The 144,179-nt window shown below is 45.4% G+C and overlaps 1 protein-coding gene and 2 pseudogenes across 1 annotated transcript; 1 reads left to right on the forward strand and 2 right to left on the reverse strand.

Moving 5' to 3' along the window:
• The first annotated feature begins 18,329 nt into the window (after window positions 1–18,329).
• On the forward strand, window positions 18,330–104,908 carry LOC134908808 (fucolectin-like). Its single transcript, XM_063914930.1, has 3 exons — window positions 18,330–18,415; window positions 93,423–93,729; window positions 104,714–104,908. Exons 1-3 carry the CDS (start codon window positions 18,355–18,357, stop codon window positions 104,850–104,852), a joined length of 507 nt encoding a protein of 168 aa, XP_063771000.1. The 5' UTR covers window positions 18,330–18,354; the 3' UTR covers window positions 104,853–104,908.
• Window positions 88,407–88,526, reverse strand: LOC134912016 (5S ribosomal RNA; annotated as a pseudogene).
• Window positions 88,757–88,876, reverse strand: LOC134912007 (5S ribosomal RNA; annotated as a pseudogene).
• Window positions 104,909–144,179: the final 39,271 nt, after the last annotated feature.

Below are 144,179 nucleotides of genomic sequence, written 5' to 3' on the forward strand. Positions count from 1 at the left end.
TGTGACAGGGAAGGTGGCCCCTCTCAGCTCTGGCCCCATAGCAGCTGCACTCCCTGCACCTATGGTAGCTACACCTCTGTATATAACACATGTAACTGTGACAGGGAAGGTGGCCCCTCTCAGCTCTGGGCCCCATAGCAGCTGCACTCCCTGCACCTATGGTAGATACACCCTGTATATAACACATGTAACTGTGACCGGGAAGGTGGCTCCTCTCAGCTCTGGCCCCATAGCAGCTGCACGCCCTGCACCTATGGTAGCTACACCCTGTATATAACACATGTAACTGTGATAGTGAAGGTGGCCCCTCTCAGCTCTGGCCCCATAGCAGCTGCACTCCCTGCACCTATGGTAGCTACACCCTGTATATAACACATGTAACTGTGACAGGGAAGGTGGCCCCTCTCAGCTCTGGCCCCATAGCAGCTGCACTCCCTGCACCTATGGTAGCTACACCCTGTATATAATAACACATGTAACTGTGACAGGGAAGGTGGCCCCTCTCAGCTCTGGCCCCATAGCAGCTGCACTCCCTGCACCTATGGTAGCTACACCCTGTATATAACACATGTAACTGTGACAGGGAATGTGGCTCCTCTCAGCTCTGGCCCCATAGCAGCTGCACTCCCTGCACCTATGGTAGCTACACCCCTATGTATAACACATGTAACTGTGACAGGGAAGGTGGCCCCTCTCAGCTCTGGGCCCCATAGCAGCTGCACTCCCTGCACCTATGGTAGCTACACCCTGTATATAACACATGTAACTGTGACAGGGAAGGTGGCCCCTCTCAGCTCTGGCCCCATAGCAGCTGCACTCCCTGCACCTATGGTAGCTACACCCTGTATATAACACATGTAACTGTGACAGGGAAGGTGGCTCCTCTCAGCTCTGTCCCCATAGCAGTTGCACTCCCTGCACCTATGGTAGCTACACCCTGTATATAACACATGTAACTGTGACAGGGAAGGTGGCCCCTCTCAGCTCTGGCCCCATAGCAGCTGCACTCCCTGCACCTATGGTAGCTACACCCTGTATATAATAACACATGTAACTGTGACAGGGAAGGTGGCCCCTCTCAGCTCTGGCCCCATAGCAGCTGCACTCCCTGCACCTATGGTAGCTACACCCTGTATATAACACATGTAACTGTGACAGGGAATGTGGCTCCTCTCAGCTCTGGCCCCATAGCAGCTGCACTCCCTGCACCTATGGTAGCTACACCCCTATGTATAACACATGTAACTGTGACAGGGAAGGTGGCCCCTCTCAGCTCTGGCCCCATAGCAGCTGCACTCCCTGCACCTATGGTAGCTACACCCTGTATATAACACATGTAACTGTGACAGGGAAGGTGGCTCCTCTCAGCTCTGTCCCCATAGCAGCTGCACTCCCTGCACCTATGGTAGCTACACCCTGTATATAACACATGTAACTGTGACAGGGAAGGTGGCCCCTCTCAGCTCTGGCCCCATAGCAGCTGCACTCCCTGCACCTATGGTAGCTACACCCTGTATATAACACATGTAACTGTGACAGGGAAGGTGGCTCCTCTCAGCTCTGTCCCCATAGCAGCTGCACTCCCTGCACCTATGGTAGCTACACCCTGTATATAACACATGTAACTGTGACAGGGAAGGTGGCTCCTCTCAGCTCTGTCCCCATAGCAGCTGCACTCCCTGCACCTATGGTAGCTACACCCTGTATATAACACATGTAACTGTGACAGGGAAGGTGGCCCCTCTCAGCTCTCTGCCCCATAGCAGCTGCACTCCCTGCACCTATGGTAGCTACACCCTGTATATAACACATGTAACTGTGACAGGGAAGGTGGCCCCTCTCAGCTCTGGGCCCCATAGCAGCTGCACTCCCTGCACCTATGTTAGCTACACCCTGTATATAACACATGTAACTGTGACAGGGAAGGTGGCCCCTCTCAGCTCTGGGCCCCATAGCAGCCGCACTCCCTGCACCTATGGTAGCTACACCCTGTATATAACACATGTAACTGTGACAGGGAAGGTGGCTCTACTCAGCTCTGGGACCATAGCAGCTGCACTCCCTGCACCTATGGTAGCTACACCCCTGTATATAACACATGTAACTGTGACAGGGAAGGTGGCTCCTCTCAGCTCTGGCCCCATAGCAGCTGCACTCTCTGCACCTATGGTAGCTACACCCTGTATATAACACATGTAACTGTGACAGGGAAGATGGCCCCTCTCATCTCTGTCCCCATAGCAGCAGCACTCCCTGCACCTATGGTAGCTACACCCTGTATATAACACATGTAACTGTGACAGGGAAGGTGACCCCTCTCATCTCTGTCCCCATAGCAGCAGCACTCCCTGCACCTATGGTAGCTACACCCTGTATATAACACATGTAACTGTGACAGGGAAGGTGGCTCCTCTCAGCTCTGGCCCCATAGCAGCTGCACTCCCTGCACCTATGGTAGCTACACCCTGTATATAACACATGTAACTGTGACAGGGAAGGTGACCCCTCTCATCTCTGTCCCCATAGCAGCAGCACTCCCTGCACCTATGGTAGCTACACCCTGTATATAACACATGTAACTGTGACAGGGAAGGTGGCCCCTCTCAGCTCTGGGCCCCATAGCAGCAGCACTGCCTGCCCCTATGGTAGCTACACCCTGTATATTACACATGTAACTGTGACAGGGAAGGTGGCCCCTCTCAGCTCTGGCCCCATAGCAGCTGCACTCCCAGCACCTATGGTAGCTACACCCTGTATATAACACATGTAACTGTGACAGGGAAGGTGGCACCTCTCAGCTCTGGCCCCATAGCAGCTGCACTCCCTGCACCTATGGTAGCTACACCCTGTATATAACACATGTAACTGTGACAGGGAAGGTGGCCCCTCTCAGCTCTGGCCCCATAGCAGCTGCACTCCCTGCACCTATGGTAGCTACACCCTGTATATAACACATGTAACTGTGACAGGGAAGGTGGCTCCTCTCAGCTCTAGGCCCCATAGCAGCTACACTCACTGCACCTATGGTAGCTACACCCTGTATATAACACATGTAACTGTGACAGGGAAGGTGGCCCCTCTCAGCTCTGGCCCCATAGCAGCTGCTCTCCCTGCACCTATGGTAGCTACACCCTGTATATAACACATGTAACTGTGACAGGGAAGTGACCCCTCTCAGCTCTGGCCCCATAGCAGCTGCACTCCCTGCACCTATGGTAGCTACACCCTGTATATAACTCATGTAACTGTGACAGGGAAGGTGGCTCCTCTCAGCTCTGGCCCCATAGCAGCTGCACTCCCTGCACCTATGGTAGCTACACCCTGTATATAACACATGTAACTGTGACAGGGAAGGTGGCCCCTCTGAGCTCTGTCCCCATAGCAGCTGCACTCCCTGCACCTATGGTAGCTACACCCTGTATATAACACATGTAACTGTGACAGGGAAGGTGGCCCCTCTCAGCTCTGGGCCCCATAGCAGCTGCACTCCCTGCACCTATGGTAGTTACACCCTGTATATAACACATGTAACTGTGACAGGGAAGGTGGCTCCTCTCAGCTCTGTCCCCATAGCAGCAGCACTCCCTGCACCTATGGTAGCTACACCCTGTATATAACATATGTAACTGTGACAGGGAAGGAGGCCCTCTCAGCTCTGGCCCCATAGCAGCAGCACTCCCTGCACCTATGGTAGCTACACCCTGTATATAACACATGTAACTGTGACAGGGAAGGTGGCTCCTCTCAGCTCTGGCCCCATAGCAGCAGCACTCCCTGCACCTATGGTAGCTACACCCTGTATATAACACATGTAACTGTGACAGGGAAGGTGGCTCCTCTCAGCTCTGGCCCCATAGCAGCTGCACTCCCTGCACCTATGGTAGCTACACCCTGTATATAACACATGTAACTGTGACAGGGAAGGTGGCCCCTCTCAGCTCTTGCCCCATAGCAGCTGCACTCCCTGCACCTATGGTAGCTACACCCTGTATATAACACATGTAACTGTGACAGGGAAGGTGGCCCCTCTCAGCTCTGGGCCCCATAGCAGCAGCACTGCCTGCCCCTATGGTAGCTACACCCTGTATATTACACATGTAACTGTGACAGGGAAGGTGGCCCCTCTCAGCTCTGGCCCCATAGCAGCTGCACTCTTAGCACCTATGGTAGCAACACCCTGTATATAACACATGTAACTGTGACAGGGAAGGTGGCCCCTCTCAGCTCTGGGCCCCATAGCAGCTGCACTCCCTCCACCTATGGTAGCTACACCCCTGTATATAACACATGTAACTGTGACAGGGAAGGTGGCTCCTCTCAGCTCTGGCCCCATAGCAGCTGCACTCTCTGCACCTATGGTAGCTACACCCTGTATATAACACATGTAACTGTGACAGGGAAGGTGGCCCCTCTCAGCTCTGGGCCCCATATCAGCTGCACTCCCTGCACCTATGGTAGCTACACCCTGTATATAACACATGTAACTGTGACAGGGAAGGTGGCCCCTCTCAGCTCTGGGCCCCATAGCAGCTGCACTCCCTCCACCTATGGTAGCTACACCCCTGTATATAACAAATGTAACTGTGACAGGGAAGGTGGCTCCTCTCAGCTCTGGCCCCATAGCAGCTGCACTCTCTGCACCTATGGTAGCTACACCCTGTATATAACACATGTAACTGTGACAGGGAAGGTGGCCCCTCTCATCTCTGTCCCCATAGCAGCAGCACTCCCTGCACCTATGGTAGCTACACCCTGTATATAACACATGTAACTGTGACAGGGAAGGTGACCCCTCTCATCTCTGTCCCCATAGCAGCAGCACTCCCTGCACCTATGGTAGCTACACCCTGTATATAACACATGTAACTGTGACAGGGAAGGTGGCTCCTCTCAGCTCTGGCCCCATAGCAGCTGCACTCCCTGCACCTATGGTAGCTACACCCTGTATATAACACATGTAACTGTGACAGGGAAGGTGACCCCTCTCATCTCTGTCCCCATAGCAGCAGCACTCCCTGCACCTATGGTAGCTACACCCTGTATATAACACATGTAACTGTGACAGGGAAGGTGGCCCCTCTCAGCTCTGGGCCCCATAGCAGCAGCACTGCCTGCCCCTATGGTAGCTACACCCTGTATATTACACATGTAACTGTGACAGGGAAGGTGGCCCCTCTCAGCTCTGGCCCCATAGCAGCTGCACTCCCAGCACCTATGGTAGCTACACCCTGTATATAACACATGTAACTGTGACAGGGAAGGTGGCACCTCTCAGCTCTGGCCCCATAGCAGCTGCACTCCCTGCACCTATGGTAGCTACACCCTGTATATAACACATGTAACTGTGACAGGGAAGGTGGCCCCTCTCAGCTCTGGCCCCATAGCAGCTGCACTCCCTGCACCTATGGTAGCTACACCCTGTATATAACACATGTAACTGTGACAGGGAAGGTGGCTCCTCTCAGCTCTAGGCCCCATAGCAGCTACACTCACTGCACCTATGGTAGCTACACCCTGTATATAACACATGTAACTGTGACAGGGAAGGTGGCCCCTCTCAGCTCTGGCCCCATAGCAGCTGCTCTCCCTGCACCTATGGTAGCTACACCCTGTATATAACACATGTAACTGTGACAGGGAAGTGGCCCCTCTCAGCTCTGGCCCCATAGCAGCTGCACTCCCTGCACCTATGGTAGCTACACCCTGTATATAACTCATGTAACTGTGACAGGGAAGGTGGCTCCTCTCAGCTCTGGCCCCATAGCAGCTGCACTCCCTGCACCTATGGTAGCTACACCCTGTATATAACACATGTAACTGTGACAGGGAAGGTGGCCCCTCTGAGCTCTGTCCCCATAGCAGCTGCACTCCCTGCACCTATGGTAGCTACACCCTGTATATAACACATGTAACTGTGACAGGGAAGGTGGCCCCTCTCAGCTCTGGGCCCCATAGCAGCTGCACTCCCTGCACCTATGGTAGTTACACCCTGTATATAACACATGTAACTGTGACAGGGAAGGTGGCTCCTCTCAGCTCTGTCCCCATAGCAGCAGCACTCCCTGCACCTATGGTAGCTACACCCTGTATATAACATATGTAACTGTGACAGGGAAGGAGGCCCTCTCAGCTCTGGCCCCATAGCAGCAGCACTCCCTGCACCTATGGTAGCTACACCCTGTATATAACACATGTAACTGTGACAGGGAAGGTGGCTCCTCTCAGCTCTGGCCCCATAGCAGCAGCACTCCCTGCACCTATGGTAGCTACACCCTGTATATAACACATGTAACTGTGACAGGGAAGGTGGCTCCTCTCAGCTCTGGCCCCATAGCAGCTGCACTCCCTGCACCTATGGTAGCTACACCCTGTATATAACACATGTAACTGTGACAGGGAAGGTGGCCCCTCTCAGCTCTTGCCCCATAGCAGCTGCACTCCCTGCACCTATGGTAGCTACACCCTGTATATAACACATGTAACTGTGACAGGGAAGGTGGCCCCTCTCAGCTCTGGGCCCCATAGCAGCAGCACTGCCTGCCCCTATGGTAGCTACACCCTGTATATTACACATGTAACTGTGACAGGGAAGGTGGCCCCTCTCAGCTCTGGCCCCATAGCAGCTGCACTCTTAGCACCTATGGTAGCAACACCCTGTATATAACACATGTAACTGTGACAGGGAAGGTGGCCCCTCTCAGCTCTGGCCCCATAGCAGCTGCACTCCCTGCACCTATGGTAGCTACACCCTGTATATAACACATGTAACTGTGACAGGGAAGGTGGCCCCTCTCAGCTCTGGCCCCATAGCAGCTGCACTCCCTGCACCTATGGTAGCTACACCCTGTATATAACACATGTAACTGTGACAGGGAAGGTGGCTCCTCTCAGGTCTAGGCCCCATAGCAGCTACACTCACTGCACCTATGGTAGCTACACCCTGTATATAACACATGTAACTGTGACAGGGAAGGTGGCCCCTCTCAGCTCTGGCCCCATAGCAGCTGCTCTCCCTGCACCTATGGTAGCTACACCCTGTATATAACACATGTAACTGTGACAGGGAAGTGGCCCCTCTCAGCTCTGGCCCCATAGCAGCTGCACTCCCTGCACCTATGGTAGCTACACCCTGTATATAACTCATGTAACTGTGACAGGGAAGGTGGCTCCTCTCAGCTCTGGCCCCATAGCAGCTGCACTCCCTGCACCTATGGTAGCTACACCCTGTATATAACACATGTAACTGTGACAGGGAAGGTGGCCCCTCTGAGCTCTGTCCCCATAGCAGCTGCACTGCCTGCACCTATGGTAGCTACACCCTGTATATAACAATTGTAACTGCGACAGGGAAGGTGGCTCCTCTCAGCTCTGGCCCCATAGCAGCTGCACTCCCTGCACCTATGGTAGCTACACCCTGTATATAACACATGTAACTGTGACAGGGAAGGTGGCTCCTCTCAGCTCTGGCCCCATAGCAGCTGTACTCCCTGCACCTATGGTAGCTACACCCTGTATATAACATATGTAACTGTGACAGGGAAGGTGGCCCCTCTCAGCTCTGGGCCCCATAGCAGCTGCACTCCCTGCACCTATGGTAGTTACACCCTGTATATAACACATGTAACTGTGACAGGGAAGGTGACCCCTCTCAGCTCTGGCCCCATAGCAGCTGCACTTCCTGCACCTATGGTAGCTACACCCTGTATATAACAAATGTAACTGTGACAGGGAAGGTGACCCCTCTCAGCTCTGGCCCCATAGCAGCTGCACTCCCTGCACCTATGGTAGCCACACCCTGTATATAACACATGTAACTGTGACAGGGAAGGTGGCCCCTCTCAGCTCTGGGCCCCATAGCAGCTGCACTCCCTGCACCTATGGTAGCTACACCCAGTATATAACACATGTAACTGTGACAGGGAAGGTGGCCCCTCTCAGCTCTAGCCCCATAGCAGCTGCACTCCCTGCACCTATGGTAGCTACACCCTGTATATAACACATGTAACTGTTACAGGGAAGGTGGCTCCTCTCAGCTCTGGCCCCATAGCAGCTGCACTCCCTGCACCTATGGTAGCTACACCCTGTATATAACACATGTAACTGTTACAGGGAAGGTGGCTCCTCTCAGCTCTGGCCCCATAGCAGCTGCACTCCCTGCACCTTTGGTAGCTACACACCTGTGTATAACACATGTAACTGTGACAGGGAAGGTGGCCCTTCTCAGCTCTGGGCCCCATAGCAGCTGCACTCCCTGCACCTATGGTAGCTACACCCTGTATTTAGCACATGTAACTGTGACAGGGAATGTGGCCCCTCTCATCTCTGTCCCCATAGCAGCAGCACTCCCTGCACCTATGGTAGCTACACCCTGTATATAACACATGTAACTGTGACAGGGAAGGTGGCCCCTCTCAGCTCTGGCCCCATAGCAGCTGCACTCCCTGCAACTATGGTAGCTACACCCTGTATATAACACATGTAACTGTGACAGGGAAGGTGGCCCCTCTCAGCTCTGGCCCCATAGCAGCTGCACTCCCTGCAACTATGGTAGCTACACCCTGTATATAACACATGTAACTGTGACAGGGAAGGTGGCCCCTCTCAGCTCTGGCCCCATAGCAGCTGCACTCCCAGCACCTATGGTAGCTACACCCTGTATATAACACATGTAACTGTGACAGGAATGGTGGCCCCTCTCAGCTCTGGCCCCATAGCAGCTGCACTCCCAGCACCTATGGTAGCTACACCCTGTATATAACACATGTAACTGTGACAGGAATGGTGGCCCCTCTCAGCTCTGGCCCCATAGCAGCTGCACTCCCTGCACCTATGGTAGCTACACCCTGTATATAACACATGTAACTGTGACAGGGAAGGTGGCCCCTCTCAGCTCTGGCCCCATAGCAGCTGCACTCCCTGCACCTATGGTAGCTACACCCTGTATATAACACATGTAACTGTGACAGGGAAGGTGGCCCCTCTGAGCTCTGTCCCCATAGCAGCTGCACTCCCTGCACCTATGGTAGCTACACCCTGTATATAACACATGTAACTGTGACAGGGAAGGTGGCCCCTCTCAGCTCTGGCCCCATAGCAGCTGCACTCCCTGCAGCTATTGTAGCTACACCCTGTATATAACACATGTACCTGTGACAGGGAAGGTGGCTCCTCTCAGCTCTGGCCCCATAGCAGCTGCACTCTCTGCACCTATGGTAGCTACACCCTGTATATAACACATGTAACTGTGACAGGGAAGGTGGCCCCTCTCAGCTCTGGGCCCCATAGCAGCTGCACTCCCTGCACCTATGGTAGCTATACCTTGTATATAACACATGTAACTGTGACAGGGAAGGTGACCCCTCTCAGCTCTGGCTCCATAGCAGCTGCACTCCCTGCACCTATGGTAGCTACACCCTGTATATAGCACATGTAACTGTGACTGGGAATGTGGCCCCTCTCATCTCTGTCCCTATAGCAGCAGCACTCCCTGCACCTATGGTAGCTACACCCTGTATATAACACATGTAACTGTGACAGGGAAGGTGACCCCTCTCAGCTCTGGCCCCATAGCAGCTGCACTCCCTGCAACTAAGGTAGCTACACCCTGTATATAACACATGTAACTGTGACAGGGAAGGTGGCCCCTCTCAGCTCTGGCCCCATAGCAGCTGCACTCCCTGCAACTAAGGTAGCTACACCCTGTATATAACACAAGTAACTGTGACAGGGAAGGTGGCCCCTCTCAGCTCTGGGCCCCATAGCAGCTGCACTCCCTGCACCTATGGTAGCTACACCATCTATTTAACATATGTAACTGTGACAGGGAAGGTGGCACCTCTCAGCTCTGGCCCCATAGCAGCTGCACTCCCTGCACCTATGGTAGCTACACCCTGTATATAACACATGTAACTGTGACAGTGAATGTGGCCCCTCTCAGCTCTGTCCCCATAGCAGCTGCACTCCCTGCACCTATGGTAGCTACACCCTGTATATAACACATGTAACTGTGACAGGGAAGGTGGCCCCTCTCAGCTCTGGCCCCATAGCAGCTGCTCTCCCTGCACCTATGGTAGCTACACCCTGTATATAACACATGTAACTGTGACAGTGAATGTGGCCCCTCTCAGCTCTGTCCCCATAGCAGCTGCACTCCCTGCACCTATGGTAGCTACACCCTGTATATAACACATGTAACTGTGACAGGGAAGGTGGCTCCTCTCAGCTCTGGGCCCCATAGCAGCTGCACTCCCTGCACCTATGGTAGCTACACCCTGTATATAACACATGTAACTGTGACAGGGAAGGTGGCCCCTCTCAGCTCTGGCCCCATAGCAGCTGTACTCCCTGCACCTATGGTAGCTACACCCTGTATATAACACATGTAACTGTGACAGGGAAGGTGGCCCCTCTCAGCTCTGTCCCCATAGCAGCTGCACTCCCTGCACCTATGGTAGCTACACCCTGTATATAACACATGTAACTGTGACAGGGAAGGTGGCCCCTCTCAGTTCTGGCCCCATAGCAGCTGCACTCCCTGCACCTATGGTAGCTACACCCTGTATATAACACATGTAACTGTGACAGGGAAGGTGGCCCCTCTCAGCTCTGGGCCCCATAGCAGCTGCACTCCCTGCACCTATGGTAGCTACACCCTGTATATAACACATGTAACTGTGACAGGGAACATGGCCCCTCTCAGCTCTAGGCCCCATTACAACTGAACTGCCTGCACCTATGGTAGCTACACCCTGTATATAACACATGTAACTGTGACAGGGAAGGTGGCCCCTCTCAGCTCTGGGCCCCATAGCAGCTGCATTCCCTGCACCTATGGTAGCTACACCCTGTATATAACACATGTAACTGTGACAGGGAAGGTGGCCCCTCTCAGCTCTGGCCCCATAGCAGCTGCACTCCCTGCACCTATGGTAGCTGCACCCTGTATATAACACATGTAACTGTGACAGGGAAGGTGGCCTCTCTCAGCTCTGGCCCCATAGCAGCTGCACTCCCTGCACCTATGGTCGCTACACCCTGTATATAACACATGTAACTGCGACAGGGAAGGTGGCCCCTCTCAGCTCTGGGCCCCATAGCAGCTGCACTCCCTGCACCTATGGTAGCTACACCCTGTATATAACACATGTAACTGTGACAGGGAAGGTGGCTCCTCTCAGCTCTGGCCCCATAGCAGCTGCACTCCCTGCACCTATGGTAGCTACACCCCTGTATATAACACATGTAACTGTGACAGGGAAGGTGGCCCCTCTCAGCTCTGGCCCCATAGCAGCTGCACTCCCTGCACCTATGGTAGCTACACCCCTGTATATAACACATGTAACTGTGACAGGGAAGGTGGCCCCTCTCAGCTCTGGCCCCATAGCAGCTGCACTCCCTGCACCTATGGTAGCTACACCCTGTATATAACACATGTAACTGCGACAGGGAAGGTGGCCCCTCTCAGCTCTGGCCCCATAGCAGCTGCACTCCCTGCAGCTATTGTAGCTATGCCCTGTATATAACACATGTAACTGTGACAGGGAAGGTGGCCCCTCTCAGCTCTGGCCCCATAGCAGCTGCACTCCCTGCACCTATGGTAGCTACACCCTGTATATAACACATGTAACTGTGACAGGGAAGATGGCTCCTCCCAGCTCTGGCCCCATAGCAGCTGCACTCCCTGCACCTATGGTAGTTACACCCTGTATATAACACATGTAACTGTGACAGGGAAGGTGGCCCCTCTCAGCTCTGGCCCCATAGCAGCTGCACTCCCTGCACCTATGGTAGCTACACCCTGTATATAACACATGTAACTGCGACAGGGAAGGTGGCCCCTCTCAGCTCTGGCCCCATAGCAGCTGCACTCCCTGCAGCTATTGTAGCTATGCCCTGTATATAACACATGTAACTGTGACAGGGAAGGTGGCCCTTCTCAGCTCTGGCCCCATAGCAGCTGCACTCCCTGCACCTATGGTAGCTACACCCTGTATATAACACATGTAACTGTGACAGGGAAGATGGCTCCTCCCAGCTCTGGCCCCATAGCAGCTGCACTCCCTGCACCTATGGTAGTTACACCCTGTATATAACACATGTAACTGTGACAGGGAAGGTGGCCCCTCTCAGCTCTGGCCCCATAGCAGCTGCACTCCCTGCACCTATGGTAGCTACACCCTGTATATAACACATGTAACTGCGACAGGGAAGGTGGCCCCTCTCAGCTCTGGCCCCATAGCAGCTGCACTCCCTGCAGCTATTGTAGCTATGCCCTGTATATAACACATGTAACTGTGACAGGGAAGGTGGCCCCTCTCAGCTCTGGCCCCATAGCAGCTGCACTCCCTGCACCTATGGTAGCTACACCCTGTATATAACACATGTAACTGCGACAGGGAAGGTGGCCCCTCTCAGCTCTGGCCCCATAGCAGCTGCACTCCCTGCACCTATGGTAGCTACACCCTGTATATAACACATGTAACTGTGACAGGGAAGGTGGCCCCTCTCAGCTCTGGGCCCCATAGCAGCTGCACTCCCTGCACCTATGGTAGCTACACCCTGTATATAACACATGTAACTGTGACAGGGAAGATGGCCCCTCTCAGCTCTAGGCCCCATTACAACTGAACTGCCTGCACCTATGGTAGCTACTCCCCGTATATAACACATGTAACTGTGACAGGGAAGGTGGCCCCTCTCAGCTCTGGGCCCCATAGCAGCTGCATTCCCTGCACCTATGGTAGCTACACCCTGTATATAACACATGTAACTGTGACAGGGAAGGTGGCCCCTCTCAGCTCTGGCCCCATAGCAGCTGCACTCCCTGCACCTATGGTAGCTGCACCCTGTATATAACACATGTAACTGTGACAGGGAAGGTGGCCTCTCTCAGCTCTGGCCCCATAGCAGCTGCACTCCCTGCACCTATGGTCGCTACACCCTGTATATAACACATGTAACTGCGACAGGGAAGGTGGCCCCTCTCAGCTCTGGGCCCCATAGCAGCTGCACTCCCTGCACCTATGGTTGCTACACCCTGTATATAACACATGTAACTGTGACAGGGAAGGTGGCTCCTCTCAGCTCTGGCCCCATAGCAGCTGCACTCCCTGCACCTATGGTAGCTACACCCCTGTATATAACACATGTAACTGTGACAGGGAAGGTGGCCCCTCTCAGCTCTGGCCCCATAGCAGCTGCACTCCCTGCACCTATGGTAGCTACACCCCTGTATATAACACATGTAACTGTGACAGGGAAGGTGGCCCCTCTCAGCTCTGGCCCCATAGCAGCTGCACTCCCTGCACCTATGGTAGCTACACCCTGTATATAACACATGTAACTGCGACAGGGAAGGTGGCCCCTCTCAGCTCTGGCCCCATAGCAGCTGCACTCCCTGCAGCTATTGTAGCTATGCCCTGTATATAACACATGTAACTGTGACAGGGAAGGTGGCCCCTCTCAGCTCTGGCCCCATAGCAGCTGCACTCCCTGCACCTATGGTAGCTACACCCTGTATATAACACATGTAACTGTGACAGGGAAGATGGCTCCTCCCAGCTCTGGCCCCATAGCAGCTGCACTCCCTGCACCTATGGTAGTTACACCCTGTATATAACACATGTAACTGTGACAGGGAAGGTGGCCCCTCTCAGCTCTGGCCCCATAGCAGCTGCACTCCCTGCACCTATGGTAGCTACACCCTGTATATAACACATGTAACTGCGTCAGGGAAGGTGGCCCCTCTCAGCTCTGGCCCCATAGCAGCTGCACTCCCTGCAGCTATTGTAGCTATGCCCTGTATATAACACATGTAACTGTGACAGGGAAGGTGGCCCCTCTCAGCTCTGGCTTCATAGCAGCTGCACTCCCTGCACCTATGGTAGCTACACCCTGTATATAACACATGTAACTGTGACAGGGAAGATGGCTCCTCCCAGCTCTGGCCCCATAGCAGCTGCACTCCCTGCACCTATGGTAGTTACACCCTGTATATAACACATGTAACTGTGACAGGGAAGGTGGCCCCTCTCAGCTCTGGCCCCATAGCAGCTGCACTCCCTGCACCTATGGTAGCTACACCCTGTATATAACACATGTAACTGCGACAGGGAAGGTGGCCCCTCTCAGCTCTGGCCCCATAGCAGCTGCACTCCCTGCAGCTATTGTAGCTATGCCCTGTATATAACACATGTAACTGTGACAGGGAAGGTGGCCCCTCTCAGCTCTGGCCCCATAGCAGCTGCACTCCCTGCACCTATGGTAGCTACACCCTGTATATAACACATGTAACTGCGACAGGGAAGGTGGCCCCTCTCAGCTCTGGCCCCATAGCAGCTGCACTCCCTGCAGCTATTGTAGCTATGCCCTGTATATAACACATGTAACTGTGACAGGGAAGGTGGCCCCTCTCAGCTCTGGCCCCATAGCAGCTGCACTCCCTGCACCTATGGTAGCTACACCCTGTATATAACACATGTAACTGTGACAGGGAAGGTGGCCCCTCTCAGCTCTGGGCCCCATAGCAGCTGCACTCCCTGCACCTATGGTAGCTACACCCTGTATATAACACATGTAACTGTGACAGGGAAGGTGGCCCCTCTCAGCTCTGGGCCCCATAGCAGCTGCACTCCCTGCACCTATGGTAGCTACACCCTGTATATAACACATGTAACTGCGACAGGGAAGGTGGCCCCTCTCAGCTCTGGCTCCATAGCAGCTGCACTCCCTGCACCTATGGTAGCTACACCCTGTATATAACACATGTAACTGTGACAGGGAAGGTGGCCCCTCTCAGCTCTGGGCCCCATAGCAGCTGCACTCCCTGCACCTATGGTAGCTACACCCTGTATATAACACATGTAACTGTGACAGGGAAGGTGGCCCCTCTCAGCTCTGTCCCCCATAGCAGCTGCACTCCCTGCACCTATGGTAGCTACACCCTGTATATAACACATGTAACTGTGACAGGGAAGGTGACCCCTCTCAGCTCTGGCCCCATAGCAGCTGCACTCCCTGCACCTATGGTAGCTACACCCTGTATATAACATATGTAACTGTGACAGGGAAGGTGGCTCCTCTCAGCTCTGGCCCCATAGCAGCTGCACTCCCTGCAGCTATTGTAGCTATGCCCTTGCGTATAGAGATAGAGAGAGAGAGAGATCCAAAATATCCACACCATGAGGTTCCAGCAGGGGCTATGTTGAAGATAAAACCAGCACTCCACTAAACAGTATTAATGTAATCCATAAAACGTGCAAAATCAGCATATTAGGCAAGTAAAGTTCCTTCTTGTAGGCATATCATATTGATTATCTCACAGAACGAGTCTATCCTGGGAATATTCCTCCTTCCCGGGGAGCTGAGACTGGGTTGGCTGCATATCCCCAGGATGGGTTCGTTCTGTGAGATAATCATTAGGCTATGTCTATAAGAATGAACTGTTCTTGCCTAATATGCTGATTTTGCATCACGTCACTTACCGGTGCTCAGCGGTCACATCCTCAGCCTGGCAGCATGTTCAGTGATTGCCTGCAATGTGCAGAGACTCTCTCCAGTATGTACAATATTGTTTTCCCACCATCTATGGAGTACGGGTGCCGCCATGTTGCTTTGGATCAGCTGATTGCAAGTCCTCCAACCACAAACATTGGTTAGTCACATGACTCCGCTGTCCAATGGATAACCAGCAAGGGGATAAAAGGGCTAGACAAAGCTCTATCAAATTGCCCAGGACACCTTTATTCATCTCATGTTCCTGGTGTCCTGTTTATTACCACCAATTCCAAGTTCTAGCAGGATTACCAGCACTGTGATCCAGCTGTAAGTATTTCACCTGCATTAAGATTCCAGCCGTATTGCCAGCTCAGTGTTCCCAGCACTAAGTACTTGTATATGTATTGTGATTCCAGCAGCTACGTGTTCTCTCCAGTGTGTTCTACAGTGCTATTCCAGTCCCAGAGCTATCTATCCAGTGTCTACGTGTGTATACTGCAGTTCCAGCTGTCTCACCGGTTCCAGTAGGATTCAAGATTATCATCTTCCAGGCTGAGTCCAGTTCCAGCTGTCTCTCCGGTTCCAATCTGGTTCAAGTTTATCATCTTCCTGGCTGAGTCCAGTTCCAGCTGTCTCTCCGGTTCCAATCTGGTTCAAGTTTATCAGCTTCCAGGCTGAGTTCAGTTCCAGCTGTCTCTCCGGTTCCAATCTGGTTCAAGTTTATCATCTTCCAGGCTGAGTTCAGTTCCAGCTGTCTCTCCGGTTCTAATCCGTTTCAAGTTTATCATCTTCCAGGCTGAGTTCAGTTCCAGCTGTCTCTCCGGTTCTAATCCGATTCAAGTTTATCAACTTAACAGGCTGACTCCAGTTCCAGCTGTTTCTCCATTTCCAGTCTGGTTCAAGTTTATCAGCTTCCAAGTTCTGATTCCAGTTCCAGCTGTTACTCCGGTTCCAGTCTGTGACAAGCATATCAGCTTCCAGGCTGAATCCAGTTACAGCTGTCTCAAGTCTGGTTCAAGTTAAACAGCTTCCAAGTTATCTCCAATTCCAGTTGCCTCACTGGTTCCAGTCCGGTTCTAGTGAATGCTTCTTATAGCTGTCATCTGTTTCAGCTATTTACTAAGCACAGACTTGTTCAAACCTAGACTGTTCCATGTTTAATTCAATTGCCGTATGTCTTCCATGCAAATCTTGAATAAATATGCTTAAAAATATTGGGGGTCATTCCGAGTTGATCGCTCACTGCCGATTTTCACAGCACAGCGATCAGGTGAAAAAAAATGGCATTTCTGCGCATGCGTATGCCCCATAATGTGCACGCGCGACGTACGGGTACAAAGCTCTTTGTGGTTGTGCTCAGGTTCTAGCGAAGTTTTCCTTCGCACTGGCGGCCGCAAGAAGATTGACAGGAAGGGGCGTTTCTGGGTGTCAATTGACTGTTTTCAGGGAGTGTTTGCAAAAACACAGGCGTGTCTGAAAAAATGAAGGCGTGGCTGGGCGTTCGCTGGGCGGGTGTATGACGTCAAATCCAGACACGAATAGGCTGAAGTGATCGCATGCACAGAGTAGGTTCAGAGCTACTCTGAAAGTCCACATACTGTTTTGCAGAGCTCGGCTGCACAGGCGTTCACACTTCTGCTAAGCTAAAATACACTCCCCAGTGGGCGGCGGCATAGCGTTTGCATGGCTGCTAAAACTAGCTAGCGAGCGATCAACTTGGAATGACCCCCATTATCATCTCCCATTGTTCCTTGTGTCAAAGACATACATTACCTACGTCCACTGAGTTTCCTGCACCATGGGGTCATTCCGAGATGATCATTCACTAGCTACTTTTAGCAGCCGTGCAAACGCATAGTCGCCGCCCACAGGGGAGTGTATTTTCGCTTTGCAAGTGTACGAACGTGTGTGCAGCTGAGCGTCTGCAAACACATTTTGTGCAGTTTCAGAGTAGTGCTGGACTTACTCAGCCCTTGCGATCACTTCAGTCTTTTTGGTGTTGGAATTTACGTCAGACACCCGCCTTCCAAATGCTTGGACACGCCTGCGTTTTTCCAAACACTCCCAGAAAACGGTCAGTTGACATCCATAAACGCCATCTTCCTGTCAATCTCCTTGCAATCGGCTGTGTGAATGGATTCTTCGTTAAATCCATCGCTCAGCAACGATCCGATTTGTACCCGCACGACGCGAGTGCACATTGCGGTGCATGCGCAGTAGAAACCTGATCGCTGCGCTACGAGAATCGGCAGCGAGCGATCAACTCGTAATGACCCCCCATGTGCCTACTACAGGACCACACATAGATTCAAACTTGGGTTCACTAAATACCATACTTCCCAACACTGGGAGAATGGAAGGAGGGACACATTGGCGAGGCGAAGCTGCGCCCGCTCGAAAAGGGGGTGTGACCTATAGAAAAGGGGCGTGTATATATATATATATATATATATATAGCACAATTTAATACATTAATGTTAATTATCTAATTGTTTAGGAATAAAAAAATAATAAGAAAATACTGCCCTTGTGTATAATAATAATTGCTGTATAACGCTGTGCCTGTTCATTACTAGGCAATGTTGGTAATACTGGGGATTATTACATATAAGACTGCTCCTGGGATTTATTACGAGATATTAGTACATGTAACATTTTCCACGTGAAACTTGAGATAAAGCCAATTATACCAGGATGCAGTGTAGCTCCTCCCATTATCATTGTATCTTCTGGTATAAACGAGGTGTCATCACTGGAGATTATACCAGGATGCAGTCTAGCTCCTCCCATTATCATTGTATCTTCTGGTATAAATGAGGTGTCATCACTGGAGATTATACCAGACACCAGACATCAGACATGAGATCAGCTGCTTCCTCTCTTCTCCTGGGGCTGGTCCTGCTCTCAGCAGTGACTGCTGGTAAGTGACAGATTAACTGCAAACGCCTTGGAGAGAGATAAAGTAGCAGCCAATCAGCTCCTAACTGCCATGTTACAGGCTGCATCTGAAAAATGACAGTAAGGAGCTGATTGGTTGGTACTTTATCTTCATCCGTTTTATCTCTCTCAGGGCTTAGAAAATATAGTGTAAACCATAAGGTGTCTCCCTTACAGCAATTTAAATTGCAATTTGCTGAGACCAACAAGGATTTGGGCATAAATAGGGCAGTGAGTGGAATGGACTTTAGGAAATTTCCCATTTCTCACTCGGTAGCGTCTTCCAGAGAGGACACCCCCGGAATAGGATGTGGCACCATTCCCTCAGAGCACCAGAGGTGTAGCTGTGGGAGGTAATGGAGTCAGCTGCCACCGGGCTACTGCCTGTAGGGGGCACCTCTCCTCACACTCAGGGACACCATTCAGTTCTGGTAATTCAAAGCCACCGCTATCTCTTCCATGGCCGCCTGCCCCACTAGTCCCTGCACCTTACCACTCACATTCTCTTTATTATAGATGCACATTTTGAAAGCGTCAGACAGAGGATCAGAACCCACAACCTATTACACTGGAAGCAGACACCTCACTGATGGAGCTATCTGCTCCTATATAGGAAGCGCGAGAACTCTAACTATATGAAGTAACTTCTCTGACCATTAGACGTAACTTCATATAGTTAGAATTCTCATACTTCATATACAGGAGCAGATAGCTCCATCAGTAAGGTGCATGCTTCCAATGTAATAGGGCGTAGGTTCTAATCCTGGGTATGACGCTTGTAAAATAATTGTCAGAGAAATAATCAGCATTGTGATGACTGAGCAGATCTATGTAGTGTGCGGCTGAGCAGATCTATGTAGTGTGTGGCTGAGCAGATCTATGTAGTGTGTGACTGAGCAGATCTATGTAGTGTGTGGCTGAGCAGATCTATGTAGTGTGTGGCTGAGCAGATCTATGTAGTGTGTGACTGAGCAGATCTATGTAGTGTGTGGCTGAGCGGATCCATGTAGTGTGTGGCTGAGCAGATCCATGTAGTGTGTGGCTGAGCAGATCTATGTAGTGTGTGGCTGAGCGGATCCATGTAGTGTGTGGCTGAGCAGATCCATGTAGTGTGTGGCTGAGCAGATCTATGTAGTGTGTGGCTGAGCGGATCTATGTAGTGTGTGGCTGAGCAGATCTATGTAGAGTGTGGCTGAGCAGATCTATGTAGTGTGTGGCTGTGCACTATGAATCGACAACTCTAACTAGGTTCATATAATTAGAATCTGCAGCCTGGCTACGCAGGAGCAAATATCTCTATGAGTAAGGTGTCTGCCTTCTGTGAAACAGGGTATGGGTTTTAATTCTGGGTATGACTGCTAAGAAATGACCGCCGGTCACGCAATAAACACTCCTCCAATGGGGCTGTAATAATCTATTGAGAGTGTGCAATCTTTATGGAGGTGTGCAAAGTGACTGAGAGTGTGCAATCTGTATGGAGGTGTGCTATGTTATTGAGAGTGTGCAATCTGTATGGAAGTGTGCTATGTTATTGAGAGTGTGCAATCTGTATGAAGGTGTGCTATGTTATTGAAAGTGTGCAATCTGAATGGAGGTGTGCAATGTGACTGAGAGCATGTAACCTGTATGGAGGTGTGCTATGTGATTGAGAGTGTGCAATCTGTATGGAGGTGTGCTATGTGAGTGAGAGTGTGCAATCTGTATGGAGGTGTGCTATGTGATTGAGAGTGTGCAATGGAGGTGTGCTATGTGACTGAGAGTGTGCAATCTGTATGGAGGTGTGCTATGTGATTGAGAGTGTGCAATCTGTATGGAGGTGTGCTATGTGATTGAGAGTGTGCAATCTGTATGGAGGTGTGCTATGTGACTGAGAGTGTGCAATCTGTATGGAGGTGTGCTATGTGATTGAGAGTGTGCAATCTGTATGGAGGTGTGCTATGTGATTGAGAGTGTGCAATCTGTATGGAGGTGTGCTATGTGATTGAGAGTGTGCAATCTGTATGGAGGTGTGCTATGTGCTTGAGAGTGTGCAATCTGTATGGAGGTGTGCAGTGTGGCTGACAGTGTAAAATCTGTATGGAGGTGTGCAGTGTGGCTGACAGTGTAAAATCTGTATGGAGATGTGAAATGTGGCTGAGAGTGTGCAATCTGTATGCAGGTGTGCAATTTGTCTGCAAGTGTGCAATCTATGTGGAGGTGAGCAATGTGGCTTAGAGTGTGTAATCTGTATGGAGGTGTGCAATGTGGCTGAGAGTGTGCAATCTGTATGGAGGTGTGCAATGTGAAAGAGTGTATAATCTATGGAGGTGTGCTATGTGATTGAGAGTATGCAATCTGTATGAAGGTGTGCTATGTGATTGAGAATGTGCAATCTGTATGGAGGTATGTAGTGTGGCTGAGAGGGTGAAATCTGTATGGAGGTGTGCAATGTGGCTGTAAGTGTGAAATGTGGATGAGAGTGTGCAATCTGTTTGGAGGTGTGCAATGTGGCTAAGAGTGTACAATCTGTATGGAGGTGTGCAATGTTGCTGAGAGTGTGCAATCTGTATGGAGGTGTGCAGTGTGGCTGAGAGTGTGCAATCTGTATGGAGGTGTGCAGTGTGGTTGAGAGTGTGTAATCTGTATGGAGGTGTGCAATGTGACTTAGAGTATGCAATCTGTATGGAGATGTGCAATGTAGCTGTGAGTGTGCAATCTGTATGGAGGTGAGCTATGTAACTGAGAGTGTGCAATCTGTATGGAGGTGTGCAATGTGGCTGAGAGTGTGTAATCTCTATGGAGGTGTGCAATGTGACTGAGAGTATGCAATCTGTATGGAAGAGTGCAATGTGACAGAGTGTGCAATCTGTATGAAGGTGTGCAATGTGACAGAGTGTGCAATCTGTATGAAGGTGTGCTATGTCGCTGAGAGTGTGCAATCTGTATAGAGGTGTGCAATGTGCCTGATAGTGTGAAATATGAATGTTGGTGTGCAATGTGGCTGAGAGTGTGTAATCTCTATAGAGGTGTGCAATGTGACTGAGAGTATGCAATCTGTAAAGAGGAGTGCAATGTGACTGAGGGTGTGCAGTCTATATGAAGGTGTGCAATGTGGCTGTAAGTGTGCAATCTGTATGGAGGTGAGCAATGTGGCTGAGAATGTGCAATCTGTATGAAGGTGTGCAATGTTACTGAGAGTGTGCAATATCTATGGAGGTGAGCAATGTGGCTGAGAGTGTGCAATCTGTATGAAGGTGTGCATTGTTGCTGAGAGTGTGCAATCTCTATGGAGGAGTGCAAAGTGACTGAGAGTGTGCAATCAGAATGAAGGTGTGCAATGTGGCTGTAAGTGTGCAATCTGAATGGAGGTGAGCAATGTGGCTGAGAGTGTGCAATCTGTATGAAGGTGTGCAATGTGACTGAGAGTGTGCAACCTGTATGGAGGTGAGAAATGTGGCTGAGAGTGTGCAATCTGTACGAAGGTGTGAAATGTTGCTGAGAGTGTGAAATCTCTATGGAGGTGTGCAATGTGACTGAGAGTGTGCAATCTGTATGGAGGTGTGCAATTTGGCTGTAAGTGTGCAATCTGTATGGAGGTGTGCAATGTGACTGAGAGTGTGCAATCTGTATGGAGGTGAACAATGTGGCTGAGAGTGTGCAATCTGTATGAAGGTGTGCAATGTGGCTGTAAGTGTGCAATCTGTATGGAGGTGTGCAATGTTGCTGAGAGTGTGCAATCTCTATGGAGGAGTGCAATGTGACTGAGAGTGTGCAATCTGTATGAAGGTGTGAAATGTGGCTGTAAGTGTGCAATCTGTATGGAGGTGTGCAATGTGGCTCTGAGTGTGCAATCTGTAAAGAGGTGAGCAATGTGGCTGAGAGTGTGCAGTCTGTATGGAGGTGAGCTATGTGATTGAGAGTGTGCAATCTGTATGGAGGTGTGCTATGTGGCTGAGAGTGTGCAATCTGTATGGAGGTGTGCAGTGTGGCTGACAGTGTAAAATCTGTATGGAGATGTGAAATGTGGCTGAGAGTGTGCAATCTGTATGCAGGTGTGCAATTTGTCTGCAAGTGTGCAATCTGTGTGGAGGTGAGCAATGTGGCTTAGAGTGTGTAATCTGTATGGAGGTGTGCAATGTGGCTGAGAGTGTGCAATCTGTATGGAGGTGTGCAATGTGAAAGAGTGTATAATCTATGGAGGTGTGCTATGTGATTGAGAGTATGCAATCTGTATGAAGGTGTGCTATGTGATTGAGAATGTGCAATCTGTATGGAGGTATGTAGTGTGGCTGAGAGGGTGAAATCTGTATGGAGGTGTGCAATGTGGCTGTAAGTGTGAAATGTGGATGAGAGTGTGCAATCTGTTAGGAGGTGTGCAATGTGGCTAAGAGTGTACAATCTGTATGGAGGTGTGCAATGTTGCTGAGAGTGTGCAATCTCTATGGAGGTGTGCAACGTGACTGAGAGTGTGCAATCTGTATGGAGGTGTGTAATGTTGCTGAGAGTGTGCAATCTGTATGGAGGTGTGCAGTGTGGCTGAGAGTGTGCAATCTGTATGGAGGTGTGCAGTGTGGTTGAGAGTGTGTAATCTGTATGGAGGTGTGCAATGTGGATGAGAGTGTGTAATCTCTATGGAGGTGTGCAATGTGACTTAGAGTATGCAATATGTATGGAGATGTGCAATGTAGCTGTGAGTGTGCAATCTGTATGGAGGTGTGCTATGTAACTGAGAGTGTGCAATCTGTATGAAGGTGTGCAATGTGACTGAGAGTGTGTAATCTCTTTGGAGGTGTGCTATGTGATTGAGAGTATGCAATCTGTATGAAGGTGTGCTATGTGATTGAGAATGTGCAATCTGTATGGAGGTGTGCAATGTGACTAGGAGTATGCATTCTGTATGGAGATGTGCAATGTGGCTGTAAGTGTGCAATCTCTATGGAGGTGTGCAATATGGAAAAGAGTGTGCAATCTGTATGGAGGTGTGCAATGTTGCTGAGAGTGTGCAATCTCTATGGAGTTGTGCAATGTGGCTGTACGTGTGCAATGTGGCTGAGAGTGTGCAATCTGTATGGAGGAATGCATTGTGGCTGTACGTGTGCAATGTGGCTGAGAGTGTGCAATCTGTATGGAGGTGTGCAATGTGGCTCTGAATGTGCAATCTGTATCGAGGTGAGCAATGTGGCTGAGAGTGTGCAGTCTGTATGGAGGTTTGCTATGTGATTTAGAATGTGCAATCTGTATGGAGGTGTGCAATGTGACTAGGAGTATGCATTCTGTATGGAGATGTGCAATGTGGCTGTAAGTGTGCAATCTCTATGGAGGTGTGCAATATGGAAAAGAGTGTGCAATCTGTATGGAGGTGTGCAATGTTGCTGAGAGTGTGCAATCTCTATGGAGGTGTGCAATGTGGCTGTACGTGTGCAATGTGGCTGAGAGTGTGCAATCTGTATGGAGGTGTGCAATGTGGCTGTACGTGTGCAATGTGGCTAAGAGCATGTAACCTGTATGGAGGTGTGCTATGTGACTGAGAGTGTGCAATCTGAATGGAGGTGTGTAATGTGACTGAGATTGTGCAATCTGTATGGAGGTGTGCTATGTGACTGAGAGTGTGCAATCTGTATGGAGGTGTGCTATGTGATTGAGAGTGTGCAATCTGTATGGAGGTGTGCTATGTGATTGAGAGTGTGCAATCTGTATGGAGGTGTGCTATGTGATTGAGAGTGTGCAATGGAGGTGTGCTATGTGACTGAGAGTGTGCAATCTGTATGGAGGTGTGCTATGTGATTGAGAGTGTGCAATCTGTATGGAGGTGTGCTATGTGATTGAGAGTGTGCAATCTGTATGGAGGTGTGCTATGTGATTGAGAGTGTGCAATCTGTATGGAGGTGTGCTATGTGACTGAGAGTGTGCAATCTGTATGGAGGTGTGCTATGTGATTGAGAGTGTGCAATCTGTATGGAGGTGTGCTATGTGATTGAGAGTGTGCAATCTGTATGGAGGTGTGCTATGTGATTGAGAGTGTGCAATAAGTTTGGAGGTGTGCTATGTGATTGAGAGTGTGCAATCTGTATGGAGGTGTGCTATGTGATTGAGAGTGTGCAATCTGTATGGAGGTGTGCAGTGTGGCTGACAGTGTAAAATCTGTATGGAGATGTGAAATGTGGCTGAGAGTGTGCAATCTGTATGCAGGTGTGCAATTTGTCTGCAAGTGTGCAATCTGTGTGGAGGTGAGCAATGTGGCTTAGAGTGTGTAATCTGTATGGAGGTGTGCAATGTGGCTGAGAGTGTGCAATCTGTATGGAGGTTTGCAATGTGAAAGAGTGTATAATCTATGGAGGCTATGCTATGTGATTGAGAGTATGCAATCTGTATGAAGGTGTGCTATGTGATTGAGAATGTGCAATCTGTATGGAGGTATGTAGTGTGGCTGAGAGGGTGAAATCTGTATGGAGGTGTGCAATGTGGCTGTAAGTGTGAAATGTGGATGAGAGTGTGCAATCTGTTTGGAGGTGTGCAATGTGGCTAAGAGTGTACAATCTGTATGGAGGTGTGCAATGTTGCTGAGAGTGTGCAATCTCTATGGAGGTGTGCAATGTGACTGAGTGTGTGCAATCTGTATGGAGGTGTGCAATGTTGCTGAGAGTGTGCAATCTGTATGGAGGTGTGCAGTGTGGTTGAGAGTGTGTAATCTGTATGGAGGTGTGCAATGTGGATGAGAGTGTGTAATCTCTATGGAGGTGTGCAATGTGACTTAGAGTATGCAATCTGTATGGAGATGTGCAATGTGGCTGAGAGTGTGTAATCTCTATAGAGGTGTGCAATGTGACTGAGAGTATGCAATCTGTATGGAGGAGTGCAATGTGACTGAGGGTGTGCAGTCTATATGAAGGTGTACAATGTAGCTGTAAGTGTGCAATCTGTATGGAGGTGAGCAATGTGGCTGAGAATGTGCAATCTGTATGAAGGTGTGCAATGTGACTGAGAGTGTGCAATCTCTATGGAGGTGAGCAATGTGGCTGAGAGTGTGCAATCTGTATGAAGGTGTGAAATGTGGCTATAAGTGTGCAATCTGTATGGAGGTGTGCAATGTGGCTCTGAGTGTGCAATCTGTATAGAGGTGAGCAATGTGGCTGAGAGTGTGCAGTCTGTATGGAGGTGAGCTATGTGATTGAGAGTGTGCAATCTGTATGGAGGTGTGCTATGTGGCTGAGAGTGTGCTGTCTGTATGAAGGTGAGAAATGTGACTGAGAGTGTGCAATCTGTACGAAGGTGTGCAATGTTGCTGAGAGTGTGAAATCTCTATGGAGGAGTGCAATGTGACTGAGAGTGTGCAATCAGAATGAAGGTGTGCAATGTGGCTGTAAGTGTGCAATCTGAATGGAGGTGAGCAATGTGGCTGAGAGTGTGCAATCTGTATGAAGGTGTGCAATGTGACTGAGAGTGTGCAATCTGTATGGAGGTGAGAAATGTGACTGAGAGTGTGCAATCTGTACGAAGGTGTGCAATGTTGCTGAGAGTGTGAAATCTCTATGGAAGTGTGCAATGTGACTGAGAGTGTGCAATCTGTATGGAGGTGTGCAATTTGGCTCTAAGTGTGCAATCTGTATGGAGGTGAGCAATGTGACTGAGAGTGTGCAATCTGTATGGAGATATGCAATGTGATTGAGAATGTGCAATCTGTATGGAGGTGTGCTGTGTGGCTGAGAGAGTGCAATCTGTATGGAGGTGTGCAGTGTTGCTGAGAGTGTACAATCTGTATGTAGGGTGTGCAGTGTGGCTGAGAGTGTGCAATCTGTATGAAGGTGTGCAATGTGGCTGTGAGTTTGCAATCTGTATGGAGGTGTGCAATGTGCCTGAGAGTGTGCAATCTGTCTGGAGGTGTGCAATGTGGCTGAGAGTGTGAAATCTGTATGATGGTGTGCAATGTGGCTGAGAGTGTGTAATCTCTATGGAGGTGTGCAATGTGACTGAGAGTATGCAATCTGTATGAAGGTGTGCAATGTGGCTATAAGTGTTCAATCTGTATGGAGGTGAGCAATGTGGTTGAGAGTGTGCAATCTGTATGAAGGTGTGCAATGAGACTGAGAGTGTGCAATCTGTATGGAGGTGAGCAATGTGGCTGAGAGTGTGCAATCTGTATGAAGGTGTGCAATGTGACTGAGAGTGTGCAATCTATATGAAGGTGTGCAATGTGGCTGTTAGTGTGCAATCTGTATGAAGGTGTGCAATGTGACTGAGAGTGTGTAATCTCTTTGAAGGTGTGCTATGTGATTGAGAGTATGCAATCTGTATGAAGGTGTGCTATGTGATTGAGAATGTGCAATCTGTATGGAGGTGTGCAATGTGACTAGGAGTATGCATTCTGTATGGAGATGTGCAATGTGGCTGTAAGTGTGCAATCTCTATGGAGGTGTGCAATATGGAAAAGAGTGTGCAATCTGTATGGAGGTGTGCAATGTTGCTGAGAGTGTGCAATCTCTATGGAGGTGTGCAATGTGGCTGTACGTGTGCAATGTGGCTGAGAGTGTGCAATCTGTATGGAGGTATGCAATGTGGCTGTACGTGTGCAATGTGGCTGAGAGTGTGCAATCTGTATGGAGGTGTGCAATGTGGCTCTGAATGTGCAATCTGTATCGAGGTGAGCAATGTGGCTGAGAGTGTGCAGTCTGTATGGAGGTTTGCTATGTGATTGAGAATGTGCAATCTGTATGGAGGTGTGCAATGTGACTAGGAGTATGTATTCTGTATGGAGATGTGCATTGTGGCTGTAAGTGTGCAATCTCTATGGAGGTGTGCAATATGGAAAAGAGTGTGCAATCTGTATGGAGGTGTGCAATGTTGCTGAGAGTGTGCAATCTCTATGGAGGTGTGCAATGTGGCTGTACGTGTGCAATGTGGCTGAGAGTGTGCAATCTGTATGGAGGTGTGCAATGTGGCTCTGAATGTGCAATCTGTATCGAGGTGAGCAATGTGGCTGAGAGTGTGCAGTCTGTATGAAGGTGTGCAATGTTGCTGAGAGTGTGCAATCTCTATTAAGGAGTGCAATGTGACTGAGAGTGTGCAATCTATATGAAGGTGTGCAATGTGGCTGTTAGTGTGCAATCTGTATGAAGGTGTGCAATGTGACTGAGAGTGTGTAATCTCTTTGGAGGTTTGCTATGTGATTGAGAGTATGCAATCTGTATGAAGGTGTGTAATGTGACTAGGAGTATGCATTCTGTATGGAGATGTGCAATGTGGCTGTAAGTGTGCAATCTCTATGGAGGTGTGCAATATGGAAAAGAGTGTGCAATCTGTATGGAGGTGTGCAATGTTGCTGAGAGTGTGCAATTTCTATGGAGGTGTGCAATGTGGCTGTACGTGTGCAATGTGGCTGAGAGTGTGCAATCTGTATGGAGGTGTGCAATGTGGCTCTGAATGTGCAATCTGTATCGAGGTGAGCAATGTGGCTGAGAGTGTGCAATCTGTATGGAGGTGTGCAATGTGGCTGTACGTGTGCAATGTGGCTGAGAGTGTGCAATCTGTATGGAGGTGTGCAATGTGGCTCTGAATGTGCAATCTGTATGAAGGTGTGCAATGAGACTGAGAGTGTGCAATCTGTATGGAGGTGAGCAATGTGGCTGAGAGTGTGCAATCTGTATGAAGGTGTGCAATGTGACTGAGAGTGTGCAATCTATATGAAGGTGTGCAATGTGGCTGTTAGTGTGCAATCTGTATGAAGGTGTGCAATGTGACTGAGAGTGTGTAATCTCTTTGAAGGTGTGCTATGTGATTGAGAGTATGCAATCTGTATGAAGGTGTGCTATGTGATTGAGAATGTGCAATCTGTATGGAGGTGTGCAATGTGACTAGGAGTATGCATTCTGTATGGAGATGTGCAATGTGGCTGTAAGTGTGCAATCTTTATGGAGGTGTGCAATATGGAAAAGAGTGTGCAATCTGTATGGAGGTGTGCAATGTTGCTGAGAGTGTGCAATCTCTATGGAGGTGTGCAATGTGGCTGTACGTGTGCAATGTGGCTGAGAGTGTGCAATCTGTATGGAGGTATGCAATGTGGCTGTACGTGTGCAATGTGGCTGAGAGTGTGCAATCTGTATGGAGGTGTGCAATGTGGCTCTGAATGTGCAATCTGTATCGAGGTGAGCAATGTGGCTGAGAGTGTGCAGTCTGTATGGAGGTTTGCTATGTGATTGAGAATGTGCAATCTGTATGGAGGTGTGCAATGTGACTAGGAGTATGCATTCTGTATGGAGATGTGCATTGTGGCTGTAAGTGTGCAATCTCTATGGAGGTGTGCAATATGGAAAAGAGTGTGCAATCTGTATGGAGGTGTGCAATGTTGCTGAGAGTGTGCAATCTCTATGGAGGTGTGCAATGTGGCTGTACGTGTGCAATGTGGCTGAGAGTGTGCAATCTGTATGGAGGTGTGCAATGTGGCTGTACGTGTGTAATGTGGCTGAGAGTGTGCAATCTGTATGGAGGTGTGCAATGTGGCTCTGAATGTGCAATCTGTATGAAGGTGTGCAATGAGACTGAGAGTGTGCAATCTGTATGGAGGTGAGCAATGTGGCTGAGAGTGTGCAATCTGTATGAAGGTGTGCAATGTGGCTGTTAGTGTGCAATCTGTATGAAGGTGTGCAATGTGACTGAGAGTGTGTAATCTCTTTGAAGGTGTGCTATGTGATTGAGAGTATGCAATCTGTATGAAGGTGTGCTATGTGATTGAGAATGTGCAATCTGTATGGAGGTGTGCAATGTGACTAGGAGTATGCATTCTGTATGGAGATGTGCAATGTGGCTGTAAGTGTGCAATCTTTATGGAGGTGTGCAATATGGAAAAGAGTGTGCAATCTGTATGGAGGTGTGCAATGTTGCTGAGAGTGTGCAATCTCTATGGAGGTGTGCAATGTGGCTGTACGTGTGCAATGTGGCTGAGAGTGTGCAATCTGTATGGAGGTATGCAATGTGGCTGTACGTGTGCAATGTGGCTGAGAGTGTGCAATCTGTATGGAGGTGTGCAATGTGGCTCTGAATGTGCAATCTGTATCGAGGTGAGCAATGTGGCTGAGAGTGTGCAGTCTGTATGGAGGTTTGCTATGTGATTGAGAATGTGCAATCTGTATGGAGGTGTGCAATGTGACTAGGAGTATGCATTCTGTATGGAGATGTGCATTGTGGCTGTAAGTGTGCAATCTCTATGGAGGTGTGCAATATGGAAAAGAGTGTGCAATCTGTATGGAGGTGTGCAATGTTGCTGAGAGTGTGCAATCTCTATGGAGGTGTGCAATGTGGCTGTACGTGTGCAATGTGGCTGAGAGTGTGCAATCTGTATGGAGGTATGCAATGTGGCTGTACGTGTGCAATGTGGCTGAGAGTGTGCAATCTGTATGGAGGTGTGCAATGTGGCTCTGAATGTGCAATCTGTATCGAGGTGAGCAATGTGGCTGAGAGTGTGCAGTCTGTATGAAGGTGTGCAATGTTGCTGAGAGTGTGCAATCTCTATTAAGGAGTGCAATGTGACTAAGAGTGTGCAATCTATATGAAGGTGTGCAATGTGGCTGTTAGTGTGCAATCTGTATGAAGGTGTGCAATGTTACTGAGAGTGTGTAATCTCTTTGGAGGTGTGCTATGTGATTGAGAGTATGCAATCTGTATGAAGGTGTGTAATGTGACTAGGAGTATGCATTCTGTATGGAGATGTGCAATGTGGCTGTAAGTGTGCAATCTCTATGGAGGTGTGCAATATGGAAAAGAGTGTGCAATCTGTATAGAGGTATGCAATGTGGCTGTACGTGTGCAATGTGGCTGAGAGTGTGCAATCTGTATGGAGGTGTGCAATGTGGCTCTGAATGTGCAATCTGTATCGAGGTGAGCAATGTGGCTGAGAGTGTGCAGTCTGTATGGAGGTTTGCTATGTGATTGAGAATGTGCAATCTGTATGGAGGTGTGCAATGTGACTAGGAGTATGCATTCTGTATGGAGATGTGCATTGTGGCTGTAAGTGTGCAATCTCTATGGAGGTGTGCAATATGGAAAAGAGTGTGCAATCTGTATGGAGGTGTGCAATGTTGCTGAGAGTGTGCAATCTCTATGGAGGTGTGCAATGTGGCTGTACGTGTGCAATGTGGCTGAGAGTGTGCAATCTGTATGGAGGTATGCAATGTGGCTGTACGTGTGCAATGTGGCTGAGAGTGTGCAATCTGTATGGAGGTGTGCAATGTGGCTCTGAATGTGCAATCTGTATCGAGGTGAGCAATGTGGCTGAGAGTGTGCAGTCTGTATGAAGGTGTGCAATGTTGCTGAGAGTGTGCAATCTCTATTAAGGAGTGCAATGTGACTAAGAGTGTGCAATCTATATGAAGGTGTGCAATGTGGCTGTTAGTGTGCAATCTGTATGAAGGTGTGCAATGTTACTGAGAGTGTGTAATCTCTTTGGAGGTGTGCTATGTGATTGAGAGTATGCAATCTGTATGAAGGTGTGTAATGTGACTAGGAGTATGCATTCTGTATGGAGATGTGCAATGTGGCTGTAAGTGTGCAATCTCTATGGAGGTGTGCAATATGGAAAAGAGTGTGCAATCTGTATGGAGGTGTGCAATGTTGCTGAGAGTGTGCAATTTCTATGGAGGTGTGCAATGTGGCTGTACGTGTGCAATGTGGCTGAGAGTGTGCAATCTGTATGGAGGTGTGCAATGTGGCTGTACGTGTGCAATGTGGCTGAGAGTGTGCAATCTGTATGGAGGTGTGCAATGTGGCTCTGAATGTGCAATCTGTATCGAGGTGAGCAATGTGGCTGAGAGTGTGCAGTCTGTATTGAGGTTTGCTATGTGATTGAGAGTATGCAATCTGTATGGAGATATGCAATGTGGCTGAGAGTGTGCAATCTGTATATACAGTAGGTGTGTAAAGTGGCTGAGAGTGTGAAATCTCTATGAAGGTGTGCAATGTGGCTGAGAGTGTGAAATCTCTATGAAGGTGTGCAATGTGACTGAGAGTATGCAATCTCTATGGAGGAGTGCAATGTGACTGAGAGTGTGTAATCTGTATGAAGGTGTGCAATGTGACAGAGAGTGTGCAATCTGTATGAAGGTGTGCAATGTTGCTGAGAGTGTGCAATCTCTATGGAGGTGTGCAATGTGACTGAGAGTGTGCAATCTATATGGAGGTGTGCAATTTGGCTGTAAGTGTGCAATCTGAATGGAGGTGAGCAATGTGACTGAGATTGTGCAATTTGTATGGAGGTGTGCAATGTGGCTAAGAGTGTGCAATCTGTATGGAGGTGAGTAATGTGGCTGAGAGAGTGAAATTTGTATGTTGGTGTGCAATGTGGCTGAGAGTGTGTAATCTCTATGGAGGTGTGCAATGTGACTGAGAGTATGCAATCTGTATGGAGGAGTGCAATGTGGCTGTTAGTGTGCAATCTGTATGGAGATGTGCTATGTAACTGGGAGTGTTCAATCTGTATGGAGGTGTGCAAAGTGGCTCTGAGTGTGCAATCTGTATGAAGGTGTGCAATGTGACTGAGAGTGTGTAATTTCTATGGAGGTGTGCTATGTGATTGAGAGTATGCAATCTGTATGAAGGTGTGCTATGTGATTGAGAATGTGCAATCTGTATGGAGGTGTGCAATGTGACTGGGAGTGTGCAATCTGTATGGAGGTGTGCAATATGGAAAAGAGTGTGCAATCTGTATGGAGGTGTGCAATGTTGCTGAGAGTGTGCAATATGGAAAAGAGTGTGCAATGTGACTGAGAGTGTGCAATGTGGCTGAGAGTGTGCAATCTGTATGGAGGTGTGCAATGTGACTGAGAGTGTGCAATCTGTATGGAGGTGTGCAATGTGGCTCTGAATGTGCAATCTGTATAGAGGTGAGCAATGTGGCTGAGAGTGTGCAATCTGTATGGAGGTGTGCTATGTGATTGAGAGTATGCAATCTGTATGGAGATATGCAATGTGGCTGAGAGTGTGCAATCTGTATATACAGTAGGTGTGTATAGTGTCTGAGAGTGTGCAATCTGTATTGAGGTGTGCAATGTGGCTCTGAGTGTGCAATCTGTATGAAGGTGTGCAATGTGACTGAGAGTGTGTAATCTCTATGGAGGTGTGCTATGTGATTGAGAGTATGCAATCTGTATGAAGGTGTGCTATGTGATTGAGAATGTGCAATCTGTATGGAGGTGTGCAATGTGACTGGGAGTGTGCAATCTGTATGGAGGTTTGCAATATGGAAAAGAGTGTGCAATCTGTATGGAGGTGTGCAATGTTGCTGAGAGTGTGCAATATGGAAAAGAGTGTGCAATGTGACTGAGAGTGTGCAATGTGGCTGAGAGTGTGCAATCTGTATGGAGGTGTGCAATGTGACTGAGAGTGTGCAATCTGTATGGAGTTGTGCAATGTGGCTCTGAATGTGCAATCTGTATAGAGGTGAGCAATGTGGCTGAGAGTGTGCAATCTGTATGGAGGTGTGCTATGTGATTGAGAGTATGCAATCTGTATGGAGATATGCAATGTGGCTGAGAGTGTGCAATCTGTATATACAGTAGGTGTGTAAAGTGTCTGAGAGTGTGTAATCTGTATTGAGGTGTGCAATGTGGCTGAGAGTGTGTAATCTCTATGGAGGTGTGCAATGTGACTGAGAGTATGCAATCTGTATGGAGGTGTGCAATGTGACTGAGAGTGTGCAGTCTGTATTAAGGTGTGCAATGTGGCTGTAAGTGTGCAATCTGTATGGAGGTGAGCAATGTGGCTGAGAGTGTGCAATCTGTATGAAGGTGTGCAATGTGACTGAGAGTGTGCAATCTGTATGGAGGAGTGCAATGTGACTGAGAGTGTGTAATCTGTATGAAGGTGTGCAATGTGACTGAGAGTGTGCAATGTGTATAGAGGTGAGCAATGTGGCTCAGATTGTGCAATTTGTATGGAGGTGTGCAATGTGGCTAAGAGTGTGCAATATGTATGGAGATGTGCAATGTGGCTCTGAGTGTGCAATCTGTATGAAGGTGTGCAATGTGGCCGAGAGTGTGTAATCTCTATGGAGGTGTGCAATGTGACTGAGAGTATGCAATCTGTATGGAGGAGTGCAATGTGGTTGTTAGTGTGCAATCTGCATGAAGGTGTACAATGTGGCTGTAAGTGTGCAATCTGTATGGAGGTGAGCAATGTGACTGAGATTGTGCAATCTGTATGAAGGTGTGCAATGTGACTGAGAGTGTGCAATCTGTATGGAGGTGTGCTATGTGATTGAGAATGTGCAATCTGTATGGAGGTATGCAGTGTGGCTGAGAGTGTGTAATCTCTATGGAGGTGTGCAATGTGACTGAGAATGTGCAATCTGTATGGAGGTATGCAGTGTGGCTGAGAGGGTGAAATCTGTATGGAGGTGTGCAATGTGATTGGGAGTGTGCAATCTGTATGGAGATGTGCAATGTGGCTGTAAGTGTGCAATCTGTATGGAGGTGTGCAATGTGGCTGAGAGTGTGCAATCTGTATGGAGGTGTACAATGTGGCTGAGAGTGTGCAATCTGCATGGAGGTGTGCAATGTGGCTGAGAATAAGCAATTTGTGTGGAGGTGTGCAATGTGACGTGAGAGTTTGCAATCTGTATGGAGGCGTGCCAAGTATTTTTGAGTGTGCAATCTCTGTGGAGGTGGGCTATGTGACTGAGAGTGTGCAATCTGTATGGAGGTGTGCAATGTGACTGAGAGTGTGCAACCTGTATGGAGGTGTGCTATGTGATTGAGAGTATGCAATCTGTATGGAGGTGTGCTATGTGATTGAGAATGTGCAATCTGTATGGAGGTGTGCAGTGTGGCTGAGAGTGTGCAATCTGTATGTAGGTGTGCAATGTGTCTGAAAGTGTGTAATCACCATGGAGGTGTGCAGTAGCGGATCTTGCCACGGGCAAGCAGGACTTTTGCCCGGGGCGCCGCCTTCCGGAGGGCGCGGGCGCCATCCGGAGGGCGCCGCACCATGGCAAGATCCGCTGCTGCTGTAGTGCCCCCCGCTGCCACTGCCCGCTGCCCGCTGTGAAGGGAAACTAGATGCTACTGTTAGGGTCTCCTGCCCTGTGCTGCCACGTATTCATGGCAACCGGGAGACAAGTGCTAGCGGAGTTACTTGAGCGCAGCTGATACTCCGGTTCGGGTCTTTTGCTGTGCAGTGGTTATAGGCTCTGTGCACGGCAGGGGATCCGGTGCTGGTTTTTGTGCTCACAGTCTGTGAGGTCTGAGTGGGGCGTGGACAGCACCTGCTTTATAAGGCCTCTTCTCAGTTTAAGCAGATGCTGCTGAATCTTTGTTGGTTAGTCAGTTCCTGAAAGTTAGCCAGTACTGTGTAGCTTTGTATTTGTTTGTTGCTTACTGCAAATAGGCCTGGGGATTTGGTATTACACTCTGCCAATCCAGACCTAGCAGTAAGACTGGAGTCAGTCGTTTAGCTTGCTGGGGTTCTGTTACTACTCTGTGAACTTAGCAAGTTTGCGGCTGTATTCTAAGACTTGCCTGTCTAATCCTGTCTCACTGTGCTAGGTGTCAGGGGTCAGTTTAGTGGCAGTAAGCTGAACCTGTGCACTGCAAGTGAGAATTAGGATTGTGGAGACTCTCCTTGTGTCTATCATTCCATCTCTGACCAAGGAGTTTACTGCCACACCCGTTGGTAACCCTTTAGGGTTTTGCTGTTGCCCTTAGCAACAGCATTTCGGGTTCTCTACGTATTAAAACACAACATCTTGCTTTTCCCATCTGAGCATTTCTATTACAAGGGAGATACCCAGTTCCTTAGCCTCTGGGCTTCTCTGTTCACTTTGTGTGTATTTTGTTACCCTATCACCTTCTGTGTACGTTATGTCATATTCCCCAGTCTGTCTGTGAGTCCATTTGTTTTGCATACCTATCCGTTCAGACACCAGTACATTCCTGCAGGCACTGGTGTGCATAACATATTCAGCAGCCCAATATTCCTGTTGAAATTTTGTGGGAATATGGAGCATACCCCTCAAAATACGTTGCAATAGGTGGTCGATCAGGTGCAGGTCCTGACTCGACAATTTAATGATTTGTCCATTAAAATGCACACCTCCCAGGCTGCTGGCGGAGCTCCCGCAGCAGCAGCACCTGCAGGGGTTAAGGAGCCGAAAGTAAATCTCCCGGATCGTTTTTCTGGAGATCGCTCGCAGTTCTTTTGTTTCAAGGAGAGCTGCAAGCTATACTTCCGGCTTAGGCCTCAGTCTTCTGGGTCGGAGATTCAGCGGGTGGGCATAGTGATTTCCTTGCTACAAGGAGACCCACAGGTCTGGGCATATGGGTTGCAGCCTGACTGTCTGTCGCTTAAAAGTGTTGATGCTTTTTTTACGGCACTGGGCATGTTATATGATGACCCTGACAAGACGGCCTCAGCCGAGGCTCAGATTTCGATCCTTAGGCAAGGGCGAAGGCCAGTTGAGGTTTACTGTACGGAGTTTCGGAGGTTGGCCCATGATACCCAGTGGAATGACCCAGCCCTGAGACACCAGTACCGAAGAGGTCTTTCTAACCAGATAAAGGACCAACTGGTACAATATCCCTTGCCTGATAGCTTGGATCAGCTCATGCAGTTATCCATCCGGGTGGATAGACGGCTGAGAGAGCGTAGGCTTGAAAGGGAGACTGAGATTTCCTTCCTTCCCAAGGGAACCTCAGACTCTGAGGAATTTTCCGAGGAGCTTATGCAGATTGGGGCTACCCGCCTCTCCTCGCGTGAGAAGACGCGGAGGAGACAGCAGGGGTTGTGTTTGTACTGTGGGAATAAAGGTCATGTGGTAGTATCATGCCCCGAAAAGCCGGAAAACTTCAGGGCCTGAGGGTGATGGGAAATATCCTGTCAGGCCAGAAGTCAGAATTTCCCAAGAAGACTTTTATCATTCCGGTGACCTTGAAGATCCTCGGTCAAACTGTCAAGACTGAGGCCTTTGTGGACAGTGGGGCCGACGGGGTTTTTATGGACCGCCAATTCGCCCTGAAACACTCTGTTCCCTTAGTACCCTTGGCATCGGAAATTGAGATTTGTGGGTTAAACGGGGAATCATTATCCCAAGGTAAAATTACCTCTTGCACTAGCCAGATTTCTTTGTTTATTGGAGCCACACACTCTGAAAAATTGTCCTTTTATGTGACTGTCTGTACTTTTGCCCCATTGGTGTTGGGGTTACCCTGGTTAAGGGCTCATAATCCTCAATTTGACTGGGTCTCTGGGGAGATTCTTAGTTGGGGTACTGATTGTTTCAGGAGTTGCTTGAGCCTTCCAGTCAGGCTCTCGCAGCTAAGTTTGCCAGGATTGCCAGGGTGTTATGCAGATTTTGCGGACGTGTTCTCCAAAAAAGTTGCAGAGGTACTACCTCCCCATCGCCCCTATGACTGTGCCATTGATTTGTTGCCAAATGCTAAGCTTCCCAAGAGCAGGTTGTACTCCCTGTCACGTCCTGAGACTCAGGCTATGGCAGAGTACATTCAGGAGAACTTGGCTAAGGGATTTATCAGACCTTCACAGTCTCCAGTTGGGTCGGGGTTCTTCTTCGTGGGTAAAAAGGACGGTTCGTTGCGACCCTGCATCGACTTCAGGGAATTGAACCGTATCACGATTAAAAACTCATACACACTGCCTCTCATTTCGGTCTTGTTTGACCAGCTTCGTACTGCCACCATTTTTTCTAAGATTGACCTACGCGGTGCGTACAATCTAATCCGAATAAGAGAGGGGGATGAATGGAAGACTGCCTTTAATACCCACTCAGGGCATTATGAATATTTGGTGATGCCTTTTGGGCTCTGTAATGCCCCGGCAGTCTTCCAGGATTTCATGAATGATGTGCTCAGGGAATATTTGGATAGATTCTTAGTTGTATACTTAGATGACATCCTAATCTTCTCCCATTCCCTGGAGGAACATCGGAAGCATGTACGCTTAGTCCTCCAGAAACTCAGAGACCACCGGCTTGGGGCGAAGCTGGAGAAGTGCGAATTTGAAGTTCAGCAAATCGCATTTCTAGGATATATTATCTCCCCAGAAGGTTTCCAAATGGAGGGTTCCAAGGTACAGGCAGTCCTGGATTGGGTGCAGCCCACTAGTTTGAAGGCGCTTCAGCATTTCCTGGGCTTTGCAAATTTTTATAGACGATTTATCGCTGGATTTTCGTCTATAGTGGCGCCCTTGGTGGCACTCACTAAGAAAGGGGCGGATGTTGCTCACTGGTCTTGTGAGGCTAAAGCGGCTTTTGCCCATCTCAAAAGGGCATTTGTTTCGGCCAAGGTGCTGCGACACCCAGATCCAGAGCGTCCTTTTGTGGTGGAGGTGGATGCCTCTGAGATGGGTATTGGGGCAGTGCTTTCTCAGATGGGAGTGTCTGATAATCGCCTTCATCCCTGTGCTTACTTTTCCCGTAAATTTTCGCCTGCCGAGATGAATTATGACGTGGGTAACCGGGAATTGTTGGCTATTAAGGATGCACTCGAGGAGTGGAGACACTGGCTTGAGGGGGCTAAGTTTGTGGTCTCAATTCTCACTGACCATAAGAATCTGGCATATTTAGAGTCAGCGAAGCGTCTCAATGCCAGGCAGGCACGATGGGCTTTGTTTTTTGCTCGCTTTAATTTTTTGATAACATATCGCCCTGGGTCAAAAAACATCAAGGCTGATGCGCTCTCGCGGAGTTTTGCTCCAATCCAGGAGACCACCGAGGAGCCGTTGCCCATTGTTTCCCCATCATGTATTAAAGTGGGCATTACCCAGGACCTCTTATCATTAGTCCTTAGAGCACAGGAGCAGGCTCCTCCAGACCTTCCGGTAGGTCTTTTGTTTGTGCCTCCTAGGTTAAGACAGCGAGTGTTCCTGGAATTCCATGCCAAGAAGTCGGCAGGTCACCCGGGTATTGCCAGAACTCGGGAGTTGCTATCTAGGGCGGTGTGGTGGCCCTCGGTGGCTAAGGATGTGGATCAGTGGGTTCGGGCATGTGACATCTGTGCCCGAAATAAGACTCCTAGAGGGGTTCCTGTTGGCCCATTACATCCACTCTCTATCCCATCTAATCCATGGACCCACATTTCAATGGATTTTGTGGTGGACTTGCCCAAATCCTCGGGGATGACAGCCATCTGGGTTGTCGTTGACAGGTTTTCGAAGATGGCGCACTTCGTTCCACTGGTTGGGCTGCCATTGGCCAGACGCCTGTCTGAATTATTTATGCTGCATGTTGTGCGTCTCCACGGGTTGCCACTTGATGTGGTCTCTGACCGCGGATCTCAGTTTGTGGCCAAATTCTGGAGGGCATTTTGTTCCGATCTCCAGATTTCTGTCAGCTTGTCGTCAGGCTACCATCCGCAGTCTAATGGGCAGACTGAAAGGGTGAACCAGTCCTTGGAGCAGTTCCTCAGGTGTTATGTCTCCAAGTGTCAGACTGACTGGGTTGCTCATCTGTCCATGGCGGAGTTTGCCTATAACAACGCGGCTCACTCTGCTACAGGGATCTCTCCCTTCCTTTGTGTGTATGGGCATCATCCTAAGGCCAATTCTTTTGACCCCCTGGACTCCACGCCTGGTGGTTCCTCTGTGGTTTCGGTCCTTAGAGGTATTTGGCGGAAAGTGAAGAAAGCCCTTGTGTCTGTGTCATTAGTGACCAAAAGGGTTTTTGATAAGCGGAAAAGGAGACTTCGTCTGGTTGTCTACCAAGAATTTGAAGTTGAGACAGCCATCTCATAAGTTAGGCCCCCGGTTCATCGGCCCTTATAAGATCACCAGGGTTATCAATCCGGTGGCATTTCAGTTAGATCTGCCCCGTTCTTTGGGTATCAATAAAACATTTCATTGTTCCCTTTTAAAACGGGCGATTAGCAATCCTTCTTCCAGTGGAAGACCTTCCCCTCTTCTGATACGTGGCCAGAGGGAGTTTGTTGTTGAAAGGATTCTTGACTCCAAGGTGGTTCGGGGTCGGCTGTCATTTTTGGTGCACTGGAAGGGGTATGGCCCGAAGGAGCGGTCGTGGGTGCGCAGTTGTGATCTTCATGCCCCCAGACTGATACGCTCTTTCTTCTCGCAGTTCCCCGATAAACCCGGTGGTAGGGGTTCTTTGACCCCTCGTCAGAAGGGGGGTACTGTTAGGGTCTCCTGCCCTGTGCTGCCACGTCGTCATGGCAACCGGGAGACAAGTGCTAGCGGAGTAACCTGAGCGCAGCTGATACTCCGGTTCGGGTCTTTTGCTGTGCAGTGGTTATAGGCTCTGTGCACGGCAGGGGATCCGGTGCTGGTTTTTGTGCTCACAGTCTGTGAGGTCTGAGTGGGGCGTGGACAGCACCTGCTTTATAAGGCCTCTTCTCAGTTTAAGCAGATGCTGCTGAATCTTTGTTGGTTAGTCAGTTCCTGAAAGTTAGCCAGTACTGTGTAGCTTTGTATTTGTTTGTTGCTTACTGCAAATAGGCCTGGGGATTTGGTATTACACTCTGCCAATCCAGACCTAGCAGTAAGACTGGAGTCAGTCGTTTAGCTTGCTGGGGTTCTGTTACTACTCTGTGAACTTAGCAAGTTTGCTGCTGTATTCTAAGACTTGCCTGTCTAATCCTGTCTCACTGTGCTAGGTGTCAGGGGTCAGTTTAGTGGCAGTAAGCTGAACCTGTGCACTGCAAGTGAGAATTAGGATTGTGGAGACTCTCCTTGTGTCTATCATTCCATCTCTGACCAAGGAGTTTACTGCCACACCCGTTGGTAACCCTTTAGGGTTTTGCTGTTGCCCTTAGCAACAGCATTTCGGGTTCTCTACGTATTAAAACACAACATCTTGCTTTTCCCATCTGAGCATTTCTAATACAAGGGAGATACCCAGTTCCTTAGCCTCTGGGCTTCTCTGTTCACTTTGTGTGTATTTTGTTACCCTATCACCTTCTGTGTACGTTATGTCATATTCCCCAGTCTGTCTGTGAGTCTGTTAGGGTCTCCTGCCCTGTGCTGCCACGTCGTCATGGCAACCGGGAGACAAGTGCTAGTGGAGTAACCTGAGCGCAGCTGATACTCCGGTTCGGGTCTTTTGCTGTGCAGTGGTTATAGGCTCTGTGCACGGCAGGGGATCCGGTGCTGGTTTTTGTGCTCACAGTCTGTGAGGTCTGAGTGGGGCGTGGACAGCACCTGCTTTATAAGGCCTCTTTTCAGGGTAAGCAGATGCTGCTGAATCTCTGTTGGTTAGTCAGTTCATGAAAGTTAGCCAGTACTGTGTAGCTTTGTATTTGTTTGTTGCTTACTGCAAATAGGCCTGGGGATTTGGTATTACACTCTGCCAATCCAGACCTAGCAGTAAGACTGGAGTCAGTCGTTTAGCTTGCTGGGGTTCTGTTATTACTCTGTGAACTTAGCAAGTTTGCGGCTGTATATTAACACTTGCCTGTCTAATCCTGTCTCACTGTACTAGGTGTCAGGGGTCAGTTTAGTGGCAGTAAGCTTAAACCTGTGCACTGCAAGTGAGAATCAGGATTGTGGAGGCTCTCCTTGTGTCTATCATTCCATCTCTGACCAAGGAGTTTACTGCCACACCCGTTGGTAACCCTTTAGGGTTTTGCTGTTGCCCTTAGCAACAGCATTTCGGGTTCTCTACGTATTAAAACACAACATCTTGCTTTTTACATCTGAGCAGTTCTAATACAAGGGAGATACCCAGTTCCTTAGCCTCTGGGCTTCTCTGTTCACTGTGTGTGTATTTTGTTACCCTATCACCTTCTGTGTACGTTATGTCATATTCCCCAGTTTGTCTGTGAGTCCATTTGTTTTGCATAACAGTTCAAACACCAGTACATTCCTGCAGACACTGGAGTGCATAACAGTTCTGACACTAGTACTTTCCTGCAGGCACTGGTGTGCATAACATATTCAGCAGCCTAATACTCCTGTTGAAATTTTGTGGGAATATGGAGCATACCCCTCAAAATACGTTGCAACAGGTGGTCGATCAGGTGCAGGTCCTGACTCGGCAATTTAATGATTTGTCCATTAAAATGCACACCTCCCAGGCTGCTGGCGGAGCTCCCGCAGCAGCAGCACCTGCAGGGGTTAAGGAGCCGAAAGTAAATCTCCCGGATCGTTTTTCTGGAGATCGCTCGCATTTCTTTTGTTTCAAGGAGAGCTGCAAGCTATACTTCCGGCTTAGGCCTCAGTCTTCTGGGTCGGAGATTCAGCGGGTGGGCATAGTGATTTCCTTGCTACAAGGAGACCCACAGGTCTGGGCATATGGGTTGCAGCCTGACTGTCTGTCGCTTAAAAGTGTTGATGCTTTTTTTACGGCACTGGGCATGTTGTATGATGACCCTGACAAGACGGCCTCAGCCGAGGCTCAGATTTCGATCCTTAAGCAAGGGCGAAGGCCAGTTGAGGTTTACTGTACGGAGTTTCGGAGGTTGGCCCATGATACCCAGTGGAATGACCCAGCCCTGAGACACCAGTACCGAAGAGGTCTTTCTAACCAGATAAAGGACCAACTGGTACAATATCCCTTGCCTGATAGCTTGGATCAGCTCATGCAGTTATCCATCCGGGTGGATAGACGGCTGAGAGAGCGTAGGCTTGAAAGGGAGACTGAGATTTCCTTCCTTCCCAAGGGAACCTCAGACTCTGAGGAATTTTCTGAGGAGCCTATGCAGATTGGGGCTACCCGCCTCTCCTCGCGTGAGAAGACGCGGAGGAGACAGCAGGGGTTGTGTTTGTACTGTGGGAATAAAGGTCATGTGGTAGTATCATGCCCCGAAAAGCCGGAAAACTTCAGGGCCTGAGGGTGATGGGAAATATCCTGTCAGGCCAGAAGTCAGAATTTCCCAAGAAGACTTTTATCATTCCGGTGACCTTGAAGATCCTCGGTCAAACTGTCAAGACTGAGGCCTTTGTGGACAGTGGGGCCGACGGGGTTTTTATGGACCGCCAATTCGCCCTAAAACACTCTGTTCCCTTAGTACCCTTGGCATCGGAAATTGAGATTTGTGGGTTAAACGGGGAACCATTATCCCAAGGTAAAATTACCTCTTGCACTAGCCAGATTTCTTTGTTTATTGGAGCCACACACTCTGAAAAATTGTCCTTTTATGTGACTGTCTGTACTTTTGCCCCATTGGTGTTGGGGTTACCCTGGTTAAGGGCCCACAATCCTCAATTTGACTGGGTCTCTGGGGAGATTCTTAGTTGGGGTACTGATTGTTTCAGGAGTTGCTTGAGCCTTCCAGTCAGGCTCTCGCAGCTAAGTTTGCCAGGATTGCCAGGGTGTTATGCAGATTTTGCGGACGTGTTCTCCAAAAAAGTTGCAGAGGTACTACCTCCCCATCGCCCCTATGACTGTGCCATTGATTTGTTGCCAAATGCTAAGCTTCCCAAGAGCAGGTTGTACTCCCTGTCACGTCCTGAGACTCAGGCTATGGCAGAGTACATTCAGGAGAACTTGGCTAAGGGATTTATCAGACCTTCACAGTCTCCAGTTGGGTCGGGGTTCTTCTTCGTGGGTAAAAAGGACGGTTCGTTGCGACCCTGCATCGACTTCAGGGAATTGAACCGTATCACGATTAAAAACTCATACCCACTGCCTCTCATTTCGGTCTTGTTTGACCAGCTTCGTACTGCCACCATTTTTTCTAAGATTGACCTACGCGGTGCGTACAATCTAATCCGAATAAGAGAGGGGGATGAATGGAAGACTGCCTTTAATACCCACTCAGGGCATTATGAATATTTGGTGATGCCTTTTGGGCTCTGTAATGCCCCGGCAGTCTTCCAGGATTTCATGAATGATGTGCTCAGGGAATATTTGGATAGATTCTTAGTTGTATACTTAGATGACATCCTAATCTTCTCCCATTCCCTGGAGGAACATCGGAAGCATGTACGCTTAGTCCTCCAGAAACTCAGAGACCACCGGCTTGGGGCGAAGCTGGAGAAGTGCGAATTTGAAGTTCAGCAAATCGCATTTCTAGGATATATTATCTCCCCAGAAGGTTTCCAAATGGAGGGTTCCAAGGTACAGGCAGTCCTGGATTGGGTGCAGCCCACTAGTTTGAAGGCGCTTCAGCGTTTCCTGGGCTTTGCGAATTTTTATAGACGATTTATCGCTGGATTTTTCGTCTATAGTGGCGCCCTTGGTGGCACTCACTAAGAAAGGGGCGGATGTTGCTCACTGGTCTTGTGAGGCTAAAGCGGCTTTTGCCCGTCTCAAAAGGGCATTTGTTTCGGCCAAGGTGCTGCGACACCCAGATCCAGAGCGTCCTTTTGTGGTGGAGGTGGATGCCTCTGAGATGGGTATTGGGGCAGTGCTTTCTCAGATGGGAGTGTCTGATAATCGCCTTCATCCCTGTGCTTACTTTTCCCGTAAATTTTCGCCTGCCGAGATGAATTATGACGTGGGTAACCGGGAATTGTTGGTTATTAAGGATGCACTCGAGGAGTGGAGACACTGGCTTGAGGGGGCTAAGTTTGTGGTCTCAATTCTCACTGACCATAAGAATCTGGCATATTTAGAGTCAGCGAAGCGTCTCAATGCCAGGCAGGCACGATGGGCTTTGATTTTTGCTCGCTTTAATTTTTTGATAACATATCGCCCTGGGTCAAAAAACATCAAGGCTGATGCGCTCTCGCTGAGTTTTGCTCCAATCCAGGAGACCACCGAGGAGCCGTTGCCCATTGTTTCCCCATCATGTATTAAAGTGGGCATTACCCAGGACCTCTTATCATTAGTCCTTAGAGCACAGGAGCAGGCTCCTCCAGACCTTCCGGTAGGTCTTTTGTTTGTGCCTCCTAGGTTAAGACAGCGAGTGTTCCTGGAATTCCATGCCAAGAAGTCGGCAGGTCACCCGGGTATTGCCAGAACTCGGGAGTTGCTATCTAGGGCGGTGTGGTGGCCCTCGGTGGCTAAGGATGTGGATCAGTGGGTTCGGGCATGTGACATCTGTGCCCGAAATAAGACTCCTAGAGGGGTTCCTGTTGGCCCATTACATCCACTCTCTATCCCATCTAAGCCATGGACCCACATTTCAATGGATTTTGTGGTGGACTTGCCCAAATCCTCGGGGATGACAGCCATCTGGGTTGTCGTTGACAGGTTTTCGAAGATGGCGCACTTCGTTCCACTGGTTGGGCTGCCATCAGCCAGACGCCTGTCTGAATTATTTATGCTGCATGTTGTGCGTCTCCACGGGTTGCCACTTGATGTGGTCTCTGACCGCGGATCCCAGTTTGTGGCCAAATTCTGGAGGGCATTTTGTTCCGATCTCCAGATTTCTGTCAGCTTGTCGTCAGGCTACCATCCGCAGTCTAATGGGCAGATTGAAAGGGTGAACCAGTCCTTGGAGCAGTTCCTCAGGTGTTATGTCTCCAAGTGTCAGACTGACTGGGTTGCTCATCTGTCCATGGCGGAGTTTGCCTATAACAACGCGGCTTACTCTGCTACAGGGATCTCTCCCTTCCTTTGTGTGTATGGGCATCATCCTAAGGCCAATTCTTTTGACCCCCTGGACTCCACGCCTGGTGGTTCCTCTGTGGTTTCGGTCCTTAGAGGTATTTGGCGGAAAGTGAAGAAAGCCCTTGTGTCTGTGTCATTAGTGACCAAAAGGGTTTTTGATAAGCGGAAAAGACCCTGCAGCTTCAAATTAGGAGACTTCGTCTGGTTGTCTACCAAGAATTTGAAGTTGAGACAGCCATCTCATAAGTTAGGGCCCCGGTTCATCGGCCCTTATAAGATCACCAGGGTTATCAATCCGGTGGCATTTCAGTTAGATCTGCCCCGTTCTTTGGGTATCAACAAAACATTTCATTGTTCCCTTTTAAAACGGGCGATTAGTAATCCTTCTTCCAGTGGAAGACCTTCCCCTCTTCTGATACGTGGCCAGAGGGAGTTTGTTGTTGAAAGGATTCTTGACTCCAAGGTGGTTCGGTGTCGGCTGTCATTTTTGGTGCACTGGAAGGGGTATGGCCCGGAGGAGCGGTCGTGGGTGCGCAGTTGTGATCTTCATGCCCCCAGACTGATACGCTCTTTCTTCTCGCAGTTCCCCGATAAACCCGGTGGTAGGGGTTCTTTGACCCCTCGTCAGAGGGGGGGTACTGTTAGGGTCTCCTGCCCTGTGCTGCCACGTCGTCATGGCAACCGGGAGACAAGTGCTAGTGGAGTAACCTGAGCGCAGCTGATACTCCGGTTCGGGTCTTTTGCTGTGCAGTGGTTATAGGCTCTGTGCACGGCAGGGGATCCGGTGCTGGTTTTTGTGCTCACAGTCTGTGAGGTCTGAGTGGGGCGTGGACAGCACCTGCTTTATAAGGCCTCTTTTCAGGGTAAGCAGATGCTGCTGAATCTCTGTTGGTTAGTCAGTTCATGAAAGTTAGCCAGTACTGTGTAGCTTTGTATTTGTTTGTTGCTTACTGCAAATAGGCCTGGGGATTTGGTATTACACTCTGCCAATCCAGACCTAGCAGTAAGACTGGAGTCAGTCGTTTAGCTTGCTGGGGTTCTGTTATTACTCTGTGAACTTAGCAAGTTTGCGGCTGTATTCTAACACTTGCCTGTCTAATCCTGTCTCACTGTGCTAGGTGTCAGGGGTCAGTTTAGTGGCAGTAAGCTTAAACCTGTGCACTGCAAGTGAGAATCAGGATTGTGGAGGCTCTCCTTGTGTCTATCATTCCATCTCTGACCAAGGAGTTTACTGCCACACCCGTTGGTAACCCTTTAGGGTTTTGCTGTTGCCCTTAGCAACAGCATTTCGGGTTCTCTACGTATTAAAACACAACATCTTGCTTTTTACATCTGAGCAGTTCTAATACAAGGGAGATACCCAGTTCCTTAGCCTCTGGGCTTCTCTGTTCACTGTGTGTGTATTTTGTTACCCTATCACCTTCTGTGTACGTTATGTCATATTCCCCAGTTTGTCTGTGAGTCCATTTGTTTTGCATAACAGTTCAAACACCAGTACATTCCTGCAGGCACTGGAGTGCATAACAGTTCTGACACTAGTACTTTCCTGCAGGCACTGGTGTGCATAACAGAGTCCATTTGTTTTGCATACCTATCCGTTCAGACACCAGTACATTCCTGCAGGCACTGGTGTCAGGGCCGGTTCTTGCCCTTTCGGCGCCCCGGGCAAAATTTAGGGGCGTGGCTTAACATGGGGGCGTGGTCAGTCACGCCCCCCATTTGTAGCGCTGCTGGGAAAAAAAAAAAATTATACTTACTGTACCCCGCTCCTGTTTCCAGACCCTGCAGACCGGCGCCGCTCTTTTTCTCGGAAGCGCTAGAGGTCAATTATGACCCCTAGCGTCTATGCCACAATGCTGTGCGGTGCGCGATGACGTCATCGCGCACCGCACACCAAAGGTCCTCTCCATGAAGGGAAACTAGACGCTTAGCGTCTGATTCCCTTCAGAGCGGGGGAGGACCAGCGCCACGAAGGGAAACCAGACGCATAGCGTCTGGTTCTCTTCTCACAGCGGGAGGGGGGGCCCAGCGTGGGGACACTGCTGGGGCGCACACTGACAGTGGAGGATCTTGCCATGGTGCGGCGCCCTCCGGATGGCGCCGGCGCCCTCCGGAAGGCGGCGCCCCGGGCAAAAGTCCTGCTTGCCCGTGGCAAGATCCGCCACTGACTGGTGTGCATAACAGCTACGCGTCTAGTTTCCCTTCCTGGAGAGGACCGAAACTGTAAAGATGTGCGGTGCGCGTTGATGTCATCGCGCACCGCACAGCAAAGGTCTTCTCCCACGAAGGGAACTAGACGCTTAGCGTCTAGTTTTCCTTCATGGAGAGGACCTTTGCTGTGCGGTGCGCGATGATGTGATCGCGCACCGCACATCCTACTACAGTACAGGGTGCGTAACTGACCACGCCCCCTGTATGAAGCCACGCCCTCAAATGCCGCCCGGGGCGCAAGAAGCCCCGGAACTGGCCCTGGAGGTGTGCAATGTGGCAGTGAGTGTGCAATCTGTATGGAGGTGAGCAATGTAACTGAGAGTGTGTAAATTGTATGGAGATATGCAATGTGGCTGAGAGTGTGCAATCTGTATATACAGTAGGTGTGTAAAGTGTCTGAGAGTGTGTAATCTATATTGAGGTGTGCAATGTGGCTGACAATGTAATCTGTATGGAGGTGAGCAATGTGGCTGAGAGTGTGCAATCTGTATGGAGGTGTGCTATGTAACTGAGAGTGTGCAATCTGTATGAAGGTGTGCAATGTGGCAGTGAGTGTGCAATCTGTATGGAGGTGTGCTATGTAACTGAGAGTGTGCAATGTGTATGGAGGAGTGCAATGTGGCAGTGAGTGTGCAATCTGTATGGAGGTGTGCTATGTAACTGAGAGTGTGCAATGTGTATGGAGGTGTGCAATGTAACTGAGAGTGTGTAAATTGTATGGAAATGTGCAATGTGGCTGAGAGAGTGCAATCTGTATATACAGTAGGTGTGTAAAGTGTCTGAGAGTGTGTAATCTATATTGAGGTGTGCAATGTGGCTGACAATGTAATCTGTATGGAGGTGAGCAATGTGGCTGAGAGTTTCTGTATGGAGGTGTGCCAAGTGTTTTTGAGTGTGCAATCTCTTTGGAGGTTGGCTATGTGACTGAGAGTGTGCAATCTGTATGTGGGTGTGCAATGTGACTGAGAGTGTGCAATCTGTATGGAGGTGTGCAATGTGACTGAGAGTGTGCAATCTGTATGGAGGTGTGTAATGTGGCTGAGAATGTGCAATGTGGATGAGAGTGTGTAATCTGTATGGAGGTGTGTAATGTGGCAGGTGTGTAATGTGGCTGGGAGTGTATAATGTGTATGAAGGTGTGTAATGTGGCTGGGAGTGTATAATGTGTATGAAGGTGTGTAATGTGGCTGGGAGTGTATAATCTGTATGGAGGTGTGTAATGTGGCTGGCTGTATATAATGTGTATGGAGGTGTGTAATGTGGATGAGAGTGTATAATCTGTATGGAGGTGTGTAATGTGGATGAGAGTGTATAATCTGTATGGAGGTGTGTAATCTGTATGGAGGTGTGTGATGTGGCTGTTAGTGTACAATCTGTATGGAGGTGTGCAATGTGGCTGAGAGTGTAATCTTTATGGAGGTGTGCAATGTGGCTGAGAGTTTGCAATCTGTATGAAGGTGTGCCAAATGTTTTTGAGTGTGCAATCTCTGTGGAGGTGGGCTATGTGACTGAGAGTGGGCAATCTGTATGTGGGTGTGCAATGTGACTGAGAGTATGCAATCTGTACGGAGATGTGCAATGTGGCTGTGAGTGTGCAATCTGTATGGAGGTGTGCAGTGAGACTGAGAGTGTGCAATCTGTATGGAGGTGTGCAGTGTGGATGAGAGTGCGTAATCTGTATGGAGGTGAGTAATGTGGCTGAGAGTTTGTAGTCTCTATGTAGGTGTGTAATGTGGCTGTGAGTGTGTAATCTGTATGGAGGTGTGCAGTGTATCTGAGAGTATGTAATCTCTATGGAGGTGTGCAGTGTGGATGAGAGTGTATAATCTGTATGGAGGTGTGTAATGTGGCTGGGAGTGTGTAATCTGTATGGAGGTGTGCAATGTGACTGAGAGTGTGCAATCTGTATGGAGGAGTGCAATGTGGCTGTTAGTGTGCAATCTGTATGGAGGTGTGCTATGTAACTGAGAGTGTGCAATGTGTATGGAGGTGTGCAATGTAACTGAGAGTGTGTAAATTGTATGGAAATGTGCAATGTGGCTGAGAGAGTGCAATCTGTATATACAGTAGGCGTGTAAAGTGTCTGAGAGTGTGTAATCTGTATTGAGGTGTGCAATGTGGCTGACAATGTAATCTGTATGGAGGTGAGCAATGTGGCTGAGAGTTTCTGTATGGAGGTGTGCCAAGTGTTTTTGAGTGTGCAATCTCTTTGGAGGTTGGCTATGTGACTGAGAGTGTGCAATCTGTATGTTGGTGTGCAATGTGACTGAGAGTGTGCAATCTGTATGGAGGTGTGCAATGTGACTGAGAGTGTGCAATCTGTATGGAGGTGTGTAATGTGGCTGAGAATGTGCAATGTGGATGAGAGTGTGTAATCTGTATGGAGGTGTGTAATGTGGCAGGTGTGTAATGTGGCTGGGAGTGTATAATGTATATGAAGGTGTGTAATGTGGCTGGGAGTGTATAATGTGTATGAAGGTGTGTAATGTGGCTGGGAGTGTATAATCTGTATGGAGGTGTGTAATGTGGCTGGCTGTATATAATGTGTATGGAGGTGTGTAATGTGGATAAGAGTGTATAATCTGTATGGAGGTGTGTAATCTGTATGGAGGTGTGTGATGTGGCTGTTAGTGTACAATCTGTATGGAGGTGTGCAATGTGGCTGAGAGTGTAATCTTTATGGAGGTGTGCAATGTGGCTGAGAGTTTGCAATCTGTATGAAGGTGTGCCAAATGTTTTTGAGTGTGCAATCTCTGTGGAGGTGGGCTATGTGACTGAGAGTGGGCAATCTGTATGTGGGTGTGCAATGTGACTGAGAGTATGCAATCTGTACGGAGATGTGCAATGTGGCTGTGAGTGTGCAATCTGTATGGAGGTGTGCAATGAGACTGAGAGTGTGCAATCTGTATGGAGGTGTGCAGTGTGGATGAGAGTGCGTAATCTGTATGGAGGTGAGTAATGTGGCTGAGAGTTTGTAGTCTCTATGTAGGTGTGTAATGTGGCTGTGAGTGTGTAATCTGTATGGAGGTGTGCAGTGTATCTGAGAGTATGTAATCTCTATGGAGGTGTGCAGTGTGGATGAGAGTGTATAATCTGTATGGAGGTGTGTAATGTGGCTGGGAGTGTGTAATCTGTATGGAGGTGTGTAATGTGGCTGGGAGTGTATAATCTGTATGGAGATGTGTAATGTGGCTGGGAGTGTATAATCTGTATGGAGGTGTGTAATGTGGCTGAGAGTGTGCAATCTGTATGGAGTTGTGTAATGTGGCTGGGAGTGTGTAATCTGTATGGAGGTGTGTAATGTGGCTGGGAGTGTATAATCTGTATGGAGATGTGTAATGTGGCTGGGAGTGTGTAATGTGTATGGAGGTGTGTAATGTGGCTGGGAGTGTGTAATGTGTATGGAGTTGTGTAATGTGGCTGGGAGTGTGTAATCTGTATGGAGGTGTGTAATGTGGCTGCGAGTGTGCAATCTGTATGGAGGTGTGCAATGTGGTTGGGAGTGTATAATCTGTATTAATAAAGGTGAACCGAGGAAAGGGCACCCTTTGCTTAACCAAGTTCAAGCACGCATTCAGTCAGTCAGCATCAGGTTCATACATGGCTGCAGCCAGTGACCAGTCAACAAATTAACATTTGTAATAATCAGCCACGTGTGTTTAGTGAGGAATTATAGTGCGGAGCTGCTTTATTTCCTGAAAACATTACATTGTAAAGAGGTACATATTTGCATACAGTAGCGTAGCTTCCTTACACAAAACATAATCCTATTGGTTAATGACCTCTTTAATTCTATTGGTTAACATACTTTTCTTATCCTATTGGTTAATAAACTCCTATATTCTTAGCAACGCTATAATTCCAGTTTGCGGTTTTAAGTGGGACAACAGGGGACTTTTGTTGAACTCATATGTCTGGTTCTTTTGTTAAACTCATAATCTACATATGTCTGGTTCTGCTTCCATTCCTGTTATACCGCAAACTGACAAATGCCTTTGAAGCCTTCATTCACATTTAGCTGCTGACAATATATTTTGTGCAAGGAAAGTATATCTTAGATAAAGATCATAGCTTCACAATATGAGTTCAAACGAAGTACAAGTCTGTACTTTTCCTGTGTCAGTTCTAAACTGAAAAACAATTTGAAACTACTTGTAAAATGTCAATTATAAAATGGAGTCCTATGAACAAATATGGCTTCCATCTTTATCAACTTCCCCTCTTTGTTTCTAATTTTATTTTATCCTTCCTTTACCTGGTCATTGATTCTATAGGGACACCTACTTTCACGACTGGTGTACCATAAGGGCACTCCAGGCATGGGCTAGTCCATTCAACATCCCTATGCTCGGGTAGAACCAATGTTCCCTATCCTCTTATTCCTAACCACAAGAGAAAGTTCACAAAAGAGAAGCGGTTTCTCAAGATGAGATTATTATAATGTTCATAGTCCTTGAAAATGTTAATAACTTCATATTGTGACAGCAATGGGGGGTCATTCCGAGTTGTTCGCTCGCAAGCTGATTTTAGCAGAGTTGCTCACGCTAAGCCGCCGCCTACTGGGAGTGAATCTTAGCTTCTTAAAATTGCGAACGACGGATTCGCAATATTGCGATTACACCTCTCTTAGCAGTTTCTGAGTAGCTTCAGACTTACTCGGCATCTGCGATCAGTTCAGTGCTTGTCGTTCCTGGTTTGACGTCACAAACACACCCAGCGTTCGCCCAGACACTCCCCCGTTTCTCCAGCCACTCCCGCGTTTTTCCCAGAAACGGTAGCGTTTTCCCTCACACACCCATAAAACGGCCTGTTTCCGCCCAGAAACACCCACTTCCTGTCAATCACATTACGATCACCAGAACAATGAAAAAGCCGTGAGTAAAAATCCTAACTGCATAGCAAATTTACTTGGCGCAGTCACACTGCGGACATTGCGCATGCGCACTAAGCAGAATATCGTTGCGATGCGAAAAAATTTACCGAGCGAACGACTTGGAATGACCCCCAATGTTCCTTTAGATCACATCATCATAGCAATAGGGACAGCTGGAAGCTTCTGTGTATCTGGTGTGGCAGGTATCACAGTAGAATGAAGTGGAGTTGTATATGGTGGTGTCGTACAGAAGTTCCAGATAAATCGGTTGTGATTTTCCAGTTTCAGAAATACCTCGGACAGAAAAAGATCTTTGTGTAAGTATCTTTTGTATTATCCACATAATAATCCTTACAACAATATAGATTACTAATAGCAAAGCAAGCATTTTGGCAATAATGGACAATATTCCTGCTATCCATCCTCCTTATGCTCTGGAACCAGTTGTTAGGATTTAACCATGAAAGCCAAGAAAAGTATGAGCCTAGAATTACACTGGTGTAGTTATGGTCAATAGCGAACTGATTTTTCAACAGTATTACTTCATTCATCTTTTCATCAATAATATCTTCTGGGCAGTATCATTAGTTATATAAGTACAACACTTAACTCCATATAGAGTTTGTAATGTGACACAATAGCCTGCAGAAGCTGCTGTAAGGTAATCAAGAATCATGCGGTGCTGAATAAGTTCTGTTCGGACCGATTGGAGCTCATGTCCAATATACCTAAAGGTACTATCATATATTTCAGTGATATTATCAATTATATCCCCCAAGGCCTGGATCATTTTCTGATTTGCAGTGGATCCCTACGTACCAAATGTCATTATGTTTCCAAAACCCAATCCCAGTTTGTAACCTGTACTTAGGGTAAAGAGATGCTTATGTTTCTTGCTTATTATTTTGACTTCACGTTTTGTCAATTTTTGGCCTGGGGGTGTTACCTTGGATGTAAATTGTTCTTTTATATCCTCATGATCTAATGTAACTACATCAGGAATGAGTGTACCTATAAAACATATTCTAAAAGCGTTGTACGATAACCATTTATAAACCCGTCTACCACAGATGTAATAGATCCCACTAGGTAAAGTGTATGGCTCATCCCACACTGCATATATTATTGCTTCGTTCAAGAGGTCACAAGGATATTCCTCTACTATTATCCTTTCCTGAAATCGGTCCCATGCTTCAGAGACATTTACCCCTACCATTTTTGCTATTATGGCCCAAAAGTATTTTGGATTATCTATATCTAATATGTGTTTACAGCCTGTGGTGGCCCCCAAGAATTTTATTCCAGTAAGATCAGTCCCTTCATCAGGTTCCCATCCTACCCATCGTTTGGCTGTTTCTTCTCCTACAGATTTATTTATACACACTACCTGTTGTTCTTTAGTAAAATGATAACTTTTTACTATTAAAGCCGGAGCTTTGGTCATATCATCATAAGGGGGTGCAGTGTGTTTTCCACAACCACGATTTTTGACCATGTCATATGTGACGGGCACTGGGACAAATCCTACATTTCCTTGTCCTCTTGGGACATGACTGCAAATCCAACAATCTATGAGGTTTGCACCTTTACCCAGTAATGTATGGTAGGTATCGAGAGGGTGTGTATGTACTGTGTGCGAGGGGTCACCCTTGCACCACTCTTCGCATGTTGCCTCCGAATTAAGCCCACAATACCTACAAATACACTCTTCTACTGCTGTCTTTTGCTTACAGTTGTTCCTTATTGTATCTACTGATCTGCGTCTTCTAGGGTTATGTGCATTTACTGGAGTATTTGGTGAAGTCATAACAGTAAACATTTCTGATAAAATAGGGAGGATTCCTGATTCCTTTATATTTTCCTTTGTGTCATTACCCTTGGTATGGTTACCATCTATGGCCCTGTCACGTGACTCCTCATAATAGTATGGATCAAGTATTAATGACCATATAAGGATTACCATGCCACCAATAAGAACTGAATAGTACATTATACATGCCCACAGACCCATGTCTGGTCTGGCACTTATGAGATGATATCTGTACATTCTGATTGTGTATCGTGATTGGATAATACTTTCTTTGTCACTTTCTTGCAATGTGATGCATGTACCCACGAATCTCTTCCACACAATTTGACCGACGTGGCTGTCGTCAACAGGACTTGGAATGGACCTTCGAATCTGGGTTCTAGAGACTTTCTTACGTGTTTCTTAGTGACCACCCAATCACCTGGCTTCAGTTCATGCGTTTCCTGTGAGTTATTAGGATCTGGAATAGAACCAAAAACTTTGTCGTGCATTTTGGTTAGTTGTTGTTGTATATGTATTACATAATAAGTTGTCACCATGCTCATGCAGAAGCTGCTAGGGAAAATAACATACTGTCCTAGCAACAATACCAAAATAAGATTGCATATGGTATTAACCCATGCTTTTCACTTGAAATATTTGTGAGAACAAAGCAATGGGTAAACCTTCTAGCCATGTTTTGCCTGTTTCTGTAACTTATTTTTATAGCTTTAGTTTTAAGGTAATAGTTAAGTTTTTCTACATGTTTACTACTCTGCATATAGGGAGTGTAAAATGCCTGAGTAACACCTAAATCTGACAGAATTTTTCCTAATACTTCTCTTGTGAACTGGGTACCTCTGTTGCTTTCAATAGCTTAAGGTACTCCATATCTACATATTACTTCTTGCATTAACTTCTTTGCAACTGTTTTGGCGTTTGCTGCTCCACAAGGCCAAGCTTCAACCCAATTTGAGAATAGGTCTTTGTACACAAGTACATTTTCATACCCAGAACATTTAGGTAACTGGATAAAGTCTATTTGTAATCGCTGAAAGGGGTAGCAAGTTTGTGGGGTACTTTTTGCTGGTACCTTCACAACCTTTCCTGGGTTGTGTAGGGCACAAGTTACACACCCTGCAACATAAGCCCTGTGTTGCCTGTGTGAAACCTGGTGCCACCCAATGCTGGTTTAAAATCCTTACCATTGCATCTCTGGATTGGTGAGTTTTTCCATGCAATATTTGTGCTAAGACTGGGTAAAGTGAGCGTGGTAAACAGATACGGTTCTCCACCATCCATCTGTCACCGTGTATTCGCCCACCTAATTTTTCCCAATCCTTTTTCTCCTTGCCTGAGGCCTGTGCTTGTAATTTGCGCAATGACTGTAAGTCTAATGACTCTGGTGTGACAGTTATCATCACCTGAGTGTCTGGCAGAGGCTGGACTGCTGCAGCTTTTGCAGCCTGATCAGCTAAAGCGTTTCCTCTGACCTCTGCAGTATCCTCTTTAGTGTGCGCTTTGACCTTTATAACTGCTAATTTCTTTGGCAATCGAAAGGCAGCAAATAATGCCCTAATACAGTTTGCATGTTTTATTGGTTTTCCTGAAGAACCTATAAAATCTCTGCTCTTCCAGATAACTGCATAGTCATGGGCAATACCAAAGCAGTACCTTGAGTCTGTATAAACGTTAACTGTTTGACCTTCAGCATAAATACAGGCTGCTATCAGTGCCCTAAGCTCTGCCTCCTGCGCTAAACTACCTGATGGGAAGGGTTCCTGTATTAGGATTTCTGTTTCTGTGGTAACTGCAAAACCTATATGAGGTTCCCCATTCACATAGTACCTGGAGCCATCCACAAATAAATGTAAATCTGCATTTAGTAGAGGATGTTCCTGTATGTCTGGTGTACTTGTGGTTTCAAGATTCATTAACTCTATACAATCATGTTCTTGATCGTGTATAGAAATTGAAAAATTTGATTGGTTTTCTGTGCCTGTCATTTCATCATCACTCGCACCATTCCCCTCTTTTGAAGCCAACGGCAATAATGTAGCTGGGTTCAAAGAAGTACAACGTTTGATAGTGACATTGGATGGTGTAAGCAATGCTACTTCATATTTGGTTAGTCTAGCAGCAGATAAATGTTTAGTCTGCGCTTGGTTCAGAATTTCAGTCACTGAGTGAGGCACCTGTACAGTTAAGGGATGACCCAGAACAATATCAGCAGCCTTGTCTAACAATAACGCTGCTGCTGCTACTGACTTGACACAGGTTGGTGCTGCCCGTATGACTGGGTCTAACTGTACTGAGTAATACGCTAGGGGTCGCTGCTTGTCACAATGTACCTGCGTTAATATTCCTTGCGCATGGCCTGAAATTTCACAACAAAACAAATTGAAAGGCCTTGCATAATCAGGAAGTCCTAATGCTGGTGCTGATATTATGTCTGTTTTTAGCTGACAAATTTTACTTTTATAATAAATTGTGATTGAACCGTGACACACCTTTGCATTTGTGACCATTAAGCGCTAAATATCTCTTTTATTGTTTATATCATTAGGGGTCTGACCAACCTCTGTTTATATATAGCTGCTGTGGTGAACCTCGCATCAAGCGCCTAGGAGTAGTAATACCTTCGGGTATTCCTTTTTTCTTATCTAGCTGTTCTTGTGTTATGAGTAATGCACCTTGTGCATTTTGTCCCTTTAGGGCATCATATAACACTTGTAGTTTCTGTGATGTGCCTACAATCCACTCTCTGCAATAAGTGATCAGTCCTAAAAAGGATCTGAGCTGTTTAAGTGTCTGAGGAGGTTTAACTGACGAGATTACATTTCTCCTCTCTGTAGTAATGTGTTTAGCATTAGCAGACATATAATGACCCAAAAACTGTATTTTCTCTTGTGCGTTCTGTAACTTGTCCTTGGATACCTTGCAATTCTTTTTGTGTAAAAAATAATAACAAGGAATATGTATCTTGTTCACATTTCTGTCTGTCATCTGCACACAAAAGTAGGTCATCTACATATTGTATCAGTACTGTGGACACATTTTCTGGTGCCCATTCCTGAAGGACCAATGCCATAGCCTCGCTAAATCCACTGGGACTTACTGCTCCTCCCTGAGGCAATCTTGTCCAGCAGTACTGTTGTCTGTTAAAAGTAAAGGCTAGCAGTAACTGACTATCCTCAGTAATGGGCACACTGAAAAATGCGTTGGCAAGATCGAGAACAGTGAATACTATAGCACTAGTTGGAATCTGATTGAGAAGCGTGTGCGGGTTGGGAACAATAGGACTATCTATGATCATCCTCTTGTTGACCTCCCTTAGGTCATGAATAAGCCTATAAGAGGGCTTATAATTTATTTGGGAATGTTTTTTAATGGGAAACAGCGGCGTATTCCAAGGGGACCTGCAGGTCTTAAGGACCCCTGCCTTAACATAATCCCCAATTTGTTTCCCTATCGCTTCCACCTGTTCACTGTTTAGGGGATACTGTTTCATTTTAACTGGTTGTACATTGGGCTTCAATTTGATAGCCACTGGTGTTACTGGGAGTAAACCCACATCTACTTTACTGCTGGACCACAGGTTCTGTGGTAATGTTTGAAGCAATTCAGGAAGCGAAGTACTCGGGGAGTCACACTCCTGAGATGAGACTAACATGTACGTATCAAAAGCAATTCTTTGGTTGTCACAAGCATGAGTTGAAATCGACACAGTTCCATTTTTAAATATTATACAGGCTTCTAGGGCAGATAAAAGATCTGCTCCTATTAAGTTTACTGGGCAGTCTTCAGATATGAGAAACTGTGTGACAACTGATTTACCCTCTGGGCCAGAAACTTTTACTGGTTTGGATTGTTGTAGGAACTGTGTTTGACCATGTAAACCTGTAGCAGGTACTTGATCGACTGAGATTAGATTTTTGGGCACTAAGTTTTTCCTTATTACAGACCTGGCTGCCCCGGTGTCCACCAAACACTGGATGTTTGGACCTCCATCAAGAGTTAGAGGTAAATTACATTGGGGTCCTGCCTTAGATACTCTGCAGGGAAAGGTGGGCACTCGGGGGCCGTGTTCCTAATCTGATTTATGTTTGTCTTGAGAATTGTGGCTGCTCTGAAATGGTTTTTGCAAATTGGCTTGCTGATTTTTCCATTTCCGACAGTCCTTTTTAAGATGACTCTTTTTATTGCAGGCAAAACACAGACCCAGTCTCCTAGCTGTATCAGCAGTGGATCTGAATCTGTTATCAGAGCCCTGTTTGTGGGTATCCTGTTGGAATTTACCTGGTGCTTGTTGGACCAGATAAATAGTCTGTGGAGCTGACTTCTTTTTGTCAGCCTTTTCCTGATTATTATGTTCAATGGCACGCAAGATAGTGAGCATCACATCTGGAGCCAATGTCCCTGCTTCTGGCCTGCTACAGTACAATTCTTCCTTTAGGGCGGGGGATAGGCCATTAAGGAAGGCAGTCTTGAATATTCTAATGTCTCTAGGCTCTGTCATATTAAAGCCTTGATCAGTATGCCGTCTGTGCATGATATCATAGTACTGCTGTACTGATTCTGTTTTATTTTATCTGTGTTCTTGTGCTGCTGGTGCATTTTCTACCAGGCGATTACAGAAAAGTTCACATTTTCCTATCCACGTCTGGCCAGAAGCACAAGCTTTGCGCTCATTTTCAGCAGGTATGGCAAGTGCTGCACCTGGAGGGTTAGGCTGCATTTGCTCTATTTGACTTGCAATCAGAACTCCTGCAGAGGCTTTTGTTACTTCATCTAGATCTAACCATGTAGCATTATAAATTGTTCTTAATCTTTTAACCTGCCTAAGAAACCCCATGGGTTGAAGTTTAACATCCGGCATGTCCTTGACTATTGTTAACAGTTCTGTATTTGTCCATGGCTTGTACCATGTTGTGGTTCTGCGCCGCTCTGCCTGCGCTTCATTGCTATTCCCAGCTGCTACGGCCGGTGTGATTGAATCCTGTGTATATACCGGATACAATCCATAGGGGACTGATCCCTCGGGTACAGTATATGCTGGAGGTGCAGATGCCAGACTAGAGACCACACATCCAGTTTGTTTAGGATGCACTCCTGGTCTTTTGACATTGCATGCTGTGCACTCTCTAGTTTGCCAATGTATAAGTTTAGGGCATCCGCATCTCCAAGTATATTTTGTAGGTCTCTTACTTTTAAGTAATGGCAGCCATTCACTGATAGATTTCCTAAACCTAACGGATTTTCTAACATTTGGTCCTTCACAGGGTTTACATTTGTAAGACCAGGGTGTCTGACAAACTGGACATATTGTGTCATCTGGTGGGTTACAATGTCCACAATTTGGACATTCCCAGTAAGGATACCCTTTGGTTTTCTTGGGACCTGCACGTATCATTGTTTCCTGTCTGGTTGTGTCCACATTTTCCCAGTCATCCAAACTTATTAGGGACAATTGCTCCTGAATTTGGTCTACCTCTTCTAACTCTTTTTCATACTGAAGTAATTCAGCCGTGTCAATCCACAACTCAAGCCTACATTCCAGTTTATTATCCTTCACATATCTCCCATAGGTTACTCTAATTTGCTTCAACCTATCCGGGTCAGGAATGCCATCAGTGGTCACTCCTGCCCGTTGAAACAATCGTCTCATACCCTTCAAGCATTGGTCACCATGTACATTCTTCATAATGTCCATGGCACTCCGAGGTGCTTCATCCGAAGGATAAGTATTTGTATTTCCCATTCTTATGGCCAGTCAGAAAAAATCCGGGAAATATCAGTAGCCTGGATCTAACGGATCCTCAGAGATACAACTGTGAGGATAATTGCCTGAAACAGAGGTGATTTGTAACCAATTTTTACCTATGTCTCTATCCTTTGGAATGAAATGACATCCCATCAGTATGAACACATCATCTGGGTTTTCTCTATTTTTCCAAACCCCTTCTTCTGCAGAGCATACTACTGCTTTTAAAACAAATGGATGTCCCTCTCCTAACTTATGTATGATTGCTATTCAGACACAATCCTGACAGGACATTTAACTTGCATTTATTGCTCGCACCAGTCTGTGGTTATAGCTCACGGAAGAGAGAGAAAAAAAAGTTTTAAATGACTTCCGTTCCTGATTTTTTTTTCTTAACTCTGTACGCTAGAATTTTTAAAGCGACAGGACGTGCTTTCTGGTACTAACAAGGTATGCAAGTCAGAAGCAATGATATTCTACTGTGAGTACAACTTAGACTCTTATATTGTGTGCAATATACTGCTCTGAATCATTTAATTCAGTAAGTATATCTGACCACTTCCTTCCAATGTCTCTTACTGTAGGAATGAAATGGCAACAAATTGGTGCAAAAATGTCAAATCCTTCTTCCCAAGGTTCAGAAAATAGGGGAGATTCTCCTGGACTACAAATATAATGTAAATAAAATGTCTGATCGTGGTGTGCCTTTACTAAAAGTACTACACACTTGCCAAGGGGACAGATTTGTTTTATAACTCTGAGTTCTTTCTAAAGTCTCCTTACACTATTTTACATTTATACTGCTGTAACAATGACGTAATCTACGTTCTAGTTCTCTTTATAAGACAAACAAGACAGTGTTCTAGCCCTCAGATGCCACATGGGTCTCCTGAGTATGCGTGTAGGATCGCTACCGCACCAAAACACCTGACCAGACTCATTGGAAGTTTTAACTACGCCACTCCAATTGCCTGTTATTTGAGGTATACAGATCAAGTTCACAGGTTCCAGGAGCCACTACCGCCAGTGAAGGCGGCTGCAGCAACATCCAGTTTAACAACCCGTCAGTTGATTATGTATACACACTCTAAATACTCAGGATCAACTCACACTGACATTCATTGATTCATACGCCTTTGTAACATATATAAGCACATATAAGCAAGAGATAGAATGAAAATGAGAAAAACCTGTTTACTGAGTGACCTTTGCGCACACAATCCCGATTTCTGTCTCCCAGCGGAACAGAGTGGATGGTTAGCAGGAATGAGAGTCTACTAGTGATGAGCACCGGAAATTTTTCGGGTTTTGTGTTTTGGTTTTGGGTTCGGTTCCGCGGCCGTGTTTTGGGTTCGTACGCGTTTTGGCAAAACTTCCCCGAATTTTTTTTGTCGGATTCGGGTGTGTTTTGGATTCGGGTGTTTTTTTCAAAAAACCCTAAAAAACAGCTTAAATCATAGAATTTGGGGGTAATTTTTATCCCAAAGTATTATTTACCTCAATAACCATAATTTCCACTCATTTTCAGTCTATTCTGAACACCTCACACCTCACAATATTATTTTTAGTCCTAAAATTTGCACCGAGGTCGCTGGATGGCTAAGCTAAGCGACACAAGTGGCCGACACAAACACCTGGCCCATCTAGGAGTGGCACTGCAGTGTCAGGCAGGATGGCCCTTCCAAAAAATACTCCCCAAACAGCACATGACGCAAAGAAAAAAAAAAAGAGGCGCAATGAGGTAGCTGTGTGAGTAAGCTAAGCGACTCAAGTGGCCGACACAAACACCTGGCCCATCTAGGAGTGGCACTGCAGTGTCACGCAGGATGGCCCTTCCAAAAAACACCCCCCAAACAGCACATGACGCAAAGAAAAAAAAAAAGAGGCGCAATGAGGTAGCTGTGTGAGTAAGCTAAGCGACTCAAGTGGCCGACACAAACACCTGGCCCATCTAGGAGTGGCACTGCAGTGTCACGCAGGATGGCCCTTCCAAAAAACACCCCCCAAACAGCACATGACGCAAAGAAAAAAAGAGGCGCAATGAGGTAGCTGTGTGACTAAGCTAAGCGACCCTAGTGGCCGACACAAACACCTGGCCCATCTAGGAGTGGCACTGCAGAGACACGCAGGATGGCCCTTCAAAAAACTACTCCCCAAACAGCACATGACGCAAAGAAGAAAAAAAAGATGCGCAATGAGGTAGCTGTGTGACTAAGATAAGCGACCCTAGTGGCCGACACAAACACCTGGCCCATCTAGGAGTGGCACTGCAGTGTCACGCAGGATGGCCCTTCCAAAAAACACCCCCCAAACAGCACATGACGCAAAGAAAAAAAGAGGCGCAATGAGGTAGCTGTGTGACTAAGATAAGCGACCCAAGTGGCCGACACAAACACCTGGCCCATCTAGGAGTGGCACTGCAGTGTCACGCAGGATGGCCCTTCCAAAAAACACCCCCCAAACAGCACATGACGCAAAGAAAAAAAGAGGCGCAATGAGGTAACTGTGTGACTAAGATAAGCGACCCAAGTGGCCGACACAAACATCTGGCCCATCTAGGAGTGGCACTGCAGTGTCACGCAGGATGGACCTTCCAAAAACTACTCCCCAAACAGCACATGACGCAAAGAAAAATTAAAGAAAAAAGAGGTGCAAGATGGAATTGTCCTTGGGCCCTCCCACCCACCCTTATGTTGTATAAACAGGACATACACACTTTAACCAACCCATCATTTCAGTGACAGGGTCTGCCACACGACTGTGACTGAAATGACGGGTTGGTTTGGATCCCCACCAAAAAAGAAGCAATTAATCTCTCCTTGCACAAACTGGCTCTACAGAGGCAAGATGTCCACCTCATCATCATCCTCCGATATATCACCGTGTACATCCCCCTCCTCACAGATTATCAATTCGTCCCCACTGGAATCCACCATCTCAGCTCCCTGTGTACTTTGTGGAGGCAATTGCTGCTGGTGAATGTCTCCACGGAGGAATTGATTATAATTAATTTTAATGAACATCATCTTCTCCACATTTTCTGGATGTAACCTCGTACGCCGATTGCTGACAAGGTGAGCGGCGGCACTAAACACTCTTTCGGTATACACACTTGTGGGAGGGCAACTTAGGTAGAATAAAGCCAGTTTGTGCAAGGGCCTCCAAATTGCCTCTTTTTCCTGCCAGTATAAGTACGGACTGTCTGACGTGCCTACTTGGATGCGGTCACTCATATAATCCTCCACCATTCTTTCAATGGGGAGAGAATCATATGCAGTGACAGTAGACGACATGTCCGTAATCGTTGGCAGGTCCTTCAGTCCGGACCAGATGTCAGCATCAGCAGTCTCTCCAGACTGCCCTGCATCACCGCCAGCGGGTGGGCTCGGAATTCTGAGCCTTTTCCTTGCACCCCCAGTTGCGGGAGAATGTGAAGGAGGAGATGTTGACAGGTCGCGTTCCGCTTGACTTGACAATTTTCTCACCAGCAGTTCTTTGAACCCCTGCAGACTTGTGTCTGCTGGAAAGAGAGATACAACGTAGGTTTTAAATCTAGGATCGAGCACGGTGGCCAAAATGTAGTGCTCTGATTTCAACAGATTGACCACCCGTGAATCCTTGTTAAGCGAATTAAGGGCTCCATCCACAAGTCCCACATGCCTAGCGGAATCGCTCTGTGTTAGCTCCTCCTTCAATGTCTCCAGCTTCTTCTGCAAAAGCCTGATGAGGGGAATGACCTGACTCAGGCTGGCAGTGTCTGAACTGACTTCACGTGTGGCAAGTTCAAAAGGTTGCAGAACCTTGCACAACGTTGAAATCATTCTCCACTGCGCTTGAGACAGGTGCATTCCACCTCCTATATCGTGCTCAGTTGTATAGGCTTGAATGGCCTTTTGCTGCTCCTCCAACCTCTGAAGCATATAGAGGGTTGAATTCCACCTCGTTACCACTTCTTGCTTCAAATGATGGCAGGGCAGGTTCAGGCGTTTTTGGTGGTGCTCCAGTCTTCTGTACGTGGTGCCTGTACGCCGAAAGTGTCCCGCAGTTCTTCTGGCCACCGACAGCATCTCTTGCACGCCCCTGTCGTTTTTTTAAATAATTCTGCACCACCAAATTCAAGGTATGTGCAAAACATGGGACGTGCTGGAATTTGCCCAGATTTAATGCACACACAATATTGCTGGCGTTGTCCGATGCCACAAATCCACAGGAGAGTCCAATTGGGATAAGCCATTCCGCGATGATCTTCCTCAGTTGCCGTAAGAGGTTTTCAGCTGTGTGCGTATTCTGGAAAGCGGTGATACAAAGCGTAGCCTGCCTAGGAAAGAGTTGGCGTTTGCGAGATGCTGCTTCTGGTGCCGCCGCTGCTGTTCTTGCGGCGGGAGTCCATACATCTACCCAGTGGGCTGTCACAGTCATATAGTCCTGAGCCTGCCCTGCTCCACTTGTCCACATGTCCGTGGTTAAGTGGACATTGGGTACAACTGCATTTTTTAGGACACTGGTGAGTCTTTTTCTGAGGTCTGTGTACATTTTCGGTATCGCCTGCCTAGAGAAATGGAACCTAGATGGTATTTGGTACCGGGGACACAGTACCTCCAACAAGTCTCTAGTTGGCTCTGCAGTAATGATGGATACCGGAACCACGTTTCTCACCGCCCAGGATGCCAAGGCCTCAGTTATCCGCTTTGCAGCAGGATGACTGCTGTGATATTTTATATTCCTCGCAAAGGACTGTTGGACAGTCAATTGCTTGGTGGAAGTAGTAAAAGTGGTCTTACGACTTCCCCTCTGGGATGACCATCGACTCCCAGCAGCAACAACAGCAGCGCCAGCAGCAGTAGGCGTTACACGCAAGGATGCATCGGAGGAATCCCAGGCAGGAGAGGACTCGTCAGAATTGCCAGTGACATGGCCTGCAGGACTATTGGCATTCCTGGGGAAGGAGGAAATTGACACTGAGGGAGTTGGTGGGGTGGTTTGCGTGAGCTTGGTTACAAGAGGAAGGGATTTACTGGTCAGTGGACTGCTTCCGCTGTCGCTCAAAGTTTTTGAACTTGTCACTGACTTATGATGAATGCGCTGCAGGTGACGTATAAGGGAGGATGTTCCGAGGTGGTTAACGTCCTTACCCCTACTTATTACAGCTTGACAAAGGCAACACACGGCTTGACAAATGTTGTCCGCATTTCTGTTGAAATACTTCCACACCGAAGAGCTGATTTTTTTGGTATTTTCACCAGGCATGTCAATGGCCATATTCCTCCCACGGACAACAGGTGTCTCCCCGGGTGCCTGACTTAAACAAACCACCTCACCATCAGAATCCTCCTGGTCAATTTCCTCCCCAGCGCCAGCAACACCCATATCCTCCTCATCCTGGTGTACTTCAACACTGACATCTTCAATCTGACTATCAGTAACTGGACTGCGGGTGCTCCTTCCAGCACTTGCAGGGGGCGTGCAAATGGTGGAAGGCGCATGCTCTTCATGTCCAGTGTTGGGAAGGTCGGGCATCGCAAATGACACAATTGGACTCTCCTTGTGGATTTGTGATTTCGAAGAACGCACAGTTCTTTGCTGTGCTTTTGCCAGCTTGAGTCTTTTCATTTTTCTAGCGAGAGGCTGAGTGCTTCCATCCTCATGTGAAGCTGAACCACTAGCCATGAACATAGGCCAGGGCCTCAGCCGTTCCTTGCCACTCCGTGTGGTAAATGGCATATTGGCAAGTTTACGCTTCTCCTCCATCAATTTTATTTTCGATTTTTGAGTCCTTTTTTTACTGATATTTGGTGTTTTGGATTTTACATGCTCTGTACTATGACATTGGGCATCGGCCTTGGCAGACGACGTTGATGGCATTTCATTGTCTCGGCCATGACTAGTGGCAGCAGCTTCAGCACGAGGTGGAAGTCGATCTTGATCTTTCCCTATTTTTGGAACCTCAACATTTTTGTTCTCCATATTTGAATAGGCACAACTAAAAGGCACCTCAGGTAAACAATGGAGATGGATGGATACTAGTATACTTATGGATGACGAGCGACTGCCGACACAGAGGTAGCTACAGCCGTGGACTACCGTACTGCGTCTGCTGCTAGTATAGACTGGATGATAATGATATAAAAAATATATATATATCACTACTGCAGGACAGGTATTTATTATATAATGACGGACCTGCTGGACACTGTCAGCACAGCAGACTCCTAAAGTAAACTACTAGTATGAAGAAGATAGAAAAAAAAAAAAACACCACAGGTATGTATACAATTATGAATGGACGAGCGACTGCCGACACAGAGGTAGCTACAGCCGTGGACTACCGTACTGCGTCTGCTGCTAGTATAGACTGGATGATAATGATATAAAAAAAATATATATATCACTACTGCAGGACAGGTATATATTATTTAATGACGGACCTGCTGGACACTGTCAGCACTGCAGACTCCTAAAGTAAACTACTAGTATGAAGAAGATAGAAAAACAAACAAACACCACAGGTAGGTATACAATTATGGATGGACGAGCGACTGCCGACACAGAGGTAGCTACAGCCGTGGACTACCGTACTGCGTCTGCTGCTAGTATAGACTGGATGATAATGATATAAAAAATATATATATATCACTACTGCAGGACAGGTATATATTATATAATGACGGACCTGCTGGACACTGTCAGCAGAATGCGTTTATAGAATAAAAACACCACACGACGAGTGTTTAACTTTTTCAGGCAGACAATCACAATATACTGGTGGTCAGTGGTCACTGGTCAGTCACACTGGCAGTGGCACTCTGGCAGCAAAAGTGTGCACTGTTAAATATGTACTCCTGCTATAACTGCTCCCCAGTCTCCCCCACAATTTAATTAAGCTGTGTGAGCAGTGAGCACTCAGCACAGTCAGATATACATAGATGATGCAGCACACTGAGGCTGAGCACAGATATGGTATGTGACTGTGTATCGTTTTTTTTCAGGCAGAGAACGGATTATATTAAATAATAAAAATAAATAAAACTGCACTGGTGGTCAGTCACTAGTATAACTATCAGCAAAACTCTGCACTCTCTGAGTACTCCTCCTAATGCTCCAGTAAATCAAGTGTCTCACTCTCTATCTATTCTAAACGGAGAGGACGTGGCTGGCCTATCAATCTCAATGCACGTGTGAAAATGGCGGCGACGCGCGGCTCCTTATATAGAATCCGAGTCTCGCGAGAATCCGACAGCGGGATGATGACGTTCGGGCGCGCTCGGGTTAACCGAGCAAGGCGGGAGGATCCGAGTCGCTCGGACCCGTGTAAAAAAAGGTGAAGTTCGGGCGGGTTCGGATTCCGAGGAACCGAACCCGCTCATCACTAGAGTCTACAGAGAAATATCTCTACGTACCATGCATGGGTTTTGAGTCTCAGTCCAGGAACCGTCCGCCCAATCATCCGCTGTTCAACAGGTGATGTGGGATCTCGGATTCGGAACCTCCATATGATAAAGGTGAACCGAGGAAAGGGCACCCTTTGCTTAACCAAGTTCAAGCACGCATTCAGTCAGTCAGCATCAGGTTCATACACGGCTGCAGCCAGTGACCAGTCAACAAATTAACATTTGTAATAATCAGCCACGTGTGTTTAGTGAGGAATTATAGTGCGGAGCTGCTTTATTTCCTGAAAACATTACATTATAAAGAGGTACATACAGTGGCGTAGCTTCCTTACACAAAACATAATCCTATTGGTTAATGATCTCTTTAATTCTATTGGTTAACATACTTTTCTTATCCTATTGGTTAATAAACTCCTATATTCTTAGCAACGCTATAATTCCAGTTTGCGGTTTTAAGTGGGACAACAGGGGACTTTTGTTGAACTCATATGTCTGGTTCTTTTGTTAAACTCGTAATCTACATATGTCTGGTTCTGCTTCCATTCCTGTTATACCGCAAACTGACAAATGCCTTTGAAGCCTTCACATTTAGCTGCTGACAATATATTTTGTGCAAGGAAAGTATATCTTAGATAAAGATCATAGCTTCACAATATGAGTTCAAACGAAGTACAAGTCTGTACTTTTCCTGTGTCAGTTCTAAACTGAAAAACAATTTGAAACTACTTGTAAAATGTCAATTCTAAAATGGAGTCCTATGAACAAATATGGCTTCCATCTTTATCAGTATCGAGGTGTGTAATGTGGCTGGGAGTGTGTAATCTTTATGGAGGTGTGTAATGTGGCTGGGAGTGTGTAATCTGTATGGAGCTGTGTAATGTGGCTGGGAGTGTGTAATCTATATGGAGGTGTGTAATGTGGCTGGGTGTGTATAATGTGTATGGAGGTGTGTAATGTGGCTGAGAGTGTATAATCTGTATGGAGGTGTGTAATGTGGCTGAGAGTGTGCAATGTGTATGGAGGTGTGTAATGTGGCTGGGAGTGTGTAATCTGTATGGAGGTGTGTAATGTGGCTGAGAGTGTATAATCTGTATGGAGGTGTGTAATGTGGCTGCAAGTGTGCAATGTGTATGGAGGTGTGTAATGTGGCTGAGAGTGTGTAATGTGTATGGAGGTGTGTAATGTGGCTTGGAGTGTATAATCTGTATGAAGGTGTGTAATGTGGCTGGGTGTGTATAATATGCATGGAGGTGTGTAATGTGGCTGAGAGTGTATAATCTGTATGGAGGTGTGCAGTGTGGATGAGAGTGTGTAATCTGTATGGAGGTGTGCAATGTGGCTGGGAGTGTATAATCTGTATGGAGGTGTGTAATGTGGCTGGGAGTGTGTAATGTGTATGGAGGTGTGCAGTGTGGATGAGAGTGTATAATCTGTATGGAGGTGTGTAATGTGGCTGGGAGTGTATAATGTGTAAGGAGGTGTGTAATGTGGCTGGGTGTGTATAATCTGTATGGAGGTGTGTAATGTGGCTGGGAGTGTATAATCTGTATGGAGGTGTGTAATGTGGCTGGTAGTGTGTAATGTTTATGGAGGTGTGTAATGTGGCTGAGAGTGTATAATGTGTATGGAGGTGTGTAATGTGGCTGGGAGTGTGTAATGTGTATTGAGGTGTGTAATGTGTCTGGGAGTGTATAATCTGTATGGAGGTGTGTAATGTGGCTGGTAGTGTGTTATGTTTATGGAGGTATGTAATGTGGCTGAGAGTGTATAATGTGTATGGAGGTGTGTAATATGGCTGAGAGTGTAATGTGTATGGAGGTGTGTAATGTGGCTGGGAGTGTATAATCTGTATGGAGGTGTGCTATGTGATTGAGAGTATGTAAACTGTATGGAGGTGTGTAATGTGGCTGGGAGTGTATAATCTGTATGGAGGTGTGCAGTGTGGATGAGAGTATGTAATCTGTATGGAGGTGTGCAATGTGGCTGGGAGTGTGTAATGTCTATGGAGGTGTGTAATGTGGCTGGGAGTGTATAATCTGTATGGAGGTGTGTAATGTGACTGAGAGTGTGTAATGTGTATGGAGGGGTGTAATGTGGCTGGGAGTGTGTAATGTGTATGGAGGTGTGTAATGTGTATGGAGGTGTGTAATGTGGATGAGAGTATGTAATCTGTATGGAGGTGTGTAATGTGGCTGGGAGTGTGTAATCAGTATGGAGGTGTGTAATGTGACTGAGATTGTGCAATGTGTATGGAGGTGTGTAATGTGGCTGGGAGTGTATAATCTGTATGGAGGTGTGTAATGTGACTGAGAGTGTGTAAACTGTATGGAGGTGTGTAATGTGACTGAGAGTGTAAACTGTATGGAGGTGTGTAATGTGGCTGGGAGTGTGTAATGTGTATGGAGGTGTGCAGTGTGGATGAGAGTATGTAATCTGTATGGAGGTGTGCAATGTGGCTGGGAGTGTGTAATGTCTATGGAGGTGTGTAATGTGGCTGGGAGTGTATAATCTGTATGGAGGTGTGTAATGTCACTGAGAGTGTGTAATGTGTATGGAGGGGTGTAATGTGGCTGGGAGTGTGTAATGTGTATGGAGGTGTGTAATGTGGCTGGGAGTGTGTAATGTGTATGGAGGTGTGCAGTGTGGATGAGAGTACGTAATCTGTATGGAGGTGTGTAATGTGGCTGGGAGTGTGTAATCTGTATGGAGGTGTGCAGTGTGGATGAGAGTGTGTAATGTGTATGGAGGTGTGCTGTGTGGATGAGAGTATGTAAGCTGTATGGAGGTGTGTAATGTGACTGAGAGTGTGCAATGTGTATGGAGGTGTGTAATGTGGCTGGGAGTGTGTAATCAGTATGGAGGTGTGCAATGTGACTGAGAGTGTGCAATGTGTATGGAGGTGTGTAATGTGGCTGGGAGTGTATAATCTGTATGGAGGTGTGTAATGTGACTGAGAGTGTGTAATCTGTATGGAGGTGTACAGTGTGGATGAGAGTATGTATTGTGTATGGAGGTGTGTAATGGGGCTGGTAGTGTGTAATCTGTATGGAGGTGTGTAATGTGACTGAGAGTGTGTAATGTGTATGGAGGTGTGTAATGTGGCTGGGAGTGTGTAATGTCTATGGAGGTGTGTAATGTGGCTGGGAGTGTATAATCTGTATGGAGGTGTGTAATGTGACTGAGAGTGTGTAATCTGTATGGAGGTGTGCTATGTGATTGATAGTTGTTGTGAACCACAAGTAGTGGTTCATTCCTGTTCATGTATTTTATGTCATAGTTCTCTTGCAGGCCAGGATTTCCCTTTTCTCTGGTTTAGAAGACTCTAGTTTGCCTCCGGTGGTTAGTCTGTGTAATTGCAGCCTGTTCCCATATGTTTGGCCTCACCTGTCTGCTAATTGCATCTTGTCAGTTTGGAGTCATGCAACAGGGCAGCTGCACGACATAATTAATTAGGGTTCCCTGTTATATTCTGGCTCAGTGCAATACACAGACGCGGGTGATAGTTTCTGTCTAGCAGCTTCTGTCTAGCCTTGAAGCGTTCCTGTCCAGGGATCCAGTGTCTGATCCAGTGTCTGATCCAGTATCCTGCTTCCTGGTCTCCATTGGTCTGTCGCTTGGAACTCTGCATGTCCTCCGGTCCTGAGAGCCTGTGTCGGCTACCTTGGCGGTTCCTGTCCTGTTGCCAGTATTCGTGCCGGTTTCGTGAGTAGCGGCTCTGCCGCATGCCTAGGCCGCGGCATTTGGTTATATTTGTTTTGGAGTTTCTGCAGAGGTTCTGCATATGCTGTCACCACCGGTAAACAACAGTAGTGTGTCGGCATGTGGACAGCATTTCCTTTGTTGTTGTTTATCCTGGCAGCTGTGCCGCATATACATTTAGTTTTAGGTCTCTTTGTAGCACCTAGCTCTCTGTTTGCTTTAGTTAGAGGTCCCTTTGTTATCATCCTGTCTCGGTTCACGCCTTGTCTCATACTAAGACCTGGGGGCATCGGAGTTGGGCAGACCTAATCCGCCCTTCAAACGCAGCTGCCGTGGGCCCAAGAAACCACAGTCTCGCAGGCGTGAACTGACCACACTGTTGAAATAATGGAAGTAGGCTGCTAGGGGCTATTTCAGTACCTTACCTCAATTCAGCGTCACGTTCTGGTGCTCTGGACTCACAACGCAACATATCTCTAGTTCTGAGCACCAGGAACCTAACAAGAGTGTGCAATCTGTATGGAGGTGTGCAATGTGGTTTTGAGTGTGTAAATTGTGTGTGAAATGAGCAATGTGACTTTCTACTCTGCTATACTCTAATGCTCTTATTTCAATATTTAACAAGGGATGCCTCCCAAGCCACCACACGCCGTCACTTTCGCGGATGTCCTCACGAGAACTCGACTTCTATGTTCCAACCAAAAATGAGAAAATACTTATATATATGTATACACACACTTTCACCTCATATACTCTTGACTTTCATTTCTGCGCAGAAATCCCTTTCATTCAGTAACACAGTCTAGTCCAGAGGAGTTGCAACTAGAGAAGGATCTATTAGCTTAAAATTTTGGACACTGGGATTGATTTGCGCTATTATCTCGTTGCCTCCATATCGCCTACTAAAACAATACTATCGTGTGATTTGTATTATGTGGGCGTTCCCAGACGCTCCGTTGCGTAATATACGCTCCGTGCATCGGCCCTTGAGTCGCGTACGCTAGTCCCACCCTTGGTTAGGGACAAGTGTACGCAAACCAGGTATGTCCACAGTAACACAACTAACACGTTTATCAATGTAAATGACCTTTAACTGTAATCATCTACTGAACACCACACAGATCTTCCCTTGTATCTTTAGGCAAAGCCGTGTGCGTGTTTTACAATTTACTCCTTAACGTATTATTTTTACTTTTAACTTACCAATAGCAACCACTCTTTCTCAGCACGTTTTCAATTATAAATGGCAAACAGGAGAGTGAGACGTGAAACTACAGAATTGAAAAGAAATACAGATGTGTGCGTGCGTGCGTGTGTGCTTACGCAAAACAGAAATAAACAGGTTTTAAAAGATAATAGCATATTGTTCTTACCTTCCTACCTTCCGGTTCCGGATTCCACCCCAGCACTCCTACAGCGTAGTGCAACAGACTGTCAAAAGAAAAAATCAGAGACCCAAGGCGCAAAACACTTTTGCAGCTAACACGACAAAATGAGGGCCACTTCACCCACATAAAAAGACAAATTAAACAGAAAATGGTCGAGAACAAGCGCTCAGTGTGGTTCCATACAAATAATATACTTAAAGTCCATATGTGCCCGTGGAGGGAATTCAACTTCACAGATCAATCTTGCTGCTGTAATATGGATCCAAACTTCTACTCCACGAATAGGCTCAGGATAATATACAATGAAAACAGAAATAGAAAATCATGGTGCAGTATGTCCTTATATAGTAAAATGTTGATGTTATATCTGGTAACAATAAGTCCTCTGTGAGATAAATGGCGTACCCCACTCACAAGAAATATGGTATATCTCCACCCATAAAGGTATCTTTATCTCTATCACACAAAAGAGCCGTGACGATAAATGCGTACCATTACTCACTCAAGAATGGGCGCTGATCCTCATGTAAAGGTATATTTTCACGCTGCTCCGCAAATAAATAAACTTTCTTATCTGACTTATTGGAAGATCTCTCAGCTCCTTAATTCCACTTCCTCTGAAAGTCCAATGTGGGTTTCTTGTTTTTTGCTTTTTTCTTCTTTATCTGAAAATAAATCCAACCGGAATTTCTCCTTTGCATTTACCGGCAAATAACTTAGCTTCCTCTATCTTCTACCAGAAAACATCAAACCAGATGGATTTCCAGAAAGAGGATTAGAACAAAAAAAAACACAAAAAAATTAGAATCACACAAAAGATTTGTAGAAGTTCCAGACGCTTATCTAGTCAGCACCACTGTATCCCTCACCACCAATACGGATATGAAAGGATACTGCTTTCCCGCCCTTTGCTGACAGATAAAGTCTGTTTGCACTAGTGTGGATATGTGGAGGGAGGACCAGGCCCCAATTGATAATACTGATATATTACCTTATACCTTTCCCTATATGTAGGTAGGAGACTCAGTACGCAATTGGCGTATGGGGTACCGTAAGGGTACGGACTTAGCGTAGCAAACGCTCAGCGGTGATCGAGACGCACGAGTGGCATGCTCGCTCACAGCTTTACGCTTGGTGTCGAACACGCTATAGGCGGCCGACTACCGTAATGATACGCTACTAGCGTAGCGGACGCTGTGATCGCGAGGGGAACACGAGCGGCGCAGACACTCACGGGATGACACTCAGTAAACCTTGTATGCAACGCACTATGATTGAGTTTGTATTGTAAACCTTACTACTGAAATACTGCAGCGATAATACGCTGCTTTAACCTTATTAGTGTAAATGCTGTTTGAGCAATTGAGAAGCTCTGAATACCCTCTACAATGTAATAAACACACAATACCTTTCTAAGGCTCCAAAACCTTTACTAACAGGATTAAGTTATATTAAAAGGGGAAATACAGTTGACAATTCATACACTACAAGCTAACATCAATATCTAACAGAATAACTACACAATAGCAGCACAATCACAAACAATAACATACAATGAGAGAGAGAGAGATCGTGGCACAATTACAGTCAGAGATTAAGAATGGTCACAGAGAGAGTACTTACACACTGGGAAATGATTCGCTGCGCATGTCCTGGTTGCCAGCTCTGGGTTAGTCAATGATGAAAACCGTTGTGGAGAGAAGACTCTTGTGTCCCCAAGCCTATTTCAAACTATATTTATGTACTAGCTCAAGACATACTTCAATAGATACTATGTGTCCTCTTTCCATTGGTTAGGGGGTGGGACATGTACTGCACCTGGGATCATTGGTTAGTTCAAGAAATGGGCGATGGCTAGGACTTGTCAGTATTCTAAATTCCTCTCTTGGTTGTATTGGGGAAACCTATTGTTTTGATCTTCCAAACAAACTCTGTCTCTGTGCTTTGTTTACCCCCTGGTCACCTCTTTCAGTTGAGACAATGACATCTCAGCACTCATTATTCTGGAGAGAAACCTGGACCTATTCATAAACAAAGGTATAAGCCCTCTTCATAGAATCTCAAAGCTTAGTGTAAATAAGGCTATTTATTTTCAGTCTGTGGGAAAGAGGTGACTGAATTCCAGTCCCCCACCCTGCATTTATGTGTAATTTATTCTGAATGCAATTAATCTTATGTTCTACTTCTGTGCATAACCATGAGCAGGAACTATGCGAATCCCTCCCAACTGTCATAGGCACAACACTTCTTCAATACCCCACAGCTGGACACCAAATACTACCCTCCAACCTTTATCTGAACCCTCCCAGCATGTAAAGGAGAATTTCTCAGGTCCAAGAACCGTTTTAAACTTACCATACTTGCTGACATTATTAAGGGGAATATTAACTATAAAACGCAATATATTGGTTAAATATGTAGCGATCGAGTCGCTCGCTAGTCGCACACAAACACCGCCGTAAATACCCATCTCCCTGCGCAGGCGACATCAGAGTGTCCCCTATGCAACCTGAGGGGATGCATACGCACGGGGGAGTCGGTGCGCGAGCAGCGGGCACGTGCATTGGGGTTAGTACAAGGCATCATAGGTCGCTATATTTTTCGACTTTGACAGTCCACCCTTTGGCAGTCATCAATAACTGACACTTCCTAAAACAATTCAAACAGAAAAATATATGTCATCATGGAATACCTTTTTATGATTGGGTAGAGGGAGGAGAGGAGAAGGTGGGAAAGGTATGACCTAGTGAGATAGTAGAAGCATGTGTGTATGAATCCATGTTTGGGGGTCATGTATCATCGTGCCGTACGTGTTTTAAATCAAGCTTCGAGGTATTGCGAAGTATACATTTGAATCGTTCTTATCCCGTATTAAGGGTCTGTGGATGGGCTGTCAAACTCTACCGAGCTCTTTTCGGCTTTTGGTTGCAACAAATAGGGGAGCACATTTAGTTGATGATACGTGAATGGGGGGAATCGACTATGTGTGTCATTACCTGAAGGTCGTAGAGGTGAAGATAAGAAGCAGTTATTATAAATGCGGTTGTAAACTATGTGAGTTTAGTATGCATTTGCTGATTGAGGCCTTGTCTTGTGTCTTGTCTTGATGTACATGTTGTCTGTAGTCTCCCGATGCTTTTGCTATAAATGGCGGCAAAAGCTTTTCCATTGTCCAGAAAGTTACAGTCTCTAAAATATTTGGGGCTATCGTAAAATTTACAGTCACTAGGGATATTGGGGGTCTGTGGTATGGTCCATCGATGGTCTGTATAAAAGAGGTTGTCAAATTCTTCTTCCAAATGGATGTCTTTGTACCTTGGAGGAAATCAAAGGAGAAACGGGTGAAAGAAACGGACCGTGGAATCACATTTTCATCACAACATTGTCTCTATCGTTGGGTCGTAAATCAAATTAGTTGTTGTTATTACAATGTCTTCGCTCCTCAAACTCATCACTCTGGTATTACCTTTACACTTCGTTAAAATCTGAACGCATCTAAATATCAGACCAATCAATATGACGGCACCCAGAATACACAAGAGAAATTTCCCTACATCCATAATAATACCTTGAGCCCATTTTCCTAAACCAGAGAACCAATTTTGTGGGTTCAACCATGACACCCAACTGGTCAGTTCATTACCCACAGCAGCAAGTGTGAGATTGTGTCTCCTTCGGAACTCCCACTTTAATTGTAAAATGTCATCCATCTTTTGGTCTATGACCTCGGCCGGGTCCTCTGTGCTGTTTGTAATGTACGTGCAGCACTTTATTCCATATTGAGTTGCTAAGGTGACACAATACCCACCTGTCACTGCTGTGAGATAATTGAGAATCATCCTATGCTGAACCAGTCCTGTTTTGTAAGCTTGTAACTCTCTCCCAGTATACCTGAATGTGTCGTCATACATTTCAGTGATATTGTCTATCAGGTTCGCAAGCGCGTTTACATACCTAAAGTTTATCACCCCCCTGGCGGTACGAGTGATATCCATCGGGAGGAGAAATTGAATCCCGGTGGATTCATGGATCAGATCAGAGGCCGGATGCTCTGTCCTTTCTGTCAGGTGCCTTTTAATGACGTGCTCGTAATGGGTGTGAGTATAAGGAGCTTGGGCACCGCGGTGAATATCTTTCATTTTTGTATGGGATACAGTCATTACTTCAGGCAGTACTTTTCCAATATAACATAATCCTTCTGAGTTTGGGGCAAGCCACTTATACGCCTTCCTCCTGCATATGAAATATGCATCATCGGGGAGAACATATGGGACGGAGTGTGTCATAACCATGTTACAAATTTTCCATGTGAAATCTCCTAACCCTAATTCTCCCATCTGTTCAGTACACGTATCTGTTTGTACGACATGTGCACAGTATCCTGGTGATACTTCTCCAACTCGCATAATCCTACTTCCTAGAGTGTACCTATACCGGAAATATTTTCCACTGTCGGCTATCTGGCGTATAAGCTCTTTGTCTATGGGCATTCGTCGGCTCTATGTGAAAATGTCATGGTTTGATTACTCCATGACACTTCCCAATTTCCCGGCTTTCGGGGATTGGAAATGTTAAAGCACACTAGGGATCTATCCACATGATATTGGTGGAGCTTCAAACTAGGAGGACTAGAGATATTAAACCTCTTGTCCACCGGCCTCCCACCACTTAACTCAAGTACCTCTCCTACAGTTAAAGGGAATGGTACTAGCCCTGATTTGCTATGACCTTGAGGTACTTGAGAGCATACTCAACAGTCTGTCTGATTTAACACTTTACCCACTAATGAGTGATAGTCACCCAATGGATGCCGGTCCATGTGGATATTAAAACTGGACTGACATTTCTTGATGCACCCATCCTCAACTATGTTGTCGCAATGCCTACAGATGCAGTTTTCTTCAGCTAACAATCCTTCACAATTCCTTCTATTGTCAATGCTACCAGATCGTTTTCTGATACTCGCCTTTACTCTGTGATTATGTTGTTCTTGGAAATCTACGCCTCCGTTTCTGTCATCAGATTCCATTCTAGATCCTTTCTCGACCTCACTGGTACTCTCACCGAAACAGACTGCTCTGGTCAACATCATGGTCAACAGGAAAACACGGACTGCAGTCTCTTGGGGCGAGTCCATCTTACAGTAGGAGAAAGAGAAATTTGTAATGGGGGTACAAAAAAATACTTTGAGGGGAAAGAAAAATGTTACGATGTCTTATGTCCTCTAGTCTTGTTGTTCTTCTTGCTCTGCTGTCATCTCAAAGGTGCTGTGTCTCAGTCTTCCAAACGAACACTCCGGTGATACAATATTCCTTCCAAATCTGCGATCTTTCTGTAAGGAACAAAAAATCTTGCATTACCATTTGTCTGACTGATGTGTGACATACCGTCTTTAAAGCATGAGAACATGAGAGAGAAGTAAAAAACAAACGAGAGAGAGAACAATTCATATATATGTGTTACATAAAACAACAAACAAAAAAAAAACATTGTCAGATCTTCTGTTCACCATCAGGCTGTCACACCAACACATCCATTGGTATCTTTGCGCAGTTTCCCCCACCAGTATTTCCACACTCCACCTTTTTGTGCCTGGCCAGGACACACCGATGTCGGTAGGTCACACTGGGGTTAGGTAGACTTCTGCAAAGACCAAGTAGCCATGTGATGTTTGAGTTCTGCCGATGAACGTCAGAGATGGGAAAAAGAAACATTTACAGATAAATTACAACGTTTACCCGGCCGTTCTTGTGCCTGCAAGGAACTGACCTCCCATTTCATTAACCTCAGGCTTACTATCAAGGCTACTGACTAGCTTTACTGGCTGCAAATTACAGGTGCGGCCCAAAATTCTTCCTATATGATCCCTGATTACAATTCCGTGTGTCATATCTCTGCTCGTGTCCTTGTCTAGGGGGTCTGACTTTATGTGGGCTGTTACAGTTGCTGGCATAATGCCCTTCCCTTTTACACAAATAACAAACCCTGGGCTTCCTCCAAGTGCCAGTGGCCTGAGGTCTTGGTTGATTTGATGCCTCCTCAAACGCTTGGATGCTCATCACCATCAACCGCTTTCCCTGTACTTCCCCGATTCCTTGGATACCATGGTTATGTTGTTGTCTAGGGGGTTGATATACCTTCTGTAAATCTTTGAACCTGCAATCTCGTGCATAATGACCTTCCTTCTGGCAATTATAACACCTTATCACCTTTGACTTACCCACAGGGATCTGAGGCTTCTTGCCTCCCTGTGCTTCCCTGTCCTTGCTGATGTTTTGCTCATGCCCAACAGCGGACTTTCTTAATGCAGCCACCGAGATATTTCTCCAGTTTGGGTTGGTGGTCTGAACCCTTGTTCTCAGCACTTCCTTTAAACCATTCATTAACACAGATACTGCTACTTCTCTATGCGGTGCATTTGTTTGTGCGTGATATATAACACCGTATGTACCTGTGGACACGACCTCACCTGACCCTCCGTTAGGGGGTTTGATTACTGCCTTTACCGATTTGGTCATGTCCACCTGGATGTCTTGTATGATGGCTGCTGGAAAAGGTGCCGACATCGTGCTGGGCTCACTTTCTTGCTTGTAATCCTGAGGGAAGTTTAACATGGGGTGCGACTTGCACAGGTTAACAGTTGTACATTTAACAGTTTTACTTTTATCATTGTTACATTTACTACTTCCATAATTATTAATACAGTTGCTAAGTGCATTTTTATCATACACCAGTGTGCCACTCTCTGTAACCATCTTTTCTCTCGTTGCCATATTTTTCTTACCACAGTGAGAGTCAGCTGTGCAAGCTAATCCTCCTTGTCTCTCACCTTCCTGTTGCCATAACTGTAAACAATCATAATGTTGGATCCGCCTCCTTACAGATTTAATGAGACATATCCTTCTCCTTAGATTTTGTAACACCTTGGGGCTAAAACTGCCTACTTGTGGGAACTTTTCCCCGTCATGCACAGTCATTCTTTCCCATTCATTGCACAAAACCTCTGTGTGTGAGCCGTATTTCTCACACATGATATACCTTGCCGACCCTATTGGCCGGCTTACTAAATCAACCGGAACTAGGGTTGATCGCCCCCTACCTGAACAACTGGCCCCCATCTTTGCAGGTGTTGCTTTCACTACCTCTGACCTTCAAATCAGGGTCTTCAGCGAACCCTTACAAAAACCAAGATGTCCGGGGTAGGCCGACGGTGAAACTTTACTGAGTACTTTCACACACTCTCGCCCACGTTGGCCAGTACTTCAATCACTGATGTAGAGCTGCCGTACCCAACCTAGGGCCCCTATAAACCTTTATTTCTGGGGCGTTTGGGAGTAGGTTACCCGTCCCCAGCAAGTATCGGTTGTTAGAGAATTCCCGAGTGACCAGCGAATCTCCCTTAAAATAAAAAAAAATTGCAGAAATCACGTTAGAATGTACAAATAGCGTTTATGACCCCACTAGCGTACGCAAATGGTACTGGGTCAAGTTACAAACTAATGCACACAATTACGTGCGGTACAATCGTACGGCACACAAGCAACTAATCTTATGTGCGGAACGACCAACGGAATCGAAAATTGTGGCTGCGAATTCCTTCAGCCGGAGCTTAATGGCCTATATGGGTACCGCACCAACCCTTCCTGGTGTTGTGCTTCTTGACTATCTATAGCGGACTTCCTAGTCTGCTGTACCTGGACCTCCTGGTCTGTCTCTGGACCTCCTGGTCAGTGAGCTCCTGGTCTGTGTCTACAGTAGACTTTCTACTCTGCTATACTCTAATGCTCTTATTTCAATATTTAACAAGGGATGCCTCCCAAGCCACCACACGCCGTCACTTTCGCGGATGTCCTCACGAGAACTCAACTTCTATGTTCCAACCAAAAATGCGAAAATACTTATATATATATGTATATACACACACTTTCACCTCATATACTCTTCACTTTCGTTTCTGCGCAGAAATCCCTTTCATTCAGTATCGCAGTCTAGTCCAGAGGAGTTGCAACTAGAGAAGGATCTATTAGCTTAAAATTTTGGACACTGGGATCGATTTGCGCTATTATCGCGTTGCCTCCATATCGCCTACTAAAACAATACTATCGTGTGATTTGTATTATGTGGGCGTACCCAGACGCTCCGTTGCGTAATATACGCTCCGTGTGTTGGCCCTTGAGTCGCGTACGCTAGTCCCACCCTTGGTTAGGGACAAGTGTACGCAAACCAGGTATGTCCACAGTAACACAACTAACACGTTTATCAATGTAAATTACCTTTAACTGTAATCATCTACTGAACACCACACAGATCTTCCCTTGTATCTTTAGGCAAAGCCATGTGCGTGTTTTACAATTTACTCCTTAACGTATTATTTTTACTTTTAACTTACCAATAGCAACCACTCTTTCTCAGCACGTTATCAATTATAAATGGCAAACAGGAGAGTGAGACGTGAAACTACAGAATTGAAAAGAAATACTGATGTGTGTGTGCGTGCGTCGTGCGTGTGTGCGTACGCAAAACAGAAATGAACAGGTTTTAAAAGATAATAGCATATTGTTCTTACCTTCCTACCTTCCTAACTTCCGGTTCCGGATTCCACCCCAGCACTCCTACAGCGTAGTGTAACAGACGCTTATCTAGTCAGCACCACTGTATCCCTCACCACCAATACGGATATGAAAGGATACTGCTTTCCCGCCCTTTGCTGACAGATAAAGTCTGTTTGCACTAGTGTGGATATGTGGAGGGAGGACGAGGCCCCAATTGATAATGCTAATATATTACCTTATACCTTTCCCTATATGTAGGTAGGAGACTCAGTACGCAATTGGCGTATGGGGTACCGTAAGGGTATGCACTTAGTGTAGCAAACGCTTAGCCGTGATCGAGACGCACGAGCGGCATGCTCGCTCACAACTTTACGCTTGGTGTCGAACACGCTATAGGCGGCCGACTACCGTAATGATACGTTACTAGCGTAGCGGACGCTGTGACCGCGAGGGGAAAACGAGCAGCGCAGACACTCACAGGATGACACTCAGTAAACCTTGTATGCAACGCACTATGATTGAGTTTGTATTGTAAACCTTACTACTAAAATACTGCAGCGATATAACGCTGCTTTAACCTTGTTAGTGTAAATGCTGTTTGAGCGATTGAGAAGCTCTGAATACCCTCTACAATGTAATAAACACACAATACCTTTCTAAGGCTCCAAAACCTTTACTAACAGGATTAAGTTATATTAAAAGGGGAAATACAGTTACAATTCATACACTACAAGCTAACATCAATATCTAGCAGAATAACTACACAATAGCAGCACAATCGCAAACAATAACATACAATGAGAGAGAGAGAGAGAGATCGTGGAACAATTACAGTCAGAGATCAAGAATGGTCACTGAGAGAGTACTTACACACTGGGGAATGATTCGCTGCGCATGTCCTGGTTACCAGCTCTGGGTTAGTCAATGATGAAAACCGTTGTGGAGAGAAGACTCTTGTGTCCCCAAGCCTATTTCAAACTCTATTTATGCACTAGCTCAAGACATACTTCAATAGATACTATGTGTCCTCTTTCCATTGGTTAGGGGTGCGACATGTACTGCACCTGGGATCATTGGTTAGTTCAAGAAATGGGCAATGGCTAGGACTTGTCAGTATTCTAAATTCCTCTCTTGGCTGTATTGGGGAAACCTATTGTTTTGATCTTCCAAACAAACTCTGTCTCTGTGCTTTGTTTACCCCCTGGTCACCTCTTTCAGTTGAGACAATGACATCTCAGCACTCATTATTCTGGAGAGAAACCTGGACCTATTCATAAACAAAGGTATAAGCCCTCTTCATAGAATCTCAAAGCTTAGTGTAACTAAGGCTATTTGTTTTCAGTCTGTGGGAAAGAGGTGACTGAATTCCAGTCCCCCACCCTGCATTTATGTGTAATTTATTCTGAATGCAATTAATCTTATGTTCTACTTCTGTGCATAACCATGAGCAGGAACTATGCGAATCCCTCCCAACTGTCATAGGCACAACACTTCTTCAATACCCCACAGCTGGACACCAAATACTACCCTCCAACCTTTATCTGAACCATCCCAGCATGTAAAGGAGAATTTCTCAGGTCCAAGAACCGTTTTAAACTTACCATACTTGCTGACATTATTAAGGGGAATATTAACTATAAAACGCATTATATTGGTTAAATATGTAGCGATCGAGTCGCTCGCTAGTCGCACACAAACACCGCCGTAAATACCCATCTCCCTGCGCAGGCGACGTCAGAGCGTCCCCTACGCAACCTGAGGGGATGCGTACGCACAGGGGAGTCGGTGCGCGAGCAGCGGGCACGTGCATTGGGGTTAGTACAAGGCATCATAGGTCGCTATATTTTTCGACTTTGACAAAGTATATTACATACATAAGAATTACAGATACACAGAGAAATATTTTGAAATCTTGTTGACATTCAATATTACAAATCCAAGAAGTCACCATGTTCTAGCAAAGTCCATAGTATGTTTAATATTGAGTCTATCAAGACCAACCTTTCCAATTTTTATGGGTTTTTATTTATTAAAAGTAACTTGAAAGTATGTTTCAACAATATGAACAACAAATATGAGGAACAATTTGGTGTTGTATTCAAACAATGAGAATTTTCATGGTATCCAGTAAAGAAAAAGAGTCAGAAGACTCTAGTAGAGGGAAGAAGAAAAGGTGAGAGGGAAGGAAGTAATGGATCTGGCTATCAAACATCTGGTGAATCATCGAATTAATACAAATCTAGAAAACACTTTCATATCTGTGTTTCAATTGGCAGGGAGTCAATATATTCATTCCATAGGAGAAAAAAATTCTTTATGCGAGTGTCTTTAAATAACGAGGTTTCTATCCAATCCATTTTGAAAATAAAGAAGAGTTGCTCCGGAAACATTTTAGCAGGAGGAGGTGAATAAGAAATCCATTGACGCAGGATGTGTATACGGGCTATTGCAGATATAAGTTTCGTTGTTGGGGAGGTTAAATTGGTGTCAGCATTCGAAATTCCCAATATCGCCCATTCAGGTGTCAGCTGACATTCCGGGGTTATATTTGAAATTAGAAAGTGTAATATCTGTTTCCAGAATGGTTTTATTGCGTGAAGATATGGGAAAGATAAGCTGAGGAAGAGGAGCATTTAGAGCAACTAGAGGAATCTATGGACATAATTGAGACCTGATCACTATGGTGCGTTTTTTGCATCCCTGCGATCAGGAAGTCGCCACCTACAGGGGGAGGGTATTGGCTGTATGCAGGGGTGCGATCGCATTTGTAGCAGAACTTTCTGCTCAGCCCAGCACTTACTCAGCCGCTGCGATGATCCGGGCCAGAGCTGACCCCAGAAACCCTCCCACCAAACACCTGGTCACTCCTGCGTTTTCCCGGACACACCTACAAAACGGTCAGTTTCCACCCACAAACGCCCACTTCCTGTCACTCTCCTTTCGATCGCCTGTGTGATCGCTTTTTTCACACCATCCCGTCGCTATGCACCGATGCCCGGTGCAGTCGTCCGATGTGCCTGCGCATTGCCGTGCATACGCATGCGCAGTTCGGACCTGGTCGCAGGCTGTGAGAAAACGCAGCTTAGCGATCAGGTCTGGATTACCCCATATAATACCTATAAGATTTGCTCTCCCGGGCGATAGATAGTCACTGTAAAAGATTTTGAGACGCATTTCTTTATATGTAATTGCATAGAGTGTTCAGAGAGAATATAAGAGTTGATAGAATTTTGTCCGAATGTATACGTGGAAATTGTTCACGCCAAGCAGAAATCCCTGTGCAAAACTCACGTGAGAATGTTATAGAATGGGCTAGAGAATAAAAGTAAGAAGGTGGATTGGACGGCTGAGAGAGTAGCCAGAATGTAGTATCTAAATTGCATCCAGAAAGTATTCACAGCGCTTCACTTTTTCCACATTTTGTTATGTTACAGCCTTATTCCAAAATGGAATACATTTATTTTTTCCCTCAAAATTCTACACACAATACCCCATAATGACAGTGTAAAAAAAGTTTTTTTTAGATTTTTCCTAATTTATTAAAAATAAAAAAACGTGCATCGTATGGGTCTATTGTGGTTTTGCACTGGCTCTACCGACTATTCCAATCGCACAGACAGCCGCAAGGTGATTGACAGAAAGAGGGTGTTTCTGGGTGTCAACTGACCGTTTTCAGGGAGTGCTTGGAAAAACGCAGGCATGTCGGGGGAAAATGTAGACGTGGCTGGGCGTTCGCTGGGCGGATGTGTGACATCAAAAGCCGTCCCTCCGTCGTTAGAATCAACGCACAGGTTAAGTAACTCCAGGGCTGGTCTTGTTGTGCACGAAAAGATTTTGCAGGCGCTCTGCTGCACAGGCGTTCGCACTTCTACAAAGCAAAAATACACTCCACGGTGGGCGGCGACAATGCGTTTGCACAGCTGCTAAAAACTGCTAGTGAGCGATCAACTCGGAATGATCCCCAATATCTGGTATGCGTTGCTGTTCTAGTGCAACATTAGCGTATTTCTTGTGACTAGAGATCCAATCTTTTATATATCTGCATATAGCAGCTTGATTATAGAACATTAAATGAGAGAAATTAAAGCCTCCTTCAGATTTTCTTTTTTGTAAAATGTTAAGGCTTATCTTCGGTTTGTTGCCGTTCCAAATAAATTGACGGAAAACATTGTTCAGTGATTTCTCATCTTTATTAGTAAGAATTAACGGCAGGACTTGTAATGGACTTGTAATGGATACAGTATTTTAGGAAAGGACATGATTTTTATTAACTGAGCCCTGCCCAAATAGGAAAGTTGTATATTGCTCCATTTTGTAAGTTCGGCAGTGACTTTATTTATTGTCTTGGTTATGTTAAGAGTATATAAAAAGGAAATATATTTGGGAAGTTGGCTTCCTAAATATGAGATACTAGAATGAGCCCATGAAATATTGAGATTGCGTACCCAAATGGGGCACGTGTTTTGTGTAAGTGACATGGCTATAGATTTGTTAAAGTAAATAATAAAACCAGAAATGAGACCGAATTGTGTTATTGTGTCAATAACTGTTTGTAGAATATTTTTTGGGTAAGAGAGAAATAATAATAAATCGTCCACAAAGGCAAATAATGTAAGAGAGTGAGCACCAATTTGAATAACTTCAAATACTTTCATATCCTGTTAGATTCTTACTTAAGGATCCAGAGATAACTTGAACAAGACAGGGGACATGGAGCACCTTTGTCTCGTTCCTCTCTGGAGATTAACTGGGTCACTAAACAGGTTATTGACTATTAAGGTGGTTTTAGGTTCAGTATAGAAACATTTTATCAAACTGATAAAGGAAGGACCAAAATTTCTTCTCTCTAGAATTTGATACAGGTATTTCCATGAGATATGATGGAATGCTTTTTCCACTTGTAAACTTTAAAGCATATTGTCGTGATTTTTCAAAGATTTTGTTGCTATTATTGCAGATAATGCAGATCTAATAGCAAAAACTGAGTGTCTGTAGTGTGTGAAGCCTCACTGATGTTGTGTAAGTATAGAAGGCTTTATAGATTGTAGACGTGAGGACATCATTTTTGACAGTAATTTAAATAAGGGTGCGTCTGGCATTTCAGTGTAGAAAGTTGAGAAATATTTTTGGAATTGATTGGAGATATATTTTTGGGTGGTGAAATAACTGTTCAGTTTTTTTCAGCTGAGAGATAATAGACTACTTTATAAAGGTGCAACATTTCAAGAACTCAATGACCTCAACCTGCACTACCTTACGTACTGTGCATCATGACAATCCTTGTGCTGTATTACCACTATGGCTAACTTGTAGGGACCCTACCAATAAAAATGTCAGTAAGAAATGCTGCTAAAAGTATAATGTGCAAATGCTCCCAGCAATACAAATGTATTAAACACAATGTAGACCCCCAGTTCACATTATGCCACAGAGCCCTCACATTGGTTATGTAGCTATACTGTATGTGGGGAGCCCCCAATGTGTGTCTCCTTTCTTGCCTTGTTGTTAATGTGGCCCTGCCTTCATAAGGCCCCACAATACTCTGAATCTCATTAGTAAATTATATTAATACTAAAGATGAGCAGGTCCGGTTCTCTGGGAAGTGGACCCACCCAAAATTCTGGGATCCAGGCCAATCTGAGCAACAGCTTGGATCTCCCTGCTTGCCCTGGATCCCAAACCGAGGCAAAACCTCACAATCCCGCTGTCGGTTCTTGAGATTTTGTCTCGGGCTCATTCCCATTGAATTCAATGGGCTGACTGCTGATTAGCTGAGAGAGATGTCTGTCACTTCACTCCGCCAATTAGCACTTGCCCATAGAGTTCAATGGTAAAAATGTTAAATATACTGGCTACTGCTACCACCCCCCCCCCACAATGAGGACACCGCTGCCAACCCCCCACAAAAAAAAAACAGCCAGCACCGCTGAAATCGCTGGCACCCCCACACTGCCAACACAACTAGCACACCCTCTCAGATGACATAGCCAGCACCCCCACACTGCAAACACAACTGGTACACCTGCACAGAGAACACAGCCGGTTTCCCACACTGCAAACACTGCTAACACACCCACACAGAGGACACTGTCAGCACCACAGCACTGCCAATACTGCTGGAACACCCACACAGATGACACAGTTGGTACCCTTGCACTGCCTACACCGCCGGCATCACCCTTCTCACAGACATCACCTGGGGCACGGGCGTAACTATAACTTGTGGGCCCCATAAGCAAAATCTGGAAAAGGGTCCCACCCAGGAAAAACAACAACCCATTAACGCTAATGCCCCCCGCTAATCCTTGTCTGAGCTGAACATCCCCTTTACTTCTTCTGGCCTGGTACTGATGCGTTTCAACTGCACAATGGGTCCTTGCCAAGGCACCGGTGGACACCTCAGATCATACAATTTATAAGGCTTCCTGAAAGGTCCAGTGTGCTCACTCCCGGGCACAACTATATTCACTATCAGCTTTGTAACAACTAGAAGGAGAAGTTGTCTCCTACCATGAGAGTGATACTGTGAACAAGCCGGGAGAAGTAAAGGAGATGTTCCGCTCAGACAAGGATTAGCGAGGGGCATTAGCGGTTACAGAGATGCTGGGACAGACGTCATCCCATAAGCCCATCTATGGCCACATTCATCTGACATCCTGAAAGGACCGGTGAGGAAAAAAAAATAGTAGAGCTCCCCTGTATGTTTTACAATCAGCACCAAGCTCTTGGACCAGTCCTGGTTCCAAAACTATGGAGGGGGAGATGCAGGGGTCTCCCGTATTTGTGGAACCAGCACCTGGCTTCACTAGCCAGGTTGGCAGTTCTGCAGCCCGAGCACATGCTTATATGGGTCCCAGCGGCCACAGCATCAATCCCCAACTAGTTAGCCCTGGCTGGGGTACCCTGGGGAGTGAGGACTCTCCAATAAAGGAGTGCCCACTGTCCAGGGCACTGAAGAGCCAGTGCTGAAGTCTGGGGCAATCCCCAGCATTACCGGGCTGTGTATGCCGATTTCATAGTCCAATAAGTGTAAGAAATAAAATAATATTATAATTCACAGGTGGAAATAAAGATCCCAGGAAGCCTCCCCACATGCTGGTGTTTGTAGAACCACAAATACTGTAGCAGCATGTGGGGAATTAAAAGGCCTGCCTATACCTGTAGTTCTACCTGTAAAAGAAATATTATAAAAAACATATTCCACGCACACCATGACAGTACAACATTAATAAAGCATTCATTCACACTCACATACATACTGACACTCACACATACTTAATAGAAAGAAAGGGGTTTTGGGAACCGCACAAGTCTTTAATTATAATAATCAGTAGCCTCTGAATAAACTGAATTATCCCGAATTGCTTCTAGATATAGCAACTAGGGGTATGGATAGTTAATTTTAGCCCCAATTGATTGTTGCTTTCAGTGGTGCTCCCAAGAGTCAATTTTAAGCAGACAGAAAAAAACAAAACAAAGAAGTGTTGGAAAGTAGACTCTTTTTTGGGAGCACTCTAATTCAGAGGGTAGAAATATGATTTATCAATACTGGTAAAATCATTTTTATTAGGTTATTCATTAAAAAAAAATTTTTTTTTGGAGTATCTGCGTGAAAAATTATTATAAGCTTTGCGAAAATATAGAACACATTACACATGGTACGTGATATCCATATCACAATGTATCAATTGCCGGAGATTAATGGCTGTGGTTACAAAGTTCATGAGTCCTTACACATTCGGACTCATGTGATATATGACCATCATTTGTTCAGCAAGTATCCATCATGGATTACAATCATTGCTGAGAATTAAATCATAGGTCATATGAGAGTCAGGTACCCAATAGTATATATATATATAGGTGGGTGACACTGTATAGGGGAGTCAATTTCTTGCAGTACCAGGGTGTTCAGAGGTGGTCTCCCATCCTAGTACTAACCCGGCCTTTCACTGCTTAGCTTCCAAGGTCAGAAGAGATTGGGCATCTCCAGTAATGTATGACCGCAAATGTTGTACTCTCCCTCTAGGATCACCTAAATGCATGCAGCCACTTGGTTGGGTTACCCTCTAGCTAGGCAGTCACAATTAAGATATAGACATATTTGACAGCCTATTTTGTAATGGGAAAGTTACCAAGTATCCACAATTTAGGCTTGCCTTTTCACTGATGCAAACCAATTTTTTTGAAAATCCAAATGCTCAATATTTTGGGTGTGGATGATGCTCTAGGGGAGTCAATTTGTTGCAGTACCTGGGTGTTCAAAAGTGGTCACCCATCCTTTTACTAGCCCGGCCTTTCACTGCTTAGCTTCCAAGGTCAGAAGAGATTGGGCATTTCCAGTGAGGTATGACCGCAAATATTGTACTCACCCTCCTGAATCATCTAAATTTTTAAATTGTGTTTGCCAAGGATAGCAAATTATATATACATGTGGTACAATAAAGGATTAAATAAGATAATATGTAGCCACCTGGCTTAATCACCTCGTAACATATCAGCCACGAAAAACAATATACTCATGAGTGAAGGCCTGTTGTGTGGGTAAAATTCCTGAGCACCACACAATGTCCACAATTAGGACTTGCCTTTCACTCTTGAAAATAACCAAGGAGCACCAGAACGGTCGGACAACAATTAGTAACTATATAAGTGCAGGATAGAATTATGCTGCACAGAAATAAATTTTCTAAATCGTCAATTTATGGTACACCCTGAAGCACTAACCCAGACAATAGATTAGAGGTGCCTATTGCTCGTAACCTCTAATAAGTACCTGCATATATTATGAGAAAGCAGGCTGGAAAAGGTGCTTGTAGATGATTTGCACATATGTTAAATTGCTTGAGCCTAATAAATTCAAAATTCTGAGCATTTGCTGAGATTTGCCTATTGTTAAATTTCATCAGAAAGGGCACATTCAGTGCTTCCTATAGAGTAGATATCAGCTTGCTGTTAATGTTTGTAGCCATGTGGGTGTTGCTTTAGCCTGATAAGTTCAAAATTCAGAACATTTGCTGAAATTAGCCATTATTGAATTTCCAAAGAAAAAACAGTCAGTGATACCTATAGAGATGATATCAGCTTGCAAATATTGTCTATAGCAAATAAGGATAGTTCCAATTGTATACCTTGATTGCTGAGGAAAAAATCCTTGTGGTATTGTTAATATGCATATAGATTGGTAAATGCTCAATTAGCTTAGTGATATCATTCAGGTGCTCGAAAGGAAGGGGTATTTCTGAGCAAGAAAAAAGGAATTGGATTCCCCAGCACCCTGGATGATACCAGTAACCAGATATAAATCCCACATGATAATAGAATTCAGAGATCTTCGGCAATTGATACATTGTGATATGGATATCACATACCATGTGTAATGTGTTCTATATTTTCGCAAAGCTTATAATAATTTTTCACCCAGATACTCCAAAAAAATTGTTTTTTTAATGAATAACCTAATAAAAATGATTTTACCAGTATTGATAAATCACATTTCTACCCTCTGAATTAGAGTGCTCCCAAAAAAGAGTCTACTTTCCAACACTTCTTTGTTTTGTTTTTTTCTGTCTACTCACACATACTTGACATATAGATTGGTAAATGCTCAATTAGCTTAGTGATATCATTCAGGTGCTCGAAAGGAAGGGGTATTTCTGAGCAAGAAAAAAAGCAATTGTTTCCCCAGCACACTGAATGGATAACAGTAACCAGATATAAATCCCACATGATAATAGAATTCAGAGATCTTCGTTACACATATTTGCGCAAATGTGTGGTTAAGCCCCAAAGACGCATCAAGGCCTCTCTGTATATTTGGGGTCCCTAGCGCTATATCAAGGTGCAGGGTGTGGCACCCCAAAACACCAGAATGAGCCAGAAAGCACAGTGTGACATACCAGTGTAAAAAACTATAGTGTTAATAAATTAGTTTAACAGAAAAAGGAGATCTTTCTTGCGCTTTACTAACAAGTGTCAGCCTCTTATCCCACACAAAGAAACCTTCACCGTGGTTTCACTTCAAGACCATACACCAAAAAAACGTGAGGAAAAGATGGCGCAACTTGTCACCCTTATAGACACACAGAAATGCTTACACGAAATGTTCCTACAGCGAAAGAAAGATGTATGATTTATAATCCACCTTCCATAAATAAGGATTCTATAAATATAGTAAAAAGAAACACAACAAACATAGTGTATTCCGATTAAATTGATTGATGTGTCTTTAATACTTCTTGGTCTCACTCACATGATGGAATTTTTCAATTCACATATAGAAATCCATAGGTATGATGAATCAACTTCATAGGTATGCAGGAAGCATAAAATCCATATGGCACATAAAAAAGAGAAAGTAGGAAAATAGTGCAATCCTGTCTGTGTATATTTTTTAAAAGGGTATTTATTAAAACACACTCACAAAACACAGACTTGACAATAGCATATAACAAGGAAGGAATTGCTTGGACATCAGGGTAAGGGAAAAACAGCCACCGGCAGCATGGATTATAGTCACCGCAAGTCCCGGTTTACTCGAGGTGTCCCCGTGCTGTCAGGTCCGTTCTCCAAAGTTCCAGTCAGTCCAGCAAAGAAAACAAGAGTCCCCAGCTTGAGCGCTTTCGGATGAGATATCCTTCTTCAGAAGCGTAGGGGACAAACGCTGTTACCTGCTTTAAATAGTGTCCTAATCTTGATCACTGAAAACAGCTGTTCACTGAGTCCGCCCTCGGAACAGATCAGTGTTGTAAGGGGTGACGTATGCGTTTCAATGGGCGGAAGTCGCGTCACCGGAAGTGACGCATGCGGAACCCAGCTCATGCAGTATGCGTTCCATTCCGACCCGTTTTCGTGTACAGCTCGTTTGACATGCATCATTCCACTCAGCGCTCCGTCAGTCACCCAAAATATAAGACAAATATAGCAGGAATAACTTAAAACATGAAATCACTTTAAACAGCCATTATTTCTTAAAATATGACATTGTTTTAAAAAAAAAGCATTAAAAAACAGCATTAAAAAACATTAAAAAACATCAATCCACAAACCACTTAGGAGACAATAAAAGAGATTTAGAAATTCATCATAAAAACCATTTGAGTTCGAAATCACTATTCAGTCCCAATGGGACTAAGGTTTTTAATCTGTATATCCATTTCATTTCTGTTTTAGATAGTAAAATATCAATTTGTTTGTTCCTGGGGTTAGAATTAATGGTTTGGATACCCCAAAAAGATTTAAAGTGACAAGGTTTACAGGCATGTGTCAATTTAAAGTGCTTTGAGACTGTATGGGTATCTAAACCCTTTTTCACATTGCGGATATGTTCCGATAATCTTATCTTTAAATTTCTACTTGTCTTTCCGACATACACCAATCCGCAATCACACTCTAGAGCGTAAATAACGTTACTAGAGTTACATGTGATAAAATTCTTAATGGGATATGTATTCCCCCATACCGTGAACTCCTTAATTTTACTTGCACCTTTTGTGCATTTGCACATGGCACAAAGTCCACATCGGTAGAACCCAGTACTTCTAATACTAGTTCTCTTAGACACCTCAATTGAACTATGGACTAACTTGTCCTTAATGGACTTGGATCTTCTATAAATAAAACTAGGTTTTGGGGGTAATATCGGGCCCAAAACTGGATCTTTCGTAAGTACCATCCACTTTTTTTCTTGCTCAGAAATACCCCTTCCTTTCGAGCACCTGAATGATATCACTAAGCTAATTGAGCATTTACCAATCTATAGGTCTGTTGTGAGAGGCAGAGAGGTTTCTGCATTAGGAGGAGGTGCAGGCCCTGACATGCCACATGGAGCATTATGGGGTTGCTCCAAGGTAAGTAGCTCTTAGCTTAGACATATTTTAGTAAGGAGCCATTATCATGTGACTCCTTGCTGGTTAATATTAGACCCAGATTGGGGTAATGGAGGTGTGAGGTGTGGTGCCTCTGGACTGGCTGAGCTGGATGGCTTTAGTGTGGCATACCTTTACATTCTATTAACACTTTTCACTTATTAATTTACTAACACTATTTCTCTATTTTAATTACATTTCATGTTTGTATCACCCCCTCTATAGCTTCGGCTTCCTAAATACTAATTTATTAACACTATAGTTTTTTACACTGGTATGTCACACTGTGCTTTCTGGCTCATTCTGGTGTTTTGGGGTGCCACACCCTGCACCTAGATATAGCGCTAGGGACCCCAAATATACAGAGAGGCCTTGATGCGGCTTTGGGGCTTAACCACACATTTGCGCAAATATGTGTAACGAAGATCTCTGAATTCTATTATCATGTGGGATTTATATCTGGTTACTGTTATCCATTCAGTGTGCTGGGGAAACAATTGCTTTTTTTCTTACTCACACATACTTACCTACAGCCCACACTGTCCTTCACGTCCTCTTCTCCAGTAATAATCTGCGTCACCTGTAAACAAGAACTTAAATACTGTACTCCCCTATTCCAGTGTAGAACACATCCTATTTGTTCCATGTAGGCATCCCAGAGGTTAAAAAAAAAGGTCAATCTGATCCAGTCCGGACTTCCACATGCTGCTCCTCTGCGCAAATGACTGGGTTTGTTTCTATAAGAGATTTGGTCAATAAGAGTGCGTCTGGCATTTCAGTGTAGAGAGTTTGGAAATATTTTTGGAATTGATTGGAGATATATTTTTGGGTGGTGAAATAACTGTTCAGTTTTTTTCAGCTGAGAGATAATAGACTACTTTATAAAGGTGCAACATTTCACGAAATCAATGACCTCAACCTGCACTACCTTACGTACTGTGCATCATGACAATCCTTGTGCTGTATTATTACTGTTTAGTATAACACACTGCCCAATACCAAATTGTAATGTATTTTTCCCTTCATATCTTTTCATACAGCAGTATATGAGAATCTTGCTCTTAGAGGCCGTGCGACACAGTCATCTATATATCTAGACCATTCCAATGGATATTTGGGCCTGGGTATGAATGCAATAGATGGAAACACAGATCCCAACTATTACCATGGGTCATGCTTTCACTCTAATAATGATGTTGGTCCCTGGTGGAGAGTGGACTTACTGGATTCTTATTACATCTCCAATATAATTATCACCAACCGAGGAGACTGCTGTCCAGAACGGCTGAACGGAGCAAAAATTGTTGTTGGAAACTCACTTGTAAATAATGGAAAGAACAATCCAAGGTGAGGACACAATTATACATAGAGATGTCATGATGGTTATTTAAGTAACTTACCTCTGACAAAGCAAATTATCAGAGGAGAATGATGGGAAAGTACCCAGTACTGTCCCCATTCAGAAGCTCAGTGACGTATAACATTTACAAAGGTGTCAAGGTTCAAAAATGTGAAAATGTTTACAACAATTCTGATTATAGAGGTGAGCCCTAGTTGTTCCATCGGTTCTGCCAATGGCTTGGAGACCACAGAGAAGGCATACTCTAATGCAGTGACAGGCAACAGGCACTGGTCGCCATCTACAGATGTAGCCTCCATTATCTTGGCTGGCTGAGGCGTTAGTCGCGATTGGGAATACGCAGCATTCCTGGGTGGAAGGAGGCACGCCTAGTCATTAGAGATGTGCACTTGAAATTTTTCGGGTTTTGTGTTTTGGTTTTGGGTTTGGTTCCGCGGCCGTGTTTTGGGTTCGACCGCGTTTTGGCAAAACCTCACCGAATTTTTTTTGTCGGATTCCGGTGTGTTTTGGATTCGGGTGTTTTTTTCAAAAAACACTAAAAAACAGCTTAAATCATAGAATTTGGGGGTCATTTTGATCCCAAAGTATTATTAACCTCAAAAACCATAATTTCCACTCATTTTCAGTCTATTCTGAATACCTCACACCTCACAATATTATTTTTAGTCCTAAAATTTGCACCAAGGTAGCTGTGTGAGTAAGCTAAGCGACCCTAGTGGCCGACACAAACACCGGGCCCATCTAGGAGTGTCACTGCAGTGTCACGCAGGATGGCCCTTCCAAACCCCCCCCCCAAACAGCACATGATGCAAAGAAAAAAAGAGGCGCAATGAGGTAGCTGTGTGAGTAAGATAAGCGACCCTAGTGGCCGACACAAACACCTGGCCCATCTAGGAGTGGCACTGCAGTGTCACGCAGGATGGCCCTTCCAAAAAACACTCCCCAAACAGCACATGACGCAAAGAAAAAAAGAGGCGCAATGAGGTAGCTGTGTGAGTAAGATAAGCGACCCTAGTGGCCGACACAAACACCTGGCCCATCTAGGATTGGCACTGCAGTGTCACGCAGGATGGCCCTTCCAAAAAACACTCCCCAAACAGCACATGACGCAAAGAAAAAAAGAGGCGCAATGAGGTAGCTGTGTGAGTAAGATAAGCGACCCTAGTGGCCGACACAAACACCTGGCCCATCTAGGAGTGGCACTGCAGTGTCACGCAGGATGGCCCTTCCAAAAAATACTCCCCAAACAGCACATGACGCAAATAAAAATTAAAGAAAAAAGAGGTGCAAGATGGAATTGTCCTTGGGCCCTCCCACCCACCCTTATGTTGTATAAACAGGACATGCACACTTTAACCAACCCATCATTTCAGTGACAGGGTCTGCCACACGACTGTGACTGAAATGACGGGTTGGTTTGGACCCCCACCAAAAAAGAAGCAATTAATCTCTCCTTGCACAAACTGGCTCTACAGAGGCAAGATGTCCACCTCATCATCATCCTCCGATATATCACCGTGTACATCCCCCTCCTCACAGATTATCAATTTGTCCCCACTGGAATCCACCATCTCAGCTCCCTGTGTACTTTGTGGAGGCAATTGCTGCTGGTCAATGTCTCCACGGAGGAATTGATTATAATTAATTTTAATGAACATCATCTTCTCCACATTTTCTGGAAGTAACCTCGTAAGCCGATTGCTGACAAGGTGAACGGCGGCACTAAACACTCTTTCGGAGTACACACTTGTGGGAGGGCAACTTAGGTAGAATAAAGCCAGTTTGTGCAAGGGCCTCCAAATTGCCTCTTTTTCCTGCCAGTATAAGTACGGACTGTCTGACGTGCCTACTTGGATGCGGTCACTCATATAATCCTCCACCATTCTTTCAATGGGGAGAGAATCATATGCAGTGACAGTAGACGACATGTCCGTAATCGTTGTCAGGTCCTTCAGTCCGGACCAGATGTCAGCATCAGCAGTCGCTCCAGACTGCCCTGCATCACCGCCAGCGGGTGGGCTCGGAATTCTGAGCCTTTTCCTCGCACCCCCAGTTGCGGGAGAATGTGAAGGAGGAGATGTTGACAGGTCGCGTTCCGCTTGACTTGACAATTTTCTCACCAGCAGGTCTTTGAACCCCAGCAGACTTGTGTCTGCCGGAAAGAGAGATCAAAGGTAGGTTTTAAATCTAGGATCGAGCACGGTGGCCAAAATGTAGTGATCTGATTTCAACAGATTGACCAACCGTGAATCCTTGTTAAGCGAATTAAGGGCTCCATCCACAAGTCCCACATGCCTAGCGGAATCGCTCCGTGTTAGCTCCTCCTTCAATGTCTCCAGCTTCTTCTGCAAAAGCCTGATGAGGGGAATGACCTGACTCAGGCTGGCAGTGTCTGAACTGACTTCACGTGTGGCAAGTTCAAAGGGCAGCAGAACCTTGCACAACGTTGAAATCATTCTCCACTGCGCTTGAGACAGGTGCATTCCACCTCCTATATCGTGCTGAATTGTATAGGCTTGAATGGCCTTTTGCTGCTCCTCCAACCTCTGAAGCATATATAGGGTTGAATTCCACCTCGTTACCACTTCTTGCTTCAGATGATGGCAGGGCAGGTTCAGGCGTTTTTGGTGTTGCTCCAGTCTTCTGTACGTGGTGCCTGTACGCCGAAAGTGTCCCGCAATTCTTCTGGCCACCGACAGCATCTCTTGCACGCCCCTGTCGTTTTTTAAAAAATTCTGCACCACCAAATTCAAGGTATGTGCAAAACATGGGACGTGCTGGAATTTGCCCATATTTAATGCACACACAATATTGCTGGCGTTGTCCGATGCCACAAATCCACAGGAGAGTCCAATTGGGGTAAGCCATTCCGCGATGATCTTCCTCAGTTGCCGTAAGAGGTTTTCAGCTGTGTGCGTATTCTGGAAACCGGTGATACAAAGCGTAGCCTGCCTAGGAAAGAGTTGGCGTTTGCGAGATGCTGCTACTGGTGCCGCCGCTGCTGTTCTTGCGGCGGGAGTCCATACATCTACCCAGTGGGCTGTCACAGTCATATAGTCCTGACCCTGCCCTGCTCCACTTCTCCACATGTCCGTGGTTAAGTGGACATTGGGTACAACTGCATTTTTTAGGACACTGGTGAGTCTTTTTCTGACGTCCGTGTACATTCTCGGTATCGCCTGCCTAGAGAAGTGGAACCTAGATGGTATTTGGTAACGGGGGCACACTACCTCAAGAAATTGTCTAGTTCCCTGTGAACTAACGGCGGATACCGGACGCACGTCTCACACCAACATAGTTGTCAAGGCCTCAGTTATCCGCTTTGCAACAGGATGACTGCTGTGATATTTCATCTTCCTCGCAAAGGACTGTTGGACAGTCAATTGCTTTGTGGAAGTAGTAAAAGTGGGCTTACGACTTCCCCTCTGGGATGACCATCGACTCCCAGCAGCAACAACAGCAGCGCCAGCAGCAGTAGGCGTTACACGCAAGGATGCATCGGAGGAATCCCAGGCAGGAGAGGACTCGTCAGAATTGCCAGTGACATGGCCTGCAGGACTATTGGCATTCCTGGGGAAGGAGGAAATTGACACTGAGGGAGTTGGTGGGGTGGTTTGCATGAGCTTGGTTACAAGAGGAAGGGATTTACTGGTCAGTGGACTGCTTCCGCTGTCGCCCAAAGTTTTTGAACTTGTCACTGACTTATTATGAATGCGCTGCAGGTGACGTATAAGGGAGGATGTTCCGAGGTGGTTAACGTCCTTACCCCTACTTATTACAGCTTGACAAAGGCAACACACGGCTTGACAAATGTTGTCCGCATTTCTGTTGAAATACTTCCACACCGAATAGCTGATTTTTTTGGTATTTTCACCAGGCATGTCAACGGCCATATTCCTCCCACGGACAACAGGTGTCTCCCCGGGTGCCTGACTTAAACAAACCACCTCACCATCAGAATCCTCCTTGTCAATTTCCTCCCCAGCGCCAGCAACACCCATATCCTCCTCATCCTGGTGTACTTCAACACTGACATCTTCAATCTGACTATCAGGAACTGGACTGCGGGTGCTCCTTCCAGCACTTGCAGGGGGCGTGCAAATGGTGGAAGGCGCATGCTCTTCACGTCCAGTGTTGGGAAGGTCAGGCATCGCAACCGACACAATTGGACTCTCCTTGTGGATTTGGGATTTCGAAGAACGCACAGTTCTTTGCGGTGCTTTTGCCAGCTTGAGTCTTTTCATTTTTCTAGCGAGAGGCTGAGTGCTTCCATCCTCATGTGAAGCTGAACCAGTAGCCATGAACATAGGCCAGGGCCTCAGCCGTTCCTTGCCACTCCGTGTGGTAAATGGCATATTGGCAAGTTTACGCTTCTCCTCCGACAATTTTATTTTAGATTTTTGAGTCCTTTTTTTACTGATATTTGGTGTTTTGGATTTTACATGTTCTGTACTATGACATTGGGCATCGGCCTTGGCAGACGACGTTGCTGGCATTTCATCGTCTCAGCCATGACTAGTGGCAGCAGCTTCAGCACGAGGTGGAAGTTGATCTTGATCTTTCCCTAATTTTGGAACCTCAACATTTTTGTTCTCCATATTTTAATAGGCACAACTAAAAGGCACCTCAGGTAAACAATGGAGATGGATGGATACTAGTATACTTATGGATGGACGAGCGACTGCCGACACAGAGGTAGCTACAGCCGTGGACTACCGTACTGTGTCTGCTGCTAATATAGACTGGATGATAATGAGATAAAATTAAAATATATATATATATCACACAAGTACTGCAGCCGGACAGGTATATATTATGTAATGACGGACCTGCTGGACACTGTCTGTCAGCACTGCAGACTCCTAAAGTAAGCTACTAGTATCAAGAAGATAGAAAAAAAAAAAACACGGGTAGGTGGTATACAATTATGGATGGACGAGCGACTGCCGACACAGAGGTAGCTACAGCCGTGGACTACCGTACTGTGTCTGCTGCTAATATAGACTGGATGATAATGAGATAAAATTAAAATATATATATATATCACACTAGTACTGCAGCCGGACAGGTATATATTATGTAATGACGGACCTGCTGGACACTGTCTGTCAGCACTGCAGACTCCTAAAGTAAGCTACTAGTATCAAGAAGATAGAAAAAAAAAAAACACGGGTAGGTGGTATACAATTATGGATGGACGAGCGACTGCCGACACAGAGGTAGCTACAGCCGTGGACTACCGTACTGTGTCTGCTGCTAATATAGACTGGATGATAATGAGATAAAATTAAAATATATATATATCACACTAGTACTGCAGCCGGACAGGTATATATTATGTAATGACGGACCTGCTGGACACTGTCTGTCAGCACTGCAGACTCCTAAAGTAAGCTACTAGTATCAAGAAGATAGAAAAAATAAATAAACCACGGGTAGGTGGTATACAATTATGGATGGACGAGCGACTGCCGACACAGAGGTAGCTACAGCCGTGGACTACCGTACTGTGTCTGCTGCTAATATAGACTGGATGATAATGAGATAAAATTAAAATATATATATATATATCACACTAGTACTGCAGCCGGACAGGTATATATTATGTAATGACGGACCTGCTGGACACTGTCTGTCAGACTCAGCACTGCAGACTCCTAAAGTAAGCTGCTAGTATCAAGAAGATAGAACAAAAAAAAAACCACGGGTAGGTGGTATACAATTATGGATGGACAAGCGACTGCCGACACAGAGGTAGCTACAGCCGTGGACTACCGTACTGTGTCTGCTGCTAATATTGACTGGATGATAATGAGATAAAATTAAAATATATATATTATATCACACTAGTACTGCAGCCGGACAGGTATATATTATGTAATGACGGACCTGCTGGACACTGTCAGCTCAGCACTGCAGACTCCTAAAGTAAGCTACTAGTATCAAGAAGATAGGAAGAAAAAAAACCACGGGTAGGTGGTATACAATTATGGATGGACGAGCGACTGCCGACACAGAGGTAGCTACAGCCGTGGACTACCGTACTGTGTCTGCTGCTAATATAGACTGGATGATAATGAGATAAAAATTAAAATATATATATATATATATATATCACACTAGTACTGCAGCCGGACAGGTTTATATTATGTAATGACGGACCTGCTGGACACTGTCTGCAGAATGCGTTTATAAAAACACCACACGACGAGTGTTTAACTTTTTCAGGCAGACAATCACAATATACTGGTGGTCAGCAGACAATCACAATACTGGTGGTCAGTGGTCACTGGTCAGTCACACTGGCAGTGGCACTCTTGCAGCAAAAGTGTGCACTGTACTTAAAATATGTACTCCTGCTATAACTGCTCCCCAGTCTCCCCCACAATTAAGCTGTGTGAGCAGTGAGCACTCAGCAGTCAGATAATGATATACAGTATATGATGCAGCACACTGGGCTGAGCACAGATATGGTATGTGTGACTGTGTCACACTGTGTATCGTTTTTTTTCAGACAGAGAACGGATTAATTAAACTGGTGGCACTGGTCACTGGTCACACTATCAGCAGCAAGTAGTACTCCTCCTATATGCTCCCCAAAATTTGTGTCTCTCTCTAGTACTAGTCACTCTAAACGGAGAGGACGCCAGCCACGTCCTCTCCCTATCAATCTCAATGCACGTGTGAAAATGGCGGCGACGCGCGGCTCCTTATATAGAATCCGAGTCTCGCGATAGAATCCGAGCCTCGCGAGAATCTGACAGTGGGATGATGACGTTCGTGCGCGCTCGGGTTAACCGAGCAAGGTGGGAAGTTCCGAGTCGCTCGGCCCGTGTAAAAAAAACTGAAGTTCGGGCGGGTTCGGATTCCGAGGAACCGAACCCGCTCATCTCTACTAGTCATAGGGAGGCACACAGAGCATTTGGCAATACCTTTGAGTGTAATACCTGCGATCATCCACCAGATGTCGCTTTTTAAAATCACTAATGCGCATACGTGTGGTCTCCATTAAAATGCAATACAGAACTACAGCGTAAGAACTACTTTACTGGTGTGTCTCATTACGCTACATTATGCTACAGTATGTCATACACTATATAACAGTATATACAGTACAGACGCAAATAGTACAGCATATACAGATGCAAACAAATGTTTTACAGGTACAGTATGGTCTAATGATGTTAGGGTTATGTGAGCGTCCAAATCCCAGAGTATTAAGTATAATGGAAAGAGATAAAACCTCCTCCCTAAGTTCCTGGATGCCAATTCACTGTGCTTTGCATCGCTGTATAGTATTTTGTATTTGAGTACTAAATAGCATGAACAGCTTGTAACGTACAGCGGGAAGTGCTAGCTTTCTAAGTATAATGGGGAGATATAAAAACTCCTCCCTAGGTTATTGGATTTGTATTTGAGTACTAAATAGCAGGAACAGCTTGTAATGTACCCTGCTCTAAAGGCTACAGAGGCAAATGTTATCTTTCTGAGTATAATGGGGAGAGATAAAAGCTCCTCCCTAAGTTCCTGGATGTACTCTGCTGTAATGACTAGAAGTGTGCACACTTCTATAGAATGTGAAGTTATATTACAATAGATTTAAAAAAATAGTGTTTGTTTATGCTGTTAAGGAACTTGGACGCTCATAAAGCACAACACGGTATTTAGCCAGCACCTCCCCCTACCCCCATCTTACTTCTCCCTTCCCCCCTGGGAGCCTGCACTGTTCATACAGTAGACAGGGAGGGAGGTCAGGTTACAATAAATATACAACACAATTTTGTACTGCATATGAAAATCAGACAGAGAACTGCAGTCGCTTTGATAGATGTGAAATTGGTACAGTAGCAGTGATTAATCTCATAAAGTACAACACAGATTCTCTAACACCGACGATCTACAGTACTGTGTTGCTAGAACATTTAGTTGCATCAGAATTAACTAATTTATATTAATTGGTATGTCTACGGGTCCTCATTGCCGATGTGTATTTTAGATAGTGGAATGAGTTGTTCCTACAGATTTACCCTGATTTATGTAAAAGCTGTGTGTACACTTCTATTGAATGTGAAGGTATGTTACAATAGATTAAAAAAATAAAAATAATAAAGTTAGTGTCGGAAAAAAAAAACCCGCAACCGGCACTTTGGGAATCGAACCCGGGACTCTCAGCATGGAAGGCCAAAGACTTCACTATTTGCCTATGCCACTTCATGGAAGATACACAAGCTCATGTGTCAAAGTACTGTAAGCAGTGATTTCTTCCCATTAATGTTTGTTTATGCTGTTAGTGGACTTGGACGCTCATATTACAGAACACGGTATTAAGCCAGCACCTCCCTCTACCCCCATCCCACTTCCCCCTGTCTCCCTTGGAGCCTGCACAGTTCATACAGTAGACAGTAGGGAGGTCAGGTTACAGTAAATGTACAACACAATATTGCACTGCATATTAAATTCAGATAGAGAACTGCAGTGATTCCTTCACAAAAAGTACAACACAGATTCTCTAACACCGACGATCTACAGTACTGTGTTGCTAGAACATTTAGTTGCATCAGAATTAACTAATTTATATTAATTGGTATGTCTACGGGTCCTCATTGCCGATGTGTATTTTAGATAGTGGAATGAGTTGTTCCTGCAGATTTACCCTGCTTTATGTAAAAGCTGTGTGCACACTTCTATTGAATGTGAAGGTATATTACAATGGATTTTAAAAAAAGCAAAAAATAAAGTGAGTGTCAGAATCAAACCAGGTCTCTTAGCATGGGAGGCAGAAGCCTTCACCGCTTGCCCACACCACTTCATGGAAGATACACAAGCTCATGTGTAAAAGTACTGTAAACAGCGATTCCTTCCCATTGGTGTTTGTTATATGCCATTAAGGGACATACACTATACTGTACATACTTTAACGTCAATTAACTACATTATTGCATTCACACTTTAGTTGCATCTGCATACACTATATGAAATTTTTGCTCTATTGCTTTGTCTACGGGACTTGGACGCTCACATCAATAACATGGCAATTGACAAGTGTTTTAATATGTTCATTTGCGTATGTATAAACTATATATATATATATATATATATATATAATTTAATTGACCCTCTCCATCTGACCATTGTATCGTCAGATCATTAATATAATTTCGGATCATTCTGACCATTGTATCGTCAGATCATTCTGCCGCTATTTGCTCTAAAGTACTGGATTAGTGGAGCATTAACCACCCAGTGGTGGAGATGTGTATTGCATGCTGAGTATGTAGTCGTGCCTCAACGCGCCTATCTGGGATTAAACTCAGCAACCTAAGCTATCGCCTAGGTGCAACTAAACCTCCGTTTAGGCGGAGAAACAGTGAAGATAACGGAGGCTCCATCTGTATCTTTCACAAAGAGCTGGATTAAAGTATGGGGGGCCCCATGATGGCTAACTTGTAGGGACCCTACCAATAAAAATGTCAGTAAGAAATGCTGCTAAAAGTATAATGTGCAAATGCTCCCAGCAATACAAATGTATTAAACACAATGTAGACCCCCAGTTCACATTATGCCACAGAGCCCTCACATTGGTTATGTAGCTATACTGTATGTGGGGAGCCCCCAATGTGTGTTAAAGATACTGGCTGCTGCTACCCACCCCCACACTGAGGACACCGCTGGCAACCCCCAACAGAGAACACAGCCAGCACTGCTGAAACCGCTGGCACCCCCACACTGCCAACACAGCTGTAAATCCCGCACAATGATGACACTGCCAGCCCACCAACACTGCCGACATTGTTGGCACACCCACACAGGGGACACCACTGGCACCCCAGCACTGCTGACACAGTCGGCGCCCCCACACTGCCAGCACAGCTAGCACACCCTCTCAGATGACATAGCCAGCACCCCCACACTGCCAACACCACTGGTACACCTGCACAGAGAACACAGCCAGTTTCCCACACTGCCAACACTGCTAGCACACCCACACAGAGGACACTGCAAGCACCACAGCACTGCCAATACTGCTGGCACACCCACACAGATGACACAGCCGGCACCCTTGCACTGCCGATACCACCGGGATCACCCTGGGGCAGGGGCGTAACTATAACTTGTGGGCCCCATAAGCAAAATCTGGAAAAGGGTCCCGCCCATGAATTTTTTTATAAATTTAATTAATTAATAAATTTATTAATAAAATTAATTTATGGGTCCAACTGACTTTTTCTGGGAGTGGTAGGGAAAACGCAGGCGTGTCCGGGCGTTTGAGGGGTGACGTCAATTCCGGCACCAAAAAGACTGAAGTGATCGCAAGGGCTGAGTAAGTTCAGACCTACTCAGAAACTGCACAAACTGTTTTTGCAGAGCTCGGCTGCACAGGTGGTCGCACACTTGCAAAGTGAAAATACACTCCCCTGTGTGCGGCAACTAAGCGTTTGCACGGCTGCTAAACGTAGCTAGCGAGCGATCAACTCGGAATGACCCCCCTTGTCTGAGTTATATGTGTGCAATTGGGAGTTTTGGGATTGCAGGGGACATGTTTGCATGTTCCCAAACCCTATTACATTTGTGAGTTTGTAAGTTTGGCCAGTTTAGCGCTAAACTCGTATTTTTCAGAAAAAAACACCCAATTACATTTGGCCCCAAATGTGTATTTAGTGGGTGAATTTGGAATAATATGGAATTCTATTTAAAATGCCAAATCTTTTTAATCATTTGATTTTATTTGATGTTTATTGCTGGAGAAATGATAGAAAACGTCCTGAGGCCAGTATAATATAGAGCCTGCGACTGATTATGCGGCTGTGACATCATCATTCACTTTCATACTGCAACACAAAGGTTTTGCAATAACTTAGATGTCACTTCTGCAATAACTTTCCGTATATCTGTGTCTTAGAAAATGTGTGTAATGAACATAATCACGTACAGCGTGCACTAACGTGAACTCTTTTTCTATTGGTTCTGCAGTTGCGGACAGATTACCAAATTAGCAGCTGGAGCGTCACAAAACTTTCAGTGTCATGGGATGGTGGGCCGCTATGTGATTGTCTATCTTCCGGGAAAACAAAACCTCCACTTCTCTGAGATACAAATAATGGGCTACTAAAGCTAATCATACTGGGTTCAAAATTCATTCCCTGAAATAAATCAAAGGCATTAAAACATGTGTCATGTAATATGCTTCTGCAATAGTATCCACCATCGTCCTGTAGTCACTGTGCAATCTGCGGCCACACTGTGACATTAAGTGTTGTCTGGGACATTTCCTCCTGTGATGCCCGTCTACCGGCCACGTTACCAGACACTACTCTAGGCTTCAGGATTGGAGGTTTGGGTCATTAATGTAGAACTAAGACTTTCTCTGACCTCACCTGCAGTTCTGCTACCATGTAATAAGGTGATTGAAATAAATTCACACTTTATATCAGGAACGTATCACAGGTTTACACATAGCTGACATCTGGTTTATAAATGACAGTCTGCTGCTAAAGACATTGTACAAACATACAGATTGTCTATCATGTAATTCTAATTGGGTTTTGCTGCAGATCTGTCTTTTAGGTGTGGTCACTATCAGAGGTGTCACTCACCCAAATTACACTCGGTTCGGGCACAAAAGAGGAGTGGCTTTGCGGTGTGGGGGCGTGTGTGTGTATATACATTGGTGTTTCTATAATGGGTGCAATGTGTGCGGTGCACATGGAGCTCTTGCTCCAGGGGGACCCACAAAACACACCCACATTTAAATAGTTACCTTTCCGGAGTCCAGCATCGGGCACTGCAATCATGGTGAAAATGGCTGCTACGCATGCACAGTAGTTAAATTTGCTGGATCTATGTGCAGAGTAATCCCCTCCTATGTTGAATAATGGGTTGTATGATATGATCACCCCGCAATGTTGGAAGACAAAATATGTGAGGTTATGTGGACTGTACAGAGAGGATGTAATTAGATAGAGAAGCACTGTAGGCTATGTGGGTGGGTCTGGAATTTGGTAGGCTTGTCTGAAGAGGTGAGTTTTCAGGGAACATTTAAAGGCTTGGAGAGTCTTATTATGCATTCCACAGAGAGGGGGAAGCTGGGATAAAGTCCTGTAATTTTTAGTGGGAACAGGTAAAACATGTGGATGAGAGACGTAGATCTTGTGCAGAGCAGAGAGGTCGGGTAGGGAGATATTTTGAGATGAGTGAAGAGATGTATGATGGTGCAGTTTGGTTATTGGCCTTGTATGTAAGTAAAGGTATTTTATATTTAACATGGTAGAATACCGGTAACAAATGGAGGGACTGACAGAGTGGATCAGCAGACAAAGAACGTCTAGCGAGGAAGATTTTATATATATATATATATATATATATATAAAATGTCCAGGGTCTGAACTAGGTTCTTCTACTTGTCCATCAGACTCCCACGCTTGCTCTAATGTTCTGCGGTTATGCAGAGCAGCAGATTGAAGGGTGGATTTGGAAACCCCCCTCCAGAAATCCTGCGCTTGCCCCCTGTTTCATAGCGTACAGAAAGGGCACGTTCACACACCTTAAGCCACGTACAGAATTGAGGAATCCACAGTTATGCACTATGGGAGGTCCATCAGTTACAGTTGCCTCCTCCCTGGAGCTAGATCCAAGCTGATGAAAATGATGATGATTATGATGATGATGATGATGATGAAGAAGACGATGACGATTGTACACAAAGAAGAATGATACGGCACCAGACTAAGAAGAGGCAGGTACAGGTGTATCTCCGTTATCATGTGACCCAACAACATACAGCATCTAGGAAAAACTCAGCCAGAAATAATAATTTCTGTCGGTGCCCCCCCCCCCCCCCCCACCGGTTACGCTGAAATGTTACATAGCAACAGGAGTTCTGCCAGCATGCAGGACTAAAGCAAAAATAATTTCTTTTGGGGGCACTCTTTAATCATATAAAATACATAAGATTTATACAAAATTTATTTATATGCATTAAAATTAGTACTAGACCTAACTATACCCTCTTAGGTAAAAGCCACCTCAACCTGAATCTCAGACTTCTACAGTATGTCCTGGGTGAAGATAATAAATATAGTCTACACGCCTATAAATCTCTGGTTCGATTGCATTTCCATTCAGCAACACACGTTATAGCAGAGGTGTACCACACAGAGACCTGTAACTGCATACACTGACAGTGAGTATACACACACACTAATCACACAGTATCTCCAGCCCTCTCCTCATACAGAACATACAGGAAACACGTATAGAATCCCAGCACTGTGGGGTAATAGTATATATCTCTGGTGTACTTCCATTCAGCAACACATGTTATAGCAGAGGTGTACCACACAGAGACCTGTAACTGCATACACTGACAGTGAGTATACACACACACTAATAACACAGTATCTCCAGCCCTCTCCTCATACAGAACATACAAGGAAACACGTATAGAATCCCAGCACTGTGGGGTAATAGTATAAATCTCTGGTGCACTTCCATTCAGCAACACATGTTATAGCAGAGGTGTACCACACAGAGACCTGTAACTGCATACACTGACAGTGAGTATACACACACACTAATAACACAGTATCTCCAGCCCTCTCCTCATACAGAACATACAAGGAAACACGTATAGAATCCCAGCACTGTGGGGTAATAGTATAAATCTCTGGTGCACTTCCATTCAGCAACACATGTTATAGCAGAGGTGTACCACACAGAGACCTGTAACTGCATACACTGACAGTGAATATGCACAGACACTAATAACACAGTATATCCAGCCTCTCCTCATACAGAACATACAAGGAAACACGTATAGAATCCCAGCACTGTGGGGTAATAGTATAAATCTCTGGTACACTTCCATTCAGCAACACATATGTTATAGCAGAGGTGTACCACACAGAGACCTGTAACTGTATACACTGACAGTGAGTATACACACACACTAATAACACAGTATCTCCAGCCCTCTCCTCATACAGAACATACAAGGAAACACGTATAGAATCCCAGCACTGTGGGGTAATAGTATAAATCTCTGGTGCACTTCCATTCAGCAACACATGTTATAGCAGAGGTGTACCACACAGAGACCTGTAACTGCATACACTGACAGTGAGTATACACACACACTAATAACACTATCTCCAGCCCTCTCCTCATACAGCACATACAAGGAAAAACGTATAGACACCCAGCACTGTGGGGTAATAGTATAAATCTCTGGTGCACTTTTATTCAGCAACACACGTTATAGCAGACGCGTACCACACAGAGACCTGTAACTGCATAAACTGACAGTGAGTATACACACACTAATAACACATTATCTCCAGCCCTCTCCTCATACAGAACATACATGGAAACACGTATAGAATCCCAGCACTGTGTGGTAATATTATATATCTCTGGTGCACTTCCATTCAGCAACACATGTTTGTTAGAGTCTCCTGCCCTGTGCTGCCACGTCGTCATGGCAACCGGGAGACAAGTGCTAGCGGAGTAACCTGAGCACAGCTGATACTCCGGTTCGGGTCCTTTGCTGTGCAGTGGTTACAGGCTCTGTGCACGGCAGGGGATCCGGTGCTGGTTTTTGTGCTCACAGTCTGTGAGGTCTGAGTGGGGCGTGGACAGCACCTGCTATATAAGGCCTCTTCTCAGGTTAAGCAGATGCTGCTGAATCTTTGTTGGTTAGTCAGTTCCTGAAAGTTAGCCAGTACTGTGTAGCTTTGTATTTGTTGTTGCTTACTGCAAATAGGCCTGGGGATTTGGTACTACACTCTGCCAATCCAGACCTAGCAGTAAGACTGGAGTCAGTCGTTTAACTTGTTGGGGTTCTTTTGCTACTCTGTGAACTTAGCAAGTTTGCATCTGTATTCTCAGATTTGCCTGCCTAAATCCTGTCTCACTGTGCAAGGTGTTCAGGTGTCAGTTTAGTGGCAGTAAGCTGAACCTGTGCACTGCAAGTGAGGATTAGGATTGTGGAGACTCTCCTTGTGTCTATCATTCCATCTCTGACCAAGGAGTTTACTGCCACACCCGTTGGTAACCCTTTAGGGTTTTGCTGTTGCCCTTAGCAACAGCATTTCGGGTTCTCTACGTATTAAAACACAACATCTTGCTTTTTCCATCTGAGCATTACTAATACTAGGGAGACACCCAGTTTCTTAGCCTCTGGGCTTCTCTGTTCACTTTGTGTTTATTTTGTTACCCTATCACCTTCTGTGTACATAATATCATATTCCCCAGTCTGTCTGTGAGTTAATTTGTTTTGCATCCCTATCTGTTCAGACACCAGTACATTCCTGCAGGCACTGGTGTGCATAACAGTTCAAACACCAGTACATTCCTGCAGGCACTGGTGTGCATAACAGTTCAGACACCAGTACATTCCTGCAGGCACTGGTGTGCATAACATATTCAGCAGCCTAATACTCCTGTTGAAATTTTGTGGGAATATGGAGCATACCCCTCAAAATACGTTGCAGCAGGTGGTCGATCAGGTGCAGGTCCTGACTCGACAATTTAATGATTTGTCCATTAAAATGCACACCTCCCAGGCTGCTGGCGGAGCTCCCGCAGCAGCAGCACCTTCAGGGGTTAAGGAGCCGAAAGTGAATCTCCCGGATCGTTTTTCTGGAGATCGCTCGCAGTTCTTTTGTTTCAAGGAGAGCTGCAAGCTATACTTCCGGCTTAGGCCTCAGTCTTCTGGGTCGGAGATTCAGTGGGTGGGCATAGTGATTTCCTTGCTACAAGGAGACCCACAGGTCTGGGCATATGGGTTGCAGCCTGACTGTCCGTCGCTTAAAAGTGTTGATGCTTTTTTTACGGCACTGGGCATGTTGTATGATGACCCTGACAAGACGGCCTCAGCCGAGGCTCAGATTTCGATGCTTAAGCAAGGGCGAAGGCCAGTTGAGGTTTACTGTACGGAGTTTCGGAGGTTGGCCCATGATACCCAGTGGAATGACCAAGCGCTGAGACACCAGTACCGAAGAGGTCTTTCCAACCAGATAAAAGACCAACTGGTACAATATCCCTTGCCTGATAGCTTGGATCAGCTCATGCAGTTATCCATCCGGGTGGATAGATGGCTGAGAGAGCGTAGGCTTGAAAGGGAGACAGAGGTTTCCTTCTTTCCCAAGGGAACCTCAGACTCTGAGGAATTTTCCGAGGAGCCTATGCAGATTGGGGCTACCCGCCTCTCCTCGCGTGAGAAGACGCGGAGGAGACAGCAGGGGTTGTGTTTGTACTGTGGGAATAAAGGTCATGTGGTAGTATCATGCCCAGAAAAGCCGGAAAACTTCAGGGCCTGAGGGTGATGGGAAATATCCTGTCAGGCCAGAAGTCAGAATTTCCCAAGAAGACTTTTATCATTCCGGTGACCTTGAAGATCCTCGGTCAAACTGTCAAGACTGAAGCCTTTGTGGACAGTGGGGCCGACAGGGTTTTTATGGACCGCCAATTCGCCCTGAAACACTCTGTTCCCTTAGTACCCTTGGCATCGGAAATTGAGATTTGTGGGTTAAACGGGGAACCATTATCCCAAGGTAAAATTACCTCTTGCACTAGCCAGATTTCTTTGTTTATTGGAGCCACACACTCTGAAAAATTGTCCTTTTATGTGACTGTCTGTACTTTTGCCCCATTGGTGTTGGGGTTACCCTGGTTAAGGGCCCACAATCCTCAATTTGACTGGGTCTCTGGGGAGATTCTTAGTTGGGGTACTGATTGATTCAGGAGTTGCTTGAGCCTTCCAGTCAGGCTCTCGCAGCTAAGTTTGCCAGGATTGCCAGGGTGTTATGCAGATTTTGCGGACGTGTTCTCCAAAAAAGTTGCAGAGGTACTACCTCCCCATCGCCCCTATGACTGTGCCATTGATTTGTTGCCAAATGCTAAGCTTCCCAAGAGCAGGTTGTACTCCCTGTCACGTCCTGAGACTCAGGCTATGGCAGAGTACATTCAGGAGAACTTGGCTAAGGGATTTATCAGACATTCACAGTCTCCAGTTGGGTCGGGGTTCTTCTTCGTGGGTAAAAAGGACGGTTCGTTGCGACCCTGCATCGACTTCAGGGAATTGAACCATATCACGATTAAAAACTCATACCCACTGCCTCTCATTCGGTCTTGTTTGACCAGCTTCGTACTGCCACCATTTTTTCTAAGATTGACCTACGCGGTGCGTACAATCTAATCCGAATAAGAGAGGGGGATGAATGGAAGACTGCCTTTAATACCCACTCAGGGCATTATGAATATTTGGTGATGCCTTTTGAGCTCTGTAATGCCCCGGCAGTCTTCCAGGATTTCATGAACGATGTACTCAGGGAATATTTGGATAGATTCTTAGTTGTATACTTAGATGACATCCTAATCTTCTCCCATTCCCTGGAGGAACATCGGAAGCATGTACGCTTAGTCCTCCAGAAACTCCAAGACCACCGGCTTGGGGCGAAGCTGGAGAAGTGCGAATTTGAAGTTCAGCAAATCGCATTTCTAGGATATATTATCTCCCCAGAAGGTTTCCAAATGGAGGGTTCCAAGGTACAGGCAGTCCTGGATTGGGTGCAGCCCACTAGTTTGAAGGCGCTTCAGCGTTTCCTGGGCTTTGCAAATTTTTATAGACGATTTATCGCTGGATTTTCGTCTATAGTGGCGCCCTTGGTGGCACTCACTAAGAAAGGGGCGGATGTTGCTCACTGGTCTTGTGAGGCTAAAGCGGCTTTTGCCCGTCTCAAAAGGGCATTTGTATCGGCCAAGGTGCTGCGACACCCAGATCCAGAGCGTCCTTTTGTGGTGGAGGTGGATGCCTCTGAGATGGGTATTGGGGCAGTGCTCTCTCAGATGGGAGTGTCTGATAATCGCCTTCATCCTTTTGCTTACTTTTCCCGTAAATTTCCGCCTGCCGAGATGAATTATGACGTGGGTAACCGGGAATTGTTGGCTATTAAGGATGCACTCGAGGAGTGGAGACACTGGCTTGAGGGGGCTAAGTTTGTGGTCTCAATTCTCACCGACCATAAGAATCTGGCATATTTAGAGTCAGCGAAGCGTCTCAATGCCAGGCAGGCACGATGGGCTTTGTTTTTTGCTCGCTTTAATTTTTTGATAACATATCGCCCTGGGTCAAAAAACATCAAGGCTGATGCGCTCTCGCGGAGTTTTGCTCCAATCCAGGAGACCACCGAGGAGCCGTTGCCCATTGTGTCCCCATCATGTATTAAAGTGGGCATTACCCAGGACCTCTTATCATTAGTCCTTAGAGCACAGGAGCAGGCTCCTCCAGACCTTCCGGTAGGTCTTTTGTTTGTGCCTCCTAGGTTAAGACAGCGAGTGTTCCTGGAATTCCATGCCAAGAAGTCGGCAGGTCACCCGGGTATTGCCAGAACTCGGGAGTTGCTATCTAGGGCGGTGTGGTGGCCCTCGGTGGCTAAGGATGTGGATCAGTAGGTTCGGGCATGTGACATCTGTGCCCGAAATAAGACTCCTAGAGGGGTTCCTGTTGGCCCATTACATCCACTCTCTATCCCATCTAAGCCATGGACCCACATTTCAATGGATTTTGTGGTGGACTTGCCCAAATCCTCGGGGATGACAGCCATCTGGGTTGTCGTTGACAGGTTTTCGAAGATGGCGCACTTCGTTCCACTGGTTGGGCTGCCATCGGCCAGACGCCTGTCTGAATTATTTATGCTGCATGTTGTGCGTCTCCACGGGTTGCCACTTGATGTGGTCTCTGACCGCGGATCCCAGTTTGTGGCCAAATTCTGGAGGGCATTTTGTTCCGATCTCCAGATTTCTGTCAGCTTGTCGTCAGGCTACCATCCGCAGTCTAATGGGCAGACTGAAAGGGTGAACCAGTCCTTGGAGCAGTTCCTCAGGTGTTATGTCTCCAAGTGTCAGACTGACTGGGTTGCTCATCTGTCCATGGCGGAGTTTGCCTATAACAACGCGGCTCACTCTGCTACAGGGATCTCTCCCTTCCTTTGTGTGTATGGGCATCATCCTAAGGCCAATTCTTTTGACCCCCTGGACTCCACGCCTGGTGGTTCCTCTGTGGTTTCGGTCCTTAGAGGTATTTGGAGGAAAGTGAAGAAAGCCCTTGTGTCTGTGTCATTAGTGACCAAAAGGGTTTTTGATAAGCGGAAAAGACCCTGCAGCTTCAAATTAGGAGACTTCGTCTGGTTGTCTACCAAGAATTTGAAGTTGAGACAGCCATCTCATAAGTTAGGCCCCCGGTTCATCGGCCCTTATAAGATCACCAGGGTTATCAATCCGGTGGCATTTCAGTTAGATCTGCCCCGTTCTTTGGGTATCAATGAAACATTTCATTGTTCCCTTTTAAAACGGGCGATTAGTAATCCTTCTTCCAGTGGAAGACCTTCCCCTCTTCTGATACGTGGCCAGAGGGAGTTTGTTGTTGAAAGGATTCTTGACTCCAAGATGGTTCGGGGTCGGCTGTCATTTTTGGTGCACTGGAAGGGGTATGGCCCGGAGGAGCGGTCGTGGGTGCGCAGTTGTGATCTTCATGCCCCCAGACTGATACGCTCTTTCTTCTCGCAGTTCCCCGATAAACCCGGTGGTAGGGGTTCTTTGACCCCTTGTCAGAGGGGGGGTACTGTTAGGGTCTCCTGCCCTGTGCTGCCACGTCGTCATAGCAACCGGGAGACAAGTGCTAGCGGAGTAACCTGAGCACAGCTGATACTCCGGTTCGGGTCTTTTGCTGTGCAGTGGTTACAGGCTCTGTGCACGGCAGGGGATCCGGTGCTGGTTTTTGTGCTCACAGTCTGTGAGGTCTGAGTGGGGCATGGACAGCACCTGCTATATAAGGCCTCTTCTCAGGTTAAGCAGATGCTGCTGAATCTTTGTTGGTTAGTCAGTTCCTGAAAGTTAGCCAGTACTGTGTAGCTTTGTATTTGATGTTGCTTACTGCAAATAGGACTGGGGATTTGGTACTACACTCTGCCAATCCAGACCTAGCAGTAAGACTGGAATCAGTCGTTTAACTTGCTGGGGTTCTTTTGCTACTCTGTGAACTTAGCAAGTTTGCGTCTGTATTCTCAGATTTGCCTGCCTAAATCCTGTCTCACTGTGCAAGGTGTTCAGGTGTCAGTTTAGTGGCAGTAAGCTGAACCTGTGCACTGCAAGTGAGGATTAGGATTGTGGAGACTCTCCTTGTGTCTATCATTCCATCTCTGACAAAGGAGTTTACTGCCACACCCGTTGGTAACCCTTTAGGGTTTTGCTGTTGCCCTTAGCAACAGCATTTCGGGTTCTCTACGTATTAAAACACAACATCTTGCTTTTTCCATCTGAGCATTACTAATACTAGGGAGACACCCAGTTTCTTAGCCTCTGGGCTTCTCTGTTCACTTTGTGTTTATTTTGTTACCGTATCACCTTCTGTGTACATAATGTCATATTCCCCAGTCTGTCTGTGAGTTAATTTGTTTTGCATCCCTATCTGTTCAGACACCAGTACATTCCTGCAGGCACTGGTGTGCATAACAGTTCAAACACCAGTACATTCCTGCAGGCACTGGAGTGCATAACAGTTCTGACACCTGTACATTCCTGCAGGCACTGGTGTGCATAACAGTTCAAACACCAGTACATTCCTGCAGGCACTGGTGTGCATAACAGTTCAGACACCAGTACATTCCTGCAGGCACTGGTGTGCATAACAATGTTATAGCAGAGGCGTACCACACAGAGACCTGTAACTGCATACACTGACAGTGAGTATACACAGACACTAATAACACAGTATCTCCAGCCCTCTCCTCATACAGAACATACAAGGAAACACGTATAGAATCCCAGCACTGTGGGGTAATAGTATAAATCACTGGTGTACTTCCATTCAGCAACACACATGTTATAGCTGAGGCGTATCACACAGAGACCTGTAACTGCATACACTGACAGTGAGTATACACACACACTAATAACAGTATCTCCAGACCTCTCCTCATACAGAACATACAAGGAAACACGTATAGAGTCCCAGCACTGTGTCGTAATAGCATATATCTCTGGTGCACTTCCATTCAGCAACACATGTTATAGCAGAGGTGTACCACACAGAGACCTGTAACTGCATACACTGACAGCGAGTATACACACACACTAATAACACAGTATCTCCAGCCCTCTCCTCATACAGAACATACAATGAAACACGTATAGAATCCCAGCACTGTGGGGTAATAGTATATATCTCTCGTACACTTCCATTCAGCAACACATGTTATAGCAGAGGTGTACCACACAGAGATCTGTAACTGCATACACTGACAGTGAGTATACACACACACTAATAACAGTATCTCCAGCCCTCTCCTCATACAGAACATACAAGGAAACACGTATAGAATCCCAGCACTGTGGGGTAATAGTATATATCTCTGGTGCACTTCCATTCAGCAACACATGTTATAGCAGAGGTGTACCAAACAGACCTGTAACTGCATACACTGACAGTGAGTATACACACACACTAATAACACAGTATCTCCAGCCCTCTCCTCATACAGAACATACAAGGAAACACGTATAGAATCCCAGCACTGTGGGGTAATAGTATAAATCTCTGGTGCACTTCCATTCAGCAACACATGTTATAGCAGAGGTGTACCACACAGAGACCTGTAACTGCATACACTGACAGTGAGTATACACAGACACTAATAAAACAGTATCTCCAGCCCTCTCCTCATAAAGAACATACAGGGAAACACGTATAGAATCCCAGCAATATAGGGTAATAGTATAAATCTCTGGTGCACTTCCATTCAGCAACACATGTTATAGCAGAGGTGTACCACACAGAGATCTGTAACTGCATACACTGACAGTGAGTATACGCACACACTAATAACACAGTATCTCCAGCCCTCTCCTCATACAGAACATACAAGGAAACACGTATAGAATCCCAGCACTGTGTGGTAATAGTATATATCTCTGGTGCACTTCCATTCAGCAACACATGTTATAGCAGAGGTGTACCACACAGAGACCTGTAACTGCATACACTGACAGTGAGTATACACAGACACTAATAAAACAGTATCTCCAGCCCTCTCCTCATAAAGAACATACAGGGAAACACGTATAGAATCCCAGCAATATAGGGTAATAGTATAAATCTCTGGTGCACTTCCATTCAGCAACACATGTTATAGCAGAGGTGTACCACACAGAGATCTGTAACTGCATACACTGACAGTGAGTATACGCACACACTAATAACACAGTATCTCCAGCCCTCTCCTAATACAGAACAAACAAGGAAACACGTATAGTATCCCAGCACTGTGGCATAATAGTATATATCTCTGGTGCACTTCCATTCAGCAACACATGTTATAGCAGAGGTGTACCACACAGAGACCTGTAACTGCATGCACTGACAGTGAGTATACACAGACACTAATAACACAGTATCTCCAGCACTCTCCTCATACAGAACATACAGGAAACACGTATAGAATCCCAGCACTGTGTGGTAATAGTATATATCTCTGGTGCACTTCCATTCAGCAACACATGTTATAGCAGAGGTGTACCACACAGAGACCTGTAACTGCATACACTGACAGTGAGTATACACACATACTAATAACACAGTATCTCCAGCCCTCTCCTCATACAGAACATACAAGGAAACACGTATAGAATCCCAGCACTGTGGGGTAATAGTATATATCTCTGGCGCACTTCCATTCAGCAAAACATGTTATAGCAGAGGTGTACCAAACAGACCTGTAACTGCATACACTGATAGTGAGTATACACAGACACTAATAAAACAGTATCTCCAGCCCTCTCCTCATAAAGAACATACAGGGAAACACGTATAGAATCCCAGCAATATAGGGTAATAGTATATATCTCTGGTGCACTTCCATTCAGCAACACATGTTATAGCAGAGGTGTACCACACAGAGACATGTAACTGCATACACTGACAGTGAGTATACACACACACTAATAACACAATATCTCCAGCCCTCTCCTCATACAGAACTTACAAGGAAACACGTATAGAATCCCAGCACTGTGGGGTAATAGTATATATCTCCGGTGCACTTCCATTCAGCAACACATGTTATAGCAGAGGTGTACCAAACAGACCTGTAACTGCATACACTGACAGTGAGTATACACACACACTAATAACACAGTATCTCCTGCCCTCTCCTCATACAGAACATACAAGGAAACACGTATAGAGTCCCAGCACTGTGTGGTAATAGTATATATCTCTAATGCACTTCCATTCACCAACACATGTTATAGCAGAGGTGTACCACACAGAGACCTGTAACTGCATACACTGACAGTGAGTATACACACACACTAATAACACAGTATCTCCAGCCCTCTCCTCATAAAGAACATACAGGGAAACACGTATAGAATCCCAGCAATATAGGGTAATAGTATAAATCTCTGGTGCACTTCCATTCAGCAACACATGTTATAGCAGAGGTGTACCACACAGAGACCTGTAACTGCATACACTGACAGTGAGTATACACACACACTAATAACACAGCATCTCCAGCCCTCTCCTCATACAGAACTTACAAGGAAACACGTATAGAATCCCAGCACTGTGGGGTAATAGTATATATCTCCGGTGCACTTCCATTCAGCAACACATGTTATAGCAGAGGTGTACCACACAGAGACCTGTAACTGCATACACTGACAGTGAGTATACACACACACTAATAACACAGTATCTCCAGCCCTCTCCTCATACAGAACATACAAGGAAACACGTATAGAATCCCAGCACTGTGTGGTAATAGTATATATCTCTAATGCACTTCCATTCAGCAACACATGTTATAGCAGAGGTGTACCACACAGAGACCTGTAACTGCATACACTGACAGTGAGTATACACACACACTAATAACAGTATCTCCAGCCCTCTCCTCATACAGAACATACAAGGAAACACGTATAGAATCCCAGCACTGTGTGGTAATAGTATATATCTCTGGTGCACTTCCATTCAGCAACACATGTTATAGCAGAGGTGTACCACACAGAGACTTGTAACTGCATACACTGACAGTGAGTATACACACACACTAATAACACAGTATCTCCAGCCCTCTCCTCATACAGAACATACAGGAAACACGTATAGAATTCCAGCACTGTGGGGTAATATTATATATCTCTGGTGCACTTCCATTCAGCAACACATGTTATAGCAGAGGTGTACCACACAGAGACCTGTAACTGCATACACTGACAGTGAGTATACACAGACACTAATAACACAGTATTTCCAGCCCTCCCCTCATACAGAACATACAAGGAAACATGTATAGAATCCCAGCACTGTGGGGTAATAGTATAAATCTCTCGTGCACTACCATTCAGCAACACATGTTATAGCAGAGGTGTGCCACACAGAGACCTGTAACTGCATGCACTGACAGCGAGTATACACACACACTAATAACAGTATCTCCAGCCCTCTCCTCATACAGAACATACAAGGAAACACGTATAGAATCCCAGCACTGTGTGGTAATAGTATATATCTCTGGTGCACTTCCATTCAGCAACACATGTTATAGCAGAGGTGTACCACACAGAGACCTGTAACTGCATACACTGACAGTGAGTATACACACACACTAATAACACAGTATCTCCAGCCCTCTCCTCATACAGAACATACAAGGAAACACGTATAGAGTCCCAGCACTGTGTGGTAATAGTATATATCTCTAATGCACTTCCATTCAGCAACACATGTAATAGCAGAGGTGTACCACACAGAGACCTGTAACTGCATACACTGACAGTGAGTATACACACACACTAATAACACAGTATCTCCAGCCCTCTCCTCATACAGAACATACAAGTAAACACGTATAGAATCCCAGCACTGTGGGGTAATAGTATATATCTCTGGTGCACTTCCATTCAGCAACACATGTTATAGCAGAGGTGTACCACACAGAGACCTGTAACTGCATACACTGACAGTGAGTATACACACACACTAATAACACAGTATCTCCAGCCCTCTCCTCATACAGAACATACAGGAAACACATATAGAATCCCAGCACTGTGGGGTAATAGTATATATCTCTGGTGCACTTCCATTCAGCAACACATGTTATAGCAGAGGTGTACCACACAGAGACCTGTAACTGTATACACTGACAGTGAGTATACACACACTAATAACACAGTATCTCCAGCCCTCTCCTCATACAGAACAAACAAGGAAACACGTATAGAATCCCAGCACTGTGGGATAATAGTATATATCTCTGGTGCACTTCCATTCAGCAACACATGTTATAGCAGAGGTGTACCACACAGAGACCTGTAACTGCATACACTGACAGTGAGTATACACACACACTAATAACACAGTATCTCCAGACCCCTCCTCATACAGAACATACAAGGAAACACGTATAGAATCCCAGCACTGTGGGGTAATAGTATAAATCTCTGGTGCACTTCCATTCAGCAACACATGTTATAGTAGAGGTGTACCACACAGAGACCTGTTACTGCATACACTGTCAGTGAGTATACACACACACTAATAACACAGTATCTCCAGCCCTCTCCTCATACAGAACATAAAAGGAGACACGTATAGAATCCCAGCATTGTGTGGTAATAGTATATATCTCTGCTGCCCTTCCATTTAGCAACACATGTTATAGTAGAGGTGAACCACACAGAGACCTGTAACTGCATACACTGACAGTGAGTATACACACACACTAATAACACAGTATCTCCAGCCCTCTCCTCATACAGAACATACAAGGAAACACGTATAGAATCCCAGCACTGTGGGGTAATAGTATATATCTCTGGTGCACTTCCATTCAGCAACACATGTTATAGCAGAGGTGTACCACACAGAGACCTGTAACTGCATACACTGACAGTGAGTATACACAGACACTAATAACACAGTATTTCCAGCCCTCCCCTCATACAGAACATACAAGGAAACATGTATAGAATCCTAGCACTGTGGGGTAATAGTATAAATCTCTCGTGCACTACCATTCAGCAACACATGTTATAGCAGAGGTGTACCACAAAGAGACCTGTAACTGCATGCACTGACAGCGAGTATACACACACACTAATAACATAGTATCTCCAGCCCTCTCCTCATACAGAACATACTAGGAAACACGTATAGAATCCCAGCACTGTGGGGTAATAGTATATATCTCTACTGCCCTTCCATTTAGCAACACATGTTATAGCAGAGGTGAACCACACAGAGACCTGTTACTGCATACACTGTCATTGAGTATACACACACACTAATAACACAGTATATCCAGCCCTCTCCTCATACAGAACAAACAAGGAAACACGTATAGAATCCCAGCAATATAGGGTAATAGTATAAATCTCTGGTGCACTTCTATTCAGCAACACATGTTATAGCAGAGGTGTACCACACAGAGACCTGTAACTGCATACACTGACAGTGAGTATACACAGACACTAATAACACAGTATCTCCAGCCCTCTCATACAGAACAAACAAGGAAACACGTATAGAATCCCAGCAATATAGGGTAATAGTATATATCTCTGGTGCACTTCCATTCAGCAACACATGTTATAGCAGAGGTGTACCACACAGAGACCTGTAACTGCATACACTGACAGTGAGTATACACAGACACTAATAACACAGTATCTCCAGCCCTCTCCTCATACAGAACATACAGGAAACACGTATAGAATCCCAGCACTGTGGGGTAATAGTATATATCTCTGGTGCACTTCCATTCAGCAACACATGTTATAGCAGAGGTGTACCACACAGAGACCTGTAACTGCATACACTGACAGTGAGTATACACAGACACTAATAATACAGTATTTTTAGCCCTCCCCTCATACAGGACAAACAAGGAAACACGTATAGTATCCCAGCACTGTGGGATAATAGTATATATCTCTGGTGCACTTCCATTCAGCAACACATGTTATAGCAGAGGTGTACCACACAGAGACCTGTAACTGCATACACTGACAGTGAGTATACACACACACTAATAACACAGTATCTCCAGCCCTCTCCTCATACAGAACATACAGGAAACACGTATAGAATCCCAGCACTGTGGGGTAATAGTATATATCTCTGGTGCACTTCCATTCAGCAACACATGTTATAGCAGAGGTGTACCACACAGAGACCTGTAACTGCATACACTGACAGTGAGTATACACACACACTAATAACACAGTATCTCCAGCCCTCTCCTCATACAGAACATAAAAGGAGACACGTATAGAATCCCAGCACTGTGTGGTAATAGTATATATCTCTGCTGCCCTTCCATTTAGCAACACATGTTATAGTAGAGGTGTACCACACAGAGACCTGTAACTGCATGCACTGACAGCGAGTATACACACACACTAATAACATAGTATCTCCAGCCCTCTCCTCATACAGAACATACTAGGAAACACGTATAGAATCCCAGCACTGTGGGGTAATAGTATATATCTCTACTGCCCTTCCATTTAGCAACACATGTTATAGCAGAGGTGAACCACACAGAGACCTGTAACTGCATACACTGACAGTGAGTATACACAGACACTAATAACACAGTATCTCCAGCCCTCTCCTCATACAGAACAAACAAGGAAACACGTATAGAATCCCAGCAATATAGGGTAATAGTATAAATCTCTGGTGCACTTCTATTCAGCAACACATGTTATAGCAGAGGTGTACCACACAGAGACCTGTAACTGCATACACTGACAGCGAGTATACACACACACTAATAACATAGTATCTCCAGCCCTCTCCTCATACAGAACATACTAGGAAACACGTATAGAATCCCAGCACTGTGGGGTAATAGTATATATCTCTACTGCCCTTCCATTTAGCAACACATGTTATAGCAGAGGTGAACCACACAGAGACCTGTTACTGCATACACTGTCATTGAGTATACACACACACTAATAACACAGTATCTCCAGCACTCTCCTCATACAGAACATACAAGGAAACACGTATAGAATCCCAGCACTGTGGGGTAATTGTATAAATCTCTGGTGCACTTCCATTCAGCAACACATGTTATAGCAGAGGTGTGCCACACAGAGACCTGTAACTGCATACACTGACAGCGATTATACACACACACTAATAACACAGTATCTCCAGCCCTCTCCTCATACAGAACATACTAGGAAACACGTATAGAATCCCAGCACTGTGGGGTAATAGTATATATCTCTGGTGCACTTCCATTCAGCAACACATGTTATAGCAGAGGTGTACCACACAGAGACTTGTAACTGCATACACTGACCGAGAGTACACACACACACACTAATAACACAGTATCTCCATCCCTCTCCTCATACAGAACATACAAGGAAACACGTTTAGAATTCCAGCACTGTGGGGTAATAGTATATATCTCTGGTGCCCTTCCATTCACTAACACATGTTATAGCAGAGGTGTACCACACAGAGACCTGTAACTGCATACACTGACAGTGAGTATACACAGACACTAATAACACAGTATCTCCAGCCCTCTCCTCATACAGAACATACAAGGAAACACGTATAGAATCCCAGCACTGTGGGGTTATAGTATAAATCTCTGGTGCACTTCCATTCAGCAACACATGTTATAGCAGAGGTGTACCACACAGACCTGTAACTGCATACACTGACAGTGAGTATACCCACACACTAATAACACAGTATCTCCAGCCCTCTCCTCATACAGAACATACAGGAAACACGTATAGAATCCCAGCACTGTGGGGTAATAGTATATATCTCTGGTGCACTTCCATTCAGCAACACATGTTATAGCAGAGGTGTACCACACAGAGACCTGTAACTGCATACACTGACAGTGAGTATACACAGACACTAATAATACAGTATTTCCAGCCCTCCCCTCATACAGAACAAACAAGGAAACACGTATAGAATCCCAGCAATATAGGGTAATAGTATAAATCTCTGGTGCACTTCTATTCAGCAACACATGTTATAGCAGAGGTGTACCACACAGAGACCTGTAACTGCATACACTGACAGCGAGTATACACACACACTAATAACATAGTATCTCCAGCCCTCTCCTCATACAGAACATACTAGGAAACACGTATAGAATCCCAGCACTGTGGGGTAATAGTATATATCTCTACTGCCCTTCCATTTAGCAACACATGTTATAGCAGAGGTGAACCACACAGAGACCTGTTACTGCATACACTGTCATTGAGTATACACACACACTAATAACACAGTATCTCCAGCACTCTCCTCATACAGAACATACAAGGAAACACGTATAGAATCCCAGCACTGTGGGGTAATTGTATAAATCTCTGGTGCACTTCCATTCAGCAACACATGTTATAGCAGAGGTGTGCCACACAGAGACCTGTAACTGCATACACTGACAGCGATTATACACACACACTAATAACACAGTATCTCCAGCCCTCTCCTCATACAGAACATACTAGGAAACACGTATAGAATCCCAGCACTGTGGGGTAATAGTATATATCTCTGGTGCACTTCCATTCAGCAACACATGTTATAGCAGAGGTGTACCACACAGAGACCTGTAACTGCATACACTGACAGTGAGTATACACAGACACTAATAACACAGTATCTCCAGCCCTCTCCTCATACAGAACATACAGGAAACACGTATAGAATCCCAGCACTGTGGGGTAATAGTATATATCTCTGGTGCACTTCCATTCAGCAACACATGTTATAGCAGAGGTGTACCACACAGAGACCTGTAACTGCATACACTGACAGTGAGTATACACAGACACTAATAATACAGTATTTTTAGCCCTCCCCTCATACAGGACAAACAAGGAAACACGTATAGTATCCCAGCACTGTGGGATAATAGTATATATCTCTGGTGCACTTCCATTCAGCAACACATGTTATAGCAGAGGTGTACCACACAGAGACCTGTAACTGCATACACTGACAGTGAGTATACACACACACTAATAACACAGTATCTCCAGCCCTCTCCTCATACAGAACATACAGGAAACACGTATAGAATCCCAGCACTGTGGGGTAATAGTATATATCTCTGGTGCACTTCCATTCAGCAACACATGTTATAGCAGAGGTGTACCACACAGAGACCTGTAACTGCATACACTGACAGTGAGTATACACACACACTAATAACACAGTATCTCCAGCCCTCTCCTCATACAGAACATAAAAGGAGACACGTATAGAATCCCAGCACTGTGTGGTAATAGTATATATCTCTGCTGCCCTTCCATTTAGCAACACATGTTATAGTAGAGGTGTACCACACAGAGACCTGTAACTGCATGCACTGACAGCGAGTATACACACACACTAATAACATAGTATCTCCAGCCCTCTCCTCATACAGAACATACTAGGAAACACGTATAGAATCCCAGCACTGTGGGGTAATAGTATATATCTCTACTGCCCTTCCATTTAGCAACACATGTTATAGCAGAGGTGAACCACACAGAGACCTGTAACTGCATACACTGACAGTGAGTATACACAGACACTAATAACACAGTATCTCCAGCCCTCTCCTCATACAGAACAAACAAGGAAACACGTATAGAATCCCAGCAATATAGGGTAATAGTATAAATCTCTGGTGCACTTCTATTCAGCAACACATGTTATAGCAGAGGTGTACCACACAGAGACCTGTAACTGCATACACTGACAGCGAGTATACACACACACTAATAACATAGTATCTCCAGCCCTCTCCTCATACAGAACATACTAGGAAACACGTATAGAATCCCAGCACTGTGGGGTAATAGTATATATCTCTACTGCCCTTCCATTTAGCAACACATGTTATAGCAGAGGTGAACCACACAGAGACCTGTTACTGCATACACTGTCATTGAGTATACACACACACTAATAACACAGTATCTCCAGCACTCTCCTCATACAGAACATACAAGGAAACACGTATAGAATCCCAGCACTGTGGGGTAATTGTATAAATCTCTGGTGCACTTCCATTCAGCAACACATGTTATAGCAGAGGTGTGCCACACAGAGACCTGTAACTGCATACACTGACAGCGATTATACACACACACTAATAACACAGTATCTCCAGCCCTCTCCTCATACAGAACATACTAGGAAACACGTATAGAATCCCAGCACTGTGGGGTAATAGTATATATCTCTGGTGCACTTCCATTCAGCAACACATGTTATAGCAGAGGTGTACCACACAGAGACTTGTAACTGCATACACTGACCGAGAGTACACACACACACACTAATAACACAGTATCTCCATCCCTCTCCTCATACAGAACATACAAGGAAACACGTTTAGAATTCCAGCACTGTGGGGTAATAGTATATATCTCTGGTGCCCTTCCATTCACTAACACATGTTATAGCAGAGGTGTACCACACAGAGACCTGTAACTGCATACACTGACAGTGAGTATACACAGACACTAATAACACAGTATCTCCAGCCCTCTCCTCATACAGAACATACAAGGAAACACGTATAGAATCCCAGCACTGTGGGGTTATAGTATAAATCTCTGGTGCACTTCCATTCAGCAACACATGTTATAGCAGAGGTGTACCACACAGACCTGTAACTGCATACACTGACAGTGAGTATACCCACACACTAATAACACAGTATCTCCAGCCCTCTCCTCATACAGAACATACAGGAAACACGTATAGAATCCCAGCACTGTGGGGTAATAGTATATATCTCTGGTGCACTTCCATTCAGCAACACATGTTATAGCAGAGGTGTACCACACAGAGACCTGTAACTGCATACACTGACAGTGAGTATACACAGACACTAATAATACAGTATTTCCAGCCCTCCCCTCATACAGAACATACAAGGAAACACGTATAGAATCCCAGCACTGTGGGGTAATAGTATTTATCTCTGGTGCACTTCCATTCAGCAACACATGTTATAGCAGAGGTGTACCACACAGAGACCTGTAACTGCATACACTGACAGTGAGTATACACACACACTAATAACACAGTATCTCCAGCCCTCTCCTCATACAGAACATACAAGGAAACACGTATAGAATCCCAGCAATATAGGGTAATAGTATAAATCTCTGGTGCACTTCTATTCAGCAACACATGTTATAGCAGAGGTGTACCACACAGAGACCTGTAACTGCATGCACTGACAGCGAGTATACACACACACTAATAACACAGTATCTCCAGCCCTCTCCTCATACAGAACAAACAAGGAAACACGTATAGTATCCCAGCACTGTGGGATAATAGTATATATCTCTGGTGCACTTCCATTCAGCAACACATGTTATAGCAGAGGTGTACCACACAGAGACCTGTAACTGCATACACTGACAGTGAGTATACACACACACACACTAATAGCATAGTATCTCCAGCCCTCTCCTCATACAGAACATGCTAGGAAACACGTATAGAATCCCAGCACTGTGGGGTATCAGTATATATCTCTACTGCCCTTCCATTTAGCAACACATGTTATAGCAGAGGTGAACCACACAGAGACCTGTTACTGCATACACTGTCATTGAGTATACACACACACTAATAACACAGTATTTCCAGCCCTCCCCTCATACAGAACATACAAGGAAACACGTATAGAATCCCAGCACTGTGGGGTAATAGTATAAATCTCTCGTGCACTACCATTCAGCAACACATGTTATAGCAGAGGTGTACCACACAGAGACCTGTAACTGCATGCACTGACAGCGAGTATACACACACACTAATAACATAGTATCTCCAGCCCTCTCCTCATACAGAACATACAAGGAAACACGTATAGAATCCCAGCACTGTGGGGTAATAGTATATATCTCTACTGCCCTTCCATTTAGCAACACATGTTATAGCAGAGGTGAACCACACAGAGACCTGTTACTGCATACACTGTCATTGAGTATACACACACACTAATAACACAGTATCTCCAGCCCTCTCCTCATACAGAACAAACAAGGAAACACGTATAGAATCCCAGCACTGTGGGGTAATAGTATAAATCTCTGGTGCACTTCTATTCAGCAACACATGTTATAGCAGAGGTGTACCACACAGAGACCTGTAACTGCATACACTGACAGTGAGTATACACAGACACTAATAACACAGTATCTCCAGCCCTCTCCTCATACAGAACATACAAGGAAACACGTATAGTATCCCAGCACTGTGGAATAATAGTATATATCTCTGGTGCACTTCCATTCAGCAACACATGTTATAGCAGAGGTGTACCACACAGAGACCTGTAACTGCATACACTGACAGTGAGTATACACACACACTAATAACACAGTATCTCCAGCCCTCTCCTCATACAGAACATACAGGAAACACGTATAGAATCCCAGCACTGTGGGGTAATAGTATATATCTCTGGTGCACTTCCATTCAGCAACACATGTTATAGCAGAGGTGTACCACACAGAGACCTGTAACTGCATACACTGACAGTGAGTATACACAGACACTAGTAATACAGTATTTTTAGCCCTCCCCTCATACAGAACATACAAGGAAACACGTATAGAATCCCAGCACTGTGGGGTAATAGTATATATCTCTGGTGCACTTCCATTTAGCAACACATGTTATAGTAGAGGTGTACCACAGAGAGACCTGTAACTGCATACACTGACAGTAAGTATACACACACACTAATAACACAGTATCTCCAGCCCTCTCCTCATACAGAACATACAAGGAAACACGTATAGAATCCCAGCACTGTGGGGTAATAGTATATATCTCTACTGCCCTTCCATTTAGCAACACATGTTATAGCAGAGGTGAACCACACAGAGACCTGTTACTGCATACACTGTCATTGAGTATACGCACACACTAATAACACAGTATCTCCAGCCCTCTCCTCATACAGAACAAACAAGGAAACACGTATAGAATCCCAGCAATATAGGGTAATAGTATAAATCTCTGGTGCACTTCTATTCAGCAACACATGTTATAGCAGAGGTGTACCACACAGAGACCTGTAACTGCATACACTGACAGCGAGTATACACACACACTAATAACATAGTATCTCCAGCCCTCTCCTCATACAGAACATACTAGGAAACACGTATAGAATCCCAGCACTGTGGGGTAATAGTATATATCTCTACTGCCCTTCCATTTAGCAACACATGTTATAGCAGAGGTGAACCACACAGAGACCTGTTACTGCATACACTGTCATTGAGTATACACACACACTAATAACACAGTATCTCCAGCACTCTCCTCATACAGAACATACAAGGAAACACGTATAGAATCCCAGCACTGTGGGGTAATTGTATAAATCTCTGGTGCACTTCCATTCAGCAACACATGTTATAGCAGAGGTGTGCCACACAGAGACCTGTAACTGCATACACTGACAGCGATTATACACACACACTAATAACACAGTATCTCCAGCCCTCTCCTCATACAGAACATACTAGGAAACACGTATAGAATCCCAGCACTGTGGGGTAATAGTATATATCTCTGGTGCACTTCCATGCAGCAACACATGTTATAGCAGAGGTGTACCACACAGAGACTTGTAACTGCATACACTGACCGAGAGTACACACACACACACTAATAACACAGTATCTCCATCCCTCTACTCATACAGAACATACAAGGAAACACGTTTAGAATTCCAGCACTGTGGGGTAATAGTATATATCTCTGGTGCCCTTCCATTCACTAACACATGTTATAGCAGAGGTGTACCACACAGAGACCTGTAACTGCATACACTGACAGTGAGTATACACAGACACTAATAACACAGTATCTCCAGCCCTCTCCTCATACAGAACATACAAGGAAACACGTATAGAATCCCAGCACTGTGGGGTTATAGTATAAATCTCTGGTGCACTTCCATTCAGCAACACATGTTATAGCAGAGGTGTACCACACAGAGACCTGTAACTGCATACACTGACAGTGAGTATACACACACACTAATAACACAGTATCTCCAGCCCTCTCCTCATACAGAACATACAGGAAACACGTATAGAATCCCAACACTGTGGGGTAATAGTATATATCTCTGGTGCACTTCCATTCAGCAACACATGTTATAGCAGAGGTGTACCACACAGAGACCTGTAACTGCATACACTGACAGTGAGTATACACAGACACTAATAATACAGTATTTCCAGCCCTCCCCTCATACAGAACATACAAGGAAACACGTATAGAATCCCAGCACTGTGGGGTAATAGTATTTATCTCTGGTGCACTTCCATTCAGCAACACATGTTATAGCAGAGGTGTACCACACAGAGACCTGTAACTGCATGCACTGACAGCGAATATACACACACACTAATAACACAGTATCTCCAGCCCTCTCCTCATACAGAACAAACAAGGAAACACGTATAGTATCCCAGCACTGTGGGATAATAGTATATATCTCTGGTGCACTTCCATTCAGCAACACATGTTATAGCAGAGGTGTACCACACAGAGACCTGTAACTGCATACACTGACAGTGAGTATACACACACACACTAATAACATAGTATCTCCAGCCCTCTCCTCATACAGCACATACAGGAAACACGTATAGAATCCCAGCAATATAGGGTAATAGTATAAATCTCTGGTGCACTTCCATTCAGCAACACATGTTATAGCAGAGGTGTACCACACAGAGACCTGTAACTGCATACACTGACAGTGAGTATACACACACACTAATAACACAGTATCTCCAGCCCTCTCCTCATACAGAACAAACAAGGAAACACGTATAGAATCCCAGCAATATAGGGTAATAGTATAAATCTCTGGTGCACTTCTATTCAGCAACACATGTTATAGCAGAGGTGTACCACACAGAGACCTGTAACTGCATACACTGACAGCGAGTATACACACACACTAATAACATAGTATCTCCAGCCCTCTCCTCATACAGAACATACTAGGAAACACGTATAGAATTCCAGCACTGTGGGGTAATAGTATATATCTCTGGTGCCCTTCCATTCACTAACACATGTTATAGCAGAGGTGTACCACACAGAGACCTGTAACTGCATACACTGACAGTGAGTATACACAGACACTAATAACACAGTATCTCCAGCCCTCTCCTCATACAGAACATACAAGGAAACACGTATAGAATCCCAGCACTGTGGGGTAATAGTATATATCTCTACTGCCCTTCCATTTAGCAACACATGTTATAGCAGAGGTGAACCACAGAGAGACCTGTTACTGCATACACTGTCATTGAGTATACACACACACTAATAACACAGTATCTCCAGCCCTCTCCTCATACAGAACAAACAAGGAAACACGTATAGAATCCCAGCACTGTGGGGTAATAGTATATATCTCTACTGCCCTTCCATTTAGCAACACATGTTATAGCAGAGGTGAACCACAGAGAGACCTGTTACTGCATACACTGTCATTGAGTATACACACACACTAATAACACAGTATCTCCAGCCCTCTCCTCATACAGCACATACAGGAAACACGTATAGAATCCCAGCAATATAGGGTAATAGTATAAATCTCTGGTGCACTTCCATTCAGCAACACATGTTATAGCAGAGGTGTACCACACAGAGACCTGTAACTGCATACACTGACAGTGAGTATACACACACACACTAATAACACAGTATCTCCAGCCCTCTCCTCATACAGAACAAACAAGGAAACACGTATAGAATCCCAGCAATATAGGGTAATAGTATAAATCTCTGGTGCACTTCTATTCAGCAACACATGTTATAGCAGAGGTGTACCACACAGAGACCTGTAACTGCATACACTGACAGCGAGTATACACACACACTAATAACATAGTATCTCCAGCCCTCTCCTCATACAGAACATACTAGGAAACACGTATAGAATTCCAGCACTGTGGGGTAATAGTATATATCTCTGGTGCCCTTCCATTCACTAACACATGTTATAGCAGAGGTGTACCACACAGAGACCTGTAACTGCATACACTGACAGTGAGTATACACAGACACTAATAACACAGTATCTCCAGCCCTCTCCTCATACAGAACATACAAGGAAACACGTATAGAATCCCAGCACTGTGGGGTTATAGTATAAATCTCTGGTGCACTTCCATTCAGCAACACATGTTATAGCAGAGGTGTACCACACAGAGACCTGTAACTGCATACACTGACAGTGAGTATACACACACACTAATAACACAGTATCTCCAGCCCTCTCCTCATACAGAACATACAAGGAAACACGTATAGAATCCCAGCACTGTGGGGTTATAGTATAAATCTCTGGTGCACTTCCATTCAGCAACACATGTTATAGCAGAGGTGTAACACACAGAGACCTGTAACTGCATACACTGACAGTGAGTATACACACACACTAATAACACAGTATCTCCAGCCCTCTCCTCTTACAGAACATACAGGAAACACGTAAAGAATCCCAGCACTGTGGGGTAATAGTATAAATCTCTGGTGCACTTTCATTCAGCAACACACGTGTTATAGCAGAGGTGTATCACATAGAGACCTGTAACTGCATACACTGACAGTGAGTATACACACACACTAATAACACAGTATCTCCAGCCCTCTCCTCATACAGAACATACAAGGAAACACGTATAGAATCCCAGCACTGTGGGGTAATAGTATATATCTCTGGTGCACTTCCATTCAGCAACACATGTTATAGCAGAGATGTACCACACAGAGACCTGTAACTGCATACACTGACAGTGAGTATACACACACACTAATAACACAGTATCTCCAGCCCTCTCCTCATACAGAACATACAAGGAAACATGTATAGAATCCCAGCACTGTGGGGTAATAGTATAAATCTCTGGTGCACTTCCATTCAGCAACACATGTTATAGCAGAGGTGTACCACACAGAAACCTGTAACTGCATGCACTGACAGCGAGTATACACACACACTAATAACACAGTATCTCCAGCCCTCTCCTCATACAGAACATACTAGGAAACACGTATAGAATCCCAGCACTGTGGGGTAATAGTATATATCTCTGGTGCACTTCCATTTAGCAACACATGTTATAGCAGAGGCGTACCACACAGAGACCTGTAACTGCTGACACTGACAGTGAGTATACACACACACTAATAACACAGTATCTCCAGCCCTCTCCTCATACAGAACATACTAGGAAACACGTATAGAATCCCAGCACTGTGGGGTAATAGTATATATCTCTGGTGCACTTCCATTTAGCAACACATGTTATAGCAGAGGTGAACCACACAGAGACCTGTTACTGCATACACTGACATTGAGTATACACACACACTAATAACACAGTATCTCCAGCCCTCTCCTCATACAGAACATACAAGGAAACACGTATAGAATCCCAGCAATATAGGGTAATAGTATAAATCTCTGGTGCACTTCTATTCAGCAACACATGTTATAGCAGAGGCGTACCACACAGAGACCTGTAACTGCATACACTGACAGTGAGTATACACACACACTAATAACACAGTATCTCCAGCCCTCTCCTCATACAGAACATACTAGGAAACACGTATAGAATCCCAGCACTCTGGGGTAATAGTATATATCTCTGGTGCACTTCCATTCAGCAACACATGTTATAGCAGAGGTGTACCACACAGGGACTTGTAACTGCATACACTGACCGAGAGTACACACACACACACTAATAACACAGTATCTCCATCCCTCTACTCATACAGAACATACAAGGAAACACGTATAGAATTCCAGCACTGTGGGGTAATAGTATATATCTCTGGTGCCCTTCCATTCACTAACACATGTTATAGCAGAGGTGTACCACACAGAGACCTGTAACTGCATACACTGACAGTGAGTATACACAGACACTAATAACACAGTATCTCCAGCCCTCTCCTCATACAGAACATACAAGGAAACACGTATAGAATCCCAGCACTGTGGGGTTATAGTATAAATCTCTGGTGCACTTCCATTCAGCAACACATGTTATAGCAGAGGTGTACCACACAGAGACCTGTAACTGCTTACACTGACAGTGAGTATACACACACACTAATAACACAGTATCTCCAGCCCTCTCCTCATACAGAACATACAGGGAAACACGTATAGAATCCCAGCACTGTGGGGTAATAGTATATCTATCTGGTGCACGTCCATTCAGCAACACATGTTATAGCAGAGGTGTACCACACAGAGACCTGTAACTGCATACACTGACAGTGAGTATACACAGACACAAATAACACAGTATCTCCAGCCTCTCCTCATACAGAACATACAAGGAAACATGTATAGAATCCCAGCACTGTGGGGTAATAGTATATATCTCTGGTGTACTTGCATTCAGCAACACATGTTATAGCAGAGGTGTACCACACAGAGACCTGTAACTGCATACACTGACAGTGAGTATACACACACTAATAACACAGTATCTCCAGACCTCTCCTCATACAGAACATACAAGGAAACACGTATAGAATCCCAGCACTGTGGGGTAATAGTATATATCTCTGGTGTACTTGCATTCAGCAACACATGTTATAGCAGAGGTGTACCACACAGAGACCTGTAACTGCATACACTGACAGTGAGTATGCACACACACAAACACAGTATCTCCAGCCTCTCCTCATACAGAACATACAGGAAACACGTATAGAATCCCAACACTGTGGGGTAATAGTATATATCTCCGGTGCACTTCCATTCAGCAACACATGTTATAGCAGAGGTGTACCACACAGAGACCTGTTACTGCATACACTGTCAGTGAGTATACACACACACACTAATAATACAGTATCTCCAGCCCTCTCCTCATACAGAACATACAGGGAAACACGTATAGAATCCCAGTACTGTGGGGTAATAGTATATATCTCTGGTGTACTTCCATTCAGCAACACATGTTATAGCAGAGGTGAACCACACAGAGACCTGTAACTGCGTACACTGACAGTGAGTATACACACACACTAATAACACAGTATCTCCAGCCCTCTCCTCATACAGAACATACAGGGAAACACGTATAGAATCCCAGCACTGTGGGGTAATAGTATATATCTCTGGTGCACTTCCATTCAGCAACACATGTTATAGCAGAGGTGTACCACACAGAGACCTGTAACTGCATACACTGACAGTGAGTATACACACACACTAATAATACAGTATCTCCAGCCCTCTCCTCATACAGAACATACAGGGAAACACGTATAGAATCCCAGCACTGTGGGGTAATAGTATATATCTCTGGTGCACTTCCATTCAGCAACACATGTTATAGCAGAGGTGTACCACACAGAGACCTGTAACTGCATACACTGACAGTGAGTATACACAGACACTAATATCACAGTATCTCCTGCCCTCTCCTCATACAGAACATACAAGGAAACACGTATAGAATCCCAGCACTGTGGGGTAATAGTATATATCTCTGGTGCACTTCCATTCAGCAACACATGTTATAGCAGAGGTGTACCACACAGAGACCTGTAACTGCATACACTGACAGTGAGTATACACACACACTAATAACATAGTATCTCCAGCCCTCTCCTCATACAGAACATACAGGGAAACACGTATAGAATCCCAGCACTGTGGGGTAATAGTATAAATCTCTGGTGCACTTCCATTCAGCAACACATGTTATAGCAGAGGTATACCACACAGAGACCTGTAACTGCATACACTGACAGTGAGTATACACACACACACTAATAACACAGTATCTCCAGCCCTCTCCTCATACAGAACATACAAGGAAACACGTATAGAATCCCAGCACTGTGGGGTAATAGTATATATCTCTGGTGTACTTCCATTCAGCAACACATGTTATAGCAGACGCGTACCACACAGAGACCTGTAACTGCATACACTGACAGTGAATTTACACACACACACTAATAACACAGTATCTCCAGCCCTCTCCTCATACAGAACATACAAGGAAACACATATAGAATCCCAGCACTATAGGGTAATAGTATAAATCTCTGGTGCACTTCCATTCAGCAACAGATGTTATAGCAGACGCGTACCACACAGAGACCTGTACCTGCATACACTGACAGTGAGTATACACAGACACTAATAACACAGTATCTCCTGCCCTCTCCTCATACAGAACATACAAGGAAACACGTATAGAATCCCAGCACTGTGGGGTAATAGTATAAATCTCTGGTGCACTTCCATTCAGCAACACACATGTTATAGCAGAGGTGTACCACACAGAGACCTGTAACTGCATACACTGACAGTGAGTATATACAGACACTAATTACACAGTATATCCAGCCCTCTCCTCATACAGAACATACAAGGAAACACGTATAGAATCCCAGCACTTTGGCGTAATAGTATATATCTCTGGTATACTTCCATTCAGCAACACATGTTATAGCAGACGCGTACCACACAGAGACCTGTAACTGCATACACTGACAGTGAGTATAAACACACACACTAATAACACAGTATCTCCAGCCCTCTCCTCATACAGAACATACAAGGAAACACGTATAGAATCCCAGCACTGTGGGGTAATAGTATATATATCTCTGGTATACTTCCATTCAGCAACACACGTTATAGCAGACGCGTACCACACAGAGACCTGTAACTGCATACACTGACAGTGAGTATAAACACACACACTAATAACACAGTATCTCCAGCCCTCTCCTCATACAGAACATACAAGGAAACACGTATAGAATCCCAGCACTGTGGGGTAATAGTATATATCTCTCTGGTGCACTTCCATTCAGCAACACATGTTATAGCAGAGGTGTACCACACAGAGACCTGTAACTGCATACACTGACAGTGAGTATACACACACACTAATAACACAGCATCTCCAGCCCTCTCCTCATACAGAACATACAAAGAAACATGTATAGAATCCCAGCACTGTGGGGTAATAGTATATATCTCTGGTGCACTTCCATTCAGCAACACATGTTATAGCATAGGCGTACCACACAGAGACCTGTAACTGCATACACTGACAGTGAGTATACACACAAACTAATAACACAGTATCTCCAGCACTCTCCTCATACAGAACATACAAGGTGCCACGTATAGAATCCCAGCACTGTGGGGTAATAGTATATATCTCTTGAGCACTTCCATTCAGCAACACATGTTATTGCAGAGGTGTACCATACAGAGACCTGTAACTGCATACACTGACAGTGAGTACACACACACACTAATAACACAGTATCTCCAACATACAAGGAACCACGTATAGAATCCGAGCACTGTGGGGTAATAGAATATATTAATGGTGCACTTCCATTCAGCAACACACATGTTATAGCAGAGGTGTACCACACAAAGACCTGTAACTGCATACACTGACAGTGAGTATACGCACACACTAATAACACAGTATCTCCAGCCCTCTACTCATACAGAACATAGAAGGAAACATGTACAGAATCCCAGCACTGTGGGGTAATAGTATATATCTCTGGTGCACTTCCATTCAGCAACACATGTTATAGCAGAGGTGTACCACACAGAGACCTGTAACAGCATACACTGACAGTGAGTATACACACACACTAATAACACAGTATCTCCAGCCCTCTACTCATACAGAACATACAAGGAAACACGTATAGAATCCCATCACTGTGGGGTATAGTATATATCTCTGGTGCCCTTCCATTCAGCAACACATGTTATTGCAGAGGTGAACCACACAGAGACTTGGAACTGTATACTCTGACAGTGAGTATACACAGACACTAATAACACAGTATCTCCAGCCTCTCCTCATACAGAACATACAAGGAAACACGTATAGAATCCCAGCACTGTGGGGTAATAGTATATATCTCTGGTGCCCTTCCATTCAGCAACACATGTTATTGCAGAGGTGAACCACACAGAGACCTGGAACTGTATACTCTGACAGTGAGTATACACAGACACTAATAACACAGTATCTCCAGCCCTCTCCTCATACAGCACATACAAGGAGACACGTATAGAATCCCAGCACAGTGGCGTAATAGTATATATCTCTGGTGCACTTCCATTCAGCAACACATGTTATAACAGAGGTGTACCACACAGAGACATGTAACTGCATACACTGACAGTGAGTATACACACACACTAAAAACATAGTATCTCCAGACCTCTCCTCATACAGAACATACAAAGAAACATGTATAGAATCCCAGCACTGTGGGATAATAGTATAAATCTCTGGTTCCATTGCACGTCCATTCAGCAACACATGTTATAGCAGAGGTGTACCACACAGAGACCTGTAACTGCATACACTGACAGTGAGTATACACACACACTAATAACACAGTATCTCCAGCCCTCTCCTCATACAGAACATACAAGGAACCACGTATAGAATCCCAGCACTGTGGGGTAATAGTATAAATCTCTGGTGTACCTACATTCAGCAACACATGTTATAGCAGAGGTGTACCACACAGACCTGTAACTGCATACACTGACAGTGAGTATATACAGACACTAATAACACAGTATATCCAGCCCTCTCCTCATACAGAACATACAAGGAAACACGTATAGAATCCCAGCACTTTGGCGTAATAGTATATATCTCTGGTATACTTCCATTCAGCAACACACGTTATAGCAGAGGTGTACCACACAGAGACCTGTAACTGCATACACTGACAGTGAGTATACATACACACTAATAACAGTATCTCCAGCCCTCTACTCATACAGAACAAACAAAGAAACACATATAGAATCCCAGCACTGTGGGGTAATAGTATAAATCTCTGGTGCACTTCCATTCAGCAACACTTGTTATAGCAGAGGTTTACCACACAGAGACCAGTAACTGCATACACTGACAGTAAGTATACACACACACTAATAACACAGTGTCTCCAGCCCTCTCCTCATACAGAACATACAAGGAAACACGTATAGAATCCCAGCACTGTGGGGTAATAGTATAAATCTCTGGATCACTTCAATTCAGCAACACATGTTATAGCAGAGTTGTACCACACAGAGACGTGTAACTGCATACACTGACAGTGAGTATACACACACAATAATAACACAGAATCTCCAGCCCTCTCCTCATACAGAACATACAAGGAACCACGTATAGAATCCCAGCTCTGTGTGGTAATAGTATATATCTCTGGTGCACTTACATTCAGCAACACATGTTATAGCAGAGGTGTACCACACAGACCTGTAACTGCATACACTGACAGTGAGTAGATACAGACACTAATAACATAGTATCTCCAGCCCTCTCCTCATACAGAACATACAGGAAACACGTATAGAATCCCAGCAATATAGGGTAATAGTATAAATCTCTTGTGTACTTTCATTCAGCAACACATGTTATAGCAGAGGTGTACCATACAGAGACCTGTAACTGCATACACTGACAGTGAGTATACACACACACTAATAACACAGTATCTCCAACATACAAGGAACCACGTATAGAATCCGAGCACTGTGGGGTAATAGAATATATCTCTGGTGCACTTCCATTCAGCAACACACATGTTATAGCAGAGGTGTACCACACAAAGACCTGTAATTGCATACACTGACAGTGAGTATACGCACACACTAATAACACAGTATCTCCAGCCCTCTACTCATACAGAACATACAAAGAAACATGTGCAGAATCCCAGCACTGTGGGGTAATAGTATATATCTCGGGTGCACTTCCATTCAGCAACACATGTTATAGCAGAGGTGTACCACACAGAGACCTGTTACTGCATACACTGTCAGTGAGTATACACACACACACACTAATAACACAGTATCTCCAGCCCTCTCATCATACAGAACATACAAGGAAACACGTATAGAATCCTAGCACTGTGGGGTAATAGTATATATCTCTGGTGCCCTTCCATTCAGCAACACATGTTATTGCAGAGGTGAACCACACAGAGACCTGGAACTGTATTCTCTGACAGTGAGTATACACACACACTAATAACACAGTATCTCCAGCCCTCTCCTCATACAGCACATACAAGGAGACACGTGTAGAATCCCAGCACTGTGGGGTAATAGTATATATCTCTGGTACACTTCCATTCAGCAACACATGTTATAACAGAGGTGTACCACACAGAGACCTGTAACTGCATACACTGACAGCAAGTATACACACACACACACTAAAAACATAGTATCTCCAGACCTCTCCTCATACAGAACATACAAAGAAACACGTATAGAATCCCAGCACTGTGGGTTAATAGTATTAACCTCTGGTTCCATTGCACGTCCATTCAGCAACACATGTTATAGCAGAGGTTTACCACACAGAGACCTGTAACTGCATACACTGACAGTGAGTATACACACACACTAATAACACAGTATCTCCAGCCCTCTCCTCATACAGAACATACAAGGAACCACGTATAGAATCCCAGCACTGTGGGGTAACAGTATAAATCTCTGGTGTACTTCCATTCAGCAACACACGTTATAGCAGAGGCGTACCACACTGAGACCTGAAACTGCATACACTGACAGTGAGTATACATACACACTAATAACAGTATCTTCAGCCCTCTACTCATACAGAACATACAAAGAAACACGTATATAATCCCAGCACTGTGGGTTAATAGTATAAATCTCTGGTTCCTTTGCACGTCCATTCAGCAACACATGTTATAGCAGAGGTGTACCACACAGAGACCTGTAACTGCATACACTGACAGTAAGTATACACACACACTAATAACACAGTATCTCCAGCCCTCTCCTCATACAGAACATACAAGGAAACATGTACAGAATCTCAGCACTTTGGGGTAATAGTATAAATCTCTGGATCACTTCAATTCAGCAACACATGTTATAGCAGAGGTGTACCACACAGAGACCTGTAACTGCATACACTGACAGTGAGTATACACACACACTAATAACACAGTATCTCCAGCCCTCTCCTCATACAGAACATACAAGGAAACACGTATAGAATCCTAGCACTGTGGGGTAATAGTATAAATCTCTGGTGCACTTCCATTCAGCAGCACATGTTATAGCAGAGGTGTACCACACAGACCCGTAACTGCATACACTGACAGTGAGTATACACACACACTAATAACACAGTATATCCAGCCCTCTCCTCATACAGAACATACAAAGAAACATGTATAGAATCCCAGCACTGTGGAGTAATAGTATAAATCTCTGGTTCCATTGCACGTCCATTCAGCAACACATGTTATAGCAAAGGTGTACCACACAGAGACCTGTAACTGCATACACTGACAGGGAGTATACACACACACACTAATAACACAGTATCTCCAGCCCTCTCCTCATACAGAACATACAAGGAAACACGTATAGAATCCCAGCACTGTGTGGTAATAGTATATATCTCTGGTGCACTTCCATTCAGCAACACACGTTATAGCAGAGGTGTACCACACAGAGACCTGTAACTGCATACACTGACAGTGAGTATACACCCATACTAATAACACAGTATCTCCAGCCCTCTCCTCATACAGAACATACAAGGAAACACATATAGAATCCCAGTACTGTGGCGTAATAGTATATATCTCCGGTGTACTTCCATTCAGCAACACACGTTATAGCAGACGCGTACTACACAGAGACCTGTAACTGCATACACTGACAGTGAGTATAAACACACACACTAATAACACAGTATATCCAGCCCTCTCCTCATACAGAACATACAAGGAGACACGTATAGAATCCCAGCACTGTGGGGTAATAGTATATATCTCTGGTGCACTTCCATTCAGCAACACATGTTATAGCAGAGGTGTACCACACAGAGACCTGTAACTGCATACACTGACAGCAAGTATACACACACACTAAAAACATAGTATCTCCAGCCCTCTCCTCATACAGAACATACAAAGAAACACGTAAAGATTCCCAGCACTGTGGGGTAATAGTATAAATCTCTGGTTCCATTGCACGTCCATTCAGCAACACATGTTATAGCAGAGGTGTACCACACAGAGACGTGTAACTGCATACACTGACAGTGAGTATACACACACACTAATAACACAGTATCTCCAGCCCTCTCCTCATACAGAACATACAAGGAAACACGTATAGAATCCCAGCACTGTGGCATAATAGTATATATCTCTGGTATACTTCCATTCAGCAACACACGTTATAGCAGAGGCGTACCACACAGAGACCTGAAACTGCATACACTGACAGTGAGTATACATACACACTAATAACAGTATCTCCAGCCCTCTACTCATACAGAACATACAAAGAAACACGTATAGAATCCCAACACTGTGGGTTAATAGTATAAATCTCTGGTTCCATTGCACAGCCATTCAGCAACACATGTTATAGCAGAGGTGAACCACACAGAGACCTGTAACTGCATACACTGACAGTGAGTATAACCACACACTAATAACACAGTATCTCCAGCCCTCTCCTCATACAGAACATACAGGGAAACACGTATAGAATCCCAGCACTGTGGGGTAATAGTATATATCTCTGGTGCACTTCCATTCAGCAACACACAGGTTATAGCAGAGGCGTACCACACAGAGACCTGTAACTGCATACACTGACAGTGAGTATACACACACACTAATAACACAGTATCTCCAGCCCTCTCCTCATACAGAACATACAAGGAAACACGTATAGAATCCCAGCACTGTGGGGTAATAGTATAAATCTCTGGTGCACTTCCATTCAGCAACACATGTTATAGCAGAAGTGTACCACACAGAGACCTGTAACTGCATACACTGACAGTGAGTATACACACACACTATTAACACAGTATCACCAGCCCTCTCCTCATACAGAACATACAAGGAACCACGTATAGAATCCCAGCACTGTGGGGTAATAGTATAAATCTCTGGTGCACTTACATTCAGCAACACATGTTATAGCAGAGGTGTACCACACAGAGACCTGTAACTGCATACACTGATAGTGGGTATACACAGAAACTAATAACACAGTATCTCCAGCCCTCTCCTCATACAGAACATACAAGGAAAAACGTATAGAATCCCAGCACTGTGGGGTAATAGTATATATCTCTTGAGCACTTACATTCAGCAACACACATGTTATAGCAGAGGTGTACCACACAGAGACCTGTAACTGCATACACTGACAGTGAGTATACGCACACACTAATAACACAGTATCTCCAGCCTCTCCTCATACAGAACATACAAGGAAACACGTACAGAAACCCAGCACTGTGGGGTAATAGTATAAATCTCTGGTGCACTTCCATTCAGCAACACATGTTATTGCAGAGGTGAACCACACAGAGACCTGGAACTGCATACACTGACAGTGAGTATACAGAGACACTAATAACACAGTATCTCCAGCCCTCTCCTCATACAGAACATACAAGGAAACACGTATAGAATCCCAGCACTGTGGGGTAATAGTATATATCTCTGGTGCCCTTCCATTCAGCAACACATGTTATTGCAGAGGTGTACCACACAGAGACCTGTAACTGCATACACTGACAGTGAGTATACACACATACTAATAACACAGTATCTCCAGCCCTCTCCTCATACAGAACATACATGGAAACACGTATAGAATCCCAGCACTGTGGGGTAATAGTATATATCTCTGGTGCCCTTCCATTCAGCAACACATGTTATTGCAGAGGTGAACCACACAGAGACCTGGAACTGCATACACTGACCGTGAGTATACACAGACACTAATAACACAGTATCTCCAGCCCTCTCCTCATACAGAACATACAGGAAACACGAATAGAATCCCAGCACTGTGGGGTAATAGTATAAATCTCTGGTGCACTTCCATTCAGCAACACATGTTATAGCAGAGGTGTACCACACAGAGACCTGGAACTGCATACACTGACAGTGAGTATACACAGACACTAATAACACAGTATCTCCAGCCCTCTCCTCATACAGCACATACAAGGAGACACGTATAGAATCCCAGCACTGTGGGGTAATAGTATATATCTCTGGTGCACTTCCATTCAGCAACACATGTTATAACAGAGGTGTACCACACAGAGACCTGTAACTGCATACACTGACAGTGAGTATACACACACACTAAAAACATAGTATCTCCAGACCTCTCCTCATACAGAACATACAAAGAAACACGTATAGAATCCCAGCACTGTGGGATAATAGTATAAATCTCTGGTTCCATTGCACGTCCATTCAGCAACACATGTTATAGCAGAGGTGTACCACACAGAGACCTGTAACTGCATACACTGACAGTGAGTATACACACACACTAATAACACAGTATCTCCAGCCCTCTCCTCATACAGAACATACAAGGAACCACGTATAGAATCCCAGCACTGTGGGGTAATAGTATAAATCTCTGGTGTACTTACATTCAGCAACACATGTTATAGCAGAGGTGTACCACACAGACCTGTAACTGCATACACTGACAGTGAGTATATACAGACACTAATAACACAGTATATCCAGCCCTCTCCTCATACAGAACATACAAGGAAACACGTATAGAATCCCAGCACTTTGGCGTAATAGTATATATCTCTGGTATACTTCCATTCAGCAACACATGTTATAGCAGAGGTGTACCACACAGAGACCTGTAACTGCATACACTGACAGTGAGTATACATACACACTAATAACAGTATCTCCAGCCCTCTACTCATACAGAACAAACAAAGAAACACGTATAGAATCACAGCACTGTGGGGTAATAGTATAAATCTCTGGTTCCTTTGCACGTCCATTCAGCAACACTTGTTATAGCAGAGGTTTACCACACACAGACCTGTAACTGCATACACTGACAGAGAGTATACACACACACTAATAACACAGTATCTCCAGCCCTCTCCTCATACAGAACATACAAGGAAACATGTACAGAATCCCAGCACTGTGGGGTAATAGTATAAATCTCTGGATCACTTCAATTCAGCAACACATGTTATAGCAGAGTTGTACCACACAGAGACGTGTAACTGCATACACTGACAGTGAGTATACACACACAATAATAACACAAAATCTCCAGCCCTCTCCTCATACAGAACATACAAGGAACCACGTATAGAATCCCAGCACTGTGTGGTAATAGTATATATCTCTGGTGCACTTACATTCAGCAACACATGTTATAGCAGAGGT

This window comes from Pseudophryne corroboree, chromosome 4 (assembly GCF_028390025.1).
Source record: "Pseudophryne corroboree isolate aPseCor3 chromosome 4, aPseCor3.hap2, whole genome shotgun sequence".
Classification (NCBI taxonomy): domain Eukaryota; kingdom Metazoa; phylum Chordata; class Amphibia; order Anura; family Myobatrachidae; genus Pseudophryne; species Pseudophryne corroboree.

Bases quoted from the DNA above. Each gene is read 5' to 3' on its own strand.
- LOC134908808 (XM_063914930.1), top strand. From the start codon at position 18,355: ATGAGATCAGCTGCTTCCTCTCTTCTCCTGGGGCTGGTCCTGCTCTCA. The intron at 18,416-93,422 runs GTAAGTGACAGA...CTTTTCATACAG, and splicing joins GCTCTCAGCAGTGACTGCTG to CAGTATATGAGAATCTTGCT. The intron at 93,730-104,713 runs GTGAGGACACAA...TTGGTTCTGCAG, and splicing joins AATGGAAAGAACAATCCAAG to TTGCGGACAGATTACCAAAT.